Source organism: Acipenser ruthenus, chromosome 38, assembly GCF_902713425.1.
Source record: "Acipenser ruthenus chromosome 38, fAciRut3.2 maternal haplotype, whole genome shotgun sequence".
Classification (NCBI taxonomy): Eukaryota; Metazoa; Chordata; class Actinopteri; order Acipenseriformes; family Acipenseridae; genus Acipenser; species Acipenser ruthenus.
Genome location: NC_081226.1, coordinates 4,364,991 through 4,508,591, shown reverse-complemented (window position 1 = coordinate 4,508,591; position 143,601 = coordinate 4,364,991). Strand labels below are relative to the sequence as shown.

The window sequence follows — 143,601 nt, the reverse complement described above, 5'->3', positions numbered from 1 at the left end:
GTTTTCCTTTTCATGTCGCTTACCTCACCTCCCTCAAGTCAAGTATGTATAAATCCTCCGTTTATACACAATTTTAGCAGATCATCGAAAAGCAGTAACCAAGAAAGTAAAGAACACACAATGACCAAAAACACTCTTACGCACTGCTTTTCATCTTACCATTTCAACAACAAACGCACAAAAAGGTCAACATGCACATGCATACACTGTGAGATCACCTGCCTGATGACGGTGTCTTATTACTCATTCTTTATTTATGAATCAAAATGCAATTCACCACGTGGCAAGTGTATAACGTATTGGACAACAGTGTAAACCACATTGTAACTGACATTTATGATCACTAGACTAGACTGTATCAGAATTAGATTTTAACTGCAGTTTCAGATCAGTAGACTAGACTACTGGAATTACATTGTAACTGCAGTTTAAGATCACTAGACTATACTGTACTCGAATTACATTGTAACTGCAGTTTAAGATCACTAGACTCTTCTAGAATTACACAGTAACTGCAATTTGAGATCACTAGACTAGACTACTAGAATTACATTGTAAGTGCAGTTTAAGATCACTAGACGAGACTGTATTAGATATACATTGCAACTGCAGTTTAAGATCACTAGACTAGACTGTATTGGATTTACAGTTAACCCCTACAGGTAGCAGCACATGTAACAGAACTTCACTGAAAGGGTACATTCTGTATCAATGAAATGATTATTTATTTATGCCATCAAAAATAAAATGTTACCATAGTCTGAATGCATAAAACAATATGTATTGTATGGTATATATATAGATAGATAGATAGATAGATAGATAGATAGATAGATAGATAGATAGATAGATATATATAGATATGGAAAAGAGATCAATGAAACACACTTACTTGCATCTGCGCATAGAAGCAGAGTTAAAACTGTGAATATCCACGGTACAGCCAGCATTGTGAACTGTGGGACTGCAGAACTGATGAAATCTACAAATAATCAGGCAACATATATCCCACTCCTTATCATTTATTAACCCAAACTCAAACAAACTTTTTTATTATCACAGAGGAATGTTACACAGAAAGATAAACAAACAACTCACTTGGACCTTTTTATTGATTTCCTCCAGTCATTGTATTGCCTCTCCTAATGTGTGGGAGGTCTCAATATCTATATGTTGTTTATATATATATATAGAGAGAGAGAGCTTTATGGGTGCCCAAGAGTCCCCCCAGGTAAAGGCACAACTGCGTGGTGTGCAGGGGGAGTCATACAGTAAGTGACCTACAAAAAATAACTGTGGTTTCTTTTACATCAACAAAAATACAAATACCTAAAAATGTACACCCCCACACTGTAGATTCACACTCCCTGCGCAGCAAGTATTAGGACTCCACATCTTGCTAAACAGGGAGTGAATGTACAGTTTGGTGTGTCTCTATACATGACAGTATCTATGTGTCTGTGCATGTGACTCTTTGCGTGACAGTGTCCGTGTGTCTCTCTGTGTGTGTGTGTGAGAGTGTATGTGTGTCCCTGTCTTTGTGTGACAGTGTCCGTGTGTCTCTGTGTGTGTGTCTCTGTCTTTGCGTGACAGTGTCCGTGTGTCTGTGTGTGTGTGTGTGTGTCTCTGTCTTTGTGTGATAGTGTCCTTGTGTCTGTGTGTGTGTGTGTGTGACAGTGTCTGTGTATCTCTGTCTTTGCGTGACAGTGTCTGTGTGTGTCTGTGTGTGTGTGTGTGTGTGTGTGTGTGACAGTGTCTGTGTATCTCTGTCTTTGCGTGACAGTGTCTGTGTGTGTGTGTGTGTGTGACAGTGTCTGTGTATCTCTGTCTTTGCGTGACAGTGTCTGTGTGTGTGTGTGTGTGTGTGTGTGTGTGTGACAGTGTCTGTGTATCTCTGTCTTTGCGTGACAGTGTGTGTGTGTGTGTGTGTGTGACAGTGTCTGTGTATCTCTGTCTTTGCGTGACAGTGTCTGTGTGTGTGTGTGTCTGTGTGTGTGTGTGTGTGTGTGTGTGTGACAGTGTCTGTGTATCTCTGTCTTTGCGTGACAGTGTGTGTGTGTGTGTGTGTGTGTGACAGTGTCTGTGTATCTCTGTCTTTGCGTGACAGTGTCTGTGTGTGTGTGTGTCTGTGTGTGTGTGTGTGTGTGTGTGTGTGTGTGTGACAGTGTCTGTGTATCTCTGTCTTTGCGTGACAGTGTCTGTGTGTTGGAATCTCCCTATTAAATGTCTGGAGCCGTGCTGTTGGTTTGTTTTTGCTTGTGCAAACAATTTCCAGGAAATGGCTTTGTGGACCTGCCGAACAGAACAATCTTTCTTACCACTATTATTTACAAGGAGCAGCAAACTAATGTGTTTTTTTTTTCCTGAAAGCTGAATTAATTTCTGTAGTTTGAAAACTACCACTAGGATATTTGAATGGAATGTGATTGGAATGGAATGAGGAAAGGTGTTCAGAGCCCAGCACTTAGGATTCTGCAGACAAGCCCAAAGCAGCTGAAAGCCAGGGAAAGGCAGATTTAGAAAAAAATATATAATAACTCAATATTGAAGGAGCAATGGAACCTAGAATTTTGTGGGCAAAAAATGTATCCCCTTTTAACTCGTATTTTTTGTATCAGCTATAACAGGAATTTCCAGAATTACCAGAAATGAGTCTTGTTTAAATAACCTCTGCCTGACCGGCATATCGATTGAAAAACTTTCAGAGGACAAACTTCTGTAACCACAGTCTGCAATAACCCAGTTTGACACAAACAATATATAACTCCTCCTTCTTGGTGTCTGGGTTAGTTTACTACAGTCTTCCCCTTGTAAAAGCACAGCAAAGTGTAATAAAGCATAGTGGAAGCACGCTAAAGCACAGATAAGCATTAGAAAGCAGTGAGTTATGTTAAAACATATTAAAAACATGACAAACTGTGCTAAATGCAGAGTATAACCATGGGAAAAGCATGTTCAAACTGAAGTGTGTCCAGCATACAATTACCCATTTATACAGTTGAGTTTTTAACTATACCAATCTAGGTAAAGCAGCAATGTGTCCCCCATCTGGGGTTGAACTCATGACCTAACACAGAGCCCTAACCACTACTCCATACATGCTTATGACAAGGGCTTCTCAAACATATGGCTGTAAGTGAAGGATCTCATTGTATAACTAATATACCGGTATACTAGATTTGTTTTTTTTACATGACATATTTTCTGGATATTTTCAAACAGGAAATGGAAAATGTCCAGAATCGAGCAGAACCTTCAGGTTTTCAGCGAAAGCTGGTCAGGCATTGATGTAAGCTTAAAAAAAATACTGCATTTCAATAACAGCGCAGTGGCGCAGCGGGCGAAGGCTGTGTGCACTTCAAGCACTTCATGTTGCAAGTTCAAACAATGTTTATTTTTTATTTTTTGGTGCGATATGTGCTGTTTTAAATATATTGTTTAATATAAATGGTGTGGGTATCAAACTGCTTGCATTCCCTGGTTTATTTTGATGTTGATTAACATGTGGAATCACATGATTTGTAGATGTCCAGTTATTTAGCTTTTCTGTTTGAAAAGTCACTACACACCATTAAAACATAAGAAATGGAAGAGGAAGAGGAAGAAGAAGGAGAATAACAATTTTAACTTAGCTTTATGACTTATATCTCATTGTGTATAAGAGGTATTTACATTTTTTTTTTTAACATTTGATGTAAGAATGTTTCAAACTTTTGGTACAGGTACAAAGTACCAGTAATTCTAAGTGATTTAGTTTTGCCGCTGCAACATGGTGAAAACAGCAAAACTCTTGGAGCTGTATAGAGAGTCTCACAGTTTCCGACAAGTTCTTGTACGAGGAACTGTCATTTATTGTCATCATTACGACCTAACCTTGTGGGAGTGATGAGGCAGTGGACACAGGTGTGTTCATCTCAGCTGAGAAGAACCAATGTTACAAAACATATAATACAGTCACCACCGCTTAGAACAGGTGTGTTTGTGTTATCATGATTCACCCACAGTAAGCGATGGATGGTATAAACTCCCACACAGTAACCTAACATTCAAAATGCCCCCCAATCACCAGTACAGTAATCAAACAAGTGTGTATGCGGATCAGAATCTTTATTAAGATATTCATTACACTAATAAAAAAAAGATGTATTAAAACCTATGAAAGTGATAGAAAGTACAGTAGTCCATCACGTATCCAACTGTGATGGGAACAGAGTATGGGCGGATATGTAAAAAGGTGGATAAACTAATCCTCTTTTAAATACCATTACACACAGCAGGAGCATGTCAATTCACCCACGACAATTGGTTCCGTGCGATTACTGGTCCTGCCGACAATTGGTCCCTGAGATAATTGGTTCTGCACAATTGGTCCTGACGATAACTGGTCCCGACAACAATTGGTGCCCACAATAATTGGTCCGGGTGACAATTCGCCCCCATGACAATTGGTCCCCAAAAGATATTCTCCATATGAAGATTTGTAGCCACGTGCAAGTGTTTAAAGCTGTTGCAATATCATTGCAAACTGTAAGAATTAATTGTGAACCACTTGTGTGAACGGGGCGTGTTGTGGTTTATGTCTCTTTCTCCTCTCGCTGTTGCTTCAACTGTCAGGTCTCTGTCCCTCCCTTCTGAGCGTGACCAGCCGCTATGTGCTGGTCTGAGTTCAAGTGGTCTCAAATTGAGTCTGCGCATACGGCAGTGCTTACAAAGTTACGACGAAAATGTTCCTGTCAGGAGAACTGAGGAAGTCAGCACCTCCGGTATATTTGTATATGATTACTCCTCCACAGGACGTCCGGGATTGGGGACCGATAAAACGACATGACGTGTTTGGATTTTTTTAAATGTATATTTTGTACAGATTAATTTTTTTTTAAAGACTTTAACTTTATATTGTTGTCCTTGCTTCTCTGCCCTGTCGTATCCGCACTGAACCCACTGTTTTCTTTCTAGCATGATGCTTTTATCCAGAGCGATTTCGCTTTTGTTGTTTGAAATTAAAATGTTGTAGTCAGATAATTCACCTTTATGTACTTGCTGGGAATGTAGTTATTATTATTATTATTATTATTATTATTATTATTGGAGGCAAAATAAGCTGATCCCTGGAGCCAGCATTACACTTCAGCCATCAACACCAGACAGAAGGATTTGGGTGTTACACTTCCATAAAATAAGGTTTGCAAACTTTGGACGACCACTGTATACGCACACACACACACACACACACACACACACACGGTATACATCCATTCTCCAGCAGCTCTGCCAAACGGGCACACGAACGTTACTACATATTGTGGCGGCGGCGGACAAAAGAAACACATCAAAGGCAGGTTTGTGGCCAAAATAGCGGAACAACCACCACTGTTTATTTATTCCTTGAGAATTGGACGCTCTGAGGAATGGGATGGGGGGGCTGCTAGTAAAACCTGGAATGAAACTGCTTTGCAATTGTGCAATACGAGTCTTACTGACCCTGCTAATGTAACAGGTGCAATTTGAATTTGCACTGTTCCTTTAAATTTGTATAGTTTGTTCAATAGTGCCTCATTTTGAGGTCAAGGGTAAGAGCCCATCTGCGCAGGAGCAAGTCACTCCGGGCTTGCTTCTTACAGGTGGGGCTACGTGTTTGAGGTGCTCTCATTTATAATATTATCATTTTGATTTTTACACGTATTTTGTTAAACTGTCTGATCGGTATATATGTTTATGTTATAAGATACACACATAGAGCATTATGTGTTATGAAAAATGTTAAAATAATTTTTGTATGCTGAGTGCGGTGAAACGTGGTTAGCACGTGTTAATATTGTGTACACTAGCAATGTAAATGTGATTGTTCTTTTGGGATTACACTTATTTTATCTGAAGTGACTCCCGACGCTGCATGTGCAGAGCAATAAAAGCCGTTGATTTATGAATGTCGTCCTGTCTGCTTTACGTGGGCCTAGACTGAGTGGAAATCAGCGCACACGAAAAGAAAGGAAAAAAAGAGTTTCAACGCGGAGTACGAAGGAAGTGTGGGGTTACATTTGGTGCTGTGACTCGGATGGAAGATCAGCTCAGCCGATCGCCGTGGGACAAACGTGTGATTCAGGTCCTAAGATAGTGCAGACGGGTATAGGGGAGGTGTAATTGCAGAATAATGGAAAATAAATACGATATACACCGCATTACAATATACATTGATGTTAACAATTTAAATTTGAAGTCGAGTGTGTCACGTGATTCCTGGAGCTAGCGGCTATACCTGTTCAGTTTATGTAAATAAACACGGTTTTCATTTCAATGTTGTTTTCATTTAAATGTTTTGAACTATTGTAAGTTTTCTTTTTATAGAATTACAATGGCACACTGGAGTGATAAGACTGTTAATGTAGAACAATGCGAGTCCTAAGCAACAGTGGGGCGAGTTCAGCCCTGTTGCAGCTGCTGGTTTCAGTGCAGCAGGAATGGGAAGGGGGTGGATTAGAAATGTACCGGCAATGCAAATTCCACCAGACGGCGCCAGAGAGCATGTAATGTTTAGCACTCCAAACACTCACACTGTTGAATCTGGTGTTTTGGGTTTCAAAATGGCAGAAATGCAGCAGTCTTGTCCATCCTTTTGTGTATCTGATTCAAATAACGCTACTTGTGAAACAGAGCATCAGGGACTTTCAGGGGAGATGCTAACACAAGTAATTGTGCAGTTGGGACAACAAATTGGAGAATCTATTGTTTCTCACTTAGTTAATAGTAAGTTAGTAGAAAGTGTAAATTCCCCAAACCATGACAGTTCACATGATGATAACAGTGTTGGTTTAAAAAAACACAATAGGGTTTCTGAAACAGCTAGCACACTTGACTTGTCAACGCTCAATGTGATTGTAAAGTCTGAGGTTAAGGAACCACCTACATTTCGTGGTTCAGTTCTGGTCACCTCGTTACAAAAAGGATATTGCTGCTCTAGAAAGAGTGCAAAGAAGAGCAACCAGAACTGGGTTTTAAAGGCATGTCGTATGCAGACAGGCTAAAAGAATTGAATCTATTCAGTCTTGAACAAAGAAGACTATGCGGCGATCTGATTCAAACATTCAAAATCCTAAAAGGTATAGACAATGTCAACCCGGGGGACTTCTTTTACCTGAAAAAAGAAACAAGGACCAGGGGTGACAAATGGAGATTAGATAAAGGGGCATTCAGAACAGAAAATAGGAGGCACTTTTTTACACAGAGAATTGTGAGGGTCTTTAACCAACTCCCAGTAATGTTGTTGAAGCTGACACCCTGGGATCCTTCAAGAAGCTGCTTGATGAGATTCTGGGATCAGTAAGCTACTAACAACCAAACGAGCAAGACGGGCTGAATGGCCTCCTCTCGTTTGTAAACTTTCTTATGTTCTTATGTTCTAATGTTTATGAATGGGAATAAATAATGCAAAATTATTTGCGAAAGAAAGACTTTGAAGTTCAGATGCATTCACGTGAAATTATGGATAAATTGAGAGGAAAAGCTAAAGACGTTGTGAAAATTGCAGTCAGAAATAGCAATGTAGATTTGCAAACAAATTCTGAAGTGATCTTTAGCATACTGAAGCAGCATTTTGGTGATGCAATTTCGTCTACAACTCCACTGGCCGATTTCTATGCTACTTTGCCTCGGCCCAATGAAAGTGCATTTAATTATTGGATAAGGGTTAACAAGTCTATGGATCTTGTGACTGAATGTTTGCAAAGAAGGGGTAGGAAGGTTGATGACCCAGTGTGACGGGGTACTGCCCCATCTTTATGATCAATGTTGGGACTGGCAGGGAGGGGGTTAAAATTCCTCCCTGCCAGGAAAACATGTGAGAATGTGGCTGGAGCCCTAATTGACTAATTAGCAATTATTGATTCATTGGGCTTCAGCCACAGGGGATAAAAGCAAGGGAAGAGGCCCTGGCTAGGAGAGAGAGTTGGTAGAGAGTTCTGGAAGGAGAAGAAGAGTGTTTTCTGTTTGTGCTGTGTTTTGATCCAGTGAAGGCAACGCCCAGCCTGGAAACCTTTATTTTTGTAAGTTTTTGTTTTGTGTGTTTATTTTATGTTTAAATCTTTTTGTTTGGCCCTCGTGCTGATTTATTTTGTATTTTTGTTTATTAAAAACTTTATTCTTGAACTTTCAACTGTCTCTGAGTCTCAAACCTCGGTCCATCCTGTCACATTTGGTGTCAGAAGTGGGATAGCGCCACCTGGAGCCTCAGAGCAGTAATTTTTTGTTTTTTTTTCTTGAATTTTGGGAGTTTTTTTTTTTTGGAAAATGGGGAAGAGCAGACAGCGGCAAAGGCAGGAGAAGCAGCAGCCGAAGAAATGTAGGCTGCTGCAACAACAGCCACCCCAGCTGGAGGACCCAGCCAGTCTTTTCCCCTGGTGCTCCTGGTGCGGGAAGGAGGATCATCAGTGGAGGTCCTGTCCAGATGGGCTACCAGCTGACTGGTGTGGGTACTGTGAGGTGGATGGCCACAACTGGGCAGGATGCCCCCACAATCGGGACCAGGAGCAGCTGCAAACCCCGTCCTCGGCAGCCACCCCACCACTTCCTACATCACCGCCTTCACCACCATCCCAGGAAATATGGGACTGGTTGATGCACCCTGAGGCAGACCTCTCCCACGACCTCCCCATAGTTATCAACACGCTGTGGCGTCGAGATGGGGGGAGGTGGGAAAAGTGGGAGGAACAGCATCACCCGGCGTCCTTCGCAGAGCTGGCCCTGATGGTCATTAATTACCTGGCGGTAGATATGGGAGACGCCCCAATCATTCCAATAAAGAAGGTGGAGCCGTCGTCCCGAGAGCCAGAGAGGGGTGAGCCATCGTCCCGAGAGCCAGAGAGGGGTGAGCCATCGTCCCGAGAGCCAGAGAGGGGTGAGCCGTTGTCCCGAGAGCCAGAGAGTGGTGAGCCGCCGTCCCCAGAGCCAGAAGGGGAGGAGCCGCTGTCCCCAGAGCCAGAAGGGGAGGAGCCGCTGTCCCCAGAGCCAGAAGGGGAGGAGCCGCTGTCCCCAGAGCCAGAAGGGGAGGAGCCGCCGTCCCGAGAGCCAGAAGGGGAGGAGCCGTCGTCCCGAGAGCCAGAGAGGGGTGAGCTGCCGTCCCGAGAGCCAGAAGGGGAGGAGCCGCCGTCCCGAGAGCCAGAAGGGGAGGAGCCGCCGTCCCGAGAGCCAGAAGGGGAGGAGCCGCCGTCCCGAGAGCCAGAAGGGGAGGAGCTGCCGTCCCGAGAGCCAGAATGGGGGCCGCTGCCGTCGCCCAGAGAGGGGGAGCCCGAACGTCCACAGCCCGAGAGGGAGGAGCCCGAACGTCCACAGCCCGAGAGGGAGGAGCCCGAACGTCCACAGCCCGAGAGGGAGGAGCCCGAACGTCCACAGCCCGAGAGGGAGGAGCCCGAACGTCCACAGCCCGAGAGGGAGGAGCCCGAACGTCCACAGCCCGAGAGGGAGGAGCCCGAACGTCCACAGCCCGAGGGGGAGGAGCCCGAGCGGGAGGAGTCGGTGCGTCCACGGCCCGAGCGGGAGGAGTCGGTGCGTCCACGGCCCGAGCGGGAGGAGTCGGTGCGTCCACGGCCCGAGCGGGAGGAGTCGGTGCGTCCACGGCCCGAGCGGGAGGAGTCGGTGCGTCCACGGCCCGAGAAGGGGAAGCCCACAGGCCCAGGGCTGAAGGGACCCGCAGGGGAAGAATATAGGCTGTTCCCACCTCCACCGCCAGCAGAGGGGGAACAGTCGGAGCTGTCTATCCCTCCACCGCCAGCAGAGGGGCAACAGTCGGAGCTGTCTATCCCTCCACCGCCAGCAGATGGGGAACAACCGGAGCTGTTTCTTCCTCCACCGCCAGCAGAGGGAGAAGAGCTGCTGTTCCCGCCTCCGCCAGCAGAGGGAGACGAGTTGCTGTTCCCGCCTCCGCCAGCAGAGGGAGACGAGTTGCTGTTGTTTCCGCCTCCGCCAGCAGAGGGAGACGAGTTGTTGTTGTTGTTCCCGCCTCCGCCAGCAGAGGGAGACGAGCCGCCGTTCCCGCCTCCGCCAGCAGAGGGAGACGAGCCGTTGTTCCCGCCTCCGCCAGCAGAGGGAGACGGGCCGCCGTTCCCGCCTCCGCCAGCAGAGGGAGACGGGCCGCCGTTCCCGCCTCCGCCAGCAGAGGGAGCCGGGCCGCCGTTCCCGCCTCCGCCAGCAGAGGGAGCCGGGCCGCCGTTCCCGCCTCCGCCAGCAGAGGGAGCCGGGCCGCCGTTCCCGCCTCCGCCACCAGAGGGAGCCGGGCCGCCGTTCCCGCCTCCGCCACCAGAGGGAGCCGGGCCGCCGTTCCCGCCTTCGCCACCAGAGGGAGCCGGGCCGCCGTTCCCGCCTCCGCCACCAGAGGGAGCCGGGCCGCCGTTCCCGTCTCCGCCTCCCGAGGGTCCGCTGCTGCTGCCGTCGCCTCCCGAGGGTCTGCTGCTGCTGCCGTCGCCTCCCGAGGGTCCGCTGCTGCTGCCGTCGCTTGGGGTCTTCGGGGATCCTGCTTCGCCTGGGTTCGCTACACTATGGCCGGAGCCCCACGGAGGGGAGTTGCTGGCCATGAAGAGGGGGAGGGAGGTCAGGAGACCAGCTCCCCCAGCGGCACTTTCGCGGCAAGATGGTGTGTGGCCGGAGCCCCGGAAGAGGGAGCTGCCGGCCACGAAGAATTGGGTGGTGCCGGACGTCCCACCATGGCCACCCCCATGGACACTGTGCTTCCCCCTCTTCCGGGACTGAGACTGAGGGGGGAGGTGGCCATTTAGGCCATGTTGTGCTTGGCACAAGGGGGGGGATATGTGACGGGGTACTGCCCCGTCTTTATGATCAATGTTGGGACTGGCAGGGAGGGGGTTAAAATTCCTCCCTGCCAGGAAAACATGTGAGAATGTGGCTGGAGCCCTAATTGACTAATTAGCAATTATTGATTCATTGGGCTCCAGCCACAGGGGATAAAAGCCAGGGGAGAGGCCCTGGCTAGGAGAGAGAGTTGGTAGAGAGTTCTGGAAGGAGAAGAAGAGTGTTTTCTGTTTGTGCTGTGTTTTGATCCAGTGAAGGCAACGCCCAGCCTGGAAACCTTTATTTTTGTAAGTTTTTGTTTTGTGTGTTTATTTTATGTTTAAATCTTTTTGTTTGGCCCTCGTGCTGATTTATTTTGTATTTTTGTTTATTAAAAACTTTATTTTTGAACTTTCAACTGTCTCTGAGTCTCAAACCTCGGTCCATCCTGTCACACCCAGGTTTAGAGGTTGCAATGCTGTTCATTAGACACTGCTCCGATGCACAACTGGCTAGTGCTTTTAAGACCGGACCACTGGAAAAATGGTCAGTCCAAGAAGTACAGGATATGCTGGATAGCCACCAACAAGAGCTAAGATTAAAAAGTAACTGGCTTAGCACTGGTGCTACACGAGGTCAGAGTAATATTGCAGTTGAGTCTAGGACAACAAGCAAACAAGCCAAAGAGGCGGCTTCTGATGTGACCCATGTGCAGCCTGAACACAAGTGTTCGCAGTCCAGTGCCAGACAAGGTTCAGAAAATGATGGCACACTGACAAAGTTAGTTGATCTGCTTGCAAAGGCTCTTAACAATATAGGTGGGAGACCTCAAAAACAGAATTGGAAGGTCAGACCGAAAAACCATTGTCAGATATGTGATGGGAGGGATCATAGCACGAAGACCCATTGTATACGTGACCATCTTTGTTTCACATGTTTTTCGTCGGATCACAGCTGCAGAAACTGTCCAGTCAGTAACCAGGCAACTGATCCCGTGGCTGCTCCGAAATCCGAAAAACCATTGTCAGATATGTGATGGGAGGGATCATAGCATGAAGACCCATTGTATACGTGACCGTCTATGTTGCACATGTTTTTCGTCGGATCACAGCTGCAGAAACTGCCCAGTCCGAAACCAGGCAACTGATCCCGTGGCTGCTCCGAAATCCGATAATCAGCAGGAAAACTAGATTGTCCATACTTGAAGTGGGATCGTGTGGGCAATACAATAACCCCCCCAGCCTTAGATACTGATGATCTCAAATCCATATATAGCAACCATTGTGGCAAAATTGAGTAAAACAAGGAAGCTATTTTTCAAAGAACACAACAATTGGTGGACAGTGACAGCCTATTTTACACCATGGTTTCCATAGGTGCAGACCTGAAGTTCCCTGCTCTTGTGGACAGTGGCTCGATGGCGTGAACCATTAATGTGCAGACAGAGATAGAGCTTACAGAACGCGGTGAGCTAAGTGTTAATGATAGTAGAGAGGCAAATGTCACACTTATAGTTTGTGGGGGGGGGGGGGCTCCAGGTTTAACCCAAATGCATTTATGACCTTGAAATAACCCTGTATGGCTATCAAATGATTGTTCCTGTTTTAGTTGTACCAGGACAAGTGGATGCATTTATTATTGGTACTAATGTGATAAAATATATCATTCAGGTTATGAAAAACAATGACAATTACTGGAGGCTCCTGAAAGAGCCTGACAAAGGGGAGATGGGTGAGAGTGGTAGATTTATGACTCTCTTATGGCCAACCTTGTGCGATGGAGAGGAGATCACATTCCAAATAAGGTGGGAACAGCAAAATTGAGGAAGACAGTGGTCCTCCAACCTCACAGTGAGCATGTGGTATGGGGTAAGCTACCAGATAAAGTCCAAATATTGGCTGGTAATACTGTTGTGGTTGAATCTTCCACTTCAAGAGCTGTCAACAGAAATGTACTGGTCAGTCGAGTTGTTACACCTTTGTGGGGAGATGGGTGGGTGCCTGTAAAGGTAATTAACTCTTTGAGTGAGCCATTGACTTTGAGACGTAACACAAAAATTGCAGATGTGCATCCATGTATTGCTCTTGAGGATTTTGACTGGGGACTCGGTACGGACAGCACCCATGTTAATAGCAGAACTGAGACGGAAGGCATTCAAATGAATTTCCAATGTACACGTAATGTAAACTCCATTGTCACTGAGTTGGAACGTGCTGGATTGGACTTGAATTCATGTGAAGTATGCGATCAGTGGAAGACTAAGCTTAGGGATTTAGTTATTAAATACGAGCAGATTTTTTCAAGGAACAAACTGGATTGTGGTGAAGCTAAAGACTTTGTACACAGGATACACCTGAAAGATGAGCGTCCTTTCCGTTTACCTTACCGTAGGGTTTCACCTGCAGACTATCACAGGCTTAAGCAGATTCTCAATGCTATGGAAGAGAAAGGCATTATTAGGAAGTCAAATAGTGAATGGGCTTCACCGTTGGTTCTTGTGTGGAAAAAATCAGGGGATGTGCGTGTGTGTACTGATTTCCGTGAACTGAACCGATGCACCTTTAAGGATGCCTATCCATTGCCTCATCAGTCAGATGCTTTAGCTGCTCTTGGAGGCAATTCCCTGTTTAGCTCTATGGACCTTACTTCTGGCTTTTATAATGTTCCATTGCACGAAAGCGATAAGAAATATACTGCTTGTACTACACCAGTTGGCTTGTATGAGTATAATCAAATGCCACAGGATCTTTGTAATTCTCCAGGCTCTTTTATGAGAATTATGAGTTCTATCTTTGGTGACCAGAATTACACCAGCTTGTTGTGTTATCTTGATGATTTACTGGTGTTTGCACCCAGTGAGGAGATAGCTCTTCAGAGGCTGGAAATGGTGTTTAGTCGTCTTCAAAACCATGGTCTTAAGTTGTCTCCAAAGAAATGTCACTTTTTGCAAAGGCAGCTGATATTTTTAGGGCACGTGGTCAGTGAATAGGGTGTGTCCACTGACCCAGACAAGGTGGCAGTAATAGCTAATCTCACTGAGAGAGACTTAATGCTGGAAGATGGCTGCACACCCTCTCCTAAGAAAGTCAGGTCTCTTCTATGGATGTTGAATGATTACAATCATTTCATTGAGGGTTTCTCTGCAAAAGCTAGACCGCTGTACAAGCTGACTGCTGAACAAGGCTCAAAGGGTCACTCGAAGAGAGTCAGGTTTAAGAAACTGAGTCCTGAAGACTGGACAACAGAGTGTCAGCAATCTTTCTTAAGCTTAAAGGAGGCTCTCTTACAAACAGTGGTATTGGCTCACCCTGATTTTGATAAGCCTTTCGTTTTGTCAGTTGATGCCTCTTCCTATGGTTTAGGTGCCTGCTTGAGTCAAGTGGCAGATGGAGAACAGAGGGCCAGGCCTGTGGCTTTTGCTGGTAAATCTTTGAATCGGGCGCAGATGAAATATCCAGCACATCGCCTTGAGTTCCTTGCTTTAAAGTGGGCCGTCTGTGACAAGTTTAGTCACTGTTTGAGAGGAAGAACCTTCACAATATGGACAGGTAATAACCCATTGACTTATATACTAACAAAACCCAAACTTAATGCTTGTGAGCAACGGTGGGTGTCAAGACTTGCTCCATACAATTTTGATTTGAAATATGTCCCAGGTGTCAAAAATGTAATTCCAGACCGTCTGAGCAGGTCCTCCTTTATGAAAGCAAGTGTGACGGAGCGTCTCACCCAGGCTCTTGTAGACGAGTCGGAGTCAATTCAGAAGAAAGATGTTCATGATGCTTTCTATCTGACGGTCAACACTCAAGCTTTGGTTACTTCTGCAGGTAGTGAACGGTTGGCAGGTATGGTAACAGCTGAGGAGGTGACAGCTATTCTGGATGTACATTGTCAATGGGGGTGCTCGGTGCAGGACAGAGCAGTCAGTTTGGCAGCGAACAACCAGTGTGTCGCACTTCATTCTCAGCAGACCATTCCGGCCTTTTCCCATAACGACCTTAAACGAAGGCAAGAAGAAGACAGCATAGTATCCAGGGTGATGTTCTACGTGCAAAGGAAGCGTCGTCCGTCCAGATGGGAAAGGTGTCATGAAGGTGTTCGAGTGTTGAGGCTATTAAAGCAATGGAGAAAACTCCAAATCAAAGATGGCATACTGTATAGAGTGTCAAAAGACGTTATCTCTGGTCAGAAAAGGTACCAATTTATTGTACCTTCAGTGTTGACATCTATTGTGTTAAAAGGAGTTCATGATGAGGCTGGACACCTAGGGCAATTTAGAACACTGCAACTAGCACGCCAAAGATTCTTCTGGGCTGGCCTTGAACAGGAGGTGAAAGACTATGTGATGAAGTGTAGGAGATGTGTTTTGAGCAAGTCTCCTGAACCTGAAGCTAGGGCTCCACTTGAATCCATACAAACCTTTTCTCCTCTTGAATTGGTTTGCATAGACTTCTGGTCATCTGAGGACCATAGAAATAGCAACGTGGATGTTCTTGTGGTCACTGACCATTTTACTCGTCTTGCACATGCTTTTCCCTGTACAAACCAAACAGCTAAACAGGTAGCCAAGCGCTTGTGGAGTGATTATTTCTGTGTATATGGTTTCCCACAACGCATTCATTCAGATCGTGGTTCGAATTTTGAGTCACAGCTGGTGCAGGAATTGCTTGATATAACTCATGTAGAAAAATCTCGTACAACAGTTTATCACCCAGCTGGGAATGGCAGTGTTGAACGATTTAATCGTACGTTGGGAGCAATGATAAGAGCGCTGTCTCCTAGAACTAAGCATAAGTGGCCACAAATGATTAACACGCTGACATTCTCTTATAACTGCACAACCCATGAGACAACTGGCTATGCACCATTTTACCTCATGTTTGGGAGGATACCTCGTCTACCTGTTGACGTGATGAGAACGTGGTGGATTATGATGCTTATGTGTCCCAGCTGAGATGAGATCTAAAGGAAGCTGTTCATGTTGCACAGAAAAATGCACTGAGTGAGCAAGGGCATCAGAAACGTCAATTTGACAAGAAAGTCAAGGGCCCCACCATTGCTGTGAGGAAAGACGCAAAACTGCCCATTTACCAAATCCACAGGATTGGAACAGGGGAGGAGAAAACTGTTCATCGGAACCTGATCATGCAAGCGAACTTCCTACCATTAGATACTGACTGTGAAGGAGATGTGGACATTCTTTCTTCAGGAGAATCCTCAGAGGGACAAAGAAGCTCTGTAAGTGAAGTTGAGATGGAAGATGTGGAGACCAGAACCAGGAACTGGGTATCTCAGGGAGCAGAACAAAATGAATCACTGGAGACCAGTTTAGAGGAAGGAATGTCAATGATGGCTGCTGGAGGGTCCTGTGAAAATCTTTCAGATGGAAGTGATGCTGAAAGTGATGATGAAGAGCCAATTCCTGAACCCGTTAACCAGAACTCTGTTGAAGATGAAGAACCACAGAGAGGGAACAGAGTAGAAGAGTCCTGTGACTCTCCCGAAAGAAGCCCAAGTCTTTCTGAAGTTAATGAGGGGCTAAGTCCAGTTAGCATTACTGCAGAAACAGCAAATGGACAAATCGTGGAGATTGAGCCAGAGCAGACAGTTACTAGAACCAGAGCAGGGCGTATAGTGAAGTCTGTAGATAGACTAATATGCAGTATGAGTGTGTCTGTTGGGACTCTTTTTGCACAAAAACATAATTTCGTAGTGGAGATAGTTTAAAAAAGGGGACTAATACTGAGAATATATATGTTTTTTTTCCTATTTTTGTAAGTTGTTTGTATTTTGTAATACAACTGTTTTCTTATTTGTTTTTGTGAATCACCTGTTTCAGAAGTGTTTTTTTTAACAAGGCATAAGAAAGGTGTAGGAAATGTGTATATCGGCACATTTCAACCCTGTGAGAGCAAATGTAACCTGGCCAATTTCACAATTCGTCAAGAATAACTACAAGTTGGTACATCTAACTGGGTATAGAACTCAGGCCTTGTTTCTTTTTCATGTTTTGTAATGTTCTTGAAGAAATTGATAACATTACATGTAGTGTAATCAGTCTGGAAATGTGTTGAAATTTAGAGGGGGTGAGATGTAACAGGTGCAATTTGAATTTGCACTGTTCCTTTAAATTTGTATAGTTTGTTCAATAGAGCCTCATTTTGAGGTCAAGGGTAAGAGGCCATCTGCACAGGAGCAAGTCACTCCGGGCTTGCTTCTTACAGGTGAGGCTGCGTGTTTGAGGTGCTCTGATTTATAATATTATCATTTTGATTTTTACACGTATTTTGTTAAACTGTCTGATCGGTATATATGTTTATGTTATAAGATACACACATAGAGCATTATGTGTTGTGAAAAATGTTCAAATAATTTTTGTATGCGGAGTGCGGCGAAACGTGGTTAGCACATGTTAATATTGTGTACACTAGCAATGTGAATGTGATTGTTCTTTTGGGATTACACTTATTTTATCTGAAGTGACTCCGGGCTTGCTTCTTACAGACCCGACGCTGCATGTGCAGAGCAATAAAAGCCGTTGATTTATGAAATGTCGTCCTGTCTGCTTTACGTGGGCCTACACTGAGTGGAAATCAGCGCACACGAAAAGAGAGGAAAAAAAGAGTTTCAACGCAGAATACGAAGGAAGTGTGGGGTTACATTAGGTCATATTAAAACCTATGGAGCACCATTTGTGCCAAAACTATCCAGCCATTAATTTGCCAATTTGTTTGCCAATTCGTGAATTGGTCAATTTGTCCAGCAATTCATCTGTAAATTCGTCAATTCATACAGTAATTCATAAATGTATTTGTTAATTAATCTAATAATTCATTAATTAATTTGTCAATTCATTAATACGACACGCTGTACGGACCTGCAGATTTCCAATGAACCAGACGAACTTCCCTGCAAACTTCCCAACAAACAGACAAACTTACAACTGTCAATCTCGCACTGTGCCGAAAACACTGCAAGCTTTCAATGGGAGCACACACTAATATTTTAACCAATGAAAATCCAGCCTCACTCAAAACTGCTTCAGCCAATAATATTTAGAAGGGCGTTGTGGCACTGCCACTTAAATTGAATGTTTGGTTCTACATGGTACAATAAACGTACCATGTGTTGCGCCTTAATTGGGCAGCACGGAAGCCTGGCCAGGTTCCAAATACATTTCGAGGTTCTTATTCGCTGGAAGCGGCAGCGTTGTTAATGGAAAGATTGTTTTAGACAAGTATAAATAGTACCTTTGTTACGCCATAGGGGGGGGGGGGGGCTGCTTACTTGCCTTTTGAGTTCCTGTCGTCTCCTTAGTTCCTGTTTAGGGACTCTATTCCTTGTTTTTGAAAAGTCCGCGGCGTTCTTTTTCCCGGGGAGTTTTGCCATGGTAGAGCGATCCTGTTTACCTTCGACTGTCGTTCTTGTTGGAAGTTGATTTGTTTTTTTATCAGCAAGTGCTTTGTTCCAGTTTCAGGCTGTTTAGCCGGTGTTGTTCACCTCTGCTGCCCACGATCGCTAAAGCCTGGAGCCGGCTTGTAATGCACCATGTTGCTGACGGTGTTGGTTTTTCAAGTGCATGTTCATAGTTTTTGTGGATTACTGGTCATCGTCTTCTGAGAGGATCTTCAAGCAAGCGGGTACCCAGGAGTTTGGTGAGATCGTTGTTTTTTTATTTTTGTTGCGGGACTGTTTTGTTTTTTTGTTTTATTTTGTTACTTTGTTCTCGCAGTGGATATTTTGCTGGCTTGTTTGTGTTTTGTTTTTTTTGCTCGGAACTTCTTTTCCATCTTGTTTTGTTGAACAGTTTCAATTATTTTAGCCAATAAATGTTTAAGGTTATCCCGTGTTTCTATAGTGTATTTATTGGGGGATCCCGCATCCTTGATGCACTGTCGCTTCGCCCTTCCCCTTGTTAATAATTTGGGTATATTTGATACAGGGAGGTAATCCCGCTGTTGGGATTAGTTTTGTGCTAAGAGCGAGACGTTACAGATTGGTTGCCCGTACGGGGAGCGTTAGACATTTTGTTTAGGCTGAGTTCATGGATTTTCAAGATGGCAGAAGGTGAAGATCACGAATATGTACAGGATAGTAGGGATTTTGCAAATTTTACTGCTGGTCCAGGTGTCACACGTAGACAGCCGCTAGCTGAGTTAACTTCAAAGTTGGAAGAGTTATATATCAGTGAATCCACCACAGCTGCTCAGGGAATAGCTGATGATAGTAATGTTCCCGATTTTGGTTTTATTTTCAGTAAGATGGAGCAAATTACTGCACGTATAGACAAACTGGAACATGAAATGTCCATGGCATCTCAGAGCAGTATCAATCGAGAGGAACTGTTAAGAACATTTATTGATAACAAATTTGAAAGTATTGAGAGTTCTGTGGCTAAAATGCTAGATCAGTTGGAGAGTTCAGTGGTCAGGTGTTTTGAGCGAAGGGAGGTGAAATGGCAGGCAGAATTAAGGGATATGCGTAGCAGCACAAGCACTCCGAAAGTATCTTTTATTCCACGCTCTTATCAGCCTTACCAGCCTGATATGGCTGATGTGTCTAATAGCTCTTTGGAAGCTTTGTCACTGAGACCTATGGTGACTGAAAGTGTTAGATCCCGTGCATATAATTATAAACCACCTATTAAACTAAGTTTTCCAGTCTTTGGAGAGGGTGAAGGTTCCACTGATGTATTGAGTTTTATAGATGCCTGCCAGGATTTCTTGTCGGTAGTAACCATGACGGAATCAGAAATCTTAGCTACACTGTCAACAGTGTTAAAGGGTTCTGCAAAGAGTTGGTGGATTTCAGAACGCCATAAAATTCAAACATGGGCACTTTTCAAAACTGCTTTTATTGAGGCTTTTCTTCCCACAGATTATTTAACTGAGGTGGAGAAAAGGTTGCGTGATCGGGTTCAAGATCCAGCTGAAAGTGTAAGAGATTTTGCATACGATTACCGAGCACTTTGTCTTAAGTGGCGTCCGGGTATGACAGAGGCGGAAATAGTAGATAGAATTTTGGGCAATGCAAACCCTAAGCTAGCAAGTTTTATTAGGGGGTCGGTGTCGTCGGTGGCAGATTTGGTGAGAGTTGGGGCCATGGTAGAAAGAGATTGGTCCTCTCAGAAAGAGTATTGGGGGAAAGTAAATGCAAAAACTGAGAGAGGGGCAAAGAAGCCATTGAAAGGATCAGTTAGAATAGCAGCTGATATGTCTGTCATAAACAATGCAAGTACTCCTCAATTAGCACCCACTGGTAATGGCCATCTTTCATTGTTGGCTTTGAAGCTATCTGTGCGGGGGTGGGAAGGTTTAGCATTGATTGACACTGGATGTACGTACACTTTAATGAGGAATAATCTTTGGTTACAGCTTTGTCAATCAAAGGATCGTTTATCTCCAAGTACAGAGAAGTCTTTTGTGTTGGCCAGTGGTCAGGCATATACTGCACTGGGCAAGTTTCGTCTGACTTATAATCTTCATGGAGAGTTTTGGTCTGTAGACACCTACATAATGGATGATGCTCATTTAGCTCAGCCTTTAGTTTTAGGACTTGATTTCCTAGTCAAAACATCTACATTGCTTGACTTGGGGAAGCAGGTGTATGGAGTAAAGAAGCCTGAGGGATATTCATTTTTTCCATTTTCTCGTGAGAATGTGTGGGGGGCAGAGTGGCAGCTAATGGCACAGCTTTTTGTGGCAGTTCCCACTAAGGTGGTGAGGAAAGAGCTAGATCTGGGATTAAGAGAGAGACCGATATTAGAATTGAATGTTACGATTGAAGGGCAAAGGTTGTTGGAACCACTGATGCTGCAGTGGCCGTCAGTTTGTACTTCCCGTTTGGGAAAGACAGACTTAATCCACCACGTGATACTTACTACCGATGAGATTCCAGTGCGTGTCCGAGCTTATCGAGTATCGGAACACAAAAAAATCATTATGAAGCAACATCTTGATCAAATGCTACAGGATGGCATTGTAGAACCGTCTGCTTCAGCCTGGACCGCACCTGTGGTTTTGATTGAAAAAAAGGATGGGACATTTAGGTTCTGTGTTGATTACCGAGGGGTAAATAAGAAAACTGACCTTGATGCATATCCCATGCCCAGAGTTCATGACATTTTGGAATCATTAGAGGGAGCTGCAGGTTTTAGTTCCTTAGATTTGCGTTCTGGTTACTGGCAGGTGGCTATGAATGATCAAAGTAAACCAAAAACAGCTTTTATTACTCCTTTCGGTCTGTATCAGTTTAAGGTGATGCCTTTCGGTTTGAAGAATGCTGCAGCGTCGTTCCAACGTCTGATGGAACAAGTACTGGTAAACCTGAAGGGTAACAGTTGCTTTGTATACATAGATGATATCATTGTGTACTCTCCCACTAAAGAGCAGCATGTGAGAGATCTGGCATCTGTATTTCAGGCCCTGGATCAAGCCAATCTAACCCTCAATTTAGCCAAGTGTCATTTCTTTCAACCTTCACTTAAGTTTCTGGGTCATATAGTATCAGGAAATGGGGTGTCTGTAGATACAGATAAAGTTGGGGCAATAAAGGCGTACCCAGCACCGACCAATCTCAGGGGGCTGCAAAGGTTCCTGGGGTTGGTTGGGTGGTATCACAAGTTTATTCCGCGATTTGCTGATAAAGCTGCTCCACTGAATCGGCTGAAAAAGAAAGGGGTGAGCTGGGTGTGGTCGAAAGCTGAGCAAGATAGCTTTGAACAATTAAAGGAAGCCTTGCAGAGAGCTCCTGTGTTGTCCCACCCTGATTTAATGAAACCGTTCCGGGTGTATACTGATGCCAGTGATGTGGGATTAGGAGCTGTTCTGGCTCAGGGGTGCTCAGAAAACGAGTGGGTTGTTGCTTATGCATCTCGTGTTTTAACAAAACCTGAATCTAACTATTCCACATCCGAGAAGGAATGCTTGGCGGTTATCTGGGCCATTGAGAAATGGAAGCATTACCTGGAAGGGGTGGAATTTGAGGTTGTGACAGATCATGCTGCTTTAACTTGGGTTTTTAATTCTCCTAAAGTGACGTCTCGCCTAACTCGTTGGGCTTTGCGTCTCCAATCGTATACTTTTCGAGTTGTATATCGAAAGGGAAGTTTAAATGTAGTACCAGATGCCTTGTCTCGATCTCCTCAGATAGAAAAGGCAGGACTTGCCGTTTTTTCAGAGGAAAAAAAGCATGTTGCCGTTCTTGATATGCCCTCTGAAATGAGTGAGATCGCAGAGGCTCAGGCTCAAGATCTTAACCTTCAAGAATTGAAGAAGAAGATGGACGGTCAGCGGTCTGACCGTATAGGGTTTGTGGTTGTATAGGAGAATGTCTCTACCCAGAGGTGAGGGTCAGCGCTACCAAGTGGTTGTTCCCGAGTCATTAATTACCATATTTTTACACTACTATCATGACAACCCATCGAGTGGGCATCTGGGTAGAATGAAGACTCTGCTTCATGTGTTGGAGGTAGCATGGTGGCCTACAATTAGGCGAGATGTTACAAAGCATGTTAAGGAGTGTATAGCTTGTCAAATATACAAGCCATCAAATCAGAAACCTGCAGGGTTTTTACAGTCCACGACCGTGGAAGAGCCAGGTTACATGCTAGGAATTGACTTGATGGGGCCTTTCCCACGCAGTAAGAAAGGTAATACTTGCTTGGTGGTGATTGTGGATTATTACACCAAGTGGGTGGAGGTATTCCCACTGCGTGATGGAAAGACTCATCGCATCGTGCAGCTTTTAACTCAGGAGATTGTTACGCGCTGGGGGACACCAAAGTACCTGGTGTCTGACAGAGGGGCTCAATTTACCAGTGGTGTTCTGATTGAGGTTTGCAAAAAGTGGGGTGTTACACGAAAACTTACTACAAGTTATCACCCTCAGTCTAATCTTACGGAGAGAGTCAACAGAACTCTGAAGCCGATGATAGCTTCCTTTGTGGGTCAAAATCAGCAGTTGTGGGATCAATGGTTGCCCGAATTTAGATTTGCCATAAATTCAGCAAAACAGGAGACAACTGGCTTTACCCCCGCTGAGCTAATGTTAGGAAGGGTTCTTAAAGGTCCTCTTGATCGTTTAGTGTCCAAATCTCCTTCACCTGGGGAGTCCAGTTACTCTGTACTTGAGAGACAGGCTGGTATTGCCAAGCTGGTTAGAGAGCGTGTGAAGGAAGCTCAAGGGCGTCAGGCTAAAAGTTATAATGCCCGGAGAAGGTGTGTGATATTTAGCGAAGGAGACTTAGTTTGGGTGAGGAGTCACCCAATTTCTAATGCAGCTGGTTTTTTTCAGCTAAATTAGCCCCAAAATGGTCTGGACCAGCCTCAGTAATAAAAAAACTGGGACCAGTTAATTACAGATTGAGTTGGGTGGATCGTCCTGAGAAGGTCGAAACAGTAAATGTGGTAAATCTAAAGCCATATTTTGGGGTATTACCCTAGTTACTCCGCTGGGGGGGGGACGACTATGTGGCACTGCCACTTAAATTGAATGTTTGGTTCTACATGGTACAATAAACGTACCATGTGTTGCGCCTTAATTGGGCAGCACGGAAGCCTGGCCAGGTTCCAAATACATCGAGGTTCTTATTCGCTGGAAGCGGCAGCGTTGTTAATGGAAAGATTGTTTTAGACAAGTATAAATAGTACCTTTGTTACGCCATGGGGGGGGGCTGCTTACTTGCCTTGTGAGTTCCTGTCGTCTCCTTAGTTCCTGTTTAGGGACTCTATTCATTGTTTTTGAAAAGTCCGCGGCGTTCTTTTTCCCGGGGTGGTTTGCCATGGTAGAGCGATCCTGTTTACCTTCGACTGTCGTTCTTGTTGGAAGTTGATTTGTTTTTTTATCAGCAAGTGCTTTGTTCCAGTTTCAGGCTGTTTAGCCGGTGTTGTTCACCTCTGCTGCCCACGATCGCTAAAGCCTGGAGCCGGCTTGTAATGCACCACGTTGCTGACGGTGTTGGTTTTTCAAGTGCATGTTCATAGTTTTTGTGGATTACTGGTCATCGTCTTCTGAGAGGATCTTCAAGCAAGCGGGTACCCAGGAGTTTGGTGAGATCGTTGTTTTTTTATTTTTGTTGCGGGACTGTTTTGTTTTTTTGTTTTATTTTGTTACTTTGTTCTCGCAGTGGATATTTTGCTGGCTTGTTTGTGTTTTGTTTTTTTTTGAAACAGCGTTTCAAAAGATATTCTATTTAACAAGATACTTGACTCCGCTGATTTTAAAAGGAGACTTCTGTCTTACTGCCCGCAAAGCATTGTGGTATACAGAGAGGCAAAAAAATTCTATGGAGAGTCAGTGGAGGCGTAAGAAATGTTGCTGGTTTTCGCCATGTTAAAAAAATGCATCAAACTTTTAAACACCGCTCTAAAGAAGCATATTCATTAATTCATTTAACAGTCCGGTAACACCAGTTACTTTAGAAATACAAAACAACATAAAATATTATCAAGACACAGCAATATACTACGGTAAACAAACTACCGGTAGCTACTTGGACAAAGTAGGTAAAAAAAAAAGGTTTATCCGTGTATCTGTTATAAAATGATTTCACAAATAATTAACATACACAAAAATAGTAATAAAATATAATATAGCTAATAAATATAGCTTTTAAATTTCCCGTTACCCGCTTCAGAAAGCTGTCAATAGATATTATCATCAGTAACTTTATTTACTGAGCATGTTCCGCGGAACAGGACAGTGCTCAGAAAATAGCATTTTTCATAATTGTCATAATTTGCTAATGTTGCCGTTTCCTTCAAAAGGCCTTGGGCAAATGTGAAATCTACTTCAAAAGTCTGATGCATTTTTTTTCAACATGGCGAAAACCAGCAACATTTCTTCCGCCTCCACTGACTCTCCATGAAAACATTTTTGCCAAGCTCTCTCATATACCACAATGCTTTGCGGGCAGTGAGACAGAAGTCTCCGTTTAAAATCAGCGGAGTCGAGTATCTTGTTAAATATAATACCTTTTGAAACGCCCTTCTAAATATTATTGGCTGAAGCAGTTTTGAGTGAGGCTGGATTTTCATTGGTTAAAATATTAGTGTGTGCTCCCATTGAAAGGTTGCAGTGTTTTCGGCACAGTGCGAGATTGACAGTTGTAAGTTTGTCTGTTTGTTGGGAAGTTTGCAGGGAAGTTCGTCTGGTTCATTGGAAATCTGCAGGTCCGCACAGCGTGTCGTATTAATGAATTGACAAATTAATTAATGAATTATTAGATGAATTAACAAATACGTTTATGAATTACTGTATGAACTGACGAATTTATGGACAAATTGCTGGACAAATTGACCAATTCACGAATTGACAAACAAATTGGCAAATTAATGGCTGGACAGTTTTGGCACAAATGGCGCTCCAGAAAAACTGCGGGGGGGCGGGGGGAGTTCCTGGTAAGTGACGTGTTTGTGAACTTCGTAGAGTCTTTTGGGAATTGAATTGTAGTTCGGCGCGGTGATGTCGTACCGTTGTAATGGTCGGCGCTGTAATGTCCGTCACGGTGATGTCATAGCGCTGTTATGGGCAGTCGCTGTAATTGCCCCCACCACGATGTCGGCGCGGTCTTGGACTCGCGGTGATGTCGTGATACGGGCAATGTGCACACTGCAATGGGAATTATTATTTATTATTTATTCATTTACTCATCTTAACTTAAGTGTGTAGTTCAAAGTTATACATGGTACTGCTTTATTTGGCATTAGGATATTTAATAAACACAATTTTTTTGCCTTAAACATGATTTATGCTTTTTTTTTCTTTTCAAATCTGCAGTTTTACCTGGATTATAAATGCAATAATGCCCCTTAGGGCATCAGTATGTATGTTCAATATACAGACGTCGTGGGGGTTGAAGGCACTCGACCGTCCCGTACCTCACAATGCCCCGAGGCGTCCGCCGTATATGCAAGGATACAGACGCCCAGCCGGGCCTTATTGCATATGTGTGTGTGTCTGTGTATATATGTGTGTATATATATATATATATATATATATATATATATATATATATATATATATATATATATAATGTAACAAACGGTCAGTTTGGAACACTAGGGGAAGATATCAGGAACGTGGGGATTCTGGTATCTGGCCCCTGAGTTCAAGACAAGAACGACGTTTGTTGGTAGAAGACAACGACGTACACTGTTAAATGGGAGGAGTTAGAAACTTCAATCCTCATAATCCTGAGAGGTAGATTCAGGTGATCGGCCCGCGGGAATTGATGCAGGTTTAAAAAGCGGACAGAACAAGTGAAGGGGGGTGTGTGTTTAGAAGGAGTGCATAGAATCAGTGTAGCAAGACGGTGGAGAAAACAGCTGGAAGTGCGCTGTGTCATAATAACAAGCTTGAGCTACCGAGTGGTGTTGGTAGAGCAAAGCATAAAGAAATAGCAGCGGTGAGACCAGGGATCGATAGGGCTGCCGTATTCAGTATAACCAGAACAGACTTCAGAGTCCATCACCCACGGGACCTGTGTGGAGGGACAGATACAAATATACAGCGAGCAGAGCTTTGTTTCGTCTGGCGGTGGAGCTGCAACGTGTCTGCAGTTTGAGCTGAAGTGAGCTGGTATATGCGTCATACAAAGACCCTGTCATGAGTAACCCAAGCCGCATACTGACGGGATTCAATTGTGTATTGTTGGGAAAGAAAGGCAGCGTTCTGGGTTGCACCTGTGTTAAAAAAACAAACAAAACAAACACAAGGAAGCCACAAGAATACTAGGACTGTGGTCGCGTGTTGTGCATACTTACCTGCTGTGTGCGTTTCTGTTTATGACAAACGGGACTCTTTATTTCGGGTTTATTTCAGGACGTTTAGTGTATGCACTCACTGCTGATATAAACGCTAGTTATTTATGGATGGGTCTTTTTTATTGTTTGTTTAAGCAACAGCCTAAATTCCTTGGACTGTTACTATAATGAAGGCTGGTTCCACCAACGAAATTAAAATAAACGCCATTTTTATCTTACGGTCGAGGTGACTGTGAAATGGCTTTAATCGTCTGGGGTTTGTGAATTAGAGACTCAGACGCGTTTTGTTTTTTTGTACATTTTAAATTAATGTTTGTTTAAATGGACTGTGGGAGTGGGAAAGAACAAGCAAACCATACGGACTGTGAAAGTGTGTTTTATTACGAATCACACAGGAACCTACCAAGCAGTAGGCTGCGCATTCCGGTGTTCCCCAGCAGAGAGTGCTCAAAGACCACACAGGGTTGCAATCGTTCTAGTTAAGAGGGAGAAACCAACATTGGATTACGTACCTGTTTACCTGGACAAGGACCACAAAAACGTTCATCGAACAGCCTTGTGGATTGTACTAAACAAAGAACATGGGACACTTACCTGGTTTGCTATAAGTGATCCAAGGCCAGATTAACCCTTGGCCAGCAGGCACTGGGTAAAAAAAACCTGGACTGATTGTACCATTGCTGGAAGCAATAGCAGCTGTTACTTGCCACGAAGTCAGCTCGGGCAAGGTACTAGAGAGGGGCGAAGAAGTGAGTTTAACGGACAGGTTTTACAGTTGGGGTACAGTTGATTCAGAGGGACAGGTCATTCTTACGCTGGGGTACAGTTGTTTCAGAGGGACAGGTCACTGTTACGCTAGGGTACAGTTGTTTCAGAGGGACAGGTCACTGTTACGCTGGGGTACAGTTGTTTCAGAGGGACAGGTCATTCTTAGGCTGGGGTACAGTTATTTCAGAGGGACAGGTCACTGTTACGCTGGGGTACAGTTGTTACAGAGGGACAGGTCACTGTTACGCTGGGGTACAGTTGTTTCAGATGGACAGGTCACTGTTACGCTGAGGTACAGTTGTTTCTGAGGGACAGGTCATTCTTAAGCTGGGGTACAGTTGTTTCAGAGGGACAGGTCACTGTTACGCTGGGGTATAGTTGTTTCAGAGGGACAGGTCACTGTTACGCTGGGGTATAGTTGTTTCAGAGGGACAGGTCATTCTTAGGCTGGGGTACAGTTGTTTCAGAGGGACAGGTCATTCTTAGACTGGGGTACAGTTTTTTCAGAGGGACAGGTCATTGTTACGCTGGGGTACAGTTATTTCAGAGGGACAGGTCACTGTTACGCTGGGGTACCGTTGTTTCAGAGGGACAGGGCACTGTTACGCTGGGGTACAGTTGTTTCAGAGGGACAGGGCACTGTTATGCTGGGGTACAGTTGTTTCAGAGGGACAGGTCACTGTTACGCTGGGGTACAGTTGTTTCAGAGGGACAGGTCATTCTTACGCTGGGGTACAGTTGTTTCAGAGGGACAGGTCACTGTTACGCTGAGGTACAGTTGTTTCTGAGGGACAGGTCATTCTTAAGCTGGGGTACAGTTGTTTCAGAGGGACAGGTCACTGTTACGCTGGGGTATAGTTGTTTCAGAGGGACAGGTCATTCTTACGCTGGGGTACAGTTGTTTCAGAGGGACAGGTCATTCTTAGGCTGGGGTACAGTTTTTTCAGAGGGACAGGTCATTCTTACGCTGGGGTACAGTTGTTTCAGAGGGACAGGTCATTCTTACGCTGGGGTACAGTTATTTCAGAGGGACAGGTCATTGTTATGCTGGGGTATAGTTGATTCTCAGAGCTCTATTGAGTTCAGAGTTGATTTAAAAAATGCTCTTATTAGCGCCCCCCCCTCCCCCCGCCTTGCTTCCATGAGAATCCACTGTGAGTTGTATTAAAAGTCTCAGCATTAGAATTGTGCTTTTTACTCGTGTAAATAAGGTTAACAAATCTGCTTCAGAAGAATAAAACAGATTCTGTGTTTTTATTTAAAAAAGTTGTCTTTTTTATGCTTCATAACTGAAAACTATAAACTATATTTGTACCCCTCAGCATATAAACCGAATACACGTTTACCATAATGTGTGCAACTTTTATTTAGGTCAAGAAATGTGGTCTGTTATATATCTATTTAAAAAAGCAGTACAAATGGAAATCGCAGTAAACTCAATGCTACTGGACTCAAACTCTGAACTGAGACTACCTCACAAAACAAAAACAGACATTATCAAAAAAGACATGAAGAAATGTATTTCAATATTACATTCACCGGACCCATACTGGATAAGATTTCATAACACTGACATGTTTTATTGAGTCTCTTCTGGTGTAAAGCAGTGAATGGTCAATAACACAGAGTTTCCTTTGGCCTTGTTTATTATTATTATTAACATGTTTCTTATAAAACAGTTTGTTAGCAAGCCAATGAAAAGTGCAGAAGATACAGAAGACAGCTCTGAAAAATTTACAGTTGAGTACATGCTGGTTATTGGATGAAGTTCAGGTATTTTGGTTCATTTGTTCCCAGTTTATCTCTCAAGAAGTCCTGCACCTCAAAGAGATTAATATGATAATCTCGGGAGTCTTTCTCAGTGGGCTGCCTCCTGTCTCCAACACAAAGATTCTTGTTCCCCCAGCTTATAACTCCCACCTGAAAACAGAGGAAAACAATGCATTCAAAGCATGTTGTTTTTAACTTAGTTTTAAAGAGAGCAGACTGCATGATGAGCTCCGGTACATCGGGGGGCATGAAACCCCCACAATCACAAGCAGACATAATGAGGTGCTTTTTTACAGCTGCCCAGTCAGTTGCACTGAATATTTTGTAGCGAGCTCTTAAGTGTAGTCTATCTGATTAGGATTAATACATATCTACATATGGATGTATTTAACCTGACCTGCAAGCTGTCTCACCTGGGTGATCCTGGAACATACAACAACGTTTCTTTACGTTTGAAAGCATTTTGTGTCTGGACTTTCATTTTGAAGAAGAAACTTGTTTCTGAAGAAAAATAACCTTACAATCTCTAATATCAGATAGTAGTTTATTACACAGTCTGGGAGCATTGTAACTGAAAGCTCTTTCGCGTTTCCTTTTTGTCTTAATCTTTGGGAGGGACAGGAGACCAGAATCAGCCTACCTTAAAGCACGTCTACGTACATATAGGGACAAGAGTTCTTTTAGATGATCAGGTGCCAGGCCATGAACTATTTTGTAAGTCAGAAGTAGGATTTTATAATCAACTCTAAATTGTACTGGAAGCCAGTGTAGAGAAGCCAGCATGGGAGTTATGTGGTGACTTTTCCTTTTTTATTTGCTAAGCACCTGCGCTGCTGCATTTGAACAAACTGTAACCATGAAAAGGCATGGTCTGGTAACCCAGCAAAAAGAGCATTGCAGTAATCGAGTCTAGATGAGACAAAAGCATGAATTAGCTTCTCAAGCAATGAAAGACAAGATCTAATCTTAGCAATATTCCGTAGATGATAAAAAGAGAATATGTTGACATTACGAACATGAACCTCAAAACATAAATCAGAATCAAATATGAATCCCAAATTTATGGCTTCTGATTTGGGGTTTGAAATTAAATTCCTGCTTGTACTGACCTGAAACATTCTTCTTTTTTTCTCGAGAAACAGGGAGCCCCCAGAATCACCTGTAAACGCAACAGAGTCATGATGTGGTTTTATTACTGTACCAAAATCAGAGAAAACAACAAAAGTCAAGGCCCTTCTCTCAGTGTGGGAATGTACCTTTGCAGGTCACGTCATCTATCACTGGGTCTGTGCCTCCAGTGCACAGGAATCTGTCCGTCACAACGTCAGGCCAGTCTATACCAGGAACATCCTTATAGATTGGGGCTTTCAGTGCGTCTTTATAGCATTGCTGTTTGAGCTGTCAAACAGAAAAAAAAGAGAATCTTGATTCAAAGAGTCCACAGACAGAAACAGGAAGGCCTTTAAAGGAACCGTGGCATCTTTAAAATCCATTCTCTTACCTCTTATCTTTCTTAACGTTATTAACATCATCTCAGCCCTCTCCTTTTGAATAAGTGCTACCCATGGTATCTTTAAAACCCATTCTCTTACCTCTTATTAGCACCAGCAACAATATCACTGACCCCCTTTAAAGGAGTGCTAAGAAAGGCTCTTCCATTTGATCTTTGGACACTTGGTTGTATTTCTGAAAGACGAATCCGCCCCTTAATCAAATATGTAATTATCAAACCATATATATACCCCATCTAATCCACACTCTTTATCGTTCGTTTGTTTGGTATCGTTTCGTCTGTTTGGTTTTGTACGCTCACATTATGGGGTTGTGTTGCTGTTCTCTTCTTACCTTCGCATTATGGATTTGACCTCCAATGGTAGACCCAGCTCTAGGTTTCGGCAGGAAAAGGTTGCCGGCTGGTGTCTCGACAGGAATCGTCTAACACGAAATCCATTTTCCAGCGCTGCAATCCTGCATTCTGCTGTGATCTTCCATTCAACAGTTAACGGTTTAGACCAGCGATTACCAGTCCAGTCACTCTGTCGCAGACCATCCCTTGGTCCAGGAAACTCCATGCACAAATTCGCGAAGGTAAGAACGCAAATGTAGTCATATTGTTACTTTATTCCTTGTAATTTATGTCTGCAGCTCTCCGCTTGTTCAAAGAGTTAACTCTTCTGGAATTGTTTTATCTTTAGTCCTTAGAGACAGCTCTCTTCCCCTGTCAGGAATGCATCAATGTTTTTCTATGGGGTAGCCAAACCTCTTGAGCGGACAATCTGGATAAACAGAGACATGTGCCTGTGATGCACTGTGCAGAGCAGTGTGGTGCTGTGCTGTGCTTCACTGTGCGTGCGCTGTGTTGTGCAGCAGGCATTTTCAATGCTTCATTTTGTATTACACTGGCAGGGTTGTTTTAATATGTTTTACCAAATCACCCACCTCGACAGGTCGTTGACACTCTCCCTCGCCTCAGATCAGATGTAATATTATTCGAAGCAGCAAAGTTAATGTTAAACAATACCATCCAGCAAACACACAGTGCCGTTTTCATCATACATGCAGCTAGTGCAGTGATGCTCGTTCTGTTCCATATGCCTGCTTTCTCTAAATGTCAACCATCCGTTTTCATTGCCTCTACCCAGATAAACTGGAATGTATCCACTCACTCACACACTCAATTCTTCCAGATCAACGAACAATTCAAACTGTAACTTCTTCGCTCCCAGGGCATTTCAAATTCGTCATTTGCATTATTTCTCAAGGCAGGACATATCTCGTCTCATCGCATTGTATCTACCATGAACAATACTTGTTTTGAATTTCTCAGGATCAAACTGGATTCACTTAAAATCCTTTCTGAAATAATAGGATGGTATGGAGTTCATTCCAACATCTACAGTATTTATAAAATCTCTGCTTTATTTTTTCCTATTTGAGTTTTAGAAAAAAGCCACATACAGGCTTACAGTTTATGAACTTACCAGTAGGGAATTGAAAATATATTACGAGACTGGGGTCAAAATGTTTCTGAACAGGATCCTGTACTCAGTGATGCATCAGAGTACGTTACAAAGAGACATTTTACAAAGCTGCTTTGCGGCCTCAGAAACTTTTATGCTTGATTTCTCTAAACGATAACCGTCTGTCTTTATGCTTCTAACCCAGATGAACTCTCTCACCAATCTTACAGATCAACAGGCGATTTCAAAACGGTAACTCTTCACGACTGGGGCATTTCAGTTTTGTCATTTGCATTATTCCTCAAGGCAAATCACGTCTCTCACTCGTATACTACAGTAAACACTACTTGCAGCTTCACAGTATGCTTTACATATGGATGTAGGAGCAGCCCTCTTATTTCAATTCACTTTGAAGCTTGTGCGGGATTCATGATAATCTATCTACCATGACAATAATTAATCGCTCTCCTGCCTGTCAGTATGGAGTGGGTCTCCCTGAGTGTGGCTCGCTCTGCGGCCCGTTCCGACTCTCCAACACAAGACCCTGTACCGGTTTCATACCCACTGTGCAAGCACCTCATCATGTACGAAATCAATTACTATCAGATTCTGTACTCAATCATACTTTGTCAGATCACCTAGTGAAAATTCTACTATAGCATTTTGCTTTACTCAATGCAATCTGCGTCGATCTTCACATACGCCTTTACTGATCAGGTTAACGATATCACTTTCGTTAATCGCCGTTCAATAATGCTCCATCACGTCGACTACTGAAAATTCTACTATAGAAGTGATTACTCTTGCTTACTCAATGCAATCATGTCTCTACGATATGTCGTTACTGATCAGGTCGACAATCTCACTTCAATACTCGCAGATAATGTTCTCCCTTTTAAGTCACTACCTTGTATACAAATGTTGCTGCGGAATATTCAAAGATCTGCTCCCAACCTTCATCTTCCAAGCCGCCTATCACAAAGGAGTCCTGGAGTCCCTCGTCAGCACTCTACAAGTGGGATGCTTCTCCACATTCAAGGATGTCCTTTTGGAAGAGACGTTCGTTCCTGCTACTGTGAGCTCCTCTGTGCGGCAAAATCACTTCCTGAAACCAGTCCCTTGATCCATCCTCTGCATCGGAGACCTCAAACTTCAATCTCAGGTCTTGTATTCCTTACATTTAAAGCACTCAATCATATTATTTGTCCTTATTCTTCTCTTTCTAGCTACCTATCAATGCGTCCTGCTGTAGTTCATAGGATCCCCTTTTCTTCACCCAGAGGGAACATGCTCTCCAGGACTTGATTCTTTTAATTATATCACTTCTCTTGTCTGTGCTGGACATTATCTGTACGTTTATAATATGTAGATAAAATGTTTAGCTCTTGACTACCATAAGGAAATCTTGTATGTATTATGTACATGTATAACATGTATATGAATATATATGCAGTCAAAAAATGTTTAGCAAATAATGCCTGAATGCGCTCTCTTATGGAATGTAGTATTCTTTTTGGTATCTGTGTAATGTTAGGTCTGGGTTTTTGTTTTGTTCCCTTCACTTTTTTATTTTATTTTATTGGTGGCCAAATGAGGCGGGCTGCACTTGCAGTTCAACACAAGCTAAAAACCTCTTGAGGACCCAGTTCAAGAAAGCTTCAAGATACCAGCTGTCATGCAAGGCTACACTGGAACGCTGACAGGCACATTTAGACATACCCTCCCGTACTCTATCATTAATAGGGTCATTTTTATTTGGAAGGAGAATTCCTCTTCCTAAAAGAAAACTACATCTAAACCTTGCCAATGTTAACAAAGCTATTAGGAGGTATGCAAATTTTAAATCAGTTTTCAGATCCACCCACCTCTTTTCTTAGTTTAATTTTTACGTCCTTTTTATCTGATTTATATGTCAGGAAGCTTGCGTCCTCAGTACCAAGGTCTGGCAGTAGAATCTCACCTGTGAGGAAAGAAAGTGAAATATTGATATTGTAGATCCACTCTCTGTCTGCCACTGTCTCTGTCTGTCCTGACTGCCATTAAGTGCCACTGTCTGTCTGTTTATACTTGTGCTACCATTACCCCATGTATAATATAGAACAATTGCCACTGAAGTTCCACTGTTTGCTTGACATTGAACATCTAACATACAGTAGTTAGCATACTGTGGTCCCATTCTACCAGTGGCAGCCTCATCCCATTGTAGCTGCCCTATACTTGTGCTAACAAAGACCTTTCACAGATAGTAAAATCTGAGTGGAGCATGAAAGAGGGAAAGTGAGTTTACCATGCTGTTTGCAGGTCGTTGTCTTTTTATCAAGTCTCAGCGCTCCAGAGGCCTGCTCAGTGCAGGGGATGCAGATTGGCCTAAAAGGAAACAAGCAGTCTTGTTACCATACTGGGGAAATCAGCCAGTTTCTAAACAATTAAAGCACACAATATTAAAAAAGTATGTCCAGTAGGGGAGTGGTCAGAAATGAGGAGGGAGGGAGGGAGGGGGGGGGGTCACTGTTACTGTGCTGTGCTACTGTGTGGTCTGTATCAGTGGCCAGATGTTAAAACAATGTGGCACTGAAAGGGTTTGTTTTTACTGGACAGCAGGATACAGCTGTGTACCAGTCTGTGGCAAAGTGCCCGCCCCTGTGTGTATTGTACTTGTTATGTGTTGTATGTATGGTGCGTATGTTAATGTTGGTGTATAGATTGGTACACGGGATATAAACGGGTCTGTGTTTCACGTGTGTTTAAAGTGTATAATTATATTTAGGCACGAGGATGGCACATCACTTCACGTGCAGATAAAATGTGTATAATGTGTGGCACGGGGTTGCACGTAATGAATTCACGTGCTGGGATTCAAGTGAGTAATTAGTTAGTAATTAAATCCCAGCACAAACAGTATAAAATAGATGCACGTTTAGTCACTCGGGGGTTGGGTGTTCGGAAGAGGAGAACGGGTGAGAGAGAGAGGAGTAATTAAAAGTAAAAACGTGCAAGATAAGTGTTTGTTCTCACCGTGTTTGTTTGTCTGTCCGTGCACCGTTTGTTTAGTGTCAGTCGTTTTGTCTGTCTGTTTATTTTGGCGTCAAGTGCCGTGTCCTGTTTTGTATTCCGTTGTTTAAACCTTTTATTTTGTTATTAAACGCTGATTGCAGCCATTGCACTCGGCTCATCATCACAACCACCGTCTCTGTGTATTCCTTTCTGGTCTGACGCCACCCACTCTGGCCGTCTTTGTGACACAGGTCACAGGTCAATGCCACAGTCACCAGCACATTTACAATGGAGGGTTTATATAGCCCTGCAAATATGAAGTCACTACCTCAAATAGGATCTGAGACATGGATCCTGTGATGATGGCAGCTCTGCAAATAAACTGGTGAAAAACACTTAATTTCTCTTGTGTGATACCCACAATCAAACTTGAGTGAAAGTACCACAGAATACAGTTGTGTGCTGAGAATGAAGGCGTATTCTTGAAATCCTTTGTAAGAAGAAACTTAGTAAAGTTCTTAAGAAGTTATTTAAGATCTTCCTAAGATCCTTCTTAAGTGTAGTTCTCCAGATTTTCTTACAATCTTCTTAAAAAAACAACTATCTACATTTTGCTGTAAAAAGCAGTTGTGGCCTAACTCCCTGCGGCAACAGCCAGCTCTATTTTTATACTGGCCGAAACCTGCACTTCTGCCTTGGGAACCTACATGGAAGCTGTGATTAGTACGACGGCTTCTGAAAATGAACATACCACATGGAGCAGAGCATGTTCTTGAAAGAGTTTAAACACAGTCACAGAAAATTCAAATGCAAAATGATGAATAATGCTGGCTGCACAGCAGAAGCAGGGAGCTAAATTAGGATCATGCCTGCCCTCTCGCTCCTTGCTTCAGCTACTGTGCCCTAGTCATCAGCTTCCCTGAGTTAGTCCTGCATAACATATTACCTTTTGGACTGATGATAGGCTTTTTAGAAGAAAAAATAAGATTATATTTTTGACAAAGAGTCTTGCAGTATTCAGCAGCTTTTTCAAAAGGATGACATGCTTTCACACATTTATTAAGCTTAGAAGGAGATAAAATGATGAAACTATATAAACAGATTGTCAGTTTAAAATATATATTGTACTTGGACAAGAAATAGAAACACCTGCCAGGACACTGTCAATAGGGTGCAGCTATTAATCCTTCAGGGAGTCATCCCTTTTCAGACTGTACTGAATTATGGAATTTATGAAACCTAGTGTTGGATAAGGAAGCACCTGCCAACCAAGCACCTATGGTGCTATCAGCTGTCTGTCAAAGTCTGTCAGATCTCTTGCCCATGGTGATTGAAAGTAACTTGCAACAGGGAAATGCAACTTTTATATATTGCATAACAAATGAATCAGTCATGTGAGATTCAGCCCACTACACATAATATATCAAAGTTTACAGTTTTGTTAATAAAAATAGTTCTGCTAGTTCTGCTAACTTTTAAATATATTTCTTCTCCATATCTAATAAGGGCTACTCATTTACAAAAAGGACTTTGCTATCTTACCGCACATTTTTCGAAAAGAGAATTGTAGGGTTTTTTCCGTCACTCTTCAGTTCAATCAGTGCAACGTCGTAGTCGTAGTATTCTGCAATGTTTTCAGCTTTCTTTTTTGCAATGTTATATTCGGGATGAATGTAAATCTGCTCCACATCTTTAACTGTTGAGAAAAAAGAATGGAAAAATGAATGGAACTTGTTTGTTCAATGTGTATCGGTGTTTCATATACGAAAGGGGCAACACATCAGGTCAGAATCACTGGAATGTTCTATTTTAGCTGCTCCACGAGGGAGGGTTTTATCTTAGCTGCTCCACGAGGGAGGGTTTTATCTTAGCTGCTCCACGAGGGAGGGTTTTATTGGAGATGCTCCACGAGGGAGGGTTTTATCTTAGCTGCACCACGAGGGAGGGTTTTATCTTAGCTGCTCCACGAGGGAGGGTTTTATTGGAGCTGCTCCACGAGGGAGGGTTTTATTGGAGCTGCTCCACGAGGGAGGGTTTTATTGGAGATGCTCCATGAGGGAGGGTTTTATCTTAGCTGCTCCAAGAGGGAGGGTTTTATTGGAGCTGCTCCACGAGGGAGGGTTTTATTGGAGCTGCTCCACGAGGGAGGGTTTTATAGGAGCTGCTTCACGAGGGAGGGTTTTATTGGAGCTGCTCCACGAGGGAGGGTTTTATTGGAGCTGCTCCATGAGGGAGGGTTTTATTGGAGATGCTCCATGAGGGAGGGTTTTATCTTAGCTGCTCCATGAGGGAGGGTTTTATTTTAGCTGCTCCACGAGGGAGGGTTTTATTGGAGATGCTCCACGAGGGAGGGTTTTATTGGAGATGCTCCACGAGGGAGGGTTTTATTGGAGCTGCTCCACGAGGGAGGGTTTTATTGGAGATGCTCCATGAGGGAGGGTTTTATCTTAGCTGCTCCAAGAGGGAGGGTTTTATTGGAGCTGCTCCACGAGGGAGGGTTTTATTGGAGCTGCTCCACGAGGGAGGGTTTTATAGGAGCTGCTTCACGAGGGAGGGTTTTATTGGAGCTGCTCCACGAGGGAGGGTTTTATTGGAGCTGCTCCACGAGGGAGGGTTTTATTGGAGCTGCTCCACGAGGGAGGGTTTTATTGGAGCTGCTCCACGAGGGAGGGTTTTATTGGAGCTGCTCCACGAGGGAGGGTTTTATCTTAGCTGCTCCACGAGGGAGGATTTTATCTTAGCTGCTCCACGAGGGAGGGTTTTATTGGAGCTGCTCCACGAGGGAGGGTTTTATTGGAGATGCTCCATGAGGGAGGGTTTTATCTTAGCTGCTCCACGAGGGAGGGTTTTATTGGAGCTGCTCCATGAGGGAGGGTTTTATCTTAGCTGCTCCAAGAGGGAGGGTTTTATTGGTGCTGCTCCACGAGGGAGGGTTTTATAGGAGCTGCTTCACGAGGGAGGGTTTTATTGGAGCTGCTCCATGAGGGAGAGTTTTATTGGAGCTGCTCCACGAGGGAGGGTTTTATTGGAGCTGCTCCATGAGGGAGGGTTTTATCTTAGCTGCTCCAAGAGGGAGGGTTTTATTGGAGCTGCTCCACGAGGGAGGGTTTTATAGGAGCTGCTTCACGAGGGAGGGTTTTATTGGAGCTGCTCCATGAGGGAGAGTTTAATTGGAGCTGCTCCACGAGGGAGGGTTTTATTGGAGCTGCTCCACGAGGGAGGGTTTTATTGGAGCTGCTCCATGAGGGAGGGTTTTATTGGAGATGCTCCATGAGGGAGGGTTTTATCTTAGCTGCTCCATGAGGGAGGGTTTTATCTTAGCTGCTCCACGAGGGAGGGTTTTATTGGAGCTGCTCCACGAGGGAGGGTTTTATAGGAGCTGCTTCACGAGGGAGGGTTTTATTGGAGCTGCTTCACGAGGGAGGGTTTTATTGGAGCTGCTCCACGAGGGAGGGTTTTATTGGAGCTGCTCCACGAGGGAGGGTTTTATTGGAGCTGCTCCACGAGGGAGGGTTTTATCTTAGCTGCTCCACGAGGGAGGGTTTTATTGGAGCTGCTCCACGAGGGAGGGTTTTATTGGAGCTGCTCCATGAGGGAGGGTTTTATCTTAGCTGCTCCACGAGGGAGGGTTTATTGGAGCTGCTCCATGAGGGAGGGTTTTATCTTAGCTGCTCCAAGAGGGAGGGTTTTATTGGAGCTGCTCCACGAGGGAGGGTTTTATTGGAGCTGCTCCACGAGGGAGGGTTTTATTGGAGCTGCTCCACGAGGGAGGGTTTTATTGGAGATGCTCCATGAGGGAGGGTTTTATCTTAGCTGCTCCATGAGGGAGGGTTTTATCTTAGCTGCTCCACGAGGGAGGGTTTTACCTTAGCTGCTCCACGAGGGAGGGTTTTATTGGAGCTGCTCCACGAGGGAGGGTTTTATCTTAGCTGCTCCACGAGGGAGGGTTTTATTGGAGATGCTCCATGAGGGAGGGTTTTATCTTAGCTGCTCCATGAGGGAGGGTTTTATCTTAGCTGCTCCACGAGGGAGGGTTTTATCTTAGCTGCTCCACGAGGGAGGGTTTTATTGGAGATGCTATGAGGGAGGGTTTTATCTTAGCTGCTCCATGAGGGAGGGTTTTATCTTAGCTGCTCCACGAGGGAGGGTTTTATTGGAGCTGCTCCATGAGGGAGGGTTTTATCTTAGCTGCTCCAAGAGGGAGGGTTTTATTGGAGCTGCTCCACGAGGGAGGATTTTATAGGAGCTGCTCCACGAGGGAGGGTTTTATTGGAGCTGCTTCACGAGGGAGGGATTTATTGGAGCTGCTCCATGAGGGAGAGTTTTATTGGAGCTGCTCCACGAGGGAGGGTTTTATTGGAGCTGCTCCACGAGGGAGGGTTTTATTGGAGCTGCTCCACGAGGGAGGGTTTTATTGGAGCTGCTCCACGAGGGAGGGTTTGATTGGAGCTGCTCCACGAGGGAGGGTTTCTGACCTGTGGAGCGGCCAGGAGTGCCAATCGTGGAGTCATCGATTATCACCTTCACATCCTTAGCCTGCTCCTCTGTGGTGAAGCAGTGAGCCGAGGTCAGGACGTGGCGCTCGCTGACGACGGCTCCTTTACAGTCCTCCTTTCCGCTTTGCCGCTGCGATGACACAAGTTTACAGAGAACAGTGAGGCTGCTGTGAAATAGGGTGTAGCGGAGTATACTGTAGGGAAGTATGGTCTAGTGTAGAATAGTGTTGTGAAGTGGTCTAGTGTACAATAGTGTTGTGAAGTGATGTAGTGTAGAATAGTGTTGTGAAGTGTGTTGTAGTGTACAATAGAAAATAATATGTTATTCTTACTGTTATCGTGATGGAGACGTGCCAGGGGTACTTTTCTTTCTTTGTTTTCTCTGATTCTGATTCTTTGTCAGACTCCCGGTACAGCCCACACAGACCAACGCTGTCAGATTCATCTGCACATACAGCACAACGTATGAATACATGATTTCCATCACACGAGAGTAGATGTTAAAACTTCATGCTGATTTGAACTCAGCTCTCGATAAGATAAGCACCAACTAAGACGTAGCTTTACAGTAAACTAATGTGATCCATCTGTGTCTCCATCCATTTGCGCTTCCTTCCATATGATGATGCAGATATCCTTCTGCCTGGTGTTGATGGCTGAAGTGTAATGCTGGCTCCAGGGATCAGCTTATTTTGCCTCCCTAGCGCATCAGCACACACAACGGCTGCAATGCTGGCTCCGGGGATCAACCACAGTGCGGTCTCCCCAGCGCAACAGCATGACAACCGTCTGGATTGAGCTAAGTAGGGTACATCTCTGGTGTCTTCAAGTGGGCACCTTCCATCCTCTGTGTTTCGTCGACTAGCCCACGACACCTCAAGAGGGCTCAACGGTGATTCTGGCGTCCCAGCATCACCCCCCTCCGTCCCCCACTCAACTCAGCCCAGCTTACTTACCCGTACATCAGCGTTTCTTTTTTTCTATTGTGCTTGAGATCCCCAGCCAGAATCTTTCTGTCTCAACCACAGCCAGTTGCTGCTCCTCTCTGCTGCTTCAGATAAGTTCTTCACCGTGCGACGCAACTCTTGGCCACTGAATCCGACATCTATGAGAAACCGGGTTGTAGAATGTGCCATAAATCCTCAACAACCCACCTCCACTGGGTAAACCCGGACTCTCCATCCTCGCTGTTCCGCTTCAGTGGCTAGTTGAGCATACCGCAGTTTCTTCCTCTCATACGCCTCATCTACAGCATCCTCCCATGGCACTGTTAACTCTACCAGGTGAACAAGGCGTGCTGATCCAGACCACAAGACAATATCTGGTCGAAGGTTAGTGGTGGCAATCTCAGGTGGAAAAATAAGCCGTTGACCAACATCTGCCAGCATTTTCCAGTCTCTAGCAGCTTCCAGTTGTCCTGGGCGAGGATTGGTTTTAACAGCTTTTCTTGGTGGTTGCTCTCCTGGGCGAAGGAATGTTGTCTTTTGTGTGTAATGTTTTGATGGAACAGGTGGCAACTTATATATGCAATCTAAAGTACGTTTAGTTTACTAAAACTAAAAGAAAAAGACTATACAGTCACAAAGAAGTTGAAAAATGTTCATGATTCAATAATTCACACATTTGGTTCATTCACTGCTGGTCTGTGTGCTAGGACAGTACATTGTACATGACCTGCCTGTATTGTCCTGTATGAGGGCCTGTGGAAGGGTGGAGGGCAATTCACTGACACACACAGGATACAGATAAAAACACCGCACTGGTGCCCAGTTTTATTATTTTTGATATTTTTCTTTTAGCCCGCAGAGGGTGCTGTTGTCTGTGGTCTGAGTACCGGCAACGGTACACAGGACCACAGGAATACCAATACTGGTAAACAGTTAAAAGCTGGCGCACTCACAGGTGCTCAAAATAATAATGAAAACAAAAGGCGAAATCAAAAGGGAAAATAAAACGCGGTAATAAAACTACAAAATAAAGGTGCTGCTTACCGTCCTACGCTGTTATGCACTATGCACTGGGGTGGCCAAGGTTCCCCTATCACTACACACGTTCCCTCGGGTACGTAACAATATATTTTAATAAATGGTTTATTTATTGCTGGCTGTCTTCCTCAGCCGTGCTTGTCTGTTTTGGTCGCTCGCTCCAACCACTGGGCTTCTCAGCCAGCGTCTCTGTGTGTTTCCAATCACAGCCACCCGAATGCACAACCAAGCGCAGTTCTTATGGGCCAAGGAATCCCACAAGGCCCGCCTCTCAACCACTCAAAGAGAGGGAAAGCCAACACACCCTCATCCCCACCTCTCCGTGTCATCGCCATGACTGACAGGCGGATCTTATGAGACTGCTGCCCTCTTCCTGCAGAACCACGCATACGCCAGATAGTCAGCACAGATCTCCCCTGTTACAGGGCCCTTCATTCATTTAATTTTGATAAAGAGGGGAGCACTGCACTGTACTGTACTGAACCTCACTCATTGGCTCACCTATCATCTGCTCGAAAGTCTCTGCCAGTTTCTTAGGGTTTTCCAGTTTGAAGACGTGCTTCTCGTTGTCCTTCTTTGACGCGATCAGATTGATTTCCTCCTCATCAATGTCTTCACCAACTCCAAAAACGTAAATATCTGTAGGGGGTGAGATACAGAATAAAGCTATTTCTGCTAACCTCCACTTGTTCAAAATGCTGCAGCCCTGTGTTTAATCTCCATCTCAACTCAGCATCATCATCACTCCAGTCTTTAAATCTCTGCACTGATTGACAGTTTTAAAATTGTTTCTTTTAGTGAAACTTCACTCAAGTTTTCAAATACTTTAGGAGATTGGGACACAACTGTAAGTAGCTGGCATCCTTCCACTCTCTGCTTGATCCTCTTCAGTCTGGGTTCCGCCCTGAACACTACACGGAGACCGCCCTCCTCTGTGTAACTGACTCTCTGCTCTCTGCTCAGTTTGCCTCCCTCTTCTCCATTCTAATTATCATTGAGCTCTCCTCTGCCTTTTATCATGCTATTCTCCTCTCATCTCTCTGACTTGAGCATCTCAGGCCTGGTTATCTTTCTTACCACTCTTTCGAGGGTTCCTGGTGTGGCTATCTCTCTTCTCCTCACTCCTCTCTGCAGGTGTACCTCAAGGATCTGCCCTGTGGCCCCACACCTGTTCTCACTCTACACGCATTCGCTAGGTACTCATCTCCTATTTTGGTTACTCATACCACCTTTATGCTGATGATGCCCAGATCATCCTCTCCTTTCCCTCCTTTGACTCCCACATCTCCTCCCGCATCTCAGACTCTCAGCTATCTCAACCTGGACACATTCACATCACAAACTCAACCTCTAAATCTGATCTCCTCTACTTTCCTTCTGCTTCCTCTCCCTCCTCTGACCTCTCCATCTCAGTATCCCTCTATCACTCTTTCTCCATCTCCTTCTGCTAAAAACCTGGGTGTTACTCTTGACCCCTCCCTCTCCTACTCCCTGTCATGCACTTGCAGCTTCTTTCCTAGCAACATCTACTGAATCTGTCCTCACTACTTATAATACCCAACTCCTGGTCCAAGCTCTTGTACTCTCCAGACTACTGTAACTCTCTCTGTGCTGGTTCCCCATCTTTGGCTAGTGCCCCCTTCAGCCCATTCCAAATTCTGCTGCTTGTCTTGTTTTTTCCAAACCTTGCTACTCTCATGCTACCCCTCTGCTTCGCACCCTGCACTGGCTGCCTATCTCTGCTCGCATTCAATTCAAGACCCTTGTTCTTGCCTACCGCTCTCTTCACCAGACTGCCCCCTCCTACCTCCCAATCCCTTGTGTCTCCCTACACCCCCTCTCGCCCTCTCCGCTCCTACTGTACAGGCAGACTGGTCAGTCTTCCCTCCACTCTCTATCCTCCCATGCCTGCTCCCTCTGTTCCCTAGAACCTCTGGGGTGGAACCAGCTATAGGAGAACTTCCGCCCAATTCAGACGCTGAGGAAAATAATCTGTTATACAAAGACATTAGAAGTGCGTGTAGAAAAGGAGAAGCCATACTAATGGGGGATTTCAACTTCCCCCATAATAAAATGGGAAAACCCAGTGGGGAGCACGACGGACGAAATTGAAATGGTGGAAATGACAAATGACTGCTTCCTAACTCAATTTGTCAAGGCACCGACTAGAGGGGAGGCATGCCTTGATTTAGTTTCAAATAACGAAGACAGAATAACTAAAACAGGTCAGAGAGCCATTGGCAAACTTGAAGTGTTTTTTTAAAACCCCAAAAGTAATGACTAATGCTAAGGTTTACAATTTAAAAAAAACAAACTATGAAGGTATGAAACAGAGACTGACAGAAGTAGATTGGAGTAAAATAGAGAAAACTTCCACAGAAAAAGGATGGCTGTTTTTTAAAAATGTAGTACTAGAGGCGCAAAACAACTACATCCAAAAGTAGACAAATCTAAATCTAAAACAAAATGGTTTAATAGATCAATTAAAAAAAATATTCAGCGAAAAAAGGCACATTACAGAGCATTTAAAAGGGACCAAAAACAAAGTACACAGAAAGAGTACTTGGAACTGCAAACGCAAGTCAAAAAGGAAGTTAGAAAGGCCAAGAGAGAGATAGAAATCAATATTGCTAAGGGGGCTAAAACCAATTCCAAAATGTTTTTTCCAATATTATAACAGCAAGAGAACATTCAAAGAGAAGGTTAAATGTCTAAGAGACACAAATGGCAAAATCAAAGATGAAGAAAAAAAATAGCAAATATATTAAATGATTACTTTTCACAGGTTTTTACAAAGGAGGACACGGACAACATGTCCCACATGTCGACCTGTTCCTATCCAGTTTTAAATAACTTTAACATAACAGAGGCAGAAGTGTCAAAGGGACTAGGAGCTCTTGAAATAAACAAATCCCCAGAGCCGGATGAGATCCTCCCAATAGTCCTCAAAGAAATGAAAGAAGTTATTTACAAACCGCTAACCAAGATCATGCAACGGTCTCTTGACACAGGGGTTGTACCGACAGACTGGAAAATTGCAAATGTAATACCGATCCACAAAAAGGGAGACAAGGAGGCTGTGTGGTCCAGTGGTTAAAGAAAAGGGCTTGTATCCAGAAGGTCCCTGGTTCAAATCCCACCTCAGCCACTGACTCATTGTGTCACCCTGAGCAAGTCACTTAACATCCTTGTGCTCCGTCTTTCGGGTGAGACATAGTTGTAAGTGACTCTGCAGGTGATACATAGTTCACACACCCTAGTCTCTGTAAATCGCCTTGGATAAAGGCGTCTGCTAAATAAACAAATAATCTGCTAAATAATCTGCTAAAACCAAACCAGGTAACTACAGACCAATAAGCCTGACTTCTATTATATGGAAACTATAATAAGATCCAAAATTGAAAATTACCTATTTGGTAACAGTATCCAGGGACAGTCAGCATGGTTTTAGGAAAGGGAGATCGTGTCTCACTAACCTGCTTGATTTTTTTGAGGATGCAACATCGATAATTGCAAAGCATACGACATGGTTTATTTAGATTTCCAGAACGCTTTTGACAAAGTCCCACATAAAAGATTAATTCTCAAACTGAATGCAGTAGGAATTTTAGGAAATGCATGCACATGGATTTGGGAGTGGTTAACAGAAATAGAAAACAGAAAGTACTGATTAGAGGAGAAACCTCAAAATGGAGCGAGGTAACCAGTGGTGTACCACAGGGATCAGTATTAGGTCCTCTGCTATTCCTAATCTACATTAATGATTTAGATTCTGGTATAGTAAGTAAAGGTCATTTAAACTAAATGTGTTAATTAAATCAATTCGTTAATGCTTTGAAATTGAGTCGATGAGGTCGTTAATTAACTAATTTCTTGTTAAAAAGCTTAACACCTACATCACTTCGTGTCTCAATGACTAGATAAGTGGAACTCGTTAATCAAAATACATGTTAATGAGATCAAGAAAAATGAATGAAAGCGTAATTCACTGTTATGGAAACTACTAGCGTACAGACGGCTCTCCCATCAGCGAGCAGCAGCCAAATGGAAATAAAAAATAATGGGAATAACTATGTTGTGTATAATTTGTAAACTTCATTTAAAATTGTGCATTTTGTCCTGCAGAATGTACATTTATTTTTAACAGTTCACATATAAAATACTGATTTATGATTATCTGGCGTGTGGGTAAAAATCGGACGGCACAGATTAAAAAAAATAATAAATAAAAATTAAACCCCACTTACCCTCTTTATTGGGGATATTTTGCCGCAGTTTACTATATACAACTCTTTTAATATGCATTTTGCAATCTTTTTTTGGTTAAAAATAAATACCATAAGCTATTTATTGGTTGGAATTTATTTTCTTAAGTTGAGATCTACTTTTGTCTGTATTTCAGTCTGTACGATTGTAGCCTGTAAATAAATACGTTTGAAGTGTCATTTGTGTTTGTAGTTGTTAGCTATATCATACATGTACTGTATACCATGTATGTAACTCTTCATTATACATTTGTTAAGCTTTTAAAATTACGATAGAACGCCCTACCCAATACACAATGTGTTTATAATTAATTGTTCAGTGAATTCCTCTAATCATGCATTTTCTCTGGTACTCTTAGCTCGCCTCCGCGATAAATAAACTCAACATGATTAGAAGTAGTCACCTAACACTTACAGTATAATAAGAACATTTTATATGTATACAAACGTGTGAAGGTGAACATGCACATTGTACATAAAGTGTGGGGGGAGTTTGACAACATTAAATACGTTTTGGCAAATTTCATGTGAATGACCTCAATCACATTCCTAGTGGATCTGTGTGCCCTTCTACGCCTGTTCTTCGTTCTTGTGTGGATAAGACACAGGTGTTAAAAGTCAAGGACGCATTGCAATCACCTAAGGAAACTTATTGTAATATCTAACATGCCGTTTCCTATACCAAGATTTCAGTTGTGTAATTCAAATAAAACCTACAGTAGAGGTCAGCTGTCATATAATGTACGTATGCAGAATTCAAATAGGATACAGTTGCATTGATAATTTCTTGGTAGTAACATTACACTTCGTGCAAATAACGGTATATAATTTTAGCAAAACAACAAATGTTCCATAAGGTTACAAATGGTTAAAACAAGTGAATAATTCTCCTTCATAACCACAAGTATAGAAAAGGCTAAAACATTTTCATAACTACAAATATTGAATTATCAAGGTTGTCTGTAAGAAATTAACTCTGGTCCTGTACACGCTCCCTCCCTGAGCCGCAGTCTTACATTTCTGTTTCAAGGTGAGTTGTATACTGCTTCGTTAATTAAAACCCTCCTTTTCAAAGTGCAAATTAACTCCTGATAAATTATAACAATTAACACGGATTTGCTTTTAAATTCCCACACAAACAAAAGAAATAGTCACAAGAATCACTGCTCGTTAAGATATTTACATTATTTAGTAAAATAACATAATTTCGGAAATCACATTAGGCAGGGGTGAAATTCTGCCGGTACTCACCGGTACTCTGTACCGGGACTTATTTTGATAAGAACATAAAAACATAAGAAAGTTTACAAACGAGAGGAGGCCATTCAGCCCATCTTGCTCGTTTGGTTGTTAGTAGCTTATTGATCCCAGAATCTCATCAAGCAGCTTCTTGAAGGATCCCAGGGTGTCAGCTTCAACAACATTACTGTGGAGTTGGTTCCAGCCCCTCACAATTCTCTGTGTAAAAAAGTGCCTCCTATTTTCTGTTCTGAATGCCCCTTTATCTAATCTCCATTTGTGATCCCTGGTCCTTGTTTCTTTTTTCAGGTCAAAAACGTCCCCTGGGTCGACATTGTCTATACCTTTTAGCATTTTGAATGCTTGAATCAGATCACCGCGTAGTCTTCTTTGTTCAAAACTGAATAGATTCAGTTCTTTTAGCCTGTCTGCTTATGACATGCCTTTTAAACCCGGGATAATTCTGGTTGCTCTTCTTTGCACTCTTTCTAGAGCAGCAATATCCTTTTTGTAATGAGGTGACCAGAACTGATGTCAGTAGTGGGTACCGGGATTTATGTAATCTGCTTTATTTAATCTGCTTTTCATCCAAGTCTACTTTTATACTGTTTCTGCCTGGAAAATCTTTACTGGAATAGATAATCTACACAAAAAAACACAACAGAGAAACACACAGAATATATTATTGTAGGATAAATAAAAAGGAAAAAATACATAAAACAAACAGGCATATATGTTCTAATCCCTATCCAAGGCTATTATTGTAACATGGCCAGGTCCTGTTGTAGGCGAGTACCCAGGGTCTGGAAAGCATGGAGATTAAAATGGCCAAGTACATCATAGTAGTAGTGCCTGTTACATAAAATATTTGAGGGGTATTTTAGCCCCTATTGTGCATTGTTTGACTTAGACATTTTTGTATCATTTTTTCATAGCACAGCTGTTTTGTTTTTTTATACCATTTTTTGTAACATCATCCCTTTTTTAGGATACCTTGAAACAAAACTCCCTCTCTATTGTAGTTACCGCACAGTGCAATATTTGTGCATGAGTACCCGCACTTTTTTGTTGAGAATTTCACCCGACATTAGGACGATTATTTAATAACGAAATAGGCATAACGACGTTTGAAAATGCCAAAAGCAATGCTACATACCGATTTCTTGATTAACACTGGAGTTATCATTTGTGACCTTTTGAAAATCCTGCCCAAATTGTCTTAATCCTAAATTGTTATTTCTTATCTCATATTGTATTCTGGCGTCTGCCAAATAATAATAATAATAATAATAATAATAATAATAATAATAATAATAATAATAATAATAATAATAATAACAACATTTCTATATCTGCATTAACAAATGGTGGTATGCAATAAAGAGCAGTTTTTTCTTCATCAACACCACAGCAAGGCAATCGCTAGGGCAATCGTTTTCTTAAAGGGAATGTCAGTAGCTCCTGATTTACAAGCAGCTTTTGCCTCCCACTTTTTCTTCACTGGTCAGTGCTAACGAAATTCCGCCAGCGCTGCTCAAACTCCCTTCAAAATCACAGCATGAAGGGAGCAGTGCAATACAGTAAGCACTTTTATGTTTGCGTTTCATCAGAATCAAGCTGAGTTATATTACTGTTTTAGGATTTACTAACTGCTGTGTTTCTTTTTTAAAGAAATGTTTTAACAATACGCCCCACATTTTTCTCTTACCCAAGAACTCCTCTCTCTTGTGTCCAGGGTTTGTGATACCCAACAAGGCGCGTATCTGCCTCACAGCATCCTCGGGTTTACCTCCCATATTCTTCTTTCCTGAGGGGAGGGAAATCACACAGTATTTCAACAATAATAAGGTTACCAGCAGGGCCAGCGCTAGGATTTTTGCCACCCTAGGCAAACGAAATTTTGTCGCCATCCCTTTTCACTCTTTATCGGCGTATAAACAAATTATTGTACACCAGATTATGTTTCTTTTGTTGTTGTTTTTTTACATCGTCACAAAACTATCTACAACTATATACAATCATCACTCTGGTTACAAACGGTAGTGACATCTACTGTCAGCTCTACAATGACAATATATATGATCAATTGATTCTACCATCATACATGAGCTTAGAGTTATAAATAACAATTGATACAGGATATGCAGGTTACTTCAAACACATCATATTTTCATTGTAACTTATTTGTACAGTACGGTATTGCGTTCCGTAATTACTATAAAACTGGTGTCTAACGTGTAGGTTAGTGATCATATAATCGTGCACAGCAAATCCTCTACAGGCAGATCTTTGACTTAAGAATTTACTTTAAAGAATTAAAGAATCTTTACTGGTGTGTTATGAAAATGCTTAAAGCCACACAACCGCTCTAATTTAGGTGCCTGGGCACCGATGAAGCGATCTCTTTTCCTTGTTGTGTCAAGGCTTAATAAGCCGTGCGGAAATCAAATAATTTTTTCCGACCTTCAAACAGTGTTGCCAGTTTAGCGAATTGCTCGCCAAGTCTAGAGATTTTAAGGGCTGAATTGGCGAGATTTGTTGTCAAAAGCAATTATCTACAAATCTAGAGATTTTCAGGAGAGTGATCAGATAACTTCAGAGATATAAAATCGGTAAACGTTTCGATTATCCTGTATTAGCAACATACTTTTATAAGACTCATTGTCAGGGTAATTAAATGAAATCCAATAATGCCCCACCCCATTTGAATACGCAAGGAACTTCAATGCGTCCTTTGCTTAGCATTGGGCTCAACAACCACAAGCCTGTTCCCAGGGGAGACCAGATTTCGTTTGACACCACTTGATTTAGGACTACACCACTGCTCATGATATGGTTCCGTAACATCAGCAATAACTTTTGCAGAACAAGAAACAGTGATCTAAGGTGTTGAACTTTTTATGACGAACGAAATGTGAAGTATAAAATGTAATTATGTACTGTTTTTGCTGCCCCCTTCAATTTGCCACCCTAGGCGGCCGCCTGTTCTGCCTATATGGTTACGCTGGCCCTGGTTACCAGCCAAGCAGGCAAACATAAGAACATAAGAACGTTTACAAACGAGAGGAGGCCATTCGGCCCATCTTGCTCGTTTGGTTGTTAGTAGCTTATTGATCCCAGAATCTCATCAAGCAGCTTCTTGAAGGATCCCTGGGTGTCGGCTTCAACAACATTACTAGGGAGTTGGTTCTCTGTGTAAAAAAGTGCCTCCTATTTTCTGTTCTGAATGCCCCTTTATCTAACCTCCATTTGTGACCCCTGGTCCTTGTTTCTTTTTTCAGGTCGAAAAAGTCCCCTGGGTCGACATTGTCTATACCTTTTAGGATTTTGAATGCTTGAATCAGATCACCGCATAGTCTTCTTTGTTCAAGACTGAATAGATTCAATTATTTTAGCCTGTCTGCATATGACTAATGTCTTCTTCAGTGTTATTGATGGAAACATGTGATTGATTATCGAATACATAGATAAATAAACAGATAAATAAATAGCAATACCGTCAGTGATGAGCAGAACAACGTTCCTGACTTCTTCAAACTCATTTTTCATTCTAGCTTTCAGAAATGACATATCCTTATATACAGTGTCCAGGGCTTCTTTGATATTGGTTCCAGACTGCTCCTGGTGCACTGAAACAATAAGCACACATCCCAACATGGTCAGGTGACACTTCTGTAGTGTTAGGGTGTCTTGATTTAAATAGGATTACTAAGTGTTATGTTACAACACTGCCATCTAGGGGATTGGGGATGTTACTTCAGTGTGGGGAATGTGAATGATACTTAATAAAGCCGGGTTGTTCAGTTTATACTCCCACTCCCATCCTCTTTAATAATTACACAACTTCATCCTCCTAAACTCTGAGTCACAGTAAAATGAAAAGCTCTTTTGTCAAAGGCACTGAAAGGGTGATCAAAACAAGACTCACCAGAAAAATCAAAGTCACTCAGCTGGCTGTATGCTTTCGATATGTCAATTGCATTGTCCACAATATCCACAATCTTCACAGCATTTGTTGCAAAAGACACAATGCCCCATTTTGGATCGATTTCATAAGAACTAATCTGGGAGGAAAAGAACAGAACAACAGAACAAGATAAAGGCGTACTATTAACAGGCTGCAATATGAAATGAGTTTCCTTTTTTTACTGCCCCCTACAGGAGAGACTGCCTTTACAAGCAGGGGGAGGGTGTGTACAGAGATCCCATTAGACAGGAGCTGAGCGACCCAGTGCAGCTTTTAAACTGCTTTACACTGCCCCCTACAGGAGAGAATGTGACTTAAGAAGCAGGGGGAGGGTGTGTACAGAGATCCCAGTTAGACAGGAGCTGAGAGACCCAGGGCAGCTTTTAAACTGCTTTACACTGCCCCTCTACAGGAGAGACTGCCTTTACAAGCAGGGGGAGGGTGTGTACAGAGATCCCATTAGACAGGAGCTGAGCGACCCAGTGCAGCTTTTAAACTGCTTTACACTGCCCCCTACAGGAGAGAATGTGCCTTTACAATCAGAGGGAGGATATTACATGGAGCCCAGTTAGACAGCAGTTTTACCTTGTCCATAAAGTCCAGAGCGCATTTCCTTGATCTTTCTAAATCCTCTTCTCCGACACTTTCAGAAGCATCTAAGATGATGTAGATGTGAAGTTTCCCTCCTTTCTTGAGGACTATCTTTCTTCCAAGTTGTTCTACAAAGAGCAGGCATCAAAACAAAAAAGTGTGTCAGTAACATGTTCAATGAGAAATGCTTCAACTGAAAGTCAATTGAAAAAGACTTTCAGTCATACCATGTGTCACTGAATTCATTAAGTTTCCTTTAGTGTTTCTAAAGTCAGTAACATACTGTACATAGTGTACAAAGTGTTTTGTCTAAACTTTGTCAACTCTGCTTAGGATTTAAAAAACACCTGGAATAAAACATATTCCTTTCCAGCCCTGGTTGCGCTTCACTGGACTCACTGTGTCCTGTTTGAATGACAGAATTGAAATTTTAAACCAGAACTCTTCACCTTCGCGAGCGGTATAGTGAAGCAGAGCCACGGGTGAGGTTGAAGAGGCCAGGCTAAGTAAAAATAAATCTATTATTTTCAGTTGTGCCATGGCAAATTAGATTTACACAGTGAGTGCTGCTGTCCCTTGCCCTTGTAGTCTTTTTAAACCACATTAAGAGCTTTGAATAGGATACTCCACTTACAAATGAAAAGAGACAATATAGGGGAGCAGGGGTGAGGCTCTGCTTTCCTGGGTGAGGGGCAGCGCTGTGAATATTAACACCCCTGTGAGAGGCTCTGCTTTCCTGGGTGAGGGGCAGCGCTGTGAATATTAACACCCCTGTGAGAGGCTCTGCTTTCCTGGGTGAGGGGCAGCGCTGTGAATATTAACACCCCTGTGAGATGCTCTGCTTTCCTGGGTGAGGGGCAGCGCTGTGAATATTAACACCCCTGTGAGAGGCTCTGCTTTCCTGGGTGAGGGGCAGCGCTGTGAATATTAACACCCCTGTGAGAGGCTCTGCTTTCCTGGGTGAGGGGCAGCGCTGTGAATATTAACACCCCTGTGAGATGCTCTGCTTTCCTGGGTGAGGGGCAGCGCTGTGAATATTAACACCCCTGTGAGGCTCTGCTTTCCTGGGTGAGGGGCAGCGCTGTGAATATTAACACCCCTGTGAGAGGCTCTGCTTTCCTGGGTGAGGGGCAGCGCTGTGAATATTAACACCCCTGTGAGAGGCTCTGCTTTCCTGGGTGAGGGGCTGCGCTGTGAATATTAACACCCCTGTGAGAGGCTCTGCTTTCCTGGGTGAGGGGCAGCGCTGTGAATATTAACACCCCTGTGAGAGGCTCTGCTTTCCTGGGTGAGGGGTAGTGCTGTGAATATTAACACCCCTGTGAGAGGCTCTGCTTTCCTGGGTGAGAGGCAGCGCTATGAATATTAACACCCCTTTGAGAGGCTCTGCTTTCCTGGGTGAGGGGCAGCGCTGTGAATATTAACACCCCTGTGAGAGGCTCTGCTTTCCTGGGTGAGGGGCAGCGCTGTGAATATTAACACCCCTGTGAGAGGCTCTGCTTTCCTGGGTGAGAGGCAGCGCTGTGAATATTAACACCCCTTTGAGAGGCTCTGCTTTCCTGGGTGAGGGGCAGCGCTGTGAATATTAACACCCCTGTGAGAGGCTCTGCTTTCCTGGGTGAGGGGCAGCTCTTACCTTTACTAGGAGGTGCGTCTGAATCTGCTACATGGAGCAGTGCGTTGAGGGAGGTTGAGAAGCTTTGAGAGGCCTCCTCTGGTGTGTCATAGGTGTTCTTGTCTGCAAACACAAGAAACAAACAGGCACCACAAAACGTTACACACGAGTTTGTGTTATTAAAATGGGGTTTGTGCCAGTCTTGGCTACTCCTGCCAATTAAAAGTGTTTAAAATAATTAGAAGGAACAATAAAAGTCTATGACAAATGTTTCAGCTAGACCTGTTTCTGTACATGAAGTGAGGCAGGGAAGTATATTAGCGTTGCACTGTGCAGCAGGTGAGGTATTTGTACACTGAAGCCTGTGCAGCGCTGATATGCTTCCTGACTATACCCTTTGGACAACACCCACAATTCGTGGTTTATAGACACTTTTAACAAGTCTGTCTAAAGAGTTACAATCATCCTCCACCAACGGCAGCATCAATAAAGCGAAAGAGACATCATCTTCAACTCTGACAGAGACTTAAAAATTAAATAAAAAGAATACCCCATTGAAACACCTTTTCCTTAAAAATACATGTTATTTTGCAGTTCATTATCTACCCAGTTTAATTCACCTCTCCTGAATTATCAAAAAGAAAATTATATTTAAGTTTCTTTAGTAGTGACTGAATTTACGTCATTATTATTCATTAAATTCACTTACAATTTGAACCTTAACACCCGTTTATTGTCTTCTTTTTTTATCACAGATAATATCCATGTATTATACAAAATAATAGATGGACGTCAGTGAGTTAAAGGAAAATAATTCCATCTTGGGTTTATGTGACAGTTTATAAACTAGTTGACCTAATGGACTTGTAGTTTATGATGTCATATAACCCCCCCCTCTCTCTCTCTCTCTCTCTCTCTCTCTCTCTCTCATAAATATGGACTGGAGAGGAGGGCTATAGTGGAAAATTATTGACCCAAGTGAAGACTATTGTTAACAATGGGGTTATAATATATTAACATAATATAATTGCACCCTGAACGTAACAATAGTCTTCTTTTGGGGCATTTTATTTTCCACTACGTCAGTCAAAATAATAAGAGAGGCAAGGTTGGAAATTAAATATGACTTTATATACTGTAGAGCCATAAATATTTGAGAGCCTTTTATTCATTTTTCACGTATGAAAAAAAAAAACATTTTTGGCATGAATATCTTAGTGCTGTAAATATAATGAAGTAATGTACTGCTACCAGGCAACAAGTCGCCAACATTTCTGGAGCAAAATAGGTTTTATGGGTGTGATTCGCCAAATATTCTGGTTGCAAATATGTATGACTTTACAGTATTTTGTTTAAATATAGCTGATACAGGATAAGTAAATGACTAAATAACAGAAATAAATAACAAAACATGTTTTTTTAACTTCAAACTGCAAGTTTCTTCTTTCTTTTGTAGTATGTTTTGTAGGCTAATTCATTTTCTGTTAAGTCACAGAATCGCTGGTTAGCAGTTTTTTCATTCAGCCATTTTGTTGTTAGGCGTGAAGGTGGAGAGCGTTCTTTTGAAAAGGGGTGGGGCTGACAGTGATGTGAACCAATCACATGTCAGAGGGAGACTATTGCCCAGTGGTGTAAGGATGTGAGGGCAATAGTTCAATCTATTTTTGCTCTTATGAATAGGTTTTAACCGATCACAGGCCAGAATTTCCAAGCTGTGGTGGAGGTGGTCTCCTCTGGGCTGTGGTGGAGGTGGTCTCCTCGAAGGCTGTGGTGGAGGTGGTCTCCTTGGGGCTGTGGTGGAGGTGATCTCCTCGGGGCTGTGGTGGAGGTGGTCTCCTCAGGGCTGTGGTGGAGGTGGTTTCAGGGTTGAGTGGAGGTGGTCTTCTCTGGGCTGTGGTGGAGGTGGTCTCCTCTGGGCTGTGGTGGAGGTGGTCTCCTCAGGGTTGAGTGGAGGTGGTCTCCTTGGGGTTGTGGTGGAGGTGGTCTCAGGGTTAAGTGGAGGTGGTCTTCTCGGGGCTGTGGTGGAGGTGGTCTCCTCAGGGTTGAGTGGAGGTGGTCTCCTCTGGGCTGTGGTGGAGGTGGTCTCCTCTGGGCTGTGGTGGAGGTGGTCTTCTCTGGGCTGTGGTGGAGGTGGTTTCCTCTGGGCTGTGGTGGAGGTGGTCTCCTCAGGATTAAATGGAGGTGGTCTCTTCGAGGCTGTGGTGGAGGTGGTCTCCTCAGGTTGAGTGGAGGTGGTCTCCTTGGGGCTGTGGTGGAGGTGGTCTCCTCGAAGGCTTGGTGGAGGTGGTCTCCTCAGGGCTGTGGTGGAGGTGGTCTCCTCTGGGCTGTGGTGGAGGTGGTCTCCTCAGGTTGAGTGGAGGTGGTCTCCTTGGGGCTGTGGTGGAGGTGGTCTCCTCGAAGGCTGTGGTGGAGGTGGTCTCCTCAGGGCTGTGGTGGAGGTGGTCTCCTCTGGGCTGTGGTGGAGGTGATCTCCTCGGGGCTGTGGTGGAGGTGGTCTCCTCAGGGCTGTGATGGAGGTGGTCTCCTCTGGGCTGTGGTGGAGGTGATCTCCTTGGGGCTGTGGTGGAGGTGGTCTCCTCTGGGATGTGGTGGAGGTGGTCTCCTCAGGGCTGTGGTGGAGGTGGTCTCAGGGTTGAGTGGAGGTGGTCTTCTCTGGGCTGTGGTGGAGGTGGTCTCCTCAGGGCTGTGATGGAGGTGGTCTCCTCTGGGCTGTGGTGGAGGTGGTCTCCTTGGGGCTGTGGTGGAGGTGGTCTCCTCTGGGCTGTGGTGGAGGTGGTCTCCTCAAGGCTGTGGTGGAGGTGGTCTCAGGGTTAAGTGGAGGTGGTCTCCTTGGGGCTGTGGTGGAGGTGGTCTCCTCAGGGTTGAGTGGAGGTGGTCTCCTCTGGGCTGTGGTGGAGGTGGTCTTCTCTGGGCTGTGGTGGAGGTGGTCTCCTCTGGGCTGTGGTGGAGGTGGTCTCCTCAGGGTTAAATGGAGGTGGTCTCCTCGAGGCTGTGGTGGAGGTGGTCTCCTCAGGGTTGAGTGGAGGTGGTCTCCTTGGGGTTGTGCTGGAGGTGGTCTCCTCTGTGGCTGTGGTGGAGGTGGTCTCCTCTGGGCTGTGGTGGAGGTGGTCTCCTCAGGGTTGAGTGGAGGTGGTCTCCTTGGGGTTGTGGTGGAGGTGGTCTCCTCTGGGCTGTGGTGGAGGTGGTCTCCTCAAGGCTGTGGTGGAGGTGGTCTCCTCAGGGTTGAGTGGAGGTGGTCTCCTTGGGGCTGTGGTGGAGGTGGTCTTCTCTGGGTTGTGATGGAGGTGGTCTCCTCAGGGTTGTGGTGGAGGTGGTCTCCTTGGGGCTGTGGTGGAGGTGGTCTCCTTGGGGCTGTGGTGGAGGTGGTCTCCTCAGGGTTGAGTGGAGGTGGTCTCCTTGGGGCTGTGGTGGAGGTGGTCTTCTCTGGGTTGTGGTGGAGGTGGTCTCCTCTGGGTTGTGATGGAGGTGGTCTCCTCGGGGTTGTGGTGGAGGTGGTCTCCTCAGGGTTGTGGTGGAGGTGGTCTCAGGGTTAAGTGGAGGTGGTCTCCTCAAGGCTGTGGTGGAGCTGGTCTCCTCAGGGCTGTGGTGGAGGTGGTCTCAGGGTTAAGTGGAGGTGGTCTCCTCAAGGCTGTGGTGGAGGTGGTCTCCTCGGGGTTGAGTGGAGGTGGTCTCCTCTGGGTTGTGATGGAGGTGGTCTCCTCAGGGTTGTGGTGGAGGTGGTCTCCTCAGGGTTGAGTGGAGGTGGTCTCCTTGGGGCTGTGGTGGAGGTGGTCTCCTCTGGGTTGTGATGGAGGTGGTCTCCTCAGGGTTGAGTGGAGGTGGTCTCCTTGGGGCTGTGGTGGAGGTGGTCTCCTCTGGGTTGTGATGGAGGTGGTCTCCTCGGGGATGTGGTGGAGGTGGTCTCCTCGGGGTTGAGTGGAGGTGGTCTCCTTGGGGCTGTGGTGGAGGTGGTCTCCTCTGGGTTGTGATGGAGGTGGTCTCCTCAGGGCTGTGGTGGAGGTGGTCTCCTCGGGGTTGAGTGGAGGTGGTCTCCTCGGGGCTGTGGTGGAGGTGGTCTCCTCTGGGTTGTGATGGAGGTGGTCTCCTCGGGGTTGTGGTGGAGGTGGTCTCCTTGGGGTTGTGCTGGAGGTGCCATTTACAGCAATGTAACTCTGTAATTCCAATTCTTATTTGCAAGTTTACGATATTAAACGGGTGTGTGTGTTTGCCAGTTTTAGTTTTAACGCAAACAAAGCTAGTACATTTATTTTTTGCTATATATCTGATGTGCTCTCTTGACCTCAACTGCATGCTGAACAGGGAGAGAAGGATACAGCATATGCCTCTGCTGTATTCTCAGCTATGGTTGGTACTGTAGCGATCCGTGCATTTGTGTTTATGTACCGTACTCCTAGCAGTCTGTTTGTGTTTGCATGCTGTGTGTGTTATTCCCTCCCCGCTGTATTCCGCCATTGCTTGTTTACCTTTTGTGTGTGTATTCCCATACCTTGTGACCTGCTGTTTGTTTGTCTGCCCTGGTATATTCAAGTATATTGTTATCTGTGTACCCTCATTGGTTGTCTGTGCCCATTGGTCCTGGTATCGATCAGCCTTCGTTTTAAGTTTACTTATAATTAATGATTAATGTGAATATTATGTCATGGAACGTGCAAGGACTTAATACTCCTATCAAGACAGTAAATGCCTTGATTTTGTGCACAGCAAACGGATAGCTATTGCTCTTGTACAGGAAACTCACCTAAGATTTTGTGATGTACATTGATTTCAAAATAAACATTTTAAAATGATTTCCCGCTTGTGTGTCTCTACTAAGACGAAAGGGGTGATTATTTTAGCTGAAAGGAAACTTAAAATCACTATTGAAAGACAGAAGGGGCTACTCCGAGGGTAGAATCTGTTTTTGTCACTTGTTTTATATAATATTAAATTTATCTCTGGCCTCGGTGTATCCTCCTAATGTTTTTGACCCAGAATTCCTTGAAAAAATTAGGCTTGAGCTGTCTGTTACACAGGATAGCTCACTTCTTATAGGGGGACACTTTAATGCACCTTCTGACCCCGTATTGGACGTCTCATAGGACACCTTCTTATCTTTTGCATCCAGATCTCTCTCCAGAAATTCACACAAGAATTTAATCTGTGGGATCCTTGGTGAATCAATAATCTGGGACTTTGTCAATCTCCCGACCTGTGAGGGCACGGTATAACAGGAACAGTGTGCCCCGGACTGGATGGTTTGATAGTTTATTCCAGGGTCAGTCGGCCATCCAAAAAGGGGGCGAAGCCACAATACTAGAAATCAGCGCCTTACTGTGGTAAGTGATGTGTCAGTCATGGATTGGAGGAGACGTGATTGCACTCGCTACCAAAGGGGGGCGTGACTGAAAGTATATCGGTGTGTGGCCGAACGATCTGTTCCTTTGTTATGGTTGCGAAACAGAGCACTGAAAACCATAAAACGAAGCTGTGAGTGTTTGTGTTTGTTTTGTTAATCACTGTTTATTTGTATTTCGTAGACGCTAACATCCAGGAGCTGTTGCTGTTCCAGCAGCATTAAAACCCGGATTCCAAATACCGCACGAGTAAATATTCACCACGAGCACTGAAGCACCGCGAGAAAGGACGAGGAGCCATGCCTGTATTCTTGTATTATTATTTCGGGACTGAAACCCTGTTTTGCTTAGCTGTGTAACTACACGTTGCTGTATAGTTGCCAGCATTATTATTTAACTGTGCCAAACCGTGAACACAATTAAAACAATTGGAACGATCTGTGGGCAGTTTTAGAGTGTTTTGATTTTGGCCATTCATATATCAATATGATTTGTACTCTGTACAATAACCCTACTGCATGTGTTCAAACTGGTTCTGTTATATCCTCTCAGTTTCCTCTCGAAAGAAGAACACAGCAAGGATGTCCTCTATTGTTTGCCATCTCATCGAAGCCTCTTACTCAGGCCGTCAGACAAAGTACTGTCATTACGGGTGTACAGGGATCCAAACACCATGTACCCCTTTATGCTGATGATATACTGTTGTTCTTATCTGATATCTCAAAATTGCTTCCCCAGGCCCTTAAACTATTTAACAACTTTGATGTAATCTCTGGTAATAAAATAAACTGGTCTAAATCAGTCTTATTGCCTTTGAATCCTGCATCGAAAACTGCTCCCCTCCTCCTTCTGATCCCTCTCCAACCTCAGTCTGCTGGCTTCCCATCTGTGAATTAAGATATATTCTGACATCCAACAAATTTGCAAAGACACATTTTTTAGACCCAAAGACCCAAAACACTTGGTGGATTAGCATTATTTAACTTTAAATTCCATTATTGGGCCTTCCAATTAAAAATACTTAAGATCTGGCTGAATCCAGAGATTTCGGTCTATTGGCGTCCCATCGAAGAATCCTTAGTTAAACCAATCTGACTTCATGACCTCCTTAATTCTCGCTTGGCTCGACAAGTAGCCAGTGGAGAACCACCTGTACCCGTACCATTACCGAGCCCTCATGGGTCAGATGTGCCAGTGGAGAAGAGGTATAAAAATCTGGCACACCAATTGATTCATTTTAAATTGACCAATAGATTTTACGCAACTCCTTATAGAACATATCAAATGAAGATTGTCCCAGACCCTCTGTGCTCAGGGTGCAGTTGGTACATATTTGCACATGTTTTGGGAATGCCCCAAGATGCACATTTTTGGAAATGTATGATGTCAGTCATGTCTAAGTTAATTGAACTGCAGGTACCACTGTGTCCCAGACTGCTCCTTCTTGCGGATGACTCCCAATTGGCCCTTTCTTTGCAATCAAGGTGACTCGTCCTAGCGGGACGGCCAAAAAAACGATTCTAAAGGGCTGGGTAGAGTCTGGTCTACCCTACAGCATCACATGGTTACATTACCTATCTGTAGGGGTCTACTTAAATCACGGTAAATTTACGTATTTTTCACGGGTATGTTGCGGAATAAAATTAGGATTTCATGGACATTTCGCGGACAAGTTTAAACATTAAAAAAACCTAAGTAGACAGTATTTCAGAACACTATAAAGCCTACAAATAGTGGTACTTGCTTCCTTACTAAAACAGAGTGCTGGCATTTGTTAAAGGCGAGTATGCAGCATCCCCCTGCAGTTGACTTGCCATACATTGAGACTGCACGTCTGCATCCACTGAATTGGTTGGAAGTTAAGGCAAAGCTTTGCCAAGTTATACAGATGTGGAAATCGATTAGAAACAGCCCAAAAACTCAGTTACACAAGGGCATCTGGCATACTTTAATAAGGTCAATTATTATTATTATTATTATTATTATTATTATTTATTTCTTAGCTGACGCCCTTATCCAGGGCGACTTACAATTGTTACAAGATATCACATTTTTACATACAATTACCCATTTATACAGTTGGGTTTTTTACTGGAGCAATCTAGGTAAAGTACCTTGCTCAAGGGTACAGCAGCAGTGTTCCCACTGGGGATTGAACCCACGACCCTCCGCTCAAAAGTCCAGAGCCTAACCACTACTCCACACTGCTGCCCTATGCAGCACGTTCGTTGTCATGTTATTTGTCCCATCCAATAATTTATTTTATTAGTACCGAGTCAAAACAAAGAAGACGTGGCTATTCGGGTCTAAAATTCCAATTGTAAGCAGCAGGTTGAAGCGAGGTGGCTGTGCTGGATCGTTTTAGTACTGATTTAACTTGCAGACAGGAATACGTTTTGTCTGTGCTGACTTTCCAGTTTGGTTTCTGAAAGCTGTTTATTTTACGTTCTGTTCAGCAGCCTCTGTAGTAGCCTTTTGTTTAATGTGTGATTCTGAAGCTAAATAGCGACCGATCGTATTTTCTCCAAATACACACTAAGATATGGAAAACAATGACCTCAGTCTGCATGTAGTTTCTTTGGGAAATATCTTAAAACGATCATCAGCCGATATATACTTTGCTTTTTTTGTCGTCCATTTGTACTATTTTTCCCTCCAATGCTGAAAACTAGATTTTAGCAACCTAAATCAAAACAATGCAGAAGGAAGATACGTAGTTTGCGTCGCTTGCATTGTGCAGTAGTTCATTTAAACAAGTTTTCTTTTTTTCCCTCTCCGTACTTGTTTGTATGCATTGGCCCCTAAGAGGTGAATTTCGCGGTGACCCCTTGTGGCGGAGTGTCCCGCCTCTATGTATTATTATTTGTATTTTTGTTTGCGGCGCGGGTAAAAGCGCTGCGTCTTTTATTGTTATATTTAAAAACCCTGTGAGGATGCATGGCTGATCAGCTACTGATTATTTAACTAGCTGACAGTCATGCATCCTTACCAAATGCGTGCAGACTCTGGCCGAGGGATAATAAGATAATTAACAACTAGTTAATCCCTTGGCCAGAGTATATAAACCTGCAGCTCTCTGCACTCGAAGCTGAGTGTAGAGGAGAGTACGGGAGAGCGGAGAGAGAAAGCAACATTTAAAAAACAATTGCTAAAACGTGCTGGATTACCCAGCACATCACTTACTTGTTTGTTTGTTCATTCGTTTGGCCCTCGTGCCCTTTTGTTTTGTGTTTTGTTAAATCTTTTGTTTTGTTTATTAATAAACACGCTGAGTGCCATTGCATTCAGCTTCACCCGCCCATCCACTGTTTTGGTGTCAGTTACTTCCTGGTCCGTGACGTCATCCACCTCACCACAGCGAGCCAGTCTGTCACATATGGTGTCCTGCGTGGGATCAACAACGCCTCCAACAGCCGGACCAGGAACGGCAAAGGAAGTTTTTTTTTTTGTGTTCGTTTTTTCGAAAAGTGTTTTTTGTGGGAAAAAAAATAAAAGACGCGGCGCTTTTACCCGCGCCGCAAACAAAAATACAAATAATAATACTCAGAGGCGGGACACTCCGCCACACCCCTCAATTTCACGATTTCCACGAAATCCGCGAAATCGCGATTTAGGTAGGTCCCTACCTATCTGACATAATTTTGCTGGAAAGATCCACAACAAGGCTCCACCTTGCTATCCCAGCCACATTAAGTGCTTGGTCAACAGCAGTAAATACTGTAAATGCTTTTATTTTTAACAAGAAACCCACAACGTTTTAATTCTCTTATTACTGCCATTTTGCTATCATTTTTTTTTAAATCTATTATTACTGTTTTGACTCTGCTATTTATTTTTAGCATTGATTTTATTTTTATTTATTTACTTCAGTACAGATTGTATATTTTATTTTGATATTTCTTTATTGTAAAACAATAAACAAATAAATTCTTCCCAAAACAAAGCTGCATCATAAAATGTGCGTGAAGTTTGACGAGCAGCTATGTTAATATAGCAGTACTGTATCGAGAGTAATAAAGGTAGTGGGCTTTACTGTTTACAGCAGCTCTCGAGCACCACAATAATTGACATGCACAAATGTAAATTGGTCCTCTAACCCTGAATCCAAGTTGCCCTCAAATCCAACTCACTCCTCCCAAATTTGGACTTTTATGTCGTTCCAAAAAGTGCAACTTAAATTTGAGTAAATACTGTATTTTCTCTGCTCTCTAGTATTGGTACTTTTGCTTATTTCTTTAAAACAAAACTGCACATTTATTTCAAGTGCACAGCAACAATGTTACGTGAAGCTGTAAACATACACATTTACATAGGCCTATCATTTTTTGTCAATCACTGATTTATAAATGTGATGGATATTATAACCGATAATGAAATTTATAATATCAGGAGTGAATAATTCTGTTATCTACATCCCATATCAAAGTTTCCGCACAGTAAAAGCACAGCAAAGTGTAATAAAGCACAGTGAAAACATGGTAAAGCACAGCAACGTGGAATAAAGCACAGTGAAAGCATAGATAACCCAGAGAAATGTGGTACATCATAATAAAAATCATAGCATACTGTGGTAAACCAAGGTGAATGCATAGTATGTATGTATAACCATGGGGAAACTGCAACGTTTCTGTGCAGATTTACTGTGGTAAATGTTTATAAGGGATGGCATTCTATGTAGGTGACACTCACAGTAGCAGGCTGGCTCGGTGCCGGTCCACTCATGGTTCTCCTGGCACACCCGCTTTGCGGACCCGAACATGAAGAGGCCTCTGTCGCACCAGTAGGTCACCTTGTCATCGATCCCGAACCTGTCCCCTGTCCTGCGGGAGCCGGGCGGAGTGCCGGGGTTAGGACAGTGCTCCGCTGTGCAGGGAGGGAGGGAATGACAGAGCAATGTCACACACAAGGTTAAAGGGGAACCCCCTTTCCCTCCCCCCTCCCCTCCCTCTCCACCTCTTCACAACCATTGCCACAGATGCGGATTGCTCCGCTCTCTCCCCCTCCTCTCTCACGCAGTCATTCTCTCCCCCTCCTCTCCCTCTCAACCTTTCTCACACCCCCTTTATGACAGTCGCTGTCACTCTCTTTCCCTCCCATCCTCTCCCCCTCACTCACAGCCATTGTCACACTTTCTCCTCCCTTCCCCTTCCCCTCTCCCCCTCACTCACAGCCACTGTCATTCTCTCTCCCCCCTCCCATCTCCTCTCCCTCCACCCTCCTCTCCCCCTCACTCACAGCCATTGTCACACTCTCCCCCTCTCACTCACAGCCGTTGTCACAGATGGGGGTCTCTCCGCTCCATTTCCCGTTGGGCTGGCAGGTTCGAGTGGGGGACCCCCGTAGCTGGTACCCCTCAAAGCAGCTGTAGGAGGTGATGTTGCCCACAAGGTACTCCCCCAGCATGGGCTCCACCGACCCGTGCTCCAGTCTGGAAGGGTCTGGGCAGCTGATCCCTGAGAGTCAGAGAGAGACACAGAGAGAATCACTCACACACAGCCCATGCAGTCCAGGGTAGGGCTTCACTCACTACAGTAAAACCTAGATTACCTTAACCCTGATCATCCCCCTTCAGGGATGGAAATTAGACTCCCATTGCACAGCTGTTTGATCCATTCCTGGTTTTACTGAGTTTAATAAAACACACCTGAGTTTATTGTCTATACAATGTCAAACCTGGAATGGGTGTAACTGCTATGCAGCAGAAGTCTTATTTCAAACTCTGCCCTTGTTAACCTGTCCTGTTGTGTGCTGAGCTCTTCTGCCCTGTTCTCATAGAAAACTGGGTTAACCAGTCCTCACTCCCTGGTATAACGGTGGAGCACTGCATATTATGTATTTAAAAGTAATGGGGTTGAGGTATTTCTTTTTGGGAGAGGTTTTTTGATTGGGGAAAGTCATTCATTTCACAGGTAGTTTGATTATCCAGACCTCCCCTTCCTCCAGCATTACAAATATTAAAATTCCATTCAGTGAGAAAGACTGTTGCCGTGGACTTTGCAGAGTTTGTTGTTGTGTTTCTGTAATGATGAACTGAAACAAAGCCATGTCACCCCTAGCTATTGACTCGATGTGGCAAATTCAGAGAGACTTAAAGAAACTCAAAGGAAATCCAACGACAAACATTTCAATGTCTTCAATCAGAAGGGCTTCCCATAAAAGCATTTTACATTGAGTTTGAGGTTGTAGTGTTACTGAAAGAAACGTATTAAACTCAATGGCAAATCGCAGATACAGCGAGAAAGAATTGGGTAGAAACTTTAGTTTGAGTTTGCTGAGTTTGTGACGCTGCTCCTGTGACCTTTCGCCCGGGACTCACACTTGCAGACCACCTCCCTGGCCGTGCCCCCCGTTGGTGTCCTCAGGGGGCTCCAGTGTCCGTAGCGATCGCACTTCTGGCTCTGCACGGGGTAGGGGTACATGCCCTGGGGGCAGGTGTACTTCACCACGTGGCTGTGGCTCACACCGGTCGGCAAGTAGCTGCCCCCATTAATCTTGATGGAGTCCATAGCGCAGTCAACAGTCCTACGACGAGGGCCTGAGTGAAACACAGGCACACAATTAGAGACACAGACATACAGAGACAGACAGAGACACAGACACAGATAGGACAGCCAGAGACACAGTACCACATCTAAAACCATGTTACTTTTAACAAAGGACTGTATTTCCCCCGTGAAGGAAACCTTTCATTTTCACAGTGACTTTACTGTAACTATTCGTTTAATTCTAGATAGAGGAACCAGGGTGAGTCAAGGGACTACGGGTAAGTTGCAAATTAACACAATACTCAACCAAACAAGTACTATGCTGGTCGAAATCAAGCACAAGTTTTTATGTTCCTCCTTTCTGAACAACCAACCCCTCGGTTAGCAAAAGCTGCTGGTTTTTATTTTGTGGTCAAGGGCTTAACCAACAAATTTGAGCCGCTTCAACATTTAGATGCCCAAAACAAACATCAAGAGAATGAAAGGAACAACATCCAGGACCCTATAAACAGTGCTGGCCAGTGCTGCACTTAAACAGAAAGGGAACCAATCTACTCGGAGAAAGGATCCTTGAGGAGGTCCAGAAGCATTTAAACTAGAAAGGAAGGGGGGGGGGGACAAAAAAACAGAAGGGAGACCACATCAATACAAGGGCAACAACTCAGGTAAGACAACTATTAAATGTATTTATCTTAATGCTAGACGTCTCAGAAACAAAATGTTAGAACTTGAAGCTACTGCACTATATGTAAACTGATGGAAACTATAATAAGATCCAGACTTTTTCGACCTGAAAAAAGAAACAAGAAAAAGGATGGCTGTTTTTTAAAAATGAAGTACTAGAGGCGCAAAACAATTGCATCCCAAAAGTAGAGAAATCTAAATCTAAAACAAAATGGCCAAAATGGTTTAATAGATCAATTAAAAAAAATATTCAGAGAAAAAAGGCAATTTACAGAGCATTTAAAAGGGACCAAGAACAAAGTACACCGAAAGAGTACTTGGAACTGCAAACACAAGTCAAAAAGGAAGTTAGAAAGGCCAAGAGAGAGATAGAAATCAATATTGCTAAGGGGGCTAAAACCAATTCCAAAATGTTTTTCCAATATTATAACAGCAAGAGAACATTCAAAGAGGAGGTTAAATGTCTAAGAGATAAATGGAAAATTCATAGACCAAGAAAAAAAAAATAGCAAATATATTAAATGATTACTTTTCACAAGATTTTACAAAGGAGGATATGGGCAACATGTCCCATATGTTGACCTGTTCCTATCCAGTTTTAAATAACTTTAGCATATAGAGTGTTAAAGGGACTAGGAGCTCTTAAAATAAACAAATCCCCTGGGCCGGATGAGATCCTCCCAATAGAACTCAAAGAAATGAAAGAAGTTATTTACAAACCGCTAACCAAGATCATGCAACCTGCTCGTCTTGACACAGAGGTTATACCAACAGACTTGAAAATAGCAAACGCAATACTGATCCAAAAAAAGGGAGAAAACCGAACCAGGTAACTACAGACCAATAAGCATAACTTCTGTTATATGTAAACTGATGGAAACTATAATAAGATCCAAACTTTTTCGACCTGAAAAAAGAAACAAGAAACAAGGACCAAGGGTCATAAATGGAGATTAGATAAAGGGGCTTTCAGAACAGAAAATAGGAGGCACTCCCCTGTAATGTTGTTGAAGTTGACACCCTGGGATCCTTCAAGAAGCTGCTTGATGAGATTCTGGGATCAATAAGCTACTAACAACCAAACGAGCAAGATGGGCTGAATGGCCTCCTCTCGTTTGTAAACATTTTTATGTTCTTATAAGATCACCTGCCTGATGACGGTGTCTTATTATTCATTCTTTATTTATGAATAAAAAATCCTTTGCTAGGTGCCTCAGTGTGTGGTTAAAGTACCGCTTATTGAAACCAGGCAGTGCCACAGAACGAGGAGAAGAGCGCAAAGGAAAGCAGAAGAACTGCACAGGAGAGCGACAAGGGGGGTCAGGGAGAGAGGATTTCAGACCAGGCAGACGTTAAGAAGGCTGTGTGAGGAGGAGGTAATAACTAGATACAGATTCAGCACAGAGCTCATACTAGCCTTATAAGATCCAGTCTGATCTAGAGCCGCTTACAGATAGAAGTCACGCAGTGCCAGGTCAAGTGAAATTGCTGTGGACACTATATTATTTAGCCTCGGTTGTTTCAGACAACTGTGTCAACTGTGTTGGTGGGATATCACAACCCGTGTTTTCACGGTGTTTTACAACAGGCACTGATGCCCTGTTGAAACACATTGGTGTTCTGCCACTCTTTACTTTCTTCGGGAACTGCGCATGCTCTGCGCCAGTGCCGGCGCTAGGATTTACTGGGCCCTGGTGCAAGACTGTGAATAGACCCCTCCCCCCCACAAAAAAGAAAAACACACAGAGCAGCTCTAGCACAACCAAAAGGAAACACCTGTAAATAAATACATCAGCAGCAAAATTTGAGTCGATCAAAAACGTGTTTTTTTCCCCCAACAAAACCTATTCTAATGTTATTTCAAGATGCCTGTGAACCAGACAGTAATCAATCAACGGCAACAGTATATCCAAACATTTAAATAAATTATGTAACATGATTAATCAATGATTAATAACTCAGTTTAGTTATTATTCAAACATATGAATAGCTTCAAATTAGTCACAAAAATGTATTAATCATAGCCATCAATTGGGTTTCTAAATTAATGTTATCAAGTACAAAAGTTAGTATGAAAACATTTCTATAAAAAAACACGTCTGCATCAAAACTTAGCCCACAGTACAAATGCATTCAATACATATGAACACACAACAACAAATATCTCAAAAGCATGCTATATTTACCATCCATTGATTACATCTGCCAGCAGAAAATGGCTACAGAATATACAAGTGGCATTTTCTGACCTCAAAATACAACTTGCCACAATTTACTACCTAATTTTTCCTATAGAATATTCGAGTGACATCTTATGACCTCTGTGGAAGGGTTGGGGTATTCACTGACACGGGAGACAGAAAATTTTATTTGCAAACACCGCAGAGGTGCCCAGATTTATTTATTTTCTTTTTTTTATTATTTATTTATTTTAGCCCGCAGAGGGCGCTGTTGTCCATGGCCTGTATACTGCCGACAGTAAACCAGGACCACAGGGTTACCAACACAGGTATACCATTCCGTGCACATACAAGTGCTCAAAAATAATAATGTAAACAGAAGGCAAAAGAAAAAGGGAAAATAAAACACAGTAATAAAACTACAAACAAAAGTGCTGCTTATTATTTGTTTATTTAGCAGACGCCTTTATCCAAGGCGACTTACAGAGACTCGGGTGTGTGAACTATGCATCAGCTGCAGAGTCACTTACAACTACGTCTCACCCGAAAGACGGAGCACAAGGAGGTTAAGTGACTTGCTCAGGATCACACAATGAGTCAGTAGCTGAGGTGGGATTTGAACCGGAGAACTCCTAGTTACAAGCCCTTTTTCTTTAACCACTGGACCACACAGCCTCCATCGCTTATGCAGTGCCCCCACTGCCGCTAAGCCGGTCAGCACAGGTCTCCGTCCTACACTTAGTTGTCCCTATACACTGGGGTTGGCCAGGGTTCCCCGTACATCTACACACGTCCCCTCGGGTACGTATTTATTTATATTGCTTTGTGAAATTAGTTTTTATGGAAGGCTGTCCCCTCAGCCGGGCTCGCCCGCTCCTTGTTTCACTCTAGCCTCTTCTGTCAGCGCCACTGTATTTCCCCGAACACGGCCACCCGAGTGCACAACCAAGCCAGTTCTTATGGGCCGAGCAGTCTCCCAAGGCCCGCCCCTCAGCCACTCAGAGAGAGGGAAAGCACACACACCCTCTTCCCCACCTCTCCGTGTCATCACCATGACCGACAGGCGGATCCCACGAGACTGCTGCCCTCTACCTGCAGTAATACGGATGTGCCAGATAGTCAGTCCAGATCTCCCCTGTTACAACCTGAAAATACAATTTGCCACAGTTCACTACCTAACTTGCCCTTTAGAATATGCAGGAATGGCATTTTCTGACCCCAAAATACAACTTGCCACAATTTAATATCTATTTTTTCCTGCAGAATATGTAGTGGTGGTATTTTCTGACACTGCTGTATGTACTACCTTCCTTTCCTGTAAAATATACAAGGGTGGCAATGTCTGTCAAGGTGGCAAATTTTGGCAATTACAGTGGCTCTCAAAAGTATTCACCCCCCTTGGACTTTTCCACATTTTATTGTGTTACAACATGGAATCAAAATGGATTTAATTGGGAGTTTTTGCCACTGATCAATACAAAAAAAGTTCATAATGTCAAAGTGAAAAATAAAATCTACAAATTGTTCTAAATTAATTACAAATATAAAACAGAAAATAATTGATTGCATAAGTATTCACCCCCTTTGCTGTGACACACCTAAATAAGCTATGTTGCAACCAATTGTCTTTAGAATTCACATAATTAGTTGAATGGAGTCCACCTGTGTGCAATTAAGGTGTTTCACATGATTTCAGGTTAAATACACCTGTCTCTGGGAGGTCCCACAGTTGGTTAGTACATTTCCTAACAAAGACTACATCATGAAGGCGAAGAAACATTCAAAGCAAATCTGGAATACGGTTCTTCAAAAGCACCAGTCAGGGGTAGGATATAAGAACATTTCGAAGGCATTGAATATCCCCCGGAGCACAGTAAAGTCCATTATTAAGAAATTGAGAGAATATGGCGCATCTGTGAATCTGTCTAGAATAGGCCGTCCTCGAAAACTGGGCACTAAGGGCACTAGTCAGGGAGGCCACCAAGAGGCCTATGGCAACTCTAAAGGAGTTACAGTGTTCCACGGCTGAGCTGGGAGACACTGTGCATATGGCAACAATAGCCCGGGTGCTTCTCAAAACTGGCCTTTATGGGAGAGTGGCAAAAAGAAAGACATTGTTGAAAAAACCTCGGCTAGAGTTTGCCAGAATGCATGTGGGAGACTCTGAGACCAAGTGGAAGAAGATTCTATGTTCTGATGAGACCAAAATAGAGCTTTTTGGCCTCAACGCTAAGCGCTATGTTTGGCGCAAGCCTAACACCGCACATCATCCTGAGAACACCATCCTTACTGTGAAGCATGGTGGTGGCAGCATCATGCTATGGGGATGCTTCTCCGCTTCAGGACCTGGAAAGCTCGTGAATATAGAGGGCAAAATGGATGCAGCAAAGTACAGAGAAATCCTGGAGGAAAACCTGCTGAAGTCTGAAAGAGACCTGGGACTTGGGAGAAGATTCATCTTCCAGCAGGACAATGACCCCAAACATACAGCCAAAGCCACACTGGAGTGGCTTAAAAACAAAAAGGTCAATGTCCTAGAGTGGCCTAGTCTATGCCCAGGCCTCAATCCAATTGAGAATATGTGGAAAGAGTTGAAAATTGCTGTTCACCAAAGGTCCCCATCCAACTTGATGGAGCTTGAGCAATTTTGCAAAGAAGAATGGGCAAAAATTGCAGTGTCCAGATGTGCAAAGCTGGTAGAGACTTATCCAAATAGACTCATAGCTGTAATTGCTACCAGAGGTGCCTCTACCAAATATTGACTCAAGGGGGTGAATACTTATGCAATCAATTATTTTCTGTTTTGCATTTGTAATTAATTTAGAACAATTTGTAGATTTTATTTTTCACTTTGACATTATGGACTTTTTTTGTGTTGATCAGTGGCAAAAACTCCTAATTAAATCCATTCTGATTCCATGTTGTAACAAAATAAAATGTGGAAAAGTCCAAGGTGGGTGAATACTTTTGAGAGCCACTGTTTATCTGTCACAAATTACTACTGGTAGCAAATTATGGCAGGGAGGCATATTCTGGCAGTACACATGCAATTATATCTATCATCCCAGAGAAAGATGCTCTCCATGATATAAAAGTGGCATTTTTACTAAGTGTCTGGCTTTCCATATGTATTGGAGGCTATTGATTGCTCCCACGTAACACTGTCACCACCACCAGGATATAGAACATATGTTTCGTAACAGGAAGCAGCTATCCTGACACAGCACATGACATGTACATCCTCAGACAGTCTGGGATATATGAAGAGTACAAGGCAGGTGTATATGGAGCTGGTTGGCTTCTTCTCATATGGAACAATTTCTGCTATGTTAATATATTTCTATAGTCACCAGGTATGTGTGATATTTAGGTAGGCTATGCTTAAAATAGCTTTAAATATACAAAAGAAAATTATGGAAACTGTAAAGGTCCAATAAATGAATGTACACAGAGTGAAAGTTGCTCCGCAGTCATAACTACAAGCAATCAAACGACATCTAATGTTAAAAAAGTGATGTTTCACCAAACAAGATCTCTAGACTATTCTAGAATTACATTGTAACTGCAGTTTGAGATCACTAGACTAGACTGTACTAGAATTACATTGTAACTGTGTTCCTGTATATCAGGGGGTTCCAATCCTGGTCCTGGAGGGCCAGTGTCCCTCCTGGTTTTTAAGAACATGAGAACACAAGAAAGTTTACAAACAGGAGGAGGCCATTCAGCCCATCTTGCTCGTTTGGTTGTTAGTAGCTTATTGATCTCAGAATCACATAAAGGATCCCAGGGTGTCAGCTTCAACAACATTACTGGGGAGTTAGTTCCAGACCCTCACAATTCTCTGTGTAAAAAATGCCTCTTGTTTTCTGTTTTGAATGCTCCTTTATCAACTGCAGTTTAAGATCACTAGACTAGACTGTATTGGATTTACAGTTAACCCCTACAGGTAGCAGCAGAGGTAACAGAACTTCACTAAAAGGGTACATTCTGTATCAATGACATTTTTTTTATTTATGCCATCAAAAATAAAATGTTACCCATAGTCTGAATACATAAAACAATATGTATTGTATGGTAGATAGATAGATAGATAGATAGATAGATAGATAGATAGATATAGATATGGAAAAGAGATCAATGAAACACACTTACTTGCATCTGTGCATAGAAGCAGAGTTAAAACGATGAATATCCACGGTACAGCCAGCATTGTGAACTGGGACACTGCAGGACTGATGAAATCTACAAATAATCAGGCAACATATATCCCACTCCTTATCATTTATTAACCCAAACTCAAACAAACTTTTTTTTATTATCACAGAGGAACATTACACAGAAAGATAAACAAATAACTCAGTTTGACCTTTTTATTGATTTCCTTCAGTCATTGTATTGCCTCTCCTAATGTGTGGGAGGTCTCAATATCTATATATTGTTAAAAAAATAATAATAATAAAAGTATATATATATATAGCACTCGAGCGGTCCCCATATGTCTCCCCTAGTAAAGACAGAACTGCGTGGTGTCATACAGTAAGTGACCTACAAAAAATAACTGGTTTCTTTTACATCAACAAAAATACAAATACCTACAAACTGACCCCCCCCCCACACGCTGTAGATTCACCCTCCTTGAGCAGCAGAAATTAGGACCCCACATCCTGACACCCCCACACTGTAGATTGTGTGTCTCTGTGTGACAGTATGTCTGTGTGTCTGTCTTTTCATGACAGTGTCTGTGTATCTCTGTCTTTTCATGACAGTGTCTGTGTATCTCTGTCTTTGCGTGAGTGTCTGTGTATCTCTGTCTTTGCGTGACAGTGTCTGTGTATCTCTGTCTTTGTGTGACAGTGTCTGTGTGTCTGTCTTTACGTGACAGTGTCTGTGTATCTCTGTCTTTGTGCGACAGTGTGTGTCTGTCTTTGCGTGACAGTGTGTGTATCTCTGTCTTTGCGTGAGTGTCTGTGTATCTCTGTCTTTGTGTGAGTGTCTGTGTGTCTGTCTTTGCGTGACAGTGTCTGTGTATCTCTGTCTTTGCGTGACAGTGTCTGTGTATCTCTGTCTTTGTGTGACAGTGTCTGTGTGTCTGTCTTTGCGTGAGTGTCTGTGTATCTCTGTCTTTGCGTGAGTGTCTGTGTATCTCTGTCTTTGCGTGAGTGTCTGTGTATCTCTGTCTTTGCGTGACAGTGTCTGTGTATCTCTGTCTTTGCGTGACAGTGTCTGTGTATCTCTGTCTTTGCGTGACAGTGTCTCTGTATTGGAATCTCGCTATTAAATGTATGGAGCCGCATTGTTGGTTTGTTTTTGCCTGTACAAACATAGGATTCAGGATGTTGGGAAACCCTGCTGTTTGTAAACAGTTTCCAGGAAATGGCTGTGTGGACTTTGCTGACAAAATCTAAGCAAACTTCTGATTTGCATATTGACAAGCCTGTGTGTACATGCAAAATAGAACAATCTTTCTTACCACTGTTATTTAAACTAATGGCTTTTTTTCCCCTGAAAGCTGAATTATTTTCTGTAGTTTGATAGATTTAGAGTAGATAGGGGGGCTGGTTGAAAAGACACATCAGCACATGATTGGAATGGAATGAGGAAAGGTGTTCAGAGCCCGGCATTTAGGATTCTGCAGACAAGCTCAAATCAGCTCAAAGCCAGGTTGTGGCAATGTGCCCCGCCCCTGTGTGCATTTGTGTGTTATATGTTGTATGTTGCGTGCGTGTGTTAATGTTGGTGTATAGTCATTGGTACACGGGATATAAATGGGTCTGTGTTTCACGTGTATTTAAAAAGTGTAGATTTGTATTTAGGCACGAGGTGGGCACAAATCACTTCACGTGCTGGTTAAATGTAATATGTGAGCACGGGGTTGCACAGAATTAATTCACGTGCTGGGATTCAAGTGAATAATTAATTAGTAATTGAATCCCAGCACAATAGTATATATAGACGCACATTTCTTGCAGTCAGGGTTTTTGGGTGTTCGAGAGTGGAGAACGGGTGAGAGAGAGAAAGGAGAAAGACAGATAAGGAAAAATGACAATTGCTACAGCGTGCTGGAAGTGCCAGCACGGTACTTGTTTAACGTTCGTCCACTTGTTTTGTATGTTAGTGCGTTTTGTTTACCTGTTTATTTTGGCTCCAGTGCCGTGTCCTGTTTTGTGCTTGTGTTTTTGTGTTTAAAAACCTTTTATTTTCTGTTCTGTTTATTAAATGCTGAGCACAATCACGCGCTCAGCTTTATCAAAACCCAAAGTCTCCGTTGTTTATTTCCTGGCTCTGGTCTGACACTACCCACTCCAGCCGTCTTTGTGACACAGGTAAAGACAGATTAAGAAATTAATAAAAATTATAATAACTCAATATTGAAGGAGCAACAGAACCCAGAACCAGTCAAACAGAACCTAAGAATCCACTACTAGACATAAAAACAGCATTTTGAGAAACATTTCTATCCCCTATTTTTTTTATCAGCTGCAGCAAAAATGGCCAGAATTCTTGTTTAAATAAGCTGTTTAAATAACCTCTGCTCTGCCTTGAAAAAGTTAGATAAACTTTCAGAGGACAAACTTCTGTAACCACAGTCTGCAATAACCCAGTTTGACACAAACAATATATAACTCCTTCTTGGTGTCTGGGTTAGTTTACTATGTTCTTCCCCTTGTAAGAGCACAGCAAAGTGTAATAAAGCACTGTGAAAACATGCAAAAGCATAGATAAGCATTAGAAAGCAGTGAGGTATGGTAAAACATATTAAAAACATGGCAAACCAGGGTAAACTGGTAAATGCAGAGTATAACTACGGGAAAAGTTTGTTCCATATAGCTGAAGACAGACAGTGTCTCGCAATCCTGTTCAGTTTGATGCTTTAATAGAATTCCTTCTTGGTGTCTGTGTTAGTTTACTACATTCTTCCAGTGTTTAGTTTCATTAAAGCAACAGACACATAGGGAGGGTCCCACATATAAAGATACTTTTTCAGATCCAGCCTCCATATCTACAGCAGTAACTAGAACTGTAGAGCAGCTCCTGAACTCAGGAAAGCACCTTCAATTAAAAAATAAAACTACAATAATACTAATAGTTGAGTAATTGAATTACTGCACTCTGAATTATTGCAAACATTATAAAAAGGTAAGGGGACATAGGGGGAAAACGTTTAATATAAAATCAACATTTACTCCATGCAACTTCTCAGGTGAACAGCAATAGCATACTGAGTCAATAAATGGGTGTCACTGTATTTTAATATAATATTTTAATTGATTAAAATTCCATAAATTAAACACGCATTGCAGAAGATTTCCTATAGAGACCAGAGCATCTACTTCTCACACATGGAGATAAGCCCCTCCCCTTCCTTGAGTTCCGTTTTCGGCAGGAAGTCGATGTCGCTGGCCAAGTGCTTCTGTAGCCACGGCAACACTTTGAAGATGCTGATGTGGAAGTCTCGTGCGTTGGCGGGGGGCGTGTCTCTCAGGTCGCACACATCCATGGTGCCCCAGCTTATGACTCCCACCTACAGACGAGGAGGGGAATTGCATTCTAAATACCACTGTCATTATACAGTCAAGTTCAATGAAGAATAAGCGTTATCTCAAAACCAATAGACACACAGCATGAAGGTGCTGTTCAGGAGTTACTCCAGTAATGAGGATGAGGCTGAATAACCCGGACGAGCCCCCGAAGGGTCGTCTATCCTGCTAAGTGAAATAAACACAGCAGCACTCCATGTGCGCTTGAGGAGTGTATATATAACAAGTAAAGGAAGGTGCGTCTAAAGATTCAGCAGCTGTATTGAGGGGAATTACTTTAACAAGTTTCGTAAAATAATTGTCATGGAAGGGTTCATTCCTCTTGTACGCCACCCACAATCAAACTTGAATGAGAGAATCACGGAATACAGCTGTGTACTGAATATGAAGGCAGTATCTCAAAGCGCTAGGAAAACAAAGTCACATGACCCCAGTATGCTGGCCATCTTAGGGCACAGGTCAAAGTGAAGGGTGTTGTTAGAGTTTGAATGAAAAGTTTACACAACACTGAAAATATGAAGTTCCCAACTGAAATGGTTTATGAGATATTGGAAATCTAAGTAATTTATGTTGAAAGTGAAAATACATATAGAAAGAGAGAATTGATTTTACCTGGAAATATCTGCGCTTCTTCTGAATAAATAGAGAACCACCGGAATCGCCTAAAAGAAAGGACAAGGGAGGAGAGACACTACAATATCATTCCTTCTTGGTGTCTGTGTTAGTTTACTACATTCTTCCATAATTTACTATCATTAACGCTGCAGACAGACGTACAGTGTCCTACAGTCCTCATCAGTACAATATCAGGTGGCGTAATTCGAATTGGACAGTTCAGTGTTTTGCTGAATACACTGAAGACTGAAGTTAGTTAAAGATGGCGCTCAAATTATAAAACAGAGGTAAAGTAGGAACCTTTAAATGAGAAAAATTGGACAAGTGGGCCTGCATAGGATTTGATACACTTGGATAGGTTCATGTCCATGTGGTAGTTGCATTAAAGAAACAGCTTCAATAAGAAAAATGTCATTTCTGGCCATCACTTACAGGCTTGTGAGCCGAGGACACCCTGGCCGACCTAACCCTCCCCCCCGGGCCACGCTCCGCCAATTGTGCACCGCCTCCTGGGAGCTCCCGTCCACGGTCAGCTGTGGAATAGCCTGGACTCGAACTCACGACGTCCAGACTATAGATCACATCCTGCCTTTGCTGGATGCGCCACTCGGGAGCCCTGGGAAAACCCCAGACTTTTTTATGCCATTGAGAAACGTCTCATTTAGAGAAACCCCTTTTTACCTTTTTAATTAAAATCGAAAAGTAGCAAACCTACTTATAGGCAAAATTCACATTTTTTTGACCCCTTGTCCTTTGGGAGAGAAATTAACTAAACCGATTGATTTAAGATCACTTACCTTTACAAGTTATCGACTCCTTAAACAGACTCGACCCTCCAGTGCACAGGAATCTGTCCGTCACAACTTCAGAAACTCTCGTCACATTTTCATAAATGCGTGCCTCCATCGCCTTCTCGACACAGGCGCAGAGCTGCAACCACAACACAGAGAAGGTGAAAGGCTGGTCTAGTGCATTAACATGACCTCACTAGCGCCACTTAGCACCGCTGATTGGAACCCAGTCCTCCAAAGAAATGTGAAAGGCTAGTATAGTGAGCAAAGTCATATTTCAAATATACTGTCAATGTACTTGTCTTAAAAGGAAAATATAAGTGTATTTTAAAATGTATTGCAATATATTTTATTTATATTGACAAATATATTTATATCTTAAAACGGCAATAAATTGCATATTTTAATATACAGTATTCTTGGGGGTCCCCGTGTGGCTCATCCAGTTAAAGCACTGCCGCTGGGAGTGCAGGATGAGTCACACAGCTTGGATGGTGCCAGTTTGCGTCTGGGCTGTGCAAAGAGGCCGAACTTTGCTGGGGACTCAAAAGGGGGCGTCACATTGGCTCTGATGCTCCCGGGGTAGGGGATGGGAAACTGGCATGGGCTCCTTCTCATCGCGCAACAGCAAACCCTACTGGCCAGGCACATTCAGAGTGGATACAAATCAGGGCTGGTCTCTTTTCTGCGGGATTGGTAGCCCGCCCACCTCTGCTCTGGATTGCTCAGTGTAAAAGCGATTCTGGCTTTATGCTTATGAGATTGGTCGATGCTCACACACCCTCAGAACGTCTGTGCTGTGTGGGGACCCGCTGCGTTGAGGAGAAAAGAACACAATTGGACATTTCAAATTGGGGGAAAATAAATTAAAATAATAATTGGTCACTCTAAATTAAAAAAAAAAATAATAATAAATAAAATATATATATTCTTATATTACAACATATTACAATACATTTGCCAGTATATTGTAACATATATATTTTAAAATATGTTTATTTTCCATTTAATATATTTAAAAAGTATATTCAGTATGTATTTTATTTTCATTTTCATATTGATTCATTGTTTCAACCTATCAGCAGCTGGTTTCCCTGTGATTTTTCTGATTTACAAAACATGAAAAATATTCTCTGGAGTATGCAGCACCACATTTAAAACCAGCCAGCAAAGAATATTTTAACTGCTGACATACGTCAATATATCTGAAAACTGAAATGATTGCATAAAGGCTCCAGTAGTAAATCGTTTCCTTAGCAAGTGTCGACAGCAGCTTTGCACAGTTTTGATTGAGTTACAGTAGCGCCAAGCACAACTTGAAAGGGTGATTTTCTGTGCTTGTTGATTTTAATATTTTAGTTCCTATTGGTAATGTTTTTATGTGCAGTTAAAAAATGATTAATGTTTTATTTCCATTCAGTGATGACACTGCTGTAACATTCTGCTACTGTTTTTAAAAGTAATTTCAATTCAAAGCTTAAGCTTTTACGATTCTATTGTTTATTATAGTTGTTGCAAATATATGAATGCCTAAAATAATTACTGCAATAATATTCTGTAATTAAATTTATACAACTGTTCAGTTTATGGCAATAGCTATGTGACAGAGAGCAAATGAATCCTAGTTAACAATCTCCCTCCTGACCTGTGAGGGCGCTGTATAACAGGAACAGAGTGCCTAGTACTGGAAGGGGGCGGAGTCACAATGCCCGAAGTCATCCCCCTAATGCGGTACGCGATGTGTCAGTCATGGATTTGAGGAGACGTGATTGAACTAGCTATCACAGGGGGCATGACTAAGGGTATAACAGGGGGTGAGACTATGTAATCTGTTCCTTCGATATGGTTACTGAAAGGACTAGTTTGGGAAATGAAAGTAATTAACTTCTGTGTTAAGTGTTTTGTTTTGAGGGTCGTGGGTTCAATCCCAGGTGGGGGACTCTGCTGCTGTACCCTTGAGCAAGGTACTTTACCTAGATTGCTGGGTAACTGTATGTAAAAAAATAATGTAACATCTTGTAACAATTGTAAGTCGCCCTGGATAAGGGCGTCGGCTAAGAAATAAATAATAATAATACACAAATAAACCTGTAAATCACCACTTTCACTAAGAGCACTCACTCTGGACTTGTGGCTGTGTTGTGTTTGTGTGTGTCTTGTTTAGTCTATTATTATTTCGGGACTGAACCCTGTGGTTTGCCCGGGCGATACACATCGTTGTGTAGAGCCAGGTATTATTATTTGTCAGCAAATAAAGAGCTGCTTTTTCACCGTGAACTGTCTTGTGTCTCTCATTCCTGAGCACCGCATCACCACTGCACCTGTGCACTACTAACCACTTTGCCACAAGCTATTAATGAAACGTGGCGAATAGAATGATAGAATAAAATCAGCTTTTTAGTGATGAAGATTAATAAAAAGTACTTTGTAATTGATTAATTTAGGATGGGTCAGCTTACAGGTTTAGTATGTGGCATTTTCAACAAGAAGAGCAAGAAGACATGGTCTGTCTCAGAGTGACAAATAGCAAATTGCAAGCTAGCAGTCAAGGGGGGACATACTGAGAAATTAGTCCCACACTGAAACGTGGTTTAGTTTTATAGTTTTTCTGACTCTTTATGATCTGATCAATGGTCACAATTTATGTAATTTTTACATATCCCAATAGTTGCTTGTTTTTGCAGTTTCTCTTGTTCCCTTATTTAATATATTAAACATACACTGTAACACAAACTCTGCATTTTTGGTGAACTATCAATTAACATTATACTGGGCCACTAAAATGTGTGCGGGGCCGATGGAGTTTTCCATCCATTAGCCCTGATGGCTAGTGGATGGAAAAGTTCATTTCAAGCCCTGTTGCTGTTGTTGTTTGGATTCACTTGTCATCACACATCTTGTAACTATTTTAAATAAGTTAAAAACACCCCTATGGTCTCAATCAAAGCAGTTCAAACCTTCATGTGGGTCTCTCAGCTCCTATCGAACTGGGCTCTATCTACACTACTCCTTCCCCCTGCTTGTAAAGACACGTCTCACCTGCAGGGGGCAGTCTCACCTTGTCTCCATGTTGAATATAGGTCGTCTTCTTGTCCGTAATCTTTTGATCCTGTTCTTTCTTGTTCTTCTCCTCAGATATAAATCCTGACAGGACCTCGTTCCGATTCAAGAGCTCGTTCTCTGGGGAGACAATTGGAAGGTGCGCTTAATAAAGAACTGGGAGCATGGAAGGAAGGAAGGAAAAAGAGCAGGAGAGATGGAGGTTGAAAATGAAGGAAGGAAATAAGGAATAAAGAGAGAAAGCATGCGAAGGAAAGAAGAAAGGGAAAGAAGGACAGGAAGGAAAGAAGAGAGAAAGGGTTTATTCCTGGTTAAATAAATAGAATGAAGCCCCTCTCACCGTGATCCTGGCACGTTGCTGTGGAGACTTTCTTCAGTGCGTGAGTTGCTGCTTGAGTGCATGGCAAACAAATGGGTCTGAAATCAAGGCAAAGAGAAATTAACTAAGAGCTTCATCAAGCAGACCAGCGTTTCAGCTAGTGCCTTCATCAGTGTTACTGACACGAAGAACCTGGGTCAAGCAGACAAGCGTTTCAGCTAGAGCCTTCATCAGTGTTACTAACACGAAGAACCTGAGTCAAGCAGACAAGCATTTCAGCTAGTGCCTTCATCAGTGTTACTGACACGAAGAACCTGAGTCAAGCAGACAAGCGTTTCAGCTAGTGCCTTCATCAGTGTTACTGAAACTGAGTCAAGCAGACAAGCGTTTCAGCTAGTGCCTTCATCAGTATTTCTGAAACTGAGTCAAGCAGACAAGCATTTCAGCTAGTGCCTTCGTCAGTGTTACTGACACTAGAAGGAACTGAGTCAAGCAGACAAGCATTTCAGCTAGTGCCTTCATCAGTGTTACTGAAACTAGAAGAACCTGAGTCAAGCAGACAAGCATTTCAGCTAGTGCCTTCATCAGTGTTACTGAAACTAGAAGAACCTGAGTCAAGCAGACAAGCAGTTCAGCTAGTGCCTTCATCAGTGTTACTAACACGAAGAACCTGAGTCAAGCAGACAAGCGTTTCAGCGAGTGCCTTCGTCAGTATTTCTCCATGACATCTTACCTGACTTTCTCCGATATCTTGATTTTGTTTTTGAGTTTAATTAACGCGATGTCATAATCGTAAAACTCCTTGATGCCCCTCGACTGCAGAGCTCTGACCTTGTACTCATGGTGCATTTCAATAGAAGCAGCGTTGACACCCACATCACCTCCTTTACAAGACAAGAATGAGACTGTCAGACACACAGGGGCTTGATGTGAAGAGACTGTCAGACACACGGGCTAGGTGGGGGTAGCAGTTAATGTTAATTAACATTTATAGCTTACCGTGGGTAATGGTGACTTTCTCTGGGTTCTGCACATCGTATTCTCTGAAGCAATGCGCGGCCGTCAGAACCCAATTCTCTGACAATATGGAGCCCATACATTTGGCGCCCACACTCTCTATGTGTTGCTGCGAATGAAATGAATATAGACCGGGGATGAGGATCTCAAAACAGGAAGGTAAGGGAATGTGGGAACGATTTCATTACGAAGCTCTGTTATAAATGTTGCCCATAGTGAAAGCATGGTAAAGTGTAGTAAAGCACAGAGAAGGCATGGTAAAGTATAACAAAGCATACTGAAAGAATGGTAAAGCATAGGTAAGCATTGTAAAGCACAGACAGGTATGGTAAAGCATATTGATAAATATGGCAAAAATGTGGTAAATTCATGGTATAACTATGGGAAAAGCATGGAAGAGACTGCACAATTACTGTGCAATTTTCTCAGGGTTATCCTGCACAATGGTTGGAAGAAGTATTGAATAAAGTATATTTTAAAGTCTGCACCAAGGACAACAAAAAAAGATTTGTCTTAGCCTCATGAGTCTAGTAACCCCCCCCCCCCCCCCAACCTCACAACAGCAAACAATACAAATCTGCAGACAGAAAAGCAGCAGTTAAAGGGAGGTACTTACAGGGATGTGGACCTGCACGTGCCAGGGGTGAGTCATGTTGCCAAAGTGCTTGGAGTCTCCTGCCGACTTGGCTGTGACGTCACGAGCAATCCCACACACACTGGAGGAGCTGTCCTCTAGAGGGTGGAGTGAGAGAAAGGAGAGAGATGGGTGTGGGAAGGAGGGAGAAGGAGAGAGGGCAAAGAGAAGGTAAAGTGGGAAGAGGGTGAGAGGAAGAAGATGGGAGAGGAAAGTAGGAGGAAAGATAGGGGAAAGGAGAGAGATAGAGAGGGGGATGGAGGAGGAGAAAAGTAGTAGGGATGAACAGAGGGGTTAGATAATAGAGGGAGTGGGAGGGAGGAATGGGAGAGAAATAGAGAAGGGAAAAGAGAAATAAGAAATGATTGTAGGGGGGAGACCTACAGGGATGGGAACATTATTGCATAGCAGTGACATCCATTCCAGGTTTTACTACGAGTCTGATTAGCTCCAGTGTACAGGTAACCAGCTCAGGTGTGTATGATTAATCTCATAGTAAAACTAGGAATGAATCAAACTGCTATGAAAGCCTTGTTCCAATCCCCACTCGTCTCTTACGGATCATTTCGTCAAAGACCCGCCGCAGGTCCTGGTTGTCCTTCAGCAGGAACACGTGTTTCTCTTTAGATTTCTTAGACGCCATGGAATTGAGCTCCTCCTGGTCCACATTATCCCCCACCCCGAACACATAGACATCTGAAACAGAGGGGAGGGGAGAGGAGAAGGAGAGTGGTAGGGGATCCTTGGTTAGCACTCCTTCAAAGGTCTACAGTAAAAATGCTCATAAAGCTAATAAGAGGTAAGCGCATGTTTCAGGTGATGAAGTTGTGACAGACTTTGCGGTTGAGGTCTTACCTAAATAATCATCCCGTTTGTTGGAGTCTCGTCCTTTTTCAATCCCCAGCAGGGATCTGATTTTGGACAGCGCTGGTAATGGATTGCCACCAGTATTGGATTTACCTGCGGGGACAACACAGCCAGCCCGTCTGTCTTTCTGTCTGTCTGTCTGTCTGTCTGTCTGTTAGCCTAATTTGCTTCTTACAATTACAAAAGAATCATAATCATAATAATAATAATAATAATAATAATAATAATAATAATAATAATAATAATAATAATAATAATAATCAACTTGATCAGAGGTAGCCACCAAACACTTATAAGTAATTAAATTTAAATATAAAACAGACGCTGATCTGATATTAAGGTATGTAATCTGTTTATATAGAACCTGTTGAAATGAAATGATAATAATGATGATGATAATAATATTGCTGACAATGATGATACCATCTGTTAAGATGAGAAGGACGTGTCTGGTTTCGTTGAACAGCTTTGGTTCTCTTTGTTTCAGAAAAGCCATCGTCTCGTACACCTTCTCCAGCGCGGCTCTCAGGTTCGTACCAGTTTTACCGACGTGCTCTGAGAGGAAATACAGAAATAATTCAACATTCATTTATTTCTACTGGGAGAGTGTAGTTTCTTTAAAGCTTCAGACAGAAAGATGGCATCCTGCAATCCTGTTCAGTTTGACATTGCAATATATAATATAATTCCTTCTTTATGATGTCTAAAAAGAAGTCTCAGAGAGAAAGAGGTAAGGAGGGGGGGGGGGGGGGAGAGAGATCATATGATTTGATTTGACTGTTCAGCACTTAGGATTGTCCAGACAAGCTAGAAGCAGTAATCCAGATTTAGAGAAAATTGTTAAGAACTCAATAGTATTATTATTATTTATTTCTTAGCAGACACCCTTATCCAGGGCATCTTACAATTGTTACAAGAGATCAGAGATTACACATTTATACAGTTGGGATTTTACTGGAGCAATCTAGGTAAAGTACCTTGCTCAAGAGTACAGCAGCAGTGTCCCCCCACCTGGGATTGAACCAACAACCCTCCGGTCAAGAGTCCAGAGCCCTAACCACTGCTCCACACTGCTGCCCTATTGGATGGGCAACACAACCCACAACCCCTCTGAATGATTGAAGCAAATGCAAAGTGTAAAAATGAATGAAAAAGACATGCCGATTGTTCAGTAATGCCCCCATACCTAAGTGTTTGAAATCAGACAGCAGCTCCAACACAGAGTCCATGTCAGTACTGACCACAGGATCCATCATGGAAACAATCTCTTTCACTTCAGAAGCATAGGAAATGATCTCGAAGTTCATTCTGACTTCGTATGTGTCTAACTGCAAGACACACACAGGCACAGACACACAGAGAGACACACCCAGACACAGACACGCAGGCACAAACACAGATACAGGTACACAGACAGCCAGACACAGACACAGACACACACACAGAGACAGACACACACAGACACGCAAACAGATACATGCACAGACAGGCACAGACATACACAAAGGCAAACAGACGCAGACACAGACAAACACACACGAATACAAATAGAAACACACATACAGAAAGACAGAGTTAATCAAGTGATTCAACAAGATTATTATGTTAAAGTAGCTTCAAATAGTTTCCAATTACATAAACTAACAGAAGTGAATCTGTCCAGTTGACCCCTTTTCCCCATCTCTTATGGTACAAGACCACTGTCTTTTCACTAAATAAACTAATAGTGGTTTGCTGTATTCGTTGACATGGTTTACCATACCTCTCTGTGCTTAACACTCCTTACCTGTGCTTTGCCATGCTTTCAATGAGCTTTGATCCACTTTGCTGTGCTTTTACTGTGGAAATCTTTTCTAAGAGTTAGTTTACCATGGTTTATAGTGTGGTTTAACATAGCGCTCTGTGCTGCACAGTGCTTACCAATGCTTCATTACACTTTGCTTTGCTTTCACTGTGGTACTCTTTACTAAGGGTAGTGTCATTTAAAGTTCATACTTTCTCTATGAGGCTGATGGTGGCGTTCTTTGCCTCTTCAAAGTCCTTTGTGCTGATGCTGCCCGATGCATCCAGCAGGATATAAATGTTGAGCTTCCCGTCATCTGTGATCTGCACCCTCCTGCCATACGACGCTGAACACAAAGAGACATTCGCGGCTTTAAAACACTCGAACGGAGTCATAATGCAAAACCACATCTGAGTTAGTTTCTTATAGTTTCACGTTCAAACATAGAAATAAACCAAACAATAACAAATCTATATTTGAGAGCTAGGAAAATAATATATATTCTCTATATTGGAGGCACAGAGAGAGCGGGAGAAGGGCAGAGGTAAAGAGAGAGGGGAGGGAGGGGGTAAAGAACATAAGAACATAAGAAAGTTTACAAACGAGAGGAGGCCATTCGGTCCATCTTGCTCGTTTTGTTGTTAGTAGCTTATTGATCCCAGAATCTCATCAAGCAGCTTCTTGAAGGATCCCATGGTGTCAGCTTTAACAACATTACTGGGGAGTTGGTTCCAGACCCTCACAATTCTCTATGTAAAAAAGTGCCTCCTATTTTCTGTTCTGAATGCCCCTTTATCTAATCTCCATTTGTGACCCCTGGTCCTTGTTTCTTTTTTCAGGTCAAAAAGTCCCCTAGGTCGACATTGTCTATACCTTTTAGGATTTTGAATGCTTGAATCAGATCACCGCATAGTCTTCTTTGTTCAAGACTGAATAGATTTGATTCTTTTAGCCTGTCTGCATACGACATGCCTTTTAAACCCGGGATAATTCTGGCTGCTCTTCTTTGCACTCTTTCTAGAGCAGCAATATTCTTTTTGTAACGAGGTGACCAGAACTGAACACAATATTCTAGGTGAGGTCTTACTAATGCATTGTAAAGTTTTAACATTACTTCCCTTGATTTAAATTCAACACTTCTCACAATATATCTGAGTATCTTGTTGGCTTTTTTATAGCTTCCCCACATTGTCTAGATGAAGACATTTCTGACTCAACATAAACTCCTAGGTCTTTTTCATAGATTCCTTCTTCAATTTCAGTATCTCCCAAATTATATTTATAATGCACATTTTTATTGCCTGCATGCAATACTTTACACTTTTCTTTAGTAAATGTCATTTGCCATGTGTCTGCCCAGTTCTGAATGCTGTCTAGATCATTTTGAATGACCTTTGCTGCTTCAACAGTGTTTGCCGCTCCTCCTATTTTTGTGTCGTCTGCAAATTTAACAAGTTTGCTTACTATACCTGAAGGGCATAGAGAGTGGAAAGAGGGGAGGGAGATATGGAGGGCAGAGGGGAGAGGGGGAAAGAGATGTAGAGAGGACAGAGACAGATGGGAAGGAGAGAGGAGCGTAGGGGTGAGAAGAAGAGGGGGAGTGAGAGGAGGGAGAGAGAAGGGTTAGGGGAGAGTAAGAGCCAGCTGTCTATCTGTCTCTGTCTGTCTGCCTACCTGCCTGTCTGTCTGTTTGTCTGTCTCACTGCCTCTCTGTCTCTCTCTCTCTTTGTCTGTCTGTCTGTCTGTCTTTCTGTCTGTGTGTCTGTGTCTTTCTCTGTCTGTGTGTCTGTCTGTACCATGCTGTGGCTTGTCTGAGGTTGAGACGTCCATCACTGCAGAAAGAGAGGATCCAAAGAAAGAGGCAACTTCCTCAGGGGAGTCAAACACGAACCTTGCTGGAGAGAAAATAAAGACTCAGGTGAGACGGGGGGTGGGCACTGAAATAAGGTTGAGGGGAGGGGAGGGGAGGGAGGGGGAAAGATGGAAGTGGGAGGGGGGAGGAATGGAGGGGAGGGTGTATCAATACTCACAGTAGCAGGCTGGTTCTGTTCCGCTCCACTCTCCTCTCTCCAGGCACTCCCTTTCTTTGGACCCGATCAGAACCAGTCCGCTCTGGCAGCGGTACTGAACCCGGTCCCCCACGGAGTACCGAGAACCCGTTTTCAGAGAGGCCACGGGGATCCCAGGGTCAGGACAGTCATTCACTGAGAACAACAGAGCAGAGCAGAGTTTACACAACAACACAAATACAACAACACAACAACACAAATACAACAACACAGGACTGCAGAGATACACAACAAAACACCGGGATTCCCCCCTCCCCACATCCCACCTCCCTCCTCAGAGACAGAGGTGTCGCCCCTTCATCTCAGTTCCTCAGAGACTTTCCTCTCTTTCCTCTCCCCCCCCCCCTCACCTCCATCCTCACAGACGGGGGTGTGCCCAGTCCACGTCCCCCTGTGGGTGCAGTTTCGGATGGCGGACCCTCGCAGGGTGGATCCCGTCTGGCACTCGAAGTGCAGGGTCTCCCCCGGGGCGAAGGAGGCCTGGCGAGGGAAGAAGAGCCCGTTCTCAAAGGACAGCTGGGGGGGGCAGCGCAGCTCTGAAACACATGCAGCATGGGGAGGTTAGAAACCAAACCCCCAAGAAGAAACTGTTAACAAAGTGCAAATATGAACTGCTGCACCAGAATCTGTGAACAAAAGAGCGAGCAGCTTCAAATCTCATTGTCATAGCTGCTTTTACTGGCCCATTTACTTTGTAAGATATAAACTAATCTGTGGTGTGTAGGGCGTCTCTTATATAAACTAATCTGTGGTGTGTAGGGCATCTCTTATATAAACTAATCTGTGGTGTGTAGGGTTTCTCTTATATAAACTAATCTGTGGTGTGCAGGATTTCTCTTATATAAACTAATCTGTGGTGTGTAGGGTTTCTCTTATATAAACTAATCTGTGGTGTGTCGGGTTTCTCTTATATAAACTAATCTGTGGTGTGTAGGGTTTCTCTTATATAAACTAATCTGTGGTGTGTAGGGTTTCTCTTATATAAACTAATCTGTGGTGTGTCGGGTTTCTCTTATATAAACTAATCTGTGGTGTGTCGGGTTTCTCTTATATAAACTAATCTGTGGTGTGTAGGGTTTCTCTTATATAAACTAATCTGTGGTGTGTAGGGTTTCTCTTATATAAACTAATCTGTGGTGTGTAGGGTTTCTCTTATATAAACTAATCTGTGGTGTGTATGGTTTCTCTTATATAAACTAATCTGTGGTGTGTAGGGTATCTCTTATTGTTGTAAGAGATGTCATCTCTCTCAGGCAGTTTGGGTTCTAGATCATTTAGATTATTTCTAGGTTATTAGAAATCACAAAAACTGGACTCAGGAAAAGTGCCACGTTGGATCCAGCTTGTGTTTCTGTCATTACACCAGCTTTGCACTGGAAGACACTAGAAAGACACTTTGGCTGGTCTAGCCCATGTTACATATATCTATGACAGGCAGCTGGAACGGAAGATCAGCTCCTGAACTCACAGCAAAGCACATTAACAAAAAACAATCAATTAAAAAAAAAAAAGTTAACACAGCATTTGATCCATTGCTGAAAGGACAACTCCGAATGACTGCAAACATCAGAAAAAGGTTTTTCTGAGAGATCCAGGCATGGCTGTTCATTCTTGCAGAAAAGGCGCTTGGTATAAACTTTGCATATAGGCGCAACTCACTGGATTAAGATTGCAAAGGAATAAAACAGTAAAAACACAAGAGATCTCCATTATCTCGATAGGTTTGGTCACGCAAAGGAGGACAATTAGGGGTTTGAGCAAATACAGACAGGCGCTATACATTAAACACACGCTATGATAGTAAACAGCAGTGGGCGATACCATGTGTAATAAAGGGTTTGACAGAAGTATTCCCCTTGCTGTATCCTGCAACTATTAACCAAAAAAATCACAAATGAAATTTATAATTAAAGTTCGGGAGGAGGATTATTATTATTATTTATTTCTTAACAGACGCCCTTATCCAGGGCGACTTACAATTGTTACAAGATATCACATTATTCAGATATCACATTATTTTTACATACAATTACCCATTTATAGAGTGGTGTTTTTACTGGAGCAATCTAGGTAAAGTACCTTGCTCAAGGATACAACAGCAGTGTCCCCCACTGGGGATTGAACCCACAACCCTCCGGTCAAGAGTCCAGAGCCCTAACCACTACTCCACACTGCTGCCCCAATCAGACACCAATCTCTGCATCACCAAATTGAATCATTCAATTTACAGATTAGCTAATTTAAATTGTTAGCACTATAAATACCCTCTTCACTTATCTCTCATTTGCTTTTTGATTTCATCGTAACCCACCACCTCCCCATCTCCACCTTTCTTAATAACAGTTTTTATGTTTTATCAGTGGGGGTCTCAGCCTCGTCCAGTCGGCCAGGCAGTGAACCCTCAAACCAAGTTAGGTTTGATGCCAAATGAATGTGTATATACAGCATACTTTTCTGTAAAATCACATACTCCGCATTCTCTACAATAAATATTTGTACTAAACCATTTTGTGATTGGTGTTTGTCCCGAACTACTGAACTTGAAATTTTAAATAGGCTTCAAATTAGGGATATATATTCTGGCATAAATGCAAATTTGAAGGAGTTTTTTACATTCAGCCAAATCCAACAATTCGTGTGGATCAGAAAAAAGTGTCTTTTTATTAGTGAGCGCCAGTGGCATCTAGTGCACAGCTAGTGTATTGCCAGCAAAACAAAAGGAAACTTGATCCAAAGTGGCAGACCACTAGATGGTGCTGGCTACCGATTGCCATTGCAGTCTTTTCAAACCCATAAGAGTCTTGAATTATGATTCTCCACTTCTAAAACAGTGCTATTGGGGAGCCCAGTGGGTCACACAGGGTTTAATAGCCCTCTGTTGGACAGTTAGATATTCATTAAAGGGAGTAAAACGTGTCAATTACAGGAGTGTACCGATATACTAATGTCACGGTACGATACCTAATACTGTATGTTTCACAATACATGTGATGATCCAGATGCATAATAAGAGCAAATGATCTATGAACTATTTTGTTAAAAGACTCGAATTCAATGAGATAGGGAAGATACGTGTTCATACCAATTATAAAACACACATATTCTTCATCCAAGAACCACACGGTGAACTGCAATGAGCTTGGGTGTGCTTTTGGTCTGTATCATGATACATATTATATGATATAGCATGTAATTCAAGTATCACGATACACAGTGAATCATTACACCCCTATTAATTACTCAACACAAAACAATGCAGTCCCTCAGTTTCCCTTGGTTACACAATTATTGATTATCAATCAATAACAATCTGTTATTTAATACAGAACCTGCCGTGATCAAACTAAAACTCAATTATATTTTATAAGCGATTATTTGTCTAACCTTTCTTTTATCCTATGATATATTTTTTTCCTCTCTTTCATTGGTTTCCTTAGAAATGCATCCTATGTAACCCTTAGCAATACATGTCTGTGACAGAAATAAAATGAATCTTGGTTGTAAATCTCCCTCCTGGCCTGTGAGGGCGCTAAGCAGAGAAAGTAGAGTTCTTTGGATGGGCTGACCTGACAGTTCTTTCCCAGGGTCGGGAAGTCGGTCAGTCTGGAAGAAGGCGAGACTCTGTTGCAGGAACGTATTGACCCGGAAGGGAAACGACATAGCAGCTGCAGAGTGTAGACAGCTGCACTTATTTACCAAGGGGTCATGCGTGATAGCATAAAAGGGGACAGAGAATCACAATCTACTCCTTCGCTTGGTTTTTGGAGACAAAGAAACTGGAAGGACAGGGAGTGACCCAGAGAAAAGTAAAACAAGTATTTGTGAGTGTTTTTTGGGCAACACTTTATAATACAGGTACATTAACTACAGTGTAACTACACTGAAATTACACTGTAACAAGAGTGTATTTAGTAAGTAAATTATGTGTAGTTACAGATAAAATCCTATTATCGAATATGTAATTACACCACAAGCTTACTTACAGTTAACTACATGTAGTTTGGCTTAGTTACATGTAGTGTGGCTTAGTGATCCTTTGTTACAGTGTAACATATGATTATCACAAGTTCCTTCTTACATGTAATTACATTATATTATATTACCAGCCCAATACATGTATTAACATGGTGTAAGCACACCAACTAGCATAAATACACAAAAATTTGATGTTTCTGTGTTTGGAATACAACACATTCGGAGTAATGTGAGGAATATTAGAAAGAGACCAAAAATGATGTTTTCCCACGTGCAAAATACAGTACTGTGCTAGAAAAACCTAAATGTTAAATGCTAAATGTTCTGAAATACCTTGTTCTGTAGCTTTGCCAAAAGCACTGTTGTACAAACTGCTGCTTGTGTGTATACATCTAACCAACATTACAAATTAGACATCTTTTTTACAAATTAGACACATTTGTGGTCTTCTCTGAGCGTGTAACATTCTGAATCTCAGCTTTATACACTGCATACATTACTCCTTTTGTTTTGTGATGTGAGCGCCTGATTCTATATTGACATTATATGGACAATGTGTTGCCATCTAAAACATTTTGTTCTATGAATATTGGTTTGTCCTCTTATGTAAAGAATAATCTAATGATTGTTACTCCTTTGGAAGTGTACAGTATTGTGGCATGACTCACTAATACCATGTTATAACAACAACAGTTTAGTTTAGTTCTATTATAAACCATGTTAATTACAATAAAGAAACATGTAATCATTAAGGTCACAAAATGTTGCAACATTTTACTTGAAGGTGTAATGTAACTAAACCACACTACATGTAACTAAGACAAAATACATGTAGTTAACTGTAAGTAAGCTTGTGGTGTAATTACATCTTCGATAATAGTATTTTATCTGTAACTACACATAATTTACTTACTAAATACACTCTTGTTACAGTGTAATTACAGTGTAGTTACACTGTAATTAATGCACCTGTATTATAAAGTGTTCCTGTTTTTTGTTTGTTTGTCGTCGTTAGTAATTGTCTTTGTTTGTGAATCAGCAGACGGCTAACACATATCCGGAGCTGTCGCCTTGGACCAGCACTACACCACAGTCACTTAATAAATTGTTATCACCCACCACGAGCACTACTGCACGCACCCGGACTGGTGACCGTGTGTATTATAGTAGGGCAGATAACGTGTGTTTATTATTTGGGTTGCAACCCATTATTATTGTTCCTCCATGCATTACACTTTGGTGTGTATTGCCGGAGGTTTATTGTTTGGTCGCTAGACTGGGATTTAAAATAAAAGACCCCTTTTCCAAATGGATTCCAGTTTCTGGTTGTGATTATTCCTGCACTGCAGCACCTCTGCACCTGTTCTCACTCAGCAGCCACTTTGCCACAATGTCCCAGTTTCCACAGCGGTAGCGCAAGTTCGGTTTAAGGAATTGGGTGCATTTGCTAGTTTTGCAACATATTTTCATTGTCAGTTTATGCAGTGCTGCAGTAAAAATTCCAGTGCCCCAGATGAGAAGGAAATCAGCTTATAAAACACTCAATGCAGGAGTCAGTTGCTATTGATTGGTACTCAATTGCAAAGGTGAGGGAAGGTCAGCTTTTCTTGTTTGAAATCAACACTTAATAAATACGTGTGTTTTGACTCTGGCAAACTATATACTATGCATTTACCGTATATGGTGATACTATGCATTCACCGTAGTTTACCCTGGTTTACAATATTGACGATGGCCCTTTTGCATCGAAATGTTGGTGACTCATATATTAAAGCCAAGCCCAATATTAGCATGAAGTAAATACCAGCTACTCTCATGTAATGAAAATCGGGAAGCATTTATAAGGGCATTTTTTTATACCTGCTGACAAAACCTTCTTAAAGGGAATTACATGGAACATCTGAGTACAGGCACAGCCCTGATCTCAGCACAGCCATGTGTCTGAGTCTCACCTCTGCAGCTGGCAGTCCGGACAGTGCGGCCCTGCGGTGACCTCATCCTGCTCCACTCCCCGCTGCTCTGGCACGTCCTGCGGCTCACTGGGTAAGGGTAGTGCCCGGAGGGACAGTGGAAGGTGAGCTGGCTGCCCACACTGCCCCCTGCTGAGAAGGAGACCGAACCGTTGCCCTCTATTGTCACAGTGAGAGGGCATGAGATGGTCTCATTCCCATACTCAGCATAGTCCTCATAGTCTGGACTGAAGTCTGAACAGAGGCCTAAGGGTGAGAGGGAGGATGAGGGGGAGAGGGGGAGAGAGGAGGGGGAGAGAGGGAAGGAGACATAGGGTGATAACTAAAAGAAGCAGATACAGAAAGGAGTGCCAACCAAGGTTTTTAAATCAATTTATTCACCTCTTATTAGCTCTATCAATATTATTTAAACCCCCCCCCCCTTTAAAGGAGTGCCAACCAGACTTTCAGATCCATTGTACCTCTTTCTAGCTCTTGTAACATTATCACTGAACCCTTTAAAGTAGGGGTCTCCAACCCTGGTCCTGGAGAGCCCCATTCCTGCAGGTTTTATAGGTGTCTTTACGTCATCAAGGGTTAAAAATCTGGAACACATGTTAATCTTGAAATTAAGCCAATGATTTGTTCAATTAAGTAACTGAGAGCTCGGCTGAAATGAAAACCAGAAGACCCAGTAGCTCTCCAGGACCAGGGCTGGAGACCCCTGCTTTAAAGGCATGCTGACCAAGATTTAACATCTTATTAGCACATGTAATACGATTACTGTACTGCCCACATGGCACGGCTTCTTACTTGTTGTTATCATGAGCAACACCATCACTGCTCCCCTTTAAAAGAGTGCTCACCATGGAACATTACATTTCAAATACATTTTAAACAGCGGTCACAAGATTCGAACATACCAAAAAAGTAAGACTCTTACCTTCGTTAACTGAGAAGGTTATTAGAATTCCACCAATTACTGCACACAGTGAGAGCAGCATTCTCGAGCAGTGTGTTTTGTGTCTGTGCGTCTGTGTTCTGTATCAACTGCTCCACTAGTGAAAGTGTTCTGTATCAACTGCTCCACTAGTGAAAGTGGGGTTTGTGTTTTTTTTTAAACAAACAAACATATTTAACAAAGAGTAACTCATTAACAAGCTGAGCCAGCGGCCTTCATTTTGATGTATGTAGACATCCAAAGTTGACAATAATAATGATAATACTAATAATAATCTTTATTTTCAATATTGTGCCTTTCGCAATAAAAAATTGCCACAAAACACTTCACATGAATAAAAAAGACAAATGTTAATAGGAAAGCAAGAAAAACACATAGAACAGTAAAACAAGGAACATCATTTTAGCATAAAAACGCTACATGTGTTTTTAATCTTGTTAATCTGAAAAACAGTGACACTTGGTGTTTCCCTTACAGAGCTAGGCCCTATATCTGAATGCTCTACCACCTGTGTTTTTTTTTTAAATTTGTGGGACAATAAGCAAGCTGGCATTCTGTGATCTGAGTGAGTGTCTAGAAATATATGGTATTAATAGATCATTTAAATATTAACACCTTATAATCTATCCTGAATTGGACTAAAAACCAGTGCATAGATGCTAGCACAGGAGTAATGTGCTTTTAAGGAGGCAGTGTGGTCCAGGCCTTGTAACCAGTAGGTCACTGGTTCAAATCCCACCTCTGTCACTTAACCTCCTTGTGCTCCATCCTGCAGATGAGATGTTAAATCAATGTCCTATTGTAAGTGACTGTGCCTACTTCTGTAAAGCGCTTTGTGATGGTGGCCCACTATGAAAGGCACTATATAAATATCTCTTAGTCCCGGTTAAAATTCTAGCTGCAGCATTTTATATAAGTTGCAGTCGAGATATAACATGGCTAGGAATACCAAAAGTTGTACTTAAACAGAGCGCAGTTTGACAGGAGAAACCCAGGGCTGGGTTTAAACTGCTTACACTGCCCCCCTACAGGAGAGACTGTGCCTTTACAAGCAGGGGGAGGTGGGGTGTAAATAGAGCCCCACTGTTTGTACGGTCAAGGTCCTGCCTGTAGACGGCAGTGTAAACACAGATAACTCTGGTATTGATCGCATTTACTGTAAAAGGGAGACATTCTTGTAACCAACAAAGGAGTCATCTCAAAAGTTATGATACCTGTACAAATTTAAACAGATAGGGAGTGTCTGCATTTTACAAAACGAGTGGAAAGTGTTAAAGCAATTTTCTTAATTTTTTGGTAAATTGCATGTTTCCTTGCCCTTTTGTCTGTATCAAGGTTCTGTGAGTTAAGGAGCTGCTCTTCTAAACTAAAGGAAACATGATCCAGCTGGGCAGATCACTAGATGGTGCTGCCTCGTAATTCTACAAAGACCATTTTCTTTTTTAGTTTTGTTTGCAAAAACACAGAAATCTTTCTGAGTAATTGTGGCAAAGTGGTTAACAGTGTGCAGGTGCTCAATAAACAGACAGACAACTATAATCCAAGTGCAATGTTGTTTAATGATTTGTAATCTGGACGGCAAAACAAACAGTATTATTATTATTTCTTAGCAGTTGCCCTTATCCAGGGCGACTTACAATTGTTACAAGATAGCACATTATTTTTTACATGCAATTACCCATTTATACAGTTGGATTTTTACTGGCGCAATCTAGATAAAGTACCTTGCTCAAGGGTACAGCAGTGTCCCCCACCTGGGATTGAACCCACGATCCTCCGGTCAAGAGTCCAGAGCCCTAACCATTACTCCACACTACTGCCAGTAAACAATAAATGATGCTAAGCAACACAGCGGTGTGTATTACTTTATTTCTAATCCCCGGGTTTGTCCTGAAATAATAGTCCCGTTCTTTATACACCAACATGAAACACAAAACACATACACAAGTCTGTTAGTGGGTGAATTAGAGCTCATGGTGCAATGCAGTTCATAGTGATACAAGTGCAGTGGTATTTGTCCGGTTGTCCGCGCTGCCAATGGAATAACTATCCCTTATGTAGGATATGCTGTGTTAAACTTTGCAGTAGGGGGGATCTAGATCCCAGATCGAGGCTTGGTGATCGAGGCTGATGACTGCTTGGGTGCTGAAAAAGGGGGTGTTGGGGATGAACGTCATTTTGCATTGCTGGAAAGAGCTGTTTGGTGGAGGTCACCTAGAGGTGATGGCATTCAAGGCCACCATGTCTGCCAAGGCAAAGGGAGAAAGCCTTTGCGGAATGCCAGAACATTGAGCAGGCAGAAGCCGTGGATGGGTGAATGGGGTCTGCCCAGCTCCTGTACAGATCCCCTCAGATAGTGAGATGATTGAGTGGACCCAGGTGCTTAAACAGCCAGCTCATGCAGAATTTTGTGCCCCAATTGAAGCTCCAGATGAAGGGGATGGATGGCAGGTGGCAAGAACTGGTCCCGGAGCGGCTCTTCACCCCTGGCGGATCTGTCTGGTTCTCTTTTTCACCACCTGGAAAACAGTTCACAGAGCCGGAGAGTAAAAGCCCCCACATCCTCATCGTTACTTTGATTACACCTAAAGAACCGGACTTGTAATTAAGTTTAAGCTTAAGTAAAGTCTGCTATACATTGCATTGTTTTTGTTTTTTAGGAGATTTTGTGTTGCTTACCTGGCATTTTTGGAGTTAAAACAAAAACAAATATTAACATAACTGCAAAATAAAGAAATGTGTTCACTTCCCTGCTGTTATATAGTTATATTACCTGGTATTAGATTAATAAAGTTCTATTTCCTGGCATTATGTACAGTATATAGTTCTGTGGCATTTAATGTATATACAGTATTTCCCTCACTGGTATTTTATATACACAGTAAATAGTTGGCTGTCAGGAGTTCCAGGTCTCCTTATAGTCTCCTGTGGCAAAGTGCAGGTGCAGGTGATCAATAAACACACAGACAATTATAATCCAGGTGCAATGTTGTTTAATAGTTGTATTTTGTAATCCAAATGCCTGATGGCTGACAACAGTAAATAATAACAATGTCAATGAGAAGCAATACAGCGGCATGTATTGTTTATCTGTAATCCACGGGTTGGCTTTGAAATAATAACAGTCCTGTTTTAATTCACCCACACGTAACACAAACGCAAACACAAACACGCGTCCACAGTGCGTGCTCTAGTGCTCGTGGTGAAAATACAGTACTTTATTGCAAACACAGTGCAATGTTGTCCAGGTTTGTGCTGGCCTTTAGCGACAGCTCCTGGATCATGTTTAGCCATTGTGACAGAAATACAATGAGTTCTGGTGATAAATCTTCCTCCCGACCTGTGAGGGCGCTAAAGAACGGGAGGAGAAGTATCTGGAAGGGCTGGCCTGACAGTTCGTTTCCGGGACCGGGAAGTGGGTCAGCCTGGAAGGAAGCGAGACTCTGTTGTAAGACCGTATTGATTTGACAGGTAAACGAGGGGCAGCTGCAAGTAATAAGGCAGCTGCAACCGTTTACCTAGATATCATGCGGGATTACATATAGGGGCCAGGGTAACGCTGTTCTTTTCCTTCGTTTGGGTTAAGCCAAAGACCGAGAAGGACGAGACAGTAAAGTACTGTGTAAAGAGTTGCGTGTGTGTGTGTTTGTTTTGTTGAAATCACTGTAAAAAAATAACTGTCTGTGTTTTTACAACCACCAGACAGCTAAAGCACATCCGGAGCTGTTGCCTTGGGCCAGCACAAGCCGAATCACCACTTCACGAACTGTCACCGAATAAAAAGTGTATTCACTCACCACCAGCACGACTGCACGCACCCGAGACGGGTGAACGTGTTTTTGTTTTCTTTATTTCAGGACTGTAACCTGTCGTTTCATCCCCGCGCTCTACACATCGTTGTGTATTGCCGGGGTTTATTATTTACGGTCGCTAGACCAGGAAACAAAATAAATACAAACATTTGTCACTGGATTACCGTTGTCTGCTTGTCACTCCTGCACCGCATCACCGCTACCCCTGTTCCCCTTACTAACCACTTTGCCACACGTGGTGTCAGAGCACGGGACTATGGACCTCAACGCACTGGCGGAGCTGCTGCAGGCGCTGGAGAACAGACGCGACGCAGAGGAGAGAAGGAGGGAGGAGCGCTACACGGCGCTCATTGAACGGGTAGGGCTGGCCGTCGCTGCAGCGACGGCCCCTACCACAACACCGCTGATGTCGCCCCTGAAGGCACGGGCAATGAAGATGTCGGCGGAGGATGACCCGGAGGCGTATTTGGTGGCGTTCGAGCGGCTGGCTACCGCGGCGGCTTGGCCGCGGGAGTTCTGGGCCAGCCAGTTGGGACCCTGCCTGATTGGGGAGGCTCAGGCAGCCTACCAAGCCACGAGTGACCATCACGCCACCGATTATGACCTGGTCAAGCAGGCTATCCTCCGCCGTCTGAACATCACCACGGAGACCCACCGGGCGCGGTTTAGGGAGTACCGGAGAGCCCCGGAGACACGCCCCAGGGTGGTTGCAGAGCGGTTGTGCGACCACATGGTGCATTGGCTGACCCCTGGGAAGAAGACCGCCCAGCAGATGGGGGAAGCCATTGTGGTGGAGCAGTTCTGCCATGTGGTCGGCGCCGAGACCCAGGCGTGGATACGGCGCCACAACCCTGACACCCTGGAGGCGGTCAAATTGGCGGAAGATTTTGAGGACTCCCTGACTTCTGCCCGGATCGGGATCCTGTCGGCCCCTGCCCTTCGGAGCAGCCGACCTCTCCCTCCCTCTCCTCCAACACCACCACCACCACCCCCCGTGTTCCAGGGACCCAGACCTCCTAGAGCACCGACCCCATTGGGCCCCCTTGCCTCCCCCATGGAGACCAAGGTTGGCCTCCAGCTGGGGTAGAGGTGCTGCCCCTGCCCCGTTGCCATACCAGCAGCGGGACAGATTTTTAACCTATGCCCCCTCTGTCCCTCCTATCTGTTTTAGGTGCCACCAGCCGGGACATCTGGCCAGGTCATGCCCCGCTGCCATGGAGTGTGACGTGGCCGCGTGCAATTGGGCACCTGAAACTAGTAAGCGTGGGGAAAATGGTCCGGAGGGGCCTTGTTTGATTAATGTTGTGTTAGGGAATGTGAAAACCCACGCATTAGTGGACACAGGGTGTGAGCAGACTTTGATTAGGACAGCTCTCCTGGGCGGTGTGTCGTGGCGGCCACGAGGTCAGGTGGCCATCTCCTGTATCCATGGAGACACGGCGGCATACCCCACATTAAAAGTATATTTATCGGCAGGACCGATAAAACGTCACCTTGTAGTCGGGGTGGCGGAAAGGTTGCCACACCCAGTTATTCTGGGCCGAGACTGGCCAAAATTCAAAGAATTGATGCAAATAATGGCAGTCTCAGCCACACACGTAAACGTGGCAGAAAAAAAAAGGAACGGATTGGTGATGTGTTTCCTTTTCACACTGAAATGTTTTCCCCTCTTTTCCGTCCTAGAAAAACAAATAAGGAGAGACGGACTGCAAAATGGGAGGGAGCGTTTTTGAGACAAGGCTGGGGTCTGGTGGGAGAGTGCTGCAATGGTAACAAACGCCAGTCGAAAGGAGTGGGAACGCAGTGTGACCGAGGGAGTGAGGTTACTGGGCCGACTAGAGCAGAGGTTATTCCAGCCCCTCTCAATGTACCGGACCCGTGGTACTCAAGCGCGGACCTAGTGTGGGGCCAACATAACGACCTGTCACTGGTGCACGCATGGGGGCAGGTCCGGTCCATTGAAGGTAAGGATGTTGACGGCGCTGGGGCGCTAGTATATCCACATTTCAGTATCAAGGGGCAATTACTGTATAGGGTAAACCTAGCCGCGGGCACAGGACAGCCTGTAACACAATTGTTGGTTCCCCCGTCTTGTCGGACCGAGGTCATGAGGCTGTCGCATGATATCCCTTTTGCGGGGCACCTCGGAGCCAAGAAGACGGGGGAACGGATATTGGCTCGATTCTATTGGGTAGGTCTTCATACTGATGTGTCGAGATATGTAGCCACATGCCCAGACTGCCAGCGAGTAGCGCCGGGTCGAGTGCGCACCGCCCCTTTGGTCCCACTGCCGATTATTTCCACTCCTTTCGAGCGCATTGCAATGGACATAGTGGGCCCTTTGCTACCTTCTGACTCCGGGTATACGCATATATTAGTGGTGGTGGATTATGCAACGCAATACCCGGAGGCAGTTCCATTGAGGTCCACTAGTGCCGCTGCAATAGCCACCGAGTTAGCGCAGATTATGGCTAGAGTAGGGATCCCCAAGGAGATTTTGACCGATCACGGGACCAATTTTTTGTCCAATACGTTACAGCAGGTGTACAAAATATTGAAAATACTTCCCATCAGGACGTCCGTTTATCATCCACAATCGGACGGTCTGGTTGAACGTTTTAATCAGACCTTAAAGTCGATGCTGAGGCGATTGTAACACAAGAGCAGAAACATTGGGCATCGCTTCTTCCCTACCTCCTTTTTGCGGTGAGAGAAGTGCCGCAGAGTTCAACGGGGTTCTCCCCCTTTGAGCTTCTGTACGGCCGGCAGCCTCGGGGCATTCTCGACCTGCTGAGAGAGGGGTGGGAGGAGCACAAAGGCTCGTCTAAAAATGTAGTGAAGTATGTGCTCCTACTAAGAGATCGCCTGGATTTGGTCGGTCGTTTGGCCCGAGACAACCTCAGATCGGCTCAGCACCGACAGCAGCAGCATTACAACAAAAATGCACGGATTCGAACCTTTCGACCAGGGGACAAGGTAATGCTGCTACTTCCCTCATCAGAATCAAAACTGTGTGCTAAATGGCAGGGGCCGTATGAGGTGATTCGGGCTATAGGGAAAGTAAATTATGAAATTAGACAGCCCGATCGCCGGAATGAACGTGAAATTTACCATGTTAATTTGTTAAAGCCCTGGCAGGCAAGGGAGGTCTTATTTATAGCCCCAGGCAATCTGGAGGATGATTTAGGCCCCTGTCCAGAGACCCCGAGCACAAGAGCGATTTCAATGGGGGAACAATTGGTTCCGGATCAGCAAAGAGAGCTGCGTAAGCTTATTGAGGAGTTCAGCGATGTTTTTTCTGATGTGCCCGGTAGAACAAACTTAGTTGAATATGACATTATCTCTCCACCAGGTGTCACAGTGCGAGAGAGACCGTACCGGATCCCGGAAAGTCGACGAAGTGGCGTGCGCAAAGAGGTATGGGATATGCTCGAGCTTGGGGTGATTGAACCTTCCAGGAGCGAGTGGTGCAGCCCAATTGTTATAGTGGCTAAAAAAGACGGCACCAACCGCTTCTGCGTGGATTTCAGAAAGGTGAACGCTATTGCTAAGTTCGATGCATATCCCATGCCTCGGGTCGACGAACTTTTAGACTGGGAAAAGCAAGGTTTATTTCCACTCTGGACCTGACGAAGGGATACTGGCAAATCCCTTTAACCCGCAGCTCCAGAGAGAAAACCGCATTTTCAACACCAGAAGGGCTGTTCCACTTTAAAACCATGCCATTTGGACTACATGGTGCGCCCGCTGCTTTTCAGAGACTGATGGACCAGGTGTTACGCCCACATCATGAATATGCAGCAGCGTATATTGATGATGTGGTGATTTACAGCTCCACCTGGCGAGAGCATTTGGCTAGGGTTGCAGCCGTTCTTCAGTCTCTAAGAGCAGCCCGGCTGACAGCTAACTTGAGGAAATGTGTGTTTGCCAAAACAGAGACTCAATATTTGGGATTTTTAATGGGAAATGGAAGGGTGAGACCTGTGGTCACCAAAATCCAGGCTTTGGTTGATGCAGCGATCCCCAAAACCAAGACTCAGGTGAGGTCACTACTGGGCTTAGCCGGTTATTACCGCCGCTTCATCCCCGAGTACGCCACAGTGGTGAACCCGTTAGTCGACCTCACCAAAAAGAGTGCTCCAAATTTAATTAAATGGTCAGCTGAGTGTCAGGGGGCGTTTGATACGATTAAGTGTAAACTTTGCCAGGCCCCCACTCTTATTACCCCAGATTTCACCAAGAGATTCATCCTCCACACCGACGCATCGGATGTAGGTTTGGGTGCAGTCTTGTCCCAAAAAGTAGCTGGAGTAGAACACCCGATATTGTACCTGAGCAAAAAAATGTTATCTCGGGAACGTAACTACTCCGTAGTCGAAAAAGAGTGTTTGGCCATTAAATGGGCTACTCACTCTTTACTACCTGCTGGGACACTCATTTGATCTTGTCACAGACCACGCCCCACTCAAGTGGTTAAGCACAATGAAGGACAGCAATGCCCGGATAACTCGGTGGTATCTGGCGTTGCAGCCCTTCATGTACCACATGGTACACCGTGCGGGGAAAGACCACCAAAATGTGGATTATTTTTCCCGGGAGGGGGGAGTAATGGGAAAGGTAGATTTAGCCGAGTGTTCCTTCGGCTCCACTCTGAGCGATGGGATATATGACAGAAATACAATGAGTTCTGGTGATAAATCTTCCTCCCGACCTGTGAGGGCGCTAAAGAACGGGAGAAGTATCTGGAAGGGCTGGCCTGACAGTTCGTTTCCGGGACCGGGAAGTGGGTCAGCCTGGAAGGAAGCGAGACTCTGTTGTAAGACCGTATTTATTTGACAGGTAAACGAGGGGCAGCTGCAAGTAATAAGGCAGCTGCAACCCTTTACCTAGATATCATGCGGGATTACATATAGGGGCCAGGGTAACGCTGTTCTTTTCCTTCGTTTGGGTTAAGCGTTTGGAGAGAGAAGGATCGAGAGAGGAGCTCTCATTGTTAAACAATTAATAAGAAAAAGAATTACGCGTTGTGTTGTGTTGTGTGTGTCTGTATAATTGCCTGTGTTTTTCACCACCAGACAGTTAAAGCACTACTCCGGAGCTGTCGCCAAGGGTCAGCACTGTCCGGAGCACCACTGCACACTGCACTATCTGTGTTTGCACTAAAGCACCATCATGACTGCACTCACCCAGGACTGGTGACCGTCTGTTTGTTTTTGTTCGGGACTGTGCCCTGTTTATTGTTATCCCCGTGCGTTACACATTGTTGTGTATCGCCGGGGATTTAGTTATTTTTCGGTCACCAGACCTGGAAAAGAAATAAAGCACTTTTTCACTGGAATACCGTTGTCTGCCTGTCACTCCTGCACCGCATCACCGCTACACCTGTTGCCCTTACCAGGCACTTTGCCACAGGAAGCTATATTATTATTATTATTTATTTCTTAGCAGACGCCCTTATCCAGGGCGACTTACAATTGTTACAAGATATCACATTATTTTTTACATACAGTTACCCATTTTTACTGGAGCAATCTAAGTAAAGTACCTTGCTCAAGGGTATAGCAGCAGTATAGCCCACCAGGGATTGAACCCGTGACCTTCCAGTCAAGAGTCCAGAGCCCTAACCACTACTCCACACTCCACAAGCTACAAAAAAAGGCCAACAAGATGCTCGGATATATTGTGAAAAGTGTTCAATTTAAATCAAGTGAAGTAATGTTAAAACTTTACAATGCATTAGTAAGACCTCATCTATAATATTGTGTTCAGTTCTGGTCACCTCGCTACAAAAAGGATATTGCTGCTCTAGAAAGAGTGCAAAGAAGAGCAACCAGAATTATCCCGGGTTTAAAAGGCATGTCGTATGGAGACGGGCTCAAAGAATTGAATCTGTTCAGTCTTGAACAAAGATGACTATGCGGTGATCTGATTCAAGCATTCAAAATTCTAAACGATATTGACAAAGTCGACCCAGGGGACTTTTTTGACCAGAAAAAAGAAACAAGGACCAGGGGTCACAAATGGAGAATGTATCAAAACCGCGGAAATTGTATACTGTGAAATCCCTACTCTCAGTAACCAATCGCTGGTTTTGCATGATCTATTAAACATTTTGCTTAGTGCCTTCATCAGTGCAATTGAAAACTAACAGAAACAAGTCAAGCAGACAGGCGTTTCGGCTAGTGCCTTCATCACTGTTACTGAGGCAAAACTGGAATCTGTGTAATCAATGCATTAACAAAAAAACAAAAGGCATGTATTTATTTGAATGTTTATTTTATTGTCTATTAAATTGGAATGCCACACTTAACTGATATTAGTTTAAATGTAATTTTTTCCCCAGTGCGAATTTGGGACCTTTTTACCCTCTATAAAAAGTTGCACAATACAATTTCAAAGGGGGAGGGGGATTCAAAAGCCTTTCATTCCTGCCTTTCACCTTTTAGGCATGGGTTCCAATCTGGGGGGTCTAGGTGGGGCAGCGGGTAATTCGGTAGACTATCCTCCCATCTCGGTAGGGCTTGATAGCACAGACAGAGAGATAGATAGACAGCAAGCAGTTTCACCAGCCTCTCATTCATGCTTATTGGCTTTCTCTGAAGGTGAAAATCCTGTGGCGTTAATGGTTTAATGTTATTCACTAGACTTTTGCTCAGGTCACAAGTGAAATACATTTGGTAGGTCAGTGGTCTCAAATGCCTAGCCCCAAGAAGAACAGACAGTGGACTTTCAGTGTAATCCGCATCACACAAAAACACACACGCACCGCAACAGTTTGAGGCCACAGAGAGACTGAAAGGGGGGAGGGTCTGTCTCGCTCTCTCTCTGACTCTCGTGCAGGGGAAACGCAGAAAAATCAAGTGAACTGCAATGTAAATGTTTGTCTTGAGACTCAGAAGAGATCTTCGTTGTACACAATCTGGTTCCTCTTGTCTCTGTGGGATCCTTTAGCACTGTTCTGAACCGCTGGTGTGAGAAAGAAAGAGAGGAGAGGCAGAAAATCAGAAAAATAATCTGCGATTCAGTATGCATCTTGATACGTGTGAAAGTCCTGATGGGCTACTTGTGTGATGCGCAGGAAGATTAAATGATCATTTAATGATGGACTATTTTGTTAGAAGTCAAAAATTAAACGAGATATAAAACACAACGTATTATTTATCCATGAGCCATTCTACAATAAGCTAAGATGTTGAGATTCTGGTCTTGTATCATAACACAAGCGATACATACCTCTATTATGATATAATATCCCTTATAAAGGTTTACCATAGTAATTTTGCAGTTTTACCATGCTTTTCCCATGGTTGTATTATGCATTTACGGGAACCTGGTTTGCAATGTTTTTAAAGGCTTTATCGTACCTTTCTGTGCTTTACAATGCTTTCACTGCTTTATTACATGTTGCTACGCTTTTACTAGTGATAATATTTATAAAGGTTCTCATGTAAAGAAAGTAGAACGTTCCTCAGTACACTAAGGTGTTAAGGGTGTGTGAAGCAAGCTGTTTAGGAGAGCTCTGATATTTTGGTTTGAAATGAAAGACCGGTTCTTACCTAGAGGGGCCCAGACAGACGTCCCTGTTGCAGCTTCCAGCATGGGCTGCTTACGAGCGATACTGACTTTCAAAATCACATCACCGACACACCTGCCATTCAGCTGGGAGAGGGAAAAGAGAGAGGGAGCAGGGGGGGGGGGGGTAGAGGTAGAAAAGAGGGGGGAGAGGGTTATCTTTCAGGGATTGCATATTGGTATAAACTCAGACACAAGTTTTGCAAGGGTATGGAGATTAAAAACGCCAAGAGACCAAAATTCAATGACATATGTTTCAACTACAAGGCTTTTTATTTTACTTTCTTGTAGTATTTAAACATAGTTTCACACTGCAGTTGTAGTTATAGTAGATGAGGCTGGGGTCAGATTCAAAATCGAATTCAGTGAACCTCACCTCTGCGATGGCCTGGTCAGCTGACTCCATCTTCTCAAAGGTGATGAAAGCACAGCTAAAAAAATAAAAACAGAGATTAAATACTGAGACAACCCAAACGCACTGACAAAAAGACATACACACAGAGACAATCACACCCTCACGAGACAGACACACGAAGACAGAGACAGATGCACACAGACACAGTGAGAGTAGTGTGCAGTGTGAGTCTCACTTCCTCTGAGGGTCCATGGACAGGTCTATGATGTTGCCGCACACAGAGAAGGCTGCTCTCAGGCTCTCATCGCTCATCCCCACTCCGTACACATACAGCGTGTTCCCCTTCCGAGGGGGGCGCCGATCCGGGAACGAGTCCGAGCCTGGGCAAGAGGGGGAAACAAAAAAATAATTTAAAAAAAAAGAGTGCGTCATAAAAACCTGGGCAAAGCACTGCAGTTGAGTTTCAAATATTAGCCAAGTGTTAAACGTTTGAGTTTTGCCTGAACTTTGTTGAAAGAATGCAGGTTAAAAAATAAACCTTGGTGGACTATTGAAACTAGAAAATAGGGAAATGAGAATTGATTTGAAAGACGCCTTGGTTTGCACTGCTTTAAAGCAGGCTCAGTGATAATGTTGCTAGTGCTAGCAGGAAGAAAGACAAAGTATTTTAGACTCATTGACAGTGATTAGGATAATTAGGCTGCTGCTGCTGCTGCTGCTAACAACAGGTACAAGAAAGTGTTTGTATAATACTCACGTCTGAATGGTGCGTCTCTCTCTCTGTCTCTCTCCCGGTCCCTGTCCCCTCTCCCTCTGTCCCTGTCCCTGTCCCTGTCCCTGTCCCTGTCCCGGTCCCTATCTCGATCCAGCTCTCGGTCCCTCTCTCCTGTGTTCTGTAGCACTCCATCCCCACTCTCCCTGTCAGAGTCTCCAAGTGTGCGAGCGCCTGAGCTGACAAAACTGAGAGGGGAAGAAACAAACACAGAAAGAAAGGAAGAGAGGAAAAGAAAAAGGAAAAAGAACAAAGAGAAGTGAATAAAGTGAGGAAGAGATACAGAAATAAAGAGTAAGAAACAGAAAGGGTTATTGAGATATATATATATATATACACACACACACACACACACACACACACACACACAGTATATATACACACACATATATACACATACAGTTGTAGTCAAAAGTTTACATACCCCAATGGAAATGTATAATTTCTCAAACAAATATTTATAGGGAAAATCTTTTGTAGCAAAAGTTTAACTTTTTTGGATGAGGGAAAAAAAAGTTACAAGAAATAGATGTCTACAATTTGCAAAACTCCAAAAACGCCAATTCAAAAGTATTCATATCCTTTGATGCTATGATAGTATAAATGTCAATATGATAATGCAGAACCTAATTCTAGAAAAGTCTACAAAATGCTGGATTGTAGGTGAACATGCTTAGAGAGTTTAAAAGGCATAGGATGATTGCTGTCATTACCAATAAGGCAATATGGGAGAAAGTAAAGAGCTATCGGAAGACCTTTGGCAGAAAATGATTTATTGTCATAAAGCTGGATAAGGATACAAGAAGATTTCCAAGCATTTGAGTATCCCAATTTCAACTACTGTTTCTATTATCAAGAAGTACAAGACTCATGGTACTGTCACAACGCTCCCTCGGTCTGGAAGAAAGAAGGTTCTTTCACCAAGAACAAGTAGAAGAATTGTGAGGAAGGTTAATAACAATCCGAGATTGACTGCCAAAGATATTCAAAGTGAATTGGCTGCAAGTGGGACTGGGGTTTCCATTTCAACCATAGGTCGAGTATTGCATGGTGAAGGTCTCTATGATCACAGGCCAAGGAAAAAGCCACTCTTAGGAAAACATCACAAGGACAATTGCTTAAAGTTTGCAAAATGGCATTTGAATGATGGATACGAGTTCCGATCAAAGGTTTTGTGGAGTGATGAAACAAAAATCGAGCTATTTGGTCACGCTGATAGTCGTTAAGTTTGGAGAAAGTGTGGTGAGGCGTACAAAGAAAAGAACACCATACCTACTGTCGAGCATGGAGGTGGTAATATCCTTCTATGGGGCTGTTTTTCCACTAATGGCAGAGGAAATATAGTTCCAGCACATGGTAAAATGGATTCCACAGCATACCAAAAGATATTGGCCAATCACCTGAAACCCTCCGCTACAAAACTTGATTTAAAGTGCAACTAGACGTTCCAACACAACAACGATCCAAAGCAAACGTCAAAATCTACTTCAGAATGGTTAAAGAAGAATAAAATCAAGGTTCTGGAATGGCCTAGTCAAAGTCCTGATCTAAATCCGATTGAGAATCTTTGGTATGAGTTGATAAAGGCTGTTCACAAGAGAAGTCCTCGGAATTTGAATGAACTGGAACAATTTTGCGTTGAAAAATGGTCAAAAAATCACTGAAGAATCATGCCAAAAGCTCATTGACAAATATATTATTATTGCTAAAGGTGCCTCAACTAGCAATTATTTTTATTTCCCTTGTCAGGGTATGAATACTTTTCAATTAACATTTTTGGAGTTTTGCAAAAAAAATAAAAAGAAATGCTGAAATAAATAATTGTAGACATCTATTTCTTGTAACTTTTTTTCCTCATCCAAAAAAGCAAAACTTTTGCTACAAAATATTTTTCCTACAATTGTTTTTGAGAAATTATAAATTTCCATTGGGGTATGTAAACTTTTGACTACTATATACACACACATACTGTCTTTTCAATACTTCTACAAGAGCTCACCCAATCCAATATACAGTAGTCAGTAATTCTCTGATGTGTCTTAATTACACTAAAGCACATTATGCAAGACCTTATCTACACAACGCTGTTTTAAGAAGTTTTAAAAGAATACATAGCAGGATCAGAATTAATTACTGAGTTATAAACTACACTAAAATGTTTTTTTTAGTTTACAATGTGTGTTCCATCCATCATGGTCTATTGCTGTTCCTGCTTCCATCATTATTGTTTTCCAAGTGAACTAACTACCCCAGAATGAGAAAGCTTCTGATAAAAGGCAGCAAGAGGAAGGTTTAGTGTGCAGTCAGGATGTGCCAGACAGGCCCTACCTCTCATACAGCATTTTTCTCTGGGGACGCTTTGAAGACTGCAGCAGAAAGAAAGAAAAAGATGGCTTGTAAGTCTAAAAACACACACACACACAAGCAAGCAACATATTCTCGCCCTTACCACCTCAGCAGACAAACACCCCCTACCCTCAGAGCTCTTCTTGTCAGCATACACAGTCACTCCCTCTCACCTTATAGCCATCCTTGTGAGCACACAGACAGACACACCTCCCTCTCTCCCCTCAGCAGACACAAAGACAGAGACACACACCCTCACTCATTCTCTTACCTGTCCTCCTCAGCACACTCTCCCTTCTCTTTCCCTCCTCCACAGAACACACACACACTCCCCTCCCCTCAGAGCTCTCCTCCTCAGCAGACACACACAACCCCCTCCTCAGCAGACAAACACACTCCCCCTCCCCTCCCCTCCTCAGCAGACACACACTTGCACCACCGTCCCCTCACCTCAGAGCTCTCCTCGTCAGCAGACACGCTACGTTGAAAAGGCTGAAAGGTTGGCACTGGGCCTTTCTCTGGGTCCTGTGTGGGGAGAGAAAGAGGCAGAGTGAGAGAGGAGAGGGACACTTTAGAATGGAACACCCTGAACAGAACCAAAATAAAAGAGGAGGGGGGTTGCAGTGACATTAACCACAGAACTACAGCACTACGCCAGTTTCATTTGTATAGCACGCTAATAAAGAAGCTTGTGTTTTTGGGTAGCTAGCTAGGCACCACAGTGGTTAATCATTCAATGAATGTTTGATTGAGGCTGGGTCAAAATAAATGCCATGCTAATCAATAATCAATTAATAGTCGATTCTTTTGCTGCATCCTTAGCTCTCTGTCTGTACCTTGAGTTTACCCTCCAGGGTGCGAGAGCGCTTGAACCCTGAGTTCTTGTTCTCTGCTTTGATTGCACTTATGGCTCCGGTCTTTATTAACATCTTTGCCTGCTCTGTCGCTGTGGCTGTGTCCACAGTCGGCTGGTCTGAAAGTGCTGAGAGACAGAGAGAGGTTACAAATCACAAAACAACTTTCAAAAGTCATTGCCGCTAACAAAACAGTGTGTTGCAATTAGAAGCACTCAGAATGATAGCTAAAAAACAGCACTTACTTCTCTTCAGCCCTCCCTGCGTGGCCTGACTGGTCGAGCTCTGTTTCTTTAAAGCCATCAGCGCCTTTTTCTGTGATAAAACACCACAACAATAAAGCAGGGATGGAAATACGACTCCCATTGCAGAGCAGTCTGATCCATTTCTGGTTTTACTAAGAGATTAGGAAGACACTTGTTACCTATACAGTGTGGCTAATCAAGCACATATTAAAAGTACCTAAGAGAAATTCTGTCCCCATGAGGAGGCTGTGTGGTCCAGTGGTTAAAGAAAAGGGCTGTAACCAGGAGGTCCCCGGTTCAAATCCCACCTCAGCCACTGACTCATTGTGTGACCCTGAGCAAGTCACTTCACCTCCTTGTGCTCCGTCTTTCGGGTGAGACATAATTGTAAGTGACTCTGCAGCTGATGCATAGTTCACACACCCTAGTCTCTGTAAGTCGCCTTGGATAAAGGCGTCTGCTAAATAAACAAATAATAATAATAATATAAACCTCTGCGCACTTTAAGGTCGGCTAGCGCCGGACTTTTGTGCCTCCCAATGGTAAAACTGAAAAGGAGAGGAGAAAGTGCGTTTTGTTTTAATGCTCCCAAGCTGTTGAACTCTTTGCCTTCCTCTATTAGAGATGCTGCTTCGGTCAGTATTTTTAAATCAAGATTAAAGATTCTGTTATCTATTTTTATCTGCTAACTTTGTATTTTATTTGTTCTTATTTATTTTATTTGGTCCTATTTAGATATTTGTTATTTATTGTTATTAATATCATTGTATTTTGTTAATTGTGTGATTATACTGTTCTGTCTTGTTTCTTGGTCATGATGCATACTGTCTGTATGAAAAGTGCTATATAAATAATTTTATATATATATATATATATATATATATATATATATATATATCTCCCTTGAGAAAGATATGTACAACATATCGAAACGTTGGGCAGCTGGCTCTTTGAGCTAAAATATATAAATTTTATATATATATATATATATATATATATATATATATATATATATATATATATATATATATATATATACACACACACACACACACTATTTATTTACACTTATTTCATTTAATTATTTTATATATTTTTCCCTATTTCGTTCCCTATATTAGTATTTACTGTTACAGTTTACATTTTATTCTTAATTTATTTATTTTGTCTTTGATATTGACATTGTTTATTATGCAGCCACTCCTGTTTATTTATTTATTTTTTAAACACAGCTTTTTTCCTTACATTACAATTGTTGTGATTCAAAACGGGTTGTTTTTGTTAAAGTTCTGATGCCACCTTAAGAATGTAAACATCAATCTCTCTTTCCTACTTTCACCTGAAGAATAGACCTTTGATCTCTTGAAAGCTTGTGATTAATTATTGTTTAGTTAGTCCAATAAAAGGTATCACATCTCCTTCTCTTTGTCTGAAGCTTTACTGAAACTAAACTGGGTTGTTTTTTGGATGATTAATAATAATAATAATAATAATAATAATAATAATAATAATAATAATAATAATAATAATAATAAATTACAACCCAATTAAATTATATGGATAAAGTAATTGTATCAATTAAATATGCGATTAAAACCGAGATTAACTGAGATACATTATTTTCCCTCAAGATTAATTGTGATTGATTTTTTAAATCGCTCGGTAGCCCTAGTAATTTGTAATTAATTGCAATTACAGTGTATTTGTAATTGAAGGTTCAAGCATTATCATTCACAGTTCCATGCTGTGTTTCACGTTGAGCGAACATTCTCGTATTTTCAACCACTTTTAGTGACCCCATTGGTTTGAAAAAACGTTCTATATGATGTTTGTGTATTTGTACCTGCGATTACTGGTAAACTATAAACAGAGTAATTGTGTAGCGATTTATGTTACTTTTTCGTGTAATTGTAATCATAATTGCAATTGTAACTGTAACCGATTGTAATTTAACAAAATAGCATTGTAATTTCAGCAAACAATGATGCTGTCATTGTGTATGTAATTATGACCCCCGGTCTGACACAGACAGAGACCATGCATAATGATGAAGAAAGTATATTGTATTGTCAAATTGAACAGCATTTGCGTGGCATGTTCTGTCTGTCTGCAGCCTTAATGAAATTAAACTTTGGAAGACTGTAATAAACTTACAGAAACATCAAAAAAGAATCGTACCATTGTCAAAATAACATCATATAAAAATTGACGCTTACTTTCTTTTTGAGCTTGGCATATTTTTTCTGCAGCGATTCCTCTTCATCGGTTAAACTCGTTGGAAACAAAACCATTCTGCAATAAACACGCAGCTATTTTGTTAATTAAATTAAATGTACGTCTGCACCTAGATGTACATTCGCTGGTCAAGTTAATTTAAAAACACAGCGTGTTATGGTTTTATAATAACCCACAGGCAACGTACCTTTCTGTTACTGTTTATCAACTTCTCTCATTGAAGACGAAAAAACGAGCTCCGGAATGTGACGTCATTATTTGTGCGCGAAAAGTTGACGGTACGGATTTATGTGTTCAGAAAACGGAAAAAAGGGGAGTTAATCTGCCTAGTAACAATACTATGTTTTCTTGTTTTAGTTGCCTTTCTATATCAAGCAAAGTAAATCATGTTTTAATGTGTTTAATAAACTCGCTGTAATATTTTGAACTGGACGGTGTGGAATGTGTTGTTGTCATGTTTAGTCATTTATCTGTGCCTGGTTTTCCTTGTAATAAATAATAGTATTTGTAATATCAAGTGACGTCCTTGTAAAATAAAGGTAAAAAAAATAAAAACAATAAAAATATAATTACGAAAAAACAGTGAGCTGTGTATAAATTACATTTAAAAATTTGCATGCTATTATTCACTGAGTAAGGTTTTGCCCCTCAGTGCGGTGGGGGGGGGGATACACATACACTTCCGCCCCGATAGCAAACTGTTCCGAGTCAAAGGTCGAAGTGACAGCAAGCTGAAGTGATGATAATCGAAGATGGGAAGCGAAACAGACAGAATGGGTACGCACATTGTATACAGTTATCATGCAATATATAAACATTAGTTACAGGCTTGTACACGAGAATACCAGCCTACTTAAACTAACTACTGACAAATACTGCTGTGTTTACCATAACAAATGTAAAGACAATGCCAAAGTTTTGACACTGACAAAAACTGTCATGCAGAATTCGAACACAAAATATATTATTAGTGTTGTTGTTTTTCACATCGGCAAGGTATATATATATATATATATATATATATATATATATATATATATATATATATATATATATATATATATATATATTCTTGGGTGATTTGTTTATTAACTTAAAGTCGGTACGTACACGATTGTGTGATTAAAATTAAAATAATGTGTGTTTTTGGTTAGCTACTCGTTAGATTGTTGTTGTTGTTGTTATTATTATTATTATTATTATTATTATTATTATTATTATTATTATTATTATTAATAATAATAATAATAATAATAATAATAATAATAATAATAATGTTATTATTATTATTTAAAAATAATAAAACCTTACAACACATGAGCTTGATTAAGCATCGGCACCTAGTTGTTTCTTAAACTAGGCTGACAAACATTTCTTCCCAGTTTTGCCTCCAATGGACGGGGTCGATCTCCCCCTGTCGCTGCTGCAGATGGGCTGTTCCGGTGGCTTTGAGCTCATCTCTCAAGAACAAACCAACTGCCTGCTCCCCCACAGCACTGTGAGTATGCATGAGTGCAGAGGGTGAATCTGTAGTGTGGGGATAGCACTGCTATCATAGCAGGATATATGGACTCCTCTATTTTATCCCCATGTGAAGGGGATATAGTGGAGACGGTCGTACCTACATATATGGGATGCTGTGTGGTCCGGTGGTTAAAGAAAAGGGCTTGAAACCAGGAGGTCCCCGGTTCAAATCCCAGCTCACTCTGACTCATTATGTGGCCCTGAGCAAGTCACTTAACCTCCTTGTGCTCCATCTTTCGGGTGAGACGTTGTTGTAAGTGACTGCAGCTGATTCATAGCTCACACACCCTGGTCTTTGTAAGTTGCCTTGGATAAAGAGGTCTGCTAAATAAACAAATAATAATAATGTCACACTTCATATTTCTCCATATATCTGTAGAGCCGATCGGCATGGAACTTGATATTAACTTTATTTAGAATATCTCGATGACGATATCGGGTCCTGGGATTGTATGGAGGTGTCTGTACAATCCGTTTCTCTTTATGCAACACTTACATTCATGTATACATCTGGAGAACCGCTTATCAAGTTATGATTAAAGATTGAATTGCCTTCTGTGGTGGAACCAGCTTCCGGAAAACTTCAGGACTGCTCCGTCTCTCGCTGCCTTCCGCTGCCTCCTCAAGACCCCCCTGTTTAGCCAGCACTTGTAGATCTCTTGATCTACCCCTATGCTGGACTTGCCTGACCTCAGCACCTCGTGACTAGATCCTCAGCTAATGCACATTCCTTGCACTATTGCACTGTGTCATTGTAGATATAACTTGTTGCAATCCTGACTTGTTGCATCCTGGTTCAGATTATATTTTAGTAGTATTATTTGCACTAACTGTAAACTATACTGTATTTAAATATTAATCGTGCATTGTAACACTGTACTGCCCTGTAACACCAGTAAATCGCCTCGGATTAAGGTGTCCGCCAAATTAATAATAATAATAATAATAATAATAATAATAATAATAATAATAATAATAATAAACTGCTCTTCAGTTTTAGTTGCCTATATATATATATTAGAGATAGATATATATATATCTCTAAAGACACTCTGACTGATCTAGCCTGTGTTACATGTATCTATGACAGGCAACTAGAATTGCAGCAATGGTTTGGCGTAGAATGATGAAACCGTGCATTTTATCATTTTTAATTCAGCTGCCCCAAGGTTTGCCGCCCTTTGCCCTGGATCTGGTCTCGGAGGTGGAGAGGCGCTTCCTGTGTGATCCGGAATGGCTTCCCATCCACAACTTCGAGAATGCCTTTCAAAAATTCCATAAGTAAGTTCCCACATTTCTCTGGAGACCTGGGTTCTAATCTGGGGGAGGGTTAGGTGGTGATAAATGTTAATGCATTAGATACAAGCCTTTCACCTTTCTCTGGAGACCTGGGTTCTAATCTGGAGGGCTGGTTGGTATGTGGTGCTGGTGGGGTAATGTTAATGCACTAGACTAGCCTTTTTCTCATGGCTTTAGTCTGGGGTTGCCCATGTGTGTTTCTCTTGTTTGTGCTGCAGGGTTTTCAAACGCTCGCAGTGTTTTGACTCCCTGCTTCATGTGGAGCCCAGCCCCGTACATTCCACACTGAAAGTGGTGAGGAACCCGACGACTGGGGAGCTGCTGGACTTTCAAGAGGTTTGTGTGTCTGTGTGTCTGTGTCTGTCTGTGTGTGTCTGTCTGTGTGTCTGTGTTTGTGTGTGTGTGTGTGTGTGTTTGTTGTGCCTCGCTACAGAGAAGGACAATCAGGCTAATCCTGTTATTTAATGGCATTAGCTAAAGTGAGCAGATTTATTAGAATTGAAATACATTTATAAAAGCCTAAATTGTGGAGAGAGAGAGGAAGGGAAACTAGGAGTGAGAGGGAGACAAAAATAGGTACAATTGCATTCCTTTTATGAAACCCTTTGCAGTTGTGTCACTGTGTGTGTTTGTGTTGTGTTGTGTGTAGGAGCTGCTTGAAGACACCGGCCTTTCTTCCAAAAACTCGCTGTCCCTCCAGCGGCCCCCCGGACCCCCCTCTCAGGGGGTGAGAGGCAGCACCACCAACTACCCCTTCTGGCCAGGTACGTATCCCTCCGCCACTGACACAGAGCGAGCCAGGACTATTTTCCTACGCTAAGAAACACTGATGATGACACTAGCCAGGCAGACGAGAGTTTCAGCTACTGCCTTCGTCAGTGTTACATTATTATTATTATTATTATTATTATTATTATTATTATTATTATTATTATTATTATTATTTAGCAGACTCTTTTATCCAAAGCGACTTACAGAGACTAGGGGGTGAACTGTGCAACACAACTGCTGCTGCAGAGTCACTTACAATAGGACCTCAGTTTTACGTCTCATCCGAAGGACAGAGCACTTCATCTGTGTTATTGAAGGGAACATTTCTTCAAAAGTTTTTTTTTTTTAAATGGTTCCAATGTTACTTTTAGGGGGAATGGATGAACCAAATTTGGACCAAATTAAAAAGAAAGGACAGCTTGAAGAAGATATTGACTTTGATAAAGGTAAGAAAATAAAATATTTCAACAAACACTGCTTGAAATGACCATGTTCGTATTCGTTCATATAGCAGAGTGTATAAATTACTGCATCAAAAAGATATCATGCAGAGGAAACCAGTGCATGAATGACATCTAAAATCAATAGCACACATTCTACTGTACAAAACAGTGTTTCTCTCCTGACACAGTCTGTCCTGTAGGGGGCGGTACAAAGCAGTTTAAACCCTTGATTTAGGTCACTGATTTTAAAATCCACTCGGATTACAGGCAAGCCCACAGGCGCCCGGCCAGACTACAGGGGTCGCTGGTGCACGGTGAGCCGAGGACACCCTGGCCGACCGAACCCTCCCTCCCCCCGGGCAGCGCTTGGCCAATTGAGCGCCGCCCCTGGAAGCTCCCGTCCTCGGTTGGCAAAGGAATAGCCTGGACTCGAACTCGCGACGTCCAGACTATAGAGCGCATCCTGCACTCCACACGGAGCGCCTTTACTGGATGCGCCACTCGGGAGCCCACAACTGACAGATTTACAGCATTGGTTTTACTTAGCTGATGGGAAGTATTCGGCCCCCTTGAACTTTGCGACCTTTTGCCACATTTCAGGCTTCAAACATAAAGATATGAAACTGTAATTTTTTGTGAAGAATCAACAAGAAGTGGGACACAATCATGAAGTGGAACGAAATTTATTGGATATTTCAAACTTTTTTAACAAATAAAAAACTGAAAAATTGGGCGTGCAAAATTATTCAGCCCCTTTACTTTCAGTGCAGCAAACTCTCTCCAGAAGTTCAGTGAGGATCTCTGAATGATCCAATGTTGACCTAAATGACTAATGATGATAAATAGAATCACCTGTGTGTAATCAAGTCTCCGTATAAATGCACCTGCACTGTGATAGTCTCAGAGGTCCGTTTAAAGCGCAGAGAGCATCATGAAGAACAAGGAACACACCAGGCAGGTCCGAGATACTGTTGTGGAGAAGTTTAAAGCCGGATTTGGATACAAAAAGATTTCCCAAGCTTTAAACATCCCAAGGAGCACTGTGCAAGCGATAATATTGAAATGGAAGGAGTATCAGACCACTGCAAATCTACCAAGACCTGGCCGTCCCTCTAAACTTTCAGCTCATACAAGGAGAAGACTGATAAGAGATGCAGCTAAGAGGCCCATGATCACTCTGGATGAACTGCAGAGATCTACAGCTGAGGTGGGAGACTCTGTCCATAGGACAACAATCAGTCGTATACTGCACAAATCTGGCCTTTATGGAAGAGTGGCAAGAAGAAAGCCATTTCTTAAAGATATCCATAAAAAGTGTCGTTTACAGTTTGCCACAAGCCACCTGGGAGACACACCAAACATGTGGAAGAAGGTGCTCTGGTCAGATGAAACCAAAATCGAACTTTTTGGCAACAATGCAAAACGTTATGTTTGGCGTAAAAGCAACACAGCTCATCACCCTGAACACACCATCCCCACTGTCAAACATGGTGGTGGCAGCATCATGGTTTGGGCCTGCTTTTCTTCAGCAGGGACAGGGAAGATGGTTAAAATTGATGGGAAGATGGATGGAGCCAAATACAGGACCATTCTGGAAGAAAACCTGATGGAGTCTGCAAAAGACCTGAGACTGGGACGGAGATTTGTCTTCTAACAAGACAATGATCCAAAACATAAAGCAAAATCTACAATGGAATGGTTCACAAATAAACATATCCAGGTGTTAGAATGGCCAAGTCAAAGTCCAGACCTGAATCCAATCGAGAATCTGTGGAAAGAACTGAAAACTGCTGTTCACAAATGCTCTCCATCCAACCTCACTGAGCTCGAGCTGTTTTGCAAGGAGGAATGGGCAAAAATTTCAGTCTCTCGATGTGCAAAACTGATAGAGACATACCCCAAGCGACTTACAGCTGTAATCGCAGCAAAAGGTGGCGCTACAAAGTATTAACTTAAGGGGGCTGAATAATTTTGCACGCCCAATTTTTCAGTTTTTTATTTGTTAAAAAAGTTTGAAATATCCAATAAATTTTGTTCCACTTCATGATTGTGTCCCACTTGTTGTTGATTCTTCACAAAAAATTACAGTTTCATATCTTTATGTTTGAAGCCTGAAATGTGGCAAAAGGTTGCAAAGTTCAAGGGGGCCGAATACTTTCGCAAGGCACTGTACCTAACAGCATAACCTCAGTCTTATTACAATTTAGGTGTAAAACATTTTGCGACATCCAACTTTTTATATCAGAGATACAGGTAGTAAGAACAGAGGCAGCAGCATCAATATCAGGTTTAGAATGAATATAGATCTGAGTGTCATCTGTGTAAAAATGATAATTCAAACTGTCTGATCTTAATATGTGGCCGAGGGGAAACATATAAATACTAAATATCACAGGGCCCAGGATAGAGCCTTGTGGGACCCTGATGTTACTGACCCAACCTCAGAACTAAACCCGCCCAATTACTTCCTTTGATTTAAATTCAACATATTTCATTATATATCCGAGCATTTTGTTGGCCTTTTTTTTATAGCTTCCCAACATTGTCTAGATGAAGACCTTCCTGAGTCAACATAAACTCCTAGGTCTTTTTCATAGATTCCTTCTTCAATTTCAGTATCTCCCATATGGTATTTATAATGCACATTTGTATTGCATGCGTGCAGTACCTTACACTTTTCTGTATTAAATGTCATTTGCCATGTGTCTGCCCAGTTCTGAATGCTGTCTTGATCATTTTGAATGACCTTTGCTGCTGCAACGGTGTTTGCCACTCTTCCAATTTTTGTGTTGTCTGCAAATTTAACAAGTTTGCTTGATATACCAGAATCTAAATCATTAATGTAGATTAGGAATAGCAGAGGACCTAATACTGATCCCTGTGGTACTCCACTGGTTACCTCGCTCCATTTTGAGGTTTCTCCTCTAATCAGTACTTTCTAAATAAACCATGTCATATGCTTTGCAATTATCCATTGTCGATGTTACATCCTCGAAAAAATCAAGCAGGTTTGTTAGACACGATCTCCCTTTCCTAAAACCATACTGACTGTCTCCCAGGATACTGTTACCATATAGGTAACTTTCCATTTTGGATCTCATTATAGTTTCTGTAAGTTTACATATACTTAACTATGAGTTTTGGTCAACTGTTTTCTGGAGTGATGAAACAAAATTCTAGCTATTTGGTCACACTGATGTGCACAAGAGAAGTCTTCAGAATTTGAATGAACTGGAACAATTTTGTGTTGAAGAATGGTCAAAAATCACTAAAGAATCATGCCAAAAGCTCATTGACAAATATCCTAATTGTTTAAAAGAGGTTATTGTTGCTAAAGGCGCCTCAACTACCTATTAATTTCATTTTTCTTGTCAGGCTATGAATACTTTTGAATTAGCATTTTTGGAGTTTTGCCAAAAAAAATAAATAAATAAATAATTGTAGGCATCTATTTCTTGTAACTTTTCCTCATCCACAAAAGCAAAACTTTTGCTACAAAAGATTTTTCCTATAATTCTTTGTTTTCAAGAAATGATAAATTTCCATTGGGGTATGTAAACTTTTGACTACAACTGTATATATGTATGTATGTATGTATGTATGTATCTATGTATGTATGTATGTATGTATGTATGTATGTATGTATGTATGTATGTATCTATCTATCTATCTATCTATCTATCTATCTATCTATCTATCTATCTATCTATCTATCTATCTATCTATCTATCTATCTATCTATCTATATATATATATATATATTAATTAAAATTGTATTTTGATTTTCCAGATCTTCTCTCCATTCCTCCAGGATTCAAAAAGGGAATGGATTTTAGGAAGAAAGGTTTGAAATCAATTAATTTTCTGTTTTATACATTAAGTACTGTGTTACAAACATTCTAGCAGCTATAGCAATCCAAAACAGTGTGCTCTAGTCTAGCTGCTATAGTCAATCAAACACTGTGCTCTAGTCTAGCTGCTATAGTCAATCAAACACTGTGCTCTAGTCTAGCTGCTATAGTTAGCAATCAAACACTGTGCTCTAGTCTAGCTGCTATAGTTAGCAATCAAACACTGTGCTATAGTCAATCAAACACTGTGCTCTAGTCTAGCTGCTATAGTTAGCAATCAAACACTGTGCTCTAGTCTAGCTGCTATAGTTAGCAATCAAACACTGTGCTATAGTCAATCAAACACTGTGCTCTAGTCTAGCTGCTATAGTTAGCAATCAAACACTGTGCTCTAGTCTAGCTGCTATAGTTAGCAATCAAACACTGTGCTCTAGTCTAGCTGCTGTAGTCAATTAAACACTGTGCTATAGCCAATCAAACACCGTGCTCTAGTCTAGCTGCTATAGTTAGCAATCAAACACTGTGCTATAGTCAATCAAACACTGTGCTCTAGTCTAGCTGCTATAGTCAATCAAACACTGTGCTCTAGTCTAGCTGCTATAGTCAATCAAACACTGTGCTCTATTCTAGTTACATTAGTTAGCAATCCCCAAACACTACATTATAGTCAAGCTGCTGTAGTTAGCAATCCCAAACACTGCGTTATAGTCTAGCTGCTATAGTTGCTGTAGTGTATATAACAACTTGATTAGGAAATTCACCCGCTATTGAGTGTATCTGAATCTGGGTGTGTGTGGATGCAGTACCAAACTTTCGTCATACATCCTAGGCATTTTAGATTGTGTTTGGATATAATCCACAGGTATACAAATGTACTTGTAGGTGTTTACTACGAGATTATGAGATCCCTCTGTAGGTGTTTGTATGGGATATGTTTGTGTGTTAATAATTACATATTTAAAGTATTTGTTTATTTTTCTCCGTTAGACCCCAGTGCACCTCCCTCCTCTCTCAACCTCCTCTCTCTGCTTTCCACTCTTGATGACATCATCGACCTGGGACAGGAGGAGGAAGAGGGAGGGAAGGGGAGAGGAGGGAAGGAGGAACTGTCTGCAGGCAAGACTCTGCCCAGATCAAATAGTCTGGAAGAATTCGGTCTACAGGTGACACAAAAACATCTTTCTGTCTCTCTGCCTCTGTTTTTATTCGTAACAATTTAAAACAATGGCTGCAAATCCCCATGCATCTGATAGAGTTTCACAGGGTTGGATGGACTCCCGAGTAACACTTCTAAAAGTTTCTCTGCGGTAAAATCACAGCAAAGTGTAATAAAGCACAGTGAAAGCACAGAAAGGTATGGTAAAGCATATTAATATACCTGGCAACTATGGTAAATGTTAGTATAACCATGGGAAAAACTGCAAAGAACCTGTGCAAAAATACCATAGGAAGTTTTTGGTAATGATTTTTCTCATCCTGAAAATGAACAAAATGGCCACAATTTCATAATGAATCCCGGTGGAATAGCAGCTAATGTGATGAATTTCGTCGTTCGTGTGGTCTTTTTATTTGTTTATTTATTTATTTGATTGAATGATTTGTTTTCAGTTGGATATTGCTCAGTGTTTGTTATACAGCACTCCCTCGCTAATACAGACACCGTTATGCTGTGCATACGGATATGTCGGACACAACGTATGCCCCCCCAATAATCTCCAATTAAGTGTGACGCTAGATCACTGTGAATTGAGAGCTTCTGAATTGGGGGGTGTATGGAGGCTCTCTGTATCCTGAACTGCCCCTCTCTCCCCTCTCCAGAGCTCTGTTGTCCCCCTGGAGTCTGTCCCGCCCTTCCTTGTCCCCCCATCTCCTGGGGCGGGTGAGAGGGAGAGAGAGCGCTGGGCAGTGCCGGTGGATATCAACTCCCCCTGCACAGACTTCTACAAGAGAATACCAGAGCCAGCATTCAAGGTACTGACTCTGTGTGTCTGTGTGTGTGTGTGCTTCTACATGAGAATACCAGAGCCAGCATTCAAGGTACTGACTCTGTGTGTCTGTGTGTGTGTGTGCTTCTACATGAGAATACCAGAGCCAGCATTCAAGGTACTGACTCTGTGTGTCTGTGTGTGTGTGTGTGTGTGTGTGGGTGGGTGTGTGTGTGCTTCTACATGAGAATACCAGAGCCAGCATTCAGGGTACTGACTCTTTGTGTCTGTGTGTGTGTGTGTGTGTGTGTGTGTGTGTCTGTGCTTCTACATGAGAATACCAGAGCCAGCATTCAGGGTACTGACTCTGTGTGTGTGTGTGTATGTCTGTGTGTGTGTGCTTCTACTTGAGAATACCAGAGCCAGCATTCAGGGTACTGACTCTGTGTCTGTGTGTGTGTGTGTGTGTGGGTGGGTGTGTGTGTGCTTCTACTTGAGAATACCAGAGCCAGCATTCAGGGTACTGACTCTGTGTGTGTGCGTGTGTGTGTCTGTGCTTCTACATGAGAATACCAGAGCCAGCATTCAGGGTACTGACTCTGTGTGTGTGTGTGTGTGTCATTGTGTGTGTGTGTGTGCGAGTGTGTGTGTGTGTGTGTCTGTGTGTCTGTGCTTCTACATGAGAATACCAGAGTCAGCATTCAGGGTACTTGTTTGTGTCTGTCTGTCGGGGTGTCTGTGTCTCTGTCTGTGTGTGTGTCTGTCTGTTTAACTGTGAGAGTGTCTGTCTGTGTGTGTTTCACTGTGAATGTGTGTGTTGTAAGAGGAGTAAGGGGTGTATGTGTGTGTGTGTGTGTGTGTGTGTATATATAAATATATATATATATATATATATTGGTATGAAGTATTTATTTATTTTTTTATATAAAGTTCTACAGTTATTTACTGCTTCACACACAAATTACATGAAATGGTAACAAATTTTTCAACAGTTCTGCAGTGTTACCAGATGACGAATGCAGCAAAATTCACTACCAGACAAACTGGGCTTCTCTGCACTCATTCATTCCCATATGATCTGTTAAAAGCTACCGCTGTAGAAGCTGGGGGCACAGCGAGCAAAACGTTAGCGTTATTGTCTATCAACACAGTTCCGGTGTCGTCTTAATTTGTGGATTTATTTGACTTGTCTGTGTCACTGTTTTTTGGAAGAACGATGAGATTCAAGGTATATGGTTGTTGTCCAATTAACAATCCCAACTTTCTGTTGCTGTTGTCTGTGCCTGTTTGATGCTGACAATGAGGGTGTTGCCCACGAGTGCACGTGACAAACGTGAGCTGTCTCGGGGAACGCTGCGTTCACAGCACAGCAAACACACACTTTTAGGACAGCTGGACCTAAGCCAGTTAAAAGTGGCTAGTATAAACAGGGTATTTGTGTCTCTGTGTCTGTGTCAGTGTCTGTGTGTGTGTTATTCTATCTGTCTTCCTATGCATCTTTATATGTCTGTGTGTGTCTCTCTCGTCCCTTTATTTTTCAGTTGAATCCACTTAATTTAAATGTTTGTTTTTTTTTACTCCTCTCTCCCCTCACCCCCTCCTCCTCTCCTCTCTCCTCTATAACCCCCCCCCCTCCTCCTCAGTGGCCCTTTGAGCTGGATGTGTTTCAGAAGCAGGCGATCCTGCACTTGGAGAATCACGACTCCGTGTTCGTCGCTGCACACACGTCCGCTGGGAAGACCGTGGTTGCAGAGTACGCCATTGCGCTGTCGCAGAAACACATGACCAGGTGAGACAGCTGAGCGTTTGCTTGGCTGCTGTAGAGTTTATACATTTTCATATAGATTTACTATAAAACCCGCTATAGAATTACAGTAGCTACCCAACATGGTTCCTAAATAAAGTTCAAATCTGCTGGTGTAAAGAGGGGTGTGGCCGGATGATGCAATGAGTTGTTTCTGCTTTCTGATAGGACGATCTACACCTCACCCATCAAGGCCCTGTCAAATCAGAAGTTCAGAGACTTTAAGACCACATTCCAGGATGTGGGTCTGCTAACTGGAGATGTGCAACTGAACCCAGAAGCCTCCTGTCTTATTATGACCACTGAGATACTGAGGTACATACCTGCAATACAATGTGGTGTTTAATACCTGCAATACAATATACAGTGCTCCCTCGCTATAACGCGGGTCTCTGGGGACACACAATATGAGCATTATAACTGAAGAGCGTTGTAAACGGGGGAGGGGGTGGGGGTCACCGCGGGACACATAACACACATCTGACTAAAATACAAAATAAAATAACTCCCTCTCTATAATGCACATAGTGTGAAGCAAAAATGTAGCTTAAGGTGAATTAACCATGCATAAAGCACCATGTAATCAATGCTATATTTTTTACAAAAAAAAAAAAAAAAATAATAAAAGGTAACATTCCCACTCGTGGATCATTTTAATTCGCAGTTTTTAAACTATAAATAGCCTGGCTGAATGGCAGTTGGGAGTTCAGTTCGAAGCGACAGACAAGCAAACCAAGTGTGAGAAGGAGAGCGGGTCGGGAGAGGGGAAGAGGGAATGGGCTCGCCCCAGGTTCAGCTGCTGGAGCGGGGCTGAAGCGTCTCGTCTCCCGGAGAAAGCTGCAGCAAAAAAGTAAATACATTAAGAAAGATAACCACGTAACAGGCCTAATATTTATTTAGTTATAACACAAATACTGATTAAGATGTTATAACGTGCCAGCGCAGCATTTCTTCAGATCAGATACTGTATCAAAAGGGAGAGACAGAAACTGAAGTTAGACTGAGAAGTTGTTTACAGTTTGAACAACACCGGTACTGTATTTACTGTAGAAATATTGCATGAATCACTAGCATAGGGAATTGGGGGACATGCTGTAGGAGCGTTATAACCGAGAGCCTTATAGTGAGGGAGCACTGTAGTGTTTAATGCCTGCAGTACAATATAGTGTTTAATATTTTATTGTATTTTCTATTATAATCGGACCATTTAAATAACATATTTAAATAACAGTATACACATAATATAGAAGCAGCAATTTTAAAGTTACATTAAAACCCACTAAGATAAGAAAGCCATTTTATAAAAGTGCATTTTTTGTCTTGACTTGACTTAATACCTGCAATACAATATAGTGTTTAATACCTGCAATACAGGACTCTGTGCTATAGTGTTTAACCCCTCCATGTCTCTCTCTCTCTCCAGGTCAATGCTGTACAATGGCTCTGATGTTATCCGAGATTTGGAGTGGGTGATATTTGATGAGGTGCACTACATCAATGATGCAGAGGTACTGTCTGTCTGTCTGCCTGCCTGTGTGACTGCCTTTCTGTCATTATCATGTGTGTCTGTCTCTCTCTCTCTGTCACTCTCTCTCGCTCTCTCTGTTTTATATTGTTTTCTCAGAGGGGTGGTGTTGGAGGTGCTGATCATGCTGTGTCTCTCTTGTTTTCTCAGGGGTGGTGTGGGAGGAGGTGCTGATCATGCTGTGTCTCTCTTGTTTTCTCAGGGGTGGTGTGGGAGGAGGTGCTGATCATGCTGTGTCTCTCTCTTGTTTTCTCAGAGGGGTGGTGTGGGAGGAGGTGCTGATCATGCTGTGTCTCTCTCTTGTTTTCTCAGGGGTGGTGTGGGAGGAGGTGCTGATCATGCTGTGTCTCTCACTTGTTTTCTCAGAGGGGTGGTGTTGGAGGTGCTGATCATGCTGTGTCTCTCTCTTGTTTTCTCAGAGGGGTGGTGTGGGAGGAGGTGCTGATCATGCTGTGTCTCTCTTGTTTTCTCAGGGGTGGTGTTGGAGGAGGTGCTGATCATGCTGTGTCTCTCTCTTGTTTTCTCAGAGGGGTGGTGTGGGAGGAGGTGCTGATCATGCTGTGTCTCTCTTGTTTTCTCAGGGGTGGTGTTGGAGGAGGTGCTGATCATGCTGTGTCTCTCTCTTGTTTTCTCAGAGGGGTGGTGTGGGAGGAGGTGCTGATCATGCTGTGTCTCTCTTGTTTTCTCAGAGGGGTGGTGTTGGAGGTGCTGATCATGCTGTGTCTCTCTCTTGTTTTCTCAGAGGGGTGGTGTTGGAGGTGCTGATCATGCTGTGTCTCTCTCTTGTTTTCTCAGAGGGGTGGTGTTGGAGGTGCTGATCATGCTGTGTCTCTCTCTTGTTTTCTCAGAGGGGTGGTGTTGGAGGTGCTGATCATGCTGTGTCTCTCTCGTTTTCTCAGGGGTGGTGTTGGAGGTGGTGATCATGCTGTGTCTCTCTCTTGTTTTCTCAGAGGGGTGGTGTGGGAGGAGGTGGTGATCATGCTGTGTCTCTCTTGTTTTCTCAGGGGTGGTGTGGGAGGAGGTGCTGATCATGCTGTGTCTCTCTCTTGTTTTCTCAGAGGGGTGGTGTTGGAGGTGCTGATCATGCTGTGTCTCTCTTGTTTTCTCAGGGGTGGTGTGGGAGGAGGTGCTGATCATGCTGTGTCTCTCTCTTGTTTTCTCAGAGGGGTGGTGTTGGAGGTGCTGATCATGCTGTGTCTCTCTTGTTTTCTCAGGGGTGGTGTGGGAGGAGGTGCTGATCATGCTGTGTCTCTCTCTTGTTTTCTCAGAGGGGTGGTGTGGGAGGAGGTGCTGATCATGCTGTGTCTCTCTTGTTTTCTCAGAGGGGTGGTGTGGGAGGAGGTGCTGATCATGCTGTGTCTCTCTTGTTTTCTCAGAGAGGTGGTGTGGGAGGAGGTGCTGATCATGCTGTGTCTCTCTTGTTTTCTCAGAGGGGTGGTGTGGGAGGAGGTGCTGATCATACTGTGTCTCTCTCTTGTTTTCTCAGAGGGGTGGTGTTGGAGGTGCTGATCATGCTGTGTCTCTCTCTTGTTTTCTCAGAGGGGTGGTGTGGGAGGAGGTGCTGATCATGCTGTGTCTCTCTTGTTTTCTCAGAGGGGTGGTGTGGGAGGAGGTGCTGATCATGCTGTGTCTCTCTCTTGTTTTCTCAGAGGGGTGGTGTTCGAGGTGCTGATCATGCTGTGTCTCTCTCTTGTTTTCTCAGAGAGGGGTGGTGTGGGAGGAGGTGCTGATTATGCTGCCTGATCATGTGCGCATCATCCTGCTGAGCGCCACTGTGCCAAACACCCTAGAATTTGCAGACTGGATTGGGTAACTGTCCTTATCAATACAGCGATGCATTGAAATAGCTATCAATGCTGCTCAATACAATCCATCTTTCAATACAGCTCAATACAGTCCAGCTATCAATACAGCTATGCATCAATACAGCTATCAATACTATTCAATATAATCCAGCTATCAATAATACTCAATACAATACAGCCCAGTACAATACATTCATACAGCTATCACTACAGCTATCAATACAGCCCAGTATAATACATCCCTCCACCTGTCTCCGTCTATCCTGTGCCCAGCATGCTGGAGTTGACAGACAGGATCGGGACGGGTACCTAACTACCAGTGCAGCTATCCATCTATATATCAACACAGCTGAGATATATATATATATCTATATCTATATCTATATATATATATATATATATATATATGTATGCTGAATCAGCTTGTCCCCCCCCCCCCCCCCTCTCTCTCCAGGCGTATCAAACAGAAGCAGATCTTTGTGATCAGCACTGTGAAGAGGCCGGTCCCTCTGGAGCACTTCCTCTACACAGGAAACAGCAACAAGACTCAGAACGAGCTCTTCCTGCTGCTCGACGCCAACAACAACTTCCTCACCAAGGGGTGAGCGGAGAGAACTGTCTTCCTGTCTGTCTGCTTGCCAGCCTGTCTGTCTCTACCTGCCTGTCTCTGTCTGTCTGTCTTCCTGTCTGTCTGCTTGCCAGCCTGTCTGTCTCTACCTGCCTGTCTCTGTCTGTCTGTCTTCCTGTCTGTCTGCTTGCCAGCCTGTCTGTCTCTACCTGCCTGTCTCTGTCTGTCTGTCTTCCTGTCTGTCTGCTTGCCAGCCTGTCTGTCTCTACCTGCCTGTCTCTGTCTGTCTGTCTTCCTGTCTGTCTGCTTGCCAGCCTGTCTGTCTCTACCTGCCTGTCTCTGTCTGTCTGTCTTCCTGTCTGTCAGGGATGGAAATAAAACTCCCATTCCAAAGTAGTTTGATCCATTCCTGGTTTTACTACGTATTTAATAAGACACCTGAGCTTGTTACTTGTTATTGAGAGTGTGAAGGCACCTGTCCATCTGTCTGTCTGTCACCCGTCCATTTTTCCACAGGCATACAGTAGCTGCAGGTCACGGTGATCCTCTTTCACGTTACTGATGGTTAAGTGTGTATTCAGAGCCGTGTCAGTGTGTGTGTGTGTGTCAGTGTGTATTTCAGCGTGTATCAGTGTGTTTGTCTGTGTGTGTTTCTTTTTGCAGGTGTTTGTTTGTGTTTCTTTGTGTGTCAGTCAGTGTGTTTCTACGTGTGTGGGTGTGGGTGTGTGTTAGAGGCCTGTGCACTGGCTGATGTGTCTGTTTGTTTCCTCTCAGGTACTACGCTGCAGTCGAAGCCAAGAAGGAGCGAACCAGCAAACATGCCCAGTCATTCGGTGCCAGACCTGGAGCACACAGCTCTACTAGCAGCCAGGTGGGGGAGTGGAAGGGAGCAGGAAGGGGGTAGGGAGAGAGGGAGGAGGAGGAGGCGAGAGGGAGGGTAGAGGGGGGAGAATGAAGGAGAGGGAGCAGGACCTGTACTGCCAAGCAGGTGAGGAAGGAAACACGAGTGGTAGTGGAAGAGGGGACACTCTAGTCTCCAAGTTTTCGCTCCATCTCATTCCCCTTCTCTCACACTCTTTCTCTTTCCCCCTCTCCCCCTCCCCCTTGCCCTCTCTCTCTCCCTCCCCCTCTCTCTGTCTCAGGATCGCTCAGTCTGGCTCTCCCTGCTCCACTCTCTCTCTAAGAAGGACCAGCTGCCCGTGGTTTGCTTCACGTTCTCTCGTTCCCGCTGCGATGAGAACGCCCGCGGCCTGGCCACGCTCGACCTCACCAGCAGCGCTGAGAAGAGTGAGACCCACGTATTCTTTCAGAAGTGCATCACACGACTGAAGGGCTCTGACCGACAGCTACCACAGGTGAGAGAGAGGGAGCGAGAGAGAGAGAGGGAAGGAGTGCGAGGGAGGGAGTGAGTGTCAGAGAGAGCTGTGTATGGAGACAGTCTGTCTGAGTGTGTGAGAGAGCTGTGTGAGAGTGAATGGAGACTGTCTGTCTGAGTGTGTGAGAGAGCTGTGTGAGAGTGTATGGAGACTGTCTATCACAATGGCATACATACATTTGTCTAGAGCAGTGGTTCTAAAATGTGGAATATATCCCGGCAGGCGTGAGAAGGTTGAGGAAAAAAAATGTAAAGAATGGCCACACACATCTAGCCTATATATATATATATATATATATATATATATATATCATTAACATGAAGCCTCCTGACAGGTCAGAGTTTCTACATGGCGCTGTGCATCTGACTGTTTTTTTAAGCTTGCATATTATTGGACGAAGTCCGCTGCCAACTGGTGATCAGTGCTGCCAGACTGGCGGTTTTACAGCCAAATTCAGCTTGTTTTGAAAGCATTTAGCGGGTAAAGATTGTCTTTGGCGGTTTAGCTATTTTCGTACATGTTTTAAATTGTTCTGGGCAATTTAATTCTACATGACATTCTGAATATAATTTCTTTTCCTGGACCGACCGCACTTGATCTCATCACATAAGAAACAGGGCTGCTGTAGAAAAAAAACAAGCAAAGCAGAAAAATAAAGTAAAACATGGTTTTTAACATTACTTACCTGTGTTAGTTTTTTATTTGAAATAAATATGTAGCACTTATTTATGTTTTATAATATATAGTTAAGTTTTAAATGTAAAAGTAAGGTTTTTGACTGGTTGAAAAAACACAATTTGGCTACTTTTTGGCTGGTTGGGGTGTCGCAAACCGAATCTGGCAGCGCTGCTGGTGATGTATGTTGTTCATTGGCTTACTACATGGTGTGCACATTAGGAAGCGTTGGACAGTCGCTAAACTATTATCTGCAGTGTTAAGTTTGCTCTTATTACGATGGATCGGTGGCTGGTTCGTGCAAAAGAAAATAACACAACCGCAGTGACATACAGAGAAGCCAGTAACATGTGGGATTTATATGTACGTGTGTGTGTGGGGAGGGGGCATCAATACCACAGGCAACAGGAAGGGGGGCGCGGGCCAAAAAGTTTGAGAAGCACTGATCTAGAGAACCCCTTGTCCAATTGTGATGAAACCTACTGAGGTCCTACTTGAGCACTGCAGCCTGTTCTGAAACACTATGCATGTGCTGAGTCCGACCCCTCTCTATCTCTCAGCTTCTAGCACTGCAGCCTGTTCTGTAACACTATACATGTGCTGTGTCTGACCCCTCTCTCCCTCTCAGCTTCTAGCACTGCAGCCTGTTCTGAAACACTACATGTGCTGTGTCCGACCCCTCTCTCTCTCTCAGCTTCTAGCACTGCAGCCTGTTCTGAAACACTACATGTGCTGTGTCCGACCCCTCTCTCTCTCTCTCTCAGGTTCTCCAGATGAGTGATCTGCTGAAGAGGGGTGTGGGGGTTCATCACAGCGGGATCCTGCCCATTCTCAAAGAGGTGGTGGAGATGCTGTTCACTCGCGGGCTGGTGAAGGTGAGAGCAGCACACTGGGTCAGCTCCCTCTAATCAAGTTGAGAGTGTATTTCATTCTCGCTCGAGAAGGTAATTAGAGGTAGCCATTGAACACTTAATTCATTAATTAATTAAATTAGTATTTTATACAAAGCGACTTACAGAGACTAGGGGGTGAACTACGCATCACAACTGCTGCTGCAGAGTCACTTACAATAGGACCTTGGTTGTTTTACGTCTCATCCAAAGGACGGAGCACAAGGAGGTTAGTGACTTGCTCAGGGTCACACACAGGATTTGAACCGGGAGCCTCCTGGTATCCAGCCTTTTTCTTTAACCACTGGACCACCAAGCCTCCTTTATACATATTGTAAGTCATTAAATCTAAATAAAAAAATGACAAAATCCTGATGTGTATGTAAGTAATCAATTTCTATAGAACCTGTTGTGGTTTAAACCTTTCGAGTGAGTGTCATTGACACTCATTGATCCCACATTGAGTGTGGGATCACGCTCTCAGTGTAGCTGCTGCTTATGGTTCCAGTGGGGACAGGACCTACTATAATAAATAGCCTTCTACACTGAGCAGTACTCCGATGTATTTGTTTGTCGAGTTTAAGTCATACCCTACAGTCTACATCCCACAATTCACTGCAGAGACAACGCAGTCCCATGGAGGTGAAATCCGAAATGATTTTTCCATTCCTGGTTTTACTATAGTCTATGAGTTTAATAAGACACACCTGTTACCTGTAGAGTGAGGCTAATCAAGTACTGTGGAATGGGAGAAACTGCTATGCAATAGGAGTCTTATTTCCATCCCTGTTTTCTATCAAAAGGGTAAAACATGGTAAAGCAGATAATCGCTGATGAAATATGAGTGCTTTTAGTTGGTTTGGTTAGGATAGGTTCAGTATTAAATCACATTGTCATATTGTTATTGATTGGCAGTCAATAACTGTAAACAAAGGCAACTAAAGGAAGGGATTGCATAGCAGTTTGCTCCATTCCAGGTTTTGCTACGAGTTTAATAAGACATACCTGAGCTTGTTACCTATACTCATAATAGGTGGCTCATGAAGCACCTATTAAAACCTGGAATGGATGAAACTGCTGTGCAATAAGAGCCATGTTTCCATCCCTGATTTGCTATGCAGGTCCTGTTTGCTACAGAGACGTTTGCCATGGGGGTGAATATGCCTGCCAGGACCGTGGTGTTCGACAGCATCCGAAAACACGACGGGACTGCCTTCAGAGACCTGCTGCCAGGTGAGAGACAGACACTGAGACACACATAGACAATCTCAGAGACAGATATAGAGACACATACTGACACACAGACATGGAGACACTGAGAGACATGCAGGCATTGACACAGAGACACACACTGACACAGAGACACACTGAGAACCCGGGGAGTATATTCAGATTGTTAACCTGCCTCCACCCCCTCTCTCTCTCTAGGGGAGGATATTCAGAGTGTTAAACCCCTCTCTCTCTCTCTCTCTCTCTCTCTCTAGGGGAGTATATCCAAATGGCGGGGCGTGCAGGACGCAGAGGTCTGGACCCCACGGGCACGGTGATTATCCTGTGCAAGGGGGGCGTGCACGAGATGGCAGACCTGCACAAGATGATGCTGGTGAGATCAGGGGACTGTGAGAGACACTGTGGGTCTGACGGGCAGAGTGCAGTGCTGTGTGTATGTTGTATTGTATTGTAATGCAGTGTATTGTGTTGTGTTGCATTGTAATGCAGCATGCTGTGTAGATTACAGTGTAAGCCCACTCTGCTCTACTCTCAGTTCATGCTGACCTCTGTGTGTGTGTGTATTGTATTGTTTTGTATTACAGTGTGTGTGTACTGTATTTATTGTGCAGTGCTGTGTGTTGCAATGCAATGTATTGTGTTGTAATGCAATGTGCTGTGTTGTATTGATTACAGGGTAAGCCCACTCTGCTCCAGTCTCAGTTCAGGCTGACCTACACCATGATACTGAACCTGCTGCGAGTGGAGGCTCTGCGCGTGGAGGACATGATGAAACGCAGCTTCTCCGAGTTCCACACACGCAAGGACACCAAGGTACCGAGGGAGAAGGTCTTGTTCTTCTCATCTTGATGTTCTCTCTCCTCTCTGTCTCTCTCATCACTAGAGAAGATGGGCTGAATGGCCTCCTCTCCTTTGTAAACTTTCTTATGTTCTAGAGGCAGTCCAAATCTGCAGGAAAATCTGCAAATAACTGGAGAATTTCAGTAGATATCTGTGGAGTGTTCTGTAGAGCATCTTATGTGTTTAGTTTTTGTATTAATAATGGCTTCTAAAAATGTATCTCCAGTAAATATAAGCATATCAAATACTGTATGGGTTAAGTAAAATTTGTTAGTAAAATCTTTGGAAACTGTTAAACAAAAACATCACATTACATAAGACTTCTTAAACTCCAGTCTTTAATTGACTCCTACTTTTTGAAGGAGACAAAACATGTCAAGTTAACAAAGCTAGAACCGTACCTGTTATGTATTTAGCAGTCTGTTCGTGATAATTATGATGATGATGTGGCTGCAGAATACAGCGAATCTGTGGAAGACACCAAATCTGTGGAAGATTTCAAATTCTGCAATTTCTGAGGAATTCTGTTGTCCGCAGGTTTGGACTGCCTCTACTCATCACCCCTGCAGGTTCATGAGCAGAACATCTCCTCTCTGACCCAGTCTCTGTACAGAGTGCATGGTCTCCTTATGTTGATTTCCTCTCTCTCCTCTCTCTGACCTAGTCTCTGTACAGTGTGCAGGGTGTCCTCATGTTGCTTTCCTCTCTCTCCTTTCTGACCCAGTCTCTGTACAGAGTGCAGGGTCTCCTCATGTTGATTTCCTCTCTCTCCTCTCTCTGACCCAGTCTCTGTACACTGTGCAGGGTCTCCTCATGTTGATTTCCTCTCTCTCCTCTCTCTGACCCAGTCTCTGTACACTGTGCAGGGTGTCCTCATGTTGATTTCCTCTCCCCCTCTCTCTGACCCAGTCTCTGTACACTGTGCAGGGTGTCCTCATGTTGATTTCCTCTCCCCTCTCTCTGACCCAGTCTCTGTACACTGTGCAGGGTGTCCTCATGTTGCTTTCCTCTCTCTCCTTTCTGACCCAGTCTCTGTACAGAGTGCAGGGTCTCCTCATGTTGATTTCCTCTCTCTCCTCTCTCTGACCCAGTCTCTGTACAGTGTGCAGGGTGTCCTCATGTTGATTTCCTCTCTCTCCTCTCTCTGACCCAGTCTCTGTACACTGTGCAGGGTGTCCTCATGTTGCTTTCCTCTCTCTCCTTTCTGACCCAGTCTCTGTACAGAGTGCAGGGTCTCCTCATGTTGATTTCCTCTCCCCCTCTCTCTCTCTCTCTCCTCTCTCTGACCTAGACTCTGTACAGAGTGCAGGGTCTCCTCATGTTGATTTCCTCTCTCTCCTCTCTCTGACCCAGTCTCTGTACAGAGTGCAGGGTCTCCTCATGCTGCTTTTCTCTCTCTCGCTCTCTCTCTCTCCTCTCTAACCCGGTCTCTCTGCTCCTCTATGTTGATTTCCTCTCCCTATCTCTGCAGGTCCATGAGCAGGGCATCTCCTCCCTGACCCAGTCTCTGTCCAGTCTGCCGGAGGTGGAGAATGTGGGTCAGCTGAGTGACCTGGTCAGTTACTACGCTGCCGTCCAGGAGCTCACCCACACCAGGGCAGCACTGCAGGTACAGCCAGCGCTAACCATGGAGAACTGGACACACACACACACTGAGACACAGCGGTATCCCACAGTGACACCCAACCTCACAGCGCACCCTGAAGCACAGCGATATCCCACAGTGACACACACCCTCACAACGCACTGAGGCACACCGATATCCCACAGCGACACACACCCTCACAACGCACCCTGAGGCACGGCGATATCCCACAGTGACACACACCCTCACAATGCACTCTGAGGCACGGCGATATCCCACAGTGACACACACCCTCACAACGCACCCTGAGGCACGGCGATATCCCACAGTGACACACCCCGTCACAACGCACCCTGAGGCACGGCGATATCCCACAGTGACACACACCCTCACAACGCACCCTGAGGCACGGCGATATCCCACAGTGACACACACCCTCACAACGCACCCTGAGGCACGGCGATATCCCACAGTGACACACCCCGTCACAACGCACCCTGAGGCACGGCGATATCCCACAGTGACACACACCCTCACAACACACCCTGAGGCACGGCGATATCCCACAGTGACACACACCCTCACAACGCACCCTGAGGCACGGCGATATCCCACAGTGACACACACCCTCACAACGCACCCTGAGGCACGGCGATATCCCACAGTGACACACACCCTCACAACGCACCCTGAGGCACGGCGATATCGTGCCATATTCCTTACCTATCCCGACTGCAAAGGGTGTGTAGTGAAGACGGTCGCTGTCACACTGCACATTTTTACATGTGTCACTGTGGGATATCGCTCTTATTGTATTACTTGTATTGTAACACTTGAATGTATTTGTATTTGCTTGCGATTGTAAGTCGCCCTGGATAAGGGCGTCTGCTAAGAAATAAATAATAATAATAATAATAATAATAATAATCTAGAGAACCGCTTATCCAATTATCATGAAACTTGGTATTGACATTATTTAGCGTAAGTCAGTGAGCGTATCAGATTCTGTCTGTCCATACAGCGTCCATTTTAAAACATGATATCTGGTACTGCACTAGGTTAAAGAAATAATTAGTAATAACTCTTATGAATGCACATACCAATAGACAGTATATACATTCCAGGGTTTTATTCTTCTTATTATTTGAGTATCTCTGTGTGTGTGTGTCCTGTGTTTTCAGAAGCGTGTGATGGAGTCGGTGAATGGACTGAAGGCTCTGTCAGCAGGGAGGGTGGTGCTGGTCACTAACTCTGTGCACAGCAACGCGCTGGGACTCATTCTCCAGGTCCGCTCTCTGTGTTCTTGTTTTCAATCATGCCGTATGGAGATGCTTTGTTTCTGTTCATTTGTAGCTGGCGCTGGGGGTGAATGAATGTCCCTGGTTCCCTTCAGTTATAAAAGTTCACTGCGGTATTTCAGCAGCGTTACTATGGATATATGCATTTACCATAGTTTACCTTGGTTTGCTATGCTTTTTTTAATAGTCTTTACCATATCTATTTCTGCTATACAATGCTTATCTATGCTTTATTATGCTTTCACTGTGCTTTATTACACCTTGATGCACTTTACCATGCTTTCACTGTGATTTATTACACTTTACTGTGATTTTACTATGGAAAACTTTAATAATGGTGCACACACCTTTTTTCTTTTTTAATTTCTGTCCAATTTTTAAATATTTTTTAGGTTTCCTCAGATGCGATGAGCAGGACGTTCACCACCCTGGTTCTGTGCGAGAGACAGAAAGAGGAGGAAAGGCTGGGGGCACAGAGAGGGGCCGAGACCCCAACCCCAGAGGAGCTGCTGTCAACGAGGGTCTTTCTACCTGACGGTACGAAACCGCTGCAACCCTCCTCCCACAGGACAGCGGTCTTAAAGGGATTGCTGCTAACTGTAAACCATTCCGTGCAGCTCGGAATTCTGTTTGTTACATAGGGCTCGAATGGGCAGCTTTGAAGCAAACACGTATTTTCCTTTAAAAACATGATAATCTGGTCCTACGTTAGGGTTAGGGAAAGCTCTCGGTTTCCATGCCTCACTCCCAGGAAATATATTGCACTTCTTGAATAAAAAAAACTAGAAGAAACTTAAGAAAGAAAGTCAAACAGACAAGCGTTTCAGCTAGTGCCTTCATCAGTGTTACTGAAACTAGAAGAAACTGAGTCAAGCAGACAAGCGTTTCAGCTAGTGCCTTCATCAGTGTTACTGAAACTAGAAGCAGCAGACAGACATTGAAATAGTTATGCAACTAAGCGTAATTATTTAACAAAAATAAAGGAATTTTTTTTTTAAATTTATTTATTTATTTATTTATTTATTTATTTATATTTATTTATATAGCGCCTTTAACCAAGACGCTGAACAATTTTTAAACTAAACGGTACATTCAAAAGAAAAGGCTGAAGGAAGAAGGTACGTTTATTGGGCAAGGGTGAGTAAGTAGAGTGGTGCTACAGTGAGAACAGAGGCTAGGGCAGGGTTGGGCAAGCAAGCAGGGTCCTAACCGGGGGTTAGGGGCTAGGACACGCAGTGGGATGGGCTAGGGTGAAAAGATGAGTTTTAAGGGAGGAGCGAAAAACTGCGTAGTGTATGGGACTGTTTTATATGGAGTGGGAGTTTATTCCAATGAAGGGGAGCCAGGAGGGAAAAGGAACGGAAAGAGGATTGGGCACAGGGCGAGAGTGGGACCGAGAGGGACAACAGAGTTTGAGAGCGTAAGGGACGGGAGGCAACATAGTAAGTGATAAGTGCAGCCAGATAGGGTGGGGCGAGACCATGGAGGGATTTGTAGACTAGGGTAAGGAATTTAAATAAGCAGCGATAGTAAACAGGGAGCCAGTGTAGCTGGTGGAGAAGAAGGGGAGGTATGAGAGGAGTGGGGGAGGTTGAATATGATACAGGCAGAGGCGTTTTGAATTTGCTGTAGTGGTATGAAGGCGTAGGAGGGAAGGCCAAGGAGGAGGGAGTTGCAGTAATCGAGGCGGGTGAAGATGAGAGCATGAACCTGGAGTTTAGTGGCAGAGAAAGAGATGGAGGGAGGTATTTTGCGGATGTTGAATAGGTGGAATCGGCAGGTGCGTGTAGTGGCCGAGATATGATCAGCAAGGGAAAGGGTTGCCTCAAAGATGACACCGAGGTTGCGAGCAGAGTTAACCGGAATGAGGGACAGGGGAGGAAATGAAATGGTGGGGGTGGGAGGGGGGGAAGAACGGGAGGGGAAGAAAAGGATTTCAGTTTTTGATGGATTGATGAGGAGGTATTGGCATGCCATCAAGCAAGCAGTTATACGGGCGGAAAGGTCGGGTGAAGGAAGGGAAGGAAAAGAAAATCTGGGTGTCATCAGCAAAGAAATGGTGGGGGAAGTTAATTGAAGAAATTAGAGCTTCAAGAGGTGAGGTGTACAGAGAGAATAACAAGGGTCCAAGGACAGAGCCCTGGAGAACACCAACAGTCAGAGGGGAGGAGGGAGAAGTGAAGCTGTTGAAAGCAATAGCAGAGGTGTGGGAAAATAGGTATGAGTGCAGCCAGCTACGAGGTGTTCCAGAAACAAGTAATACAAATTTACAGTGACACTTTTAAGAGCAACCCACTGGGGCTCCTTCTTAAACTCCAGCCTCTACAAGAGAGAACATGCAGGTCAGTAGCAGCCTTTTATACACACCTGCAGCAGTTCAACCAGATTGAATAACTGAGTAGCCCACCAATCAAGACCCACATTTAACTCCATTCCATGCACACTCTCACATGGAAATTAAATATTTTGAACAAGGCTCAAAATGAACCTTTTCCTTGGTTTAGAACACACACATTAACCAAAACTTAACACATTTAAATATGAAAATAGCGAAAATACAGTTATTCATGTAGTTGTTAGAATTATGTGCATTAATACTGTCGAATATGAAAGAACCAGTACAAAATAAGGAAACACTAAAAAAAATTGCAGAAATATAGGCTGTTTACAAGTGCGTGGTTCACGGCCCGTCTCAGTCCTGTTTTGTTCACTCAGGACCCTGCAGCCACACAGTGGAGAAGCTGAAAGCGGAAGACATCTCCAGCATCACTGTGAAGACCCTGCGGATCAACGCAGAGCGCATCATCGACGACTACAACAAGAGGCAGATGCCCAGGTTCAAGTGAGTAAAGCCTGACAGTGTAGCGCAAAGCAGAGGGGATTCTCCTGAGCTTCAGCACAACTTCCACTGTCTCATAAAATCAACTTCCATTCTCTGTTCTACCCAAGCAGTTTTTTATTTGGGTGGAATCTATTTCATTAAAGCAACTAGAACCTGTCCCTTGTGCAGAACTTAAATATGTGAACATGTCTGGCAGTATGTAATGTATTGCATCTGAAAAAGAGTCTGGATTGTGAATACAGCTTGCCAAAGAAAGAAGCCTCCTCAAGACTCACTTGTTTAGACTGCACTTACTATGCACTGTATTCTCCTGACCTCAGCACCACGTTACTGGATCCTCAGCTGATACACTATCCTTGCACTGTTGCACTACTACTCTGTCATTGTAGATATACAGTGGCTCTCAAAAGTATTCACCCCCCTTGGACTTTTCCACATTTTATTGTGTTACAACATGGAATCAAAATGACTTTAATTAGGAGTTTTGCCACTGATCAGCACAAAAAAAGTCAAAGTGAAAAATAAAATCTACAAATTGTTCTAAATTAATTACAAATACAAAACAGAAAATAATTGATTGCATAAGTATTCACCCACTTGAGTCAGTATTTGGTAGAGGCACCTTTGGCAGCAATTACAGCCATGAGTCTATTTAGATAAGTCTCTAACAGCTTAACACATCTGGACACTGCAATTTTTGCCCATTCTTCTTTGCAAAATTACTCAAGCTCCGTCAAGTTGGATGGGGACCTTTGGTGAACAGCAATTTTCAACTCTTTCCACATATTCTCAATTGGATTGAGGTCCGGGCTTTGATTGGGCCACTCCAGGACATTGACCTTTTTGTTTTTAAGCCACTCCAGTGTGGCTTTGGCTGTATGTTTGGGGTCATTGTCCTACTGGAAGATGAGTCTTCTCCCAAGTCCCAGGTCTCTTGCAGACTTCAGCAGGTTTTCCTCCAGGATTTCTCTGTACTTTGCTGCATCCATTTTGTCCTCTATCTTCACAAGCTTTCCAGGCCCTCACACAGAGAAGCATCCCCATAGCATGATGCTGCCACCACCATGCTTCACGGTAGGGATGGTGTTCTCAGGATGATGTGCGGTGTTAGGCTTGCGCCAAACATAGCGCTTAGCGTTGAGGCCAGGAAGCTCTATTTTGGTCTCATCAGACCATAGAATCTTCTTCCACTTGGTCTCAGAGTCTCCCACATGCCTTCTGGCAAACTCTAGCCGAGATTTGATGTGAGTTTTTTTTTCAATAATGGCTTTCTTTTTGCCACTCTCCCATAAAGGGCAGTTTTGTGAAGCACCCAGGCTATTGTTGCCGTATGCACAGTGTCTCCCAGCTCAGCCGTGGAAGACTGTAACTCCTTTAGAGTTGCCATAGGTCTCTTGGTGGCCTCCCTGACTAGTGCTCTTCTCGCCCGGATACTCAGTTTTTGTATATATTCTCTCCATTTCTTAATAATGGACTTTACTGTGCTCCGGGGGATATTCAATGCCTTGGAAATGTTCTCATATCCTACACCTGATTGGTGCTTTTGAAGAACCTTATTCCGGATTTGCTTTTAATGTTCCTTCGTCTTCATGATGTAGTTTTTGTTAAGAAATGTACTAACCAACTGTGGGACCTCCAAGAGACAGGTGTATTTAACCTGAAATCATGTGAAACACCTTAATTGCACACAGGTGGACTCCATTCAACTAATCACTATGTAACACAATTTTTGTTCCTGGGTAGTAAGTGTTATTTCCTAATTGCTTATGCCTCAAAAGTATAGAAAATGGCTATTATTCCCCACAAACTTTGCTTTTGTGACCAGACAGTGATATTTTGAAATTTACCTATTTCCAATGAGAAAACGGGCAAATTTGTGTCTTTTCGTTCACATAAAGTCAGAAAAAAACAACATATGAATCAAAATTAACATATATTTATACTAAAGTAATACAAAAATGACTACAAAAGATTTAGAAGTGAGTAGTTTTTCGAGATTTACGATTATACTGTAAATCACTTTCACGAATCAGCCCCCAAATGTAGTCTCCCATCATGTTCTCGTTATACTGTCCTTGGCAGCGGCGTTCAAAGTCCTGAACTCATAGTGAAAGCCTCTTAACACAGATTTACCAACAACAACAACAAAAAAACAGAATATGAGTAATGCAATAAGAAAAAAATAAATATTAGGTGCTTTGACACACTGATGACACTGAGAAAGACTAATAGGTGTGCTTCACCCTCTGTACAGACTGGACCCCCCAGGCCAGGCTGTTACCAAGGCAACGCAGGAGCTGCTGCGATTGGCCGAGTCGAACCCCGACGGGATCACGCCCCTCGACCCTGTGAATGACCTGCAACTGAAGGACCTGGACGTGGTTGAGGGGTCAATGAGGGTCAGGCACCTGCAAGACACTCTGCTGACCTTCACATGCGCACACAGCCCCAAGTTCACACAGCAGGTACGAACATGAAACATGGTTTAACAAACAGATCTGAGGATGTGATGCTGTTTATTAGATTAACTATGAAATAAAATCACTAGCTTTCAGGACCTCAAAAGTCTCTTCTTCAGGTTAAAGTGGAAACTCCTAGTCAAAGCACCTTGAGAGATTTATAAGAAAAAGGTTCTTGCAGCAGTTACTTATATATACTGTGTTTCTGATCATTCTGTGTGAAGAGGCTTTCACTATGCATTGAGGAGCAGCTCTTAAGTTGGAGTTGCCTGTCATCGATATATGTAATATAGGCTAGATCAGCCAAAGAGTTTATAGAACTGAGAGTCAGTGCCATCTTGTGATCTGCCTCTGTGGATCAAGTTACCTTGTGTTTTCCCAGCCCTTTAATAACTGAATGTTAAATGAAAGTCTGGTTCATGTGATGTGTGTCTGTAATACTGTGTGTGTTTTTTTGTTGCAGTATGCCCGGCTGAAGCAGAGAATGCTGATTCAGGACGAACTGGAGCATCTGCAGTATTTAATATCAGACCAGAGCCTGAGCCTGCTGCCTCAGTACGAGCAGAGAATCAACGTGAGTGCGCTGAGAGGCTGAGACACACACAGACAGGCTGAGACACACGCAGAGACACTGTGATATACACACGCAGAGACACACACACGCAGAGATACAGAAAGAGACGCTGAGAGACTCACACAGAGACACACAGACACTGAGACGTACACATGACACACAGACATACACACAGGATATTGATGGATTATTGATTGAGTATTGATTCCTCCCAGGTTCTGAAGACTCTGAAGTACGTCGATGACTCCTGCACGGTGCAGCTGAAGGGCCGGGTGGCCTGTGAGATCAGTAATCATGAGCTGATGGTCACAGAGCTGGTGTTTGAGAACGTGCTCAGTGACCTGCCCCCCGAGGAGATTGCGGCCCTGCTCTCCTGCCTCGTCTTCCAGCAGAAAACACAGGTCACCCCCGAGATCAACACCTCCCTGCAGCAGGTACCAGTGTGTCTCTCTATATCTCAACACTTTCCTGCAGCAGGTACCAGTGTGTCTCACTCTATATCTCAACACCTTCCTGCAGCAGGTACCAGTGTGTCTCACTCTATATCTCAACACCTTCCTGCAGCAGGTACCAGTGTGTCTCACTCTATATCTCAACACCTTCCTGCAGCAGGTACCAGTGTGTCTCTCTCTATATCTCAACACCTTCCTGCAGCAGGTACCAGTGTGTCTCTCTCTATATCTCAACACCTTCCTGCAGCAGGTACCAGTGTGTCTCTCTCTCAGGGTGTGCAGTGTTGATAGTGCTGCCTGTGTGTGTCATCGCTCTCGTTGCTCTCTCTCTCTCTCTCTCTCTCTCTCTCTCTCTCAGGGTGTGCAACGCATTGTGAGTGTGGCGGAGCGCATTGCGACCCTACAGAGGGATTGTGGGATGAACGAGTCTGTGGAGGACTTCGTGGCGCAGTTCAAATTCGGGCTGCTGGAGGTGGTGTACTGCTGGGCCCGGGGGCTGGTGAGTGAGAGGAGGGGAGAGTAGTTACTTGTGAGATACAGGAGGACTTGGGTAAAGAGGGATTGTGGGACTGTGTATCTCCTCTGTGTATTTCTGTGTCCCTCTCTCACACACAGTGTATTTCTACGTTGTTTCTCTGGCGGATGTGCAGAAGGCGATTGTGGTTCACAGTCTTCCTCCTCTGTCATTGTCTCTCACACTCTCTCTTTGTCTCTCTCCACTTTTCTCACTCACTCACTCCCTCTCTCGTTCTGTCTCTAAGCCCTTCTCGGAGATCGCTCAGCTCACGGATGTGCAGGAGGGGATAGTAGTGCGCTGTATCCAGCGATTGGATGAGACGTGCCGTGATGTGCGGAATGCTGCGCGCATCATCGGTGACCCGGTGCTCTATGCCAAGATGGAGCAGGCCTCCATGATGATCAAGAGAGACATCGTGTTTGCAGCCAGCCTCTACACCCAGTGACTCACAGATAACAGGACAATAAAACTGAAAATGATACTCTCTACTGCTTCTTGTTTGTAATGTATAATGTATTTATAATTGTACACAGTGACCGGGGTTAGAAACACACACTATTCTTGCATCCAGTCCTGGTTTGCAGCTTGCACTATGATATGTATCAAGATACATGTGGTGGTCCTGATGGGCTATGTGTCTGATGTGTTATAACATAAAATGGCAATTGAATGATGGACCATTTTGTTAAAAGATAAAAATTAAAAGGGATAGGGAGAGCATATCTTCATACCAACTATTAAACACACTTAAATATTCAGTCTAGAACCATTTGGTGATCTGCAATGAGCAATGTTGTGCTTTTGGTATACACAATACAAATGATACATACAGTGCCTATAGAAAGTCTACACCCCCTTTCAAAATTTTCACCTTTTGTTGCCTTATAGCCTGGAATTAAAATGCATTAAGTATCCACCAGTAAATGTCCTCCCCCCTTGTAATAGCAATCCTAAATTAGCTCAGGTGTAACCAGTCGCCTTCAGAATCACACGACAAGTTAAGTGGCCTCCACCTGTGTTAAATTGTAGTGATTCACATAATTTCAGGATAAATTCAGCAGTTCCTGTAGGTTCTCTGCTGGGTAGTGCATTTCAAAGCAAAGACTCAACCATGAGCACCAAGGCGCTTTCAAAAGAACTCCGGGACAAAGTTATTGAAAGGCACAGATCAGGGGATGGGTATAAAAAAATGTCAAAGGCCTTGAATATCCCTTGGAGCACGGTCAAGACGATTATTAAGAAGTGGAAGGTGTATGGCACCACCAAGACCCTGCCTAGATCAGGCTGTCCCTCCAAACTGCATGACCGAGCAAGAAGGAGACTGATCAGAGAGGCTACCAAGAGGCCAATGGCAACTTTGCAAGAGCTACAGGCTTTTATGGCCAAGACCGGTCAAAATGTGCATGTGACAACAATATCCCAAGCACTCCAACAATCTGGCCTGTATGGTAGGGTGGCAAGAAGGAAGCCATTACTCAAGAAAGCCTACCTTGAATCCTGTTTGAAGTATGCAAAAAAAACACAACAGATTCTGTAGGCATGTGACAAAAAGTTTTGTGGTCTGACGAAACTAAAATGGAACTTTTGGGCTAAATGCAAAGCATTATGTTTGGCGCAAACCCATCACAGCGCATCACCCAAAGAACACCATCCCTACTGTGAAGCATGTTGGTGGCAGCATTATGTTATGGGGATGTTTCTCATCGG

At 43.3% G+C, this 143,601-nt stretch overlaps 5 protein-coding genes across 7 annotated transcripts in view; 1 reads left to right on the top strand and 4 right to left on the bottom strand.

Annotated features, from left to right (window-relative positions):
• LOC117971246 (complement factor B-like) overlaps window positions 1-973 on the bottom strand; it is a 46,057-nt gene extending 45,084 nt beyond the window's left edge. Inside the window, exon 1 of the mRNA XM_059008804.1 lies at window positions 893-973. Within this exon, the coding sequence (XP_058864787.1) occupies window positions 893-950 (58 nt within the window). The 5' untranslated portion in view covers window positions 951-973. The remainder of the gene's footprint in view (window positions 1-892) is intronic.
• A 27,889-nt stretch (window positions 974-28,862) lies between these two features.
• On the bottom strand, window positions 28,863-72,130 carry LOC117434000 (complement factor B-like). Its single transcript, XM_059008803.1, has 18 exons — window positions 72,025-72,130; window positions 64,840-65,058; window positions 63,791-63,976; window positions 63,213-63,386; window positions 53,212-53,313; window positions 51,570-51,703; window positions 50,946-51,081; window positions 50,515-50,646; window positions 48,726-48,824; window positions 42,015-42,152; window positions 39,861-39,973; window positions 39,508-39,658; window positions 36,575-36,728; window positions 34,326-34,405; window positions 33,904-33,998; window positions 30,335-30,476; window positions 30,188-30,237; window positions 28,863-29,228 (listed from the first exon to the last, which is right to left on the bottom strand). The coding sequence occupies exons 1-18, from the start codon at window positions 72,080-72,082 to the stop codon at window positions 29,064-29,066; spliced, it is 2,328 nt and encodes a 775-aa protein (XP_058864786.1). The 5' UTR covers window positions 72,083-72,130; the 3' UTR covers window positions 28,863-29,063.
• A 3,004-nt stretch (window positions 72,131-75,134) lies between these two features.
• Window positions 75,135-93,571, bottom strand: LOC117971245 (complement factor B-like). The gene is made up of 18 exons (XM_059008802.1): window positions 93,433-93,571; window positions 92,493-92,756; window positions 86,916-87,101; window positions 86,527-86,700; window positions 86,293-86,391; window positions 84,709-84,842; window positions 83,900-84,041; window positions 83,137-83,268; window positions 82,702-82,806; window positions 82,405-82,542; window positions 81,829-81,944; window positions 81,195-81,321; window positions 80,929-81,079; window positions 80,217-80,293; window positions 79,875-79,996; window positions 76,823-76,955; window positions 76,023-76,072; window positions 75,135-75,394 (listed from the first exon to the last, which is right to left on the bottom strand). Exons 1-18 carry the CDS (start codon window positions 93,491-93,493, stop codon window positions 75,200-75,202), a joined length of 2,406 nt encoding a protein of 801 aa, XP_058864785.1. The 5' UTR covers window positions 93,494-93,571; the 3' UTR covers window positions 75,135-75,199.
• A 9,950-nt stretch (window positions 93,572-103,521) lies between these two features.
• On the bottom strand, window positions 103,522-112,207 carry LOC117433955 (negative elongation factor E). Of its 3 annotated transcripts, XM_059008825.1 has the most exons (11): window positions 111,829-112,207; window positions 111,623-111,698; window positions 109,407-109,476; window positions 109,144-109,289; window positions 108,758-108,832; window positions 108,290-108,327; window positions 105,947-106,149; window positions 105,425-105,569; window positions 105,211-105,265; window positions 104,819-104,921; window positions 103,522-104,228 (listed from the first exon to the last, which is right to left on the bottom strand). In XM_059008825.1, the coding sequence occupies exons 2-11, from the start codon at window positions 111,695-111,697 to the stop codon at window positions 104,155-104,157; spliced, it is 984 nt and encodes a 327-aa protein (XP_058864808.1). In that variant the 5' UTR covers window position 111,698; window positions 111,829-112,207; the 3' UTR covers window positions 103,522-104,154. The 3 variants fall into 3 exon arrangements, with proteins under 3 accessions (XP_058864808.1, XP_058864807.1, XP_058864806.1); XM_059008824.1 differs by lacking the exon at window positions 111,829-112,207 and having other exon boundaries at window positions 111,623-111,807; XM_059008823.1 differs by lacking the exon at window positions 111,829-112,207 and having other exon boundaries at window positions 109,407-109,558; window positions 111,623-111,761.
• A 101-nt stretch (window positions 112,208-112,308) lies between these two features.
• Window positions 112,309-142,380, top strand: LOC117433954 (superkiller complex protein 2). The gene is made up of 29 exons (XM_059008822.1): window positions 112,309-112,418; window positions 113,024-113,139; window positions 114,325-114,446; window positions 114,683-114,800; window positions 115,114-115,228; window positions 115,607-115,681; window positions 119,469-119,522; window positions 120,517-120,692; window positions 121,348-121,500; window positions 123,098-123,243; window positions 123,427-123,573; window positions 124,682-124,766; window positions 126,486-126,592; window positions 127,043-127,189; window positions 127,931-128,027; window positions 128,299-128,511; window positions 129,972-130,082; window positions 131,219-131,330; window positions 131,582-131,700; window positions 132,003-132,140; window positions 133,639-133,776; window positions 134,934-135,038; window positions 135,443-135,587; window positions 137,766-137,892; window positions 140,147-140,357; window positions 140,815-140,925; window positions 141,141-141,359; window positions 141,736-141,876; window positions 142,139-142,380. The coding sequence occupies exons 1-29, from the start codon at window positions 112,394-112,396 to the stop codon at window positions 142,337-142,339; spliced, it is 3,774 nt and encodes a 1,257-aa protein (XP_058864805.1). The 5' UTR covers window positions 112,309-112,393; the 3' UTR covers window positions 142,340-142,380.
• Window positions 142,381-143,601: the final 1,221 nt, after the last annotated feature.

What these genes read in the sequence shown, in the direction of transcription:
- LOC117433955 (XM_059008823.1), bottom strand. Translation starts at nt 111,669, where the DNA reads ATGAAGAGGAATCGCTGCAGAAAAAATATGCCAAGCTCAAAAAGAAA. An exon ending in GCAGGGAGGGCTGAAGAGAA is followed by an intron (nt 109,290 to 109,406) that starts GTAAGTGCTGTT and finishes TCTGTCTCTCAG; the next exon opens with CACTTTCAGACCAGCCGACT. An exon ending in AGAAAAATGCTGTATGAGAG is followed by an intron (nt 106,150 to 108,289) that starts GTAGGGCCTGTC and finishes TTCCCCTCTCAG; the next exon opens with TTTTGTCAGCTCAGGCGCTC.
- LOC117434000 (XM_059008803.1), bottom strand. Translation starts at nt 72,082, where the DNA reads ATGCTGGCTGTACCGTGGATATTCATCGTTTTAACTCTGCTTCTATGC. An exon ending in TGTTCTGCTCATCACTGACG is followed by an intron (nt 48,825 to 50,514) that starts GTATTGCTATTT and finishes CCCTCCCCTCAG; the next exon opens with GAAAGAAGAATATGGGAGGT. An exon ending in CACTCCTGGCCGCTCCACAG is followed by an intron (nt 36,729 to 39,507) that starts GTCAGAAACCCT and finishes TTTTCTCAACAG; the next exon opens with TTAAAGATGTGGAGCAGATT.
- LOC117971245 (XM_059008802.1), bottom strand. Translation starts at nt 93,493, where the DNA reads ATGCTGCTCTCACTGTGTGCAGTAATTGGTGGAATTCTAATAACCTTC. An exon ending in AAGATATCGGAGAAAGTCAG is followed by an intron (nt 80,294 to 80,928) that starts GTAAGATGTCAT and finishes CCTTGATTTCAG; the next exon opens with ACCCATTTGTTTGCCATGCA. An exon ending in AGCAACGTGCCAGGATCACG is followed by an intron (nt 79,997 to 80,216) that starts GTGAGAGGGGCT and finishes TTGTCTCCCCAG; the next exon opens with AGAACGAGCTCTTGAATCGG.
- LOC117433954 (XM_059008822.1), top strand. Translation starts at nt 112,394, where the DNA reads ATGGGAAGCGAAACAGACAGAATGG. An exon ending in TCACTCGCGGGCTGGTGAAG is followed by an intron (nt 130,083 to 131,218) that starts GTGAGAGCAGCA and finishes TTTGCTATGCAG; the next exon opens with GTCCTGTTTGCTACAGAGAC. An exon ending in GAGGGTCTTTCTACCTGACG is followed by an intron (nt 135,588 to 137,765) that starts GTACGAAACCGC and finishes TTGTTCACTCAG; the next exon opens with GACCCTGCAGCCACACAGTG.